This window comes from Entelurus aequoreus, linkage group LG12 (assembly GCF_033978785.1).
Source record: "Entelurus aequoreus isolate RoL-2023_Sb linkage group LG12, RoL_Eaeq_v1.1, whole genome shotgun sequence".
NCBI classification, from domain to species: domain Eukaryota; kingdom Metazoa; phylum Chordata; class Actinopteri; order Syngnathiformes; family Syngnathidae; genus Entelurus; species Entelurus aequoreus.
The window spans coordinates 57702327-57846505 of NC_084742.1; positions in this window are offsets into that span (position 1 = coordinate 57702327).

Genomic DNA, 144179 nt, shown 5'->3' on the forward strand with positions numbered 1-144179 from the left:
TACGGTCAGAGCGAAAAAAGATACGTCCTGCACTGCACTCTAGTCCTTCACTTTCACGTTCCTCATCCACGAATCTTTCATCCTGGCTCAAATTAATGGGGTTATCGTCGCATTCTCGGTCCGAATCGCTCTCGCTGCTGGTGTAAACAATGGGGAAATGTGAGGAGCCTTTCAACCTGTGACGTCACGCTACTTCCGGTACAGGCAAGGCTTTTTTTTTTATCAGCGACCAAAAGTTGCGAACTTTATCGTCGATGTTCTCTACTAAATCCTTTCAGCAAAAATATGGCAATATCGCGAAATGATCAAGTATGAAACATAGAATGGATCTGCCATCCCCATTTAAATAAAAAACATTTCATTTCAGTAGGCCTTTAACTACAGTGTTGATTCAAGAGTGATATATTTTTTCAAGACATTGGTCTTAAAGTGTTTTTTAAATGTGTGAAGTAGCCAAGGTAACTAAACCAACTCAAGGGTGCACAACAACAGGAACTAAGGGAGTCCAAAACTAACAGAAAATAACAAAAACATGATCCGGGCCACGGATCATGACAGCAAGACTGCATGAATAGATACTTTGTTTGTTTCAACTTGTTTCCTTGTTATCTGTTTGTGTCCATTTTTTTTTTTTTTTTTTAAAAAGCACAATGTTTCATAAACAAACAAATTGTCTAGTCCCATGTTTTACACTTATTAAAGTTGAAAAAAAAACCTTATAAAAAAACGGACAGCTTAGTCGACAGAATTTTACTGTAAAAAAAAGCAAACATTGGTCATTTTTTCCAACTTATAGTTACAGTAATATGCCTTTAAAAAAACTCCCTAAATTTTACAGAAAAAACTATTGGTCATTTTTATTGTGTACAATTTGATGGATAACTTGCTTCGAAACCATAAGTTAAGGAGATATTTAAGTATTTATTTGGATTTTGACCAACAAAGTTAGATAATATGATATTTCTTGCAATATTGGACACACTTTTTTCCCCTGTCAAACTAGAAAAAAAAACCCCAATACCTTTAGTAAGAAAATAAGAAAGTAAAGAAAGAAAATAAGGTGTTTTATTGAAACAAATATCCAGGCTTTTGCGGGCCATATAAAATGAGGTGGAGGGCCAGATGTGGCCCCCGGGCCTTGAGTTTGAGACCTGTGCACTAGACACACCAATGAGCTTGTTTATAGATGTACAATAAAAGTCCTCAGAGGAAGTCACCATTTGTTCTAACTGTGTGACATGATGCAACGCACATTAATGAACATATCAAATATAAAAGTGACAGAGTGTAGCTAAAGGCTGATTTCCATTTGAATCTTGCTGCAAAGAAACACTAATTCAGGGTTATACTGACTTATATTTTTCATGCAATTATTCTTGCTGTATTTATCTAGCACGAGTGGAAAGCCGGTCCCTGAAAATAATGCCTACATCAAACCGGTCCGTGGTGCAAAAAAGGTTGGGGACCACTGATGTAGACCACAAGGAAGTCTTTTACATTCAGAGAAATAATAATCATAATATGACCCCTTTAATGCGCCTTATAATCCGGTGCGCCTTTTGTACAAACCCCGTTTCCATATGAGTTGGGAAATGGTGTTAGATGTAAATATAAACGGAATACAATGATTTGCAAATCCTTTTCAACCCATATTCAGTTGAATATGCTACAAAGACAACATATTTGATGTTCAAACTCAGAAACATTTTTTTTTTTGCAAAAAATCATTAACTTTAGAATTTGATGCCAGCAACACGTGCCAAAGAAGTTGGGAAAGGTGGCAATAAATACTGATAAAGTTGAGGAATGCTCATCAAACACTTATTTGGAACATCCCACAGGTGAACAGGCAAATTGGGAACAGGTGGGTGCCATGATTGGGTATAAAAGTAGATTCCATGAAATGCTCAGTCATTCACAAACAAGGATGGGGCGAGGGTCACCACTTTGTCAACAAATGCGTGAGAAATTGTTTAAGAACAACATTTCTCAAGCAGCTATTGCAAGGAATTTAGGGATTTCACCATCTACGCTCCGTAATATCATCAAAGGGTTCAGAGAATCTGGAGAAATCACTGCACGTAAGCAGCTAAGCCCGTGACCTTCCATCCCTCAGGCTGTACTGCATCAACAAGCGACATCAGTGTGTAAAGGATATCACCACATGGGCTCAGGAACACTTCAGAAACACACTGTCAGTAACTACAGTTGGTCGTTACATCTGTAAGTGCAAGTTAAAACTCTCCCATGCAAGGCGAAAGCCGTTTATCAACAACACCCAGAAACGCCGTCGGCTTCGCTGGGCCTGAGCTCATCTAAGATGGACTGATAGAAAGTGGAAAAGTGTTCTGTGGTCTGACGAGTCCACATTTCAAATAGTTTTTGGAAACTGTGGACGTCGTGTCCTCCGGACCAAAGAGGAAAAGAACCATCCGGATTGTTATAGGCGCAAAGTGTAAAAGCCAGCATGTGTGATGGTATGGGGGTGTATTAGTGCCCAAGACATGGGTAACTTACACATCTGTGAAGGCGCCATTAATGCTGAAAGGTACATACAGCTTTTGGAGCAACACATGTTGCCATCCAAGCAACGTTACCAAGGACGCCCCTGCTTATTTCAGCAAGACAATGCCAAGCCATGTGTTATATCAACGTGGCTTCATAGTAAAAGAGTGCGGGTACTAGACTGGCCTGCCTGTAGTCCAGACCTGTCTCCCATTGAAAATGTGTGGCGCATTATGAAGCCTAAAATAGCACAAGGGAGACCCCCGGACTGTTGAACAACTTAAGCTGTACATCAAGCAAGAATGTGAAAGAATTCCACCTGAGAAGCTTCAAAAATGTGTCTCCTCAGTTCCTAAATGTTTACTGGGTGTTGTTAAAATGAAAGGCCATGTAACACAGTGGTGAACATGCCCTTTCCCGACTACTTTGGCACGTGTTACAGCCATGAAATTCTAAGTTAATTATTATTTGCAAAAAAAAAAAAAAAATTTATGAGTTTGAACATCAAATATGTTGTCTTTGTGGTGCATTCAATTGAATATTGGTTGAAAAGGATTTGCAAATCATTGTATTCCGTTTTACCATGAGTTTATGTAACGAAATTTCGTTCTTATCTGTGCTATAAAGTTCCAATTTGAATGACAATAAAAAGGAAGTCTAGTCTCTAAATATTTACATCTAACACAATTTCCCAACTCATATGGAAACAGGGTTTGTATGAAAATAGACCTGAATAGACCCGCTCATCGGCAGTGCGCCCTACGGTCCGGAAAATACGGTACTCAGGATGTGACAAAGTATTTCCAATGATGCCTGGAAGACAACAAGTTCTGGTTTTAGTCTACTATATTGGGCGAAATGAGAGTAAAGGTGACTCTGTGGGTGTTATTTCATGTCTAGAGGGCTCTAATTATGTCAAACGGTTTATATGCTCTAACTATTCAAATATATGATTTACTAATAATCTCTATCCGAGGAAATCCATTTATCAATCAATCAATCAATAATTATTTATATAGCCCTAAATCACAAGTGTCTCAAAGGGCTGCACAAGCCACAACGACATCCTCGGTTCAGAGCCCACAAAAGGGCAAGGAAAAACTCACAACCCAGTGGGATGTCAATAAGAATGTGGGTGACCCCCCCTCTAGGGGGAGACCGGATGCAATGGACGTCGAGTGGGTCTGACATAATATTGTGAAAGTCCAGTCCATAGTGGATCTAACATAATAGTGAGAGTCCAGTCCATAGTGGATCTAACATAATAGTGAGAGTCCAGTCCATAGTGGATCTAACATAATAGTGAGAGTCCAGTCCATAGTGGATCTAACATAATAGTGTGAGAGTCCAGTCCATAGTGGATCTAACATAATAGTGAGAGTCCAGTCCATAGTGGATCTAACATAATAGTGTGAGAGTCCAGTCCATAGTGGATCTAACATAATAGTGTGAGAGTCCAGTCCATAGTGGATCTAACATAATAGTGTGAGAGTCCAGTCCATAGTGGATCTAACATAATATTTTCAAAGTCCAGTCCATAGTGGATCTAACATAATATTTTCAAAGTCCAGTCCATAGTGGATCTAACATAATAGTGAGAGTTCAGTCCATAGTGGATCTAACATAATAGTGTGAGAGTCCAGTCCATAGTGGATCTAACATAATAGTGTGAGAGTCCAGTCCATAGTGGATCTAACATAATAGTGTGAGAGTCCAGTCCATAGTGGATCTAACATAATAGTGTGAGAGTCCAGTCCATAGTGGATCTAACGTAATAGTGTGAGAGTCCAGTCCATAGTGGATCTAACATAATAGTGAGAGAGTCCAGTCCATAGTGGATCTAACATAATAGTGAGAGAGTCCAGTCCATAGTGGATCTAACATAATATTTTCAAAGTCCAGTCCATAGTGGATCTAACATAATAGTGAGAGTCCAGTCCATAGTGGATCTAACATAATAGTGTGAGAGTCCAGTCCATAGTGGATCTAACATAATAGTGTGAGAGTCCAGTCCATAGTGGATCTAACATAATAGTGTGAGAGTCCAGTCCATGGTGGATCTAACGTAATAGTGTGAGAGTCCAGTCCATAGTGGATCTAACATAATAGTGAGAGAGTCCAGTCCATAGTGGATCTAACATAATATTTTCAAAGTCCAGTCCATAGTGGATCTAACATAATAGTGAGAGTCCAGTCCATAGTGGATCTAACATAATAGTGTGAGAGTCCAGTCCATAGTGGATCTAACATAATAGTGTGAGAGTCCAGTCCATGGTGGATCTAATGTAATAGTGTGAGAGTCCAGTCCATAGTGGATCTAACATAATAGTGAGAGAGTCCAGTCCATAGTGGATCTAACATAATACTGAGAGTCCAGTCCATAGTGGATCTAACATAATAGTGTGAGAGTCCAGTCCATAGTGGATCTAACATAATAGTGTGAGAGTCCAGTCCATAGTGGATCTAACATAATAGTGTGAGAGTCCAGTCCATAGTGGATCTAACATAATAGTGTGAGAGTCCAGTCCATAGTGGATCTAACGTAATAGTGTGAGAGTCCAGTCCATAGTGGATCTAACATAATAGTGAGAGAGTCCAGTCCATAGTGGATCTAACATAATAGTGAGAGAGTCCAGTCCATAGTGGATCTAACATAATATTTTCAAAGTCCAGTCCATAGTGGATCTAACATAATAGTGAGAGTCCAGTCCATAGTGGATCTAACATAATAGTGTGAGAGTCCAGTCCATAGTGGATCTAACATAATAGTGTGAGAGTCCAGTCCATAGTGGATCTAACATAATAGTGTGAGAGTCCAGTCCATGGTGGATCTAACGTAATAGTGTGAGAGTCCAGTCCATAGTGGATCTAACATAATAGTGAGAGAGTCCAGTCCATAGTGGATCTAACATAATATTTTCAAAGTCCAGTCCATAGTGGATCTAACATAATAGTGAGAGTCCAGTCCATAGTGGATCTAACATAATAGTGTGAGAGTCCAGTCCATAGTGGATCTAACATAATAGTGTGAGAGTCCAGTCCATGGTGGATCTAATGTAATAGTGTGAGAGTCCAGTCCATAGTGGATCTAACATAATAGTGAGAGAGTCCAGTCCATAGTGGATCTAACATAATACTGAGAGTCCAGTCCATAGTGGATCTAACATAATAGTGTGAGAGTCCAGTCCATAGTGGATCTAACATAATAGTGTGAGAGTCCAGTCCATAATGGGGCCAGCAGGAGGCCATTCCGAGCGGAGACGGGTCAGCAGCGCGGACAACTGTGATTCTTTCTACGCAAGTAGTGGAGGTTCGAACCTCAGCATAACTGGCAAATGTTTCCACCAGCCACCAATCAGCCAGGAACTGAATGCGTACCCCCGCAGTCCAAACACATCCATGCAGTCCTGGTTGTGTCCCAGGTGTACCCTCGGTCTCTGAGGATGGCGAGAGTGTCTCAGGTGAAGTCTTGTATCTTTTTCTTCCGACGACAAAAGAAGAAGTGCTTTTGTGTGCAGACAAAACGCTCGGGTTTCTTCACCCTCGAGCCGGTGCGGAGACGTGGGACGTGGTTCTGTTACCAGGCGAGGGCTGTGGGAATGACCCTGGTGGTTGGAGTTACAAGTGGACTCTTGCGGGAGCTGTCACTCGTTCCTTCCCGAGGCCTTCATTTTCATTACGGACCAAGACGAGGAAACCTTGAACTGTTTTGTTTTCCTTCCGACTCCGTCCACAAAGTCCCTCCTGTCAGAACACCTGCCCGGCCTCCTGGAAGACCTTAAGGTCCTGTGGGCCAAACCTGGAGCTTGGTCAGGGCCACCTCGTCTTTTGTCCCTCGGCATATGAGCCCCGCTCGTGTTCCTCGCTCCGTAAGGGAATACCCCAACTACACGGGGTCCAGACCGTGGTCACCGTGATGTGTGTTCATCCAGCGACCCGGCTGAATGGCGCACCTGCGTCATTGATGCAGCCGTTCAACCGCGACCTTCCGCCTTGTAACTTAAAACCGATAAACAGTGGAAGCGTCCAAAGTCTACGTGTGCTGCGGTTTGATGCCGCCTGATTGGAAAGACATAACTTCCTACACCGGCGAACAATAGTTGCACTTCCAAGTCCAGAGTTCACACACGGGGCCCAGGAAGCGTACAATAGGAGGTTTGGCAGCTGGGAACATGTGAAGCCAGCTGTGAAGGACATTAGGCCGGGGCCGCCGAGCGCCATGAGAACCACATTGTCCAGGAGACACAATCCGTCCCCTTTGGGAGGCGCGTTATTACTGCCTTTATTGTTATTGCTGCCTGTTTGCTAAAGCGACGGGCCTGCCAGAGGGGGGAGTAATCCGGCCGTCAGCACTCCGGCTAATGACCTAATTGGTCTCTCCTCTCTCAGTCAAAACGCAGACCTCGGCCTCACGGAAACGCTAAGCCCCCGAGCTCTCCGTGAGGTCTTTGCAAAGTGGACTCGTCACCGCGCCGGCTCGCATTGTCGCCATTCCTTTCTCCGTCACGCACGTTTGCCACCGGCCGGGGTTTAACCTCGCGGGCTCAGAGCGGCTAATGTGTTGTCAGACAGAAGCCCGCTAACGAGGCGCGACTTAAAGGAGGGACGATGAAGGACTCGTCGCCGCTCAGCGTCCCAACGACTTGTCCAGTCAGCTTCTGCTCGGATTTATTCCACATACAATTCATCAAATTTAGCAGCTGTCAGCAAATACTGTTAGCTTAGCTTGGATCGCTCCAGATATTAATATATATATTAATATATATAGGATATAAATTCATTCATGTTATGTGCATATGCATGTGTTCATTAACACATACAGTGTGTGAGTTATTCACAAAAGAGGCTTTATATGTATATAATATTAAATGTAAACATTTTTGTACGCATATACTGTATATACATATACATACATGTATAAATATATACACACATATACATATATGTATGAATACATACATATATACATTATGTGCCGAAAATGTAATTTCAGTTCTTATGTGTCTTGTACATGTTAAGAATGGACAAATAAAGCTCTGAATACATACATACATATATAAATATACACACACATATACACTGTATATACATATACATATATATATATACATATACCTACATATATAAATATATACACACATATATACATACATACAAATACATACATGTATGTATATGTATATGTTATTGTACTAAAATTTTAATGTTATTATATTTATATTTTATTATACACAAATACTGTTTTTTAATTTACAGTCATTTGGGGCAAAAAAACTATCATGTTTTGTTATTATACTATTATTTTATCGTTGTTATATTTATATTTTATTAAATACAAATACCGTTTTTTAATTCACAGTCATTTGGGGCAAAAAAATATATACTTTTTTGTTATTATACTATTATTTTATCGTTATTATATTTATATTTTATTATGTACAAATACCATTTTTTATTTTAAAGTCATTTGGGGCAAAAAAAACATAATTTTTTGTTATTATACTTTTATCGTTATTATATTTATATTTTATTATATACAAATACCGTTTTTTAATTTGCAGTCATTTGGGGGAAAAAACTATACTTTTTTGTTATTATACTATTATTTTATCATTATTATATTTTATTATATACAAATACCGTTTTTTAATTTACAGTCATTTGGGGCAAAATAACTATAATTTTTTTTTTATTATACTATTATTTTATCAGTATAATATTTATATTTTATTATAAACAAATACCGTTTTTTAATTTACAGTCATTTGGGGCAAAACAACTATAATTTTTTGTTACTATACTATTATTTTATCGTTATTATATTTATATTTTATTAAATACAAATACCGTTTTTTAATTCACAGTCATTTGGGGCAAAAAATATATACTTTTTTGTTATTATACTTTTATTTTATCATTATTATATTTATATTTTATTATATACAAATACCATTTTTTATTTTACAGTCATTTGGGGCAAAAAAACCTACACTTTTTTGTTATTATACTATTATTTTATCGTTATTATATTTATATTTTATTATATGCAAATACCGTTTTTTAATTCACAGTCATTTGGGGGGAAAAAACTATACTTTTTTGTTATTATACTATTATTTTATCATTACTATATTTATATTTTATTATATACAAATGCCGTTTTTTAATTTACAGTCATTTGGGGCAACACAACTATCATTTTTTTTGTTATTATACTATTATTTTATCAGTATAATATTTATATTTTATTATAAACAAATACAGTTTTTAATTTACAGTCATTTGGGGCAAAACAACTATAATTTTTTATTATACTATTATTTTATCGTTATATTTATATTTTATTAAATACAAATACCGTTTTTTAATTCACAGTCATTTGTGGGAAAAAAACTATGCTTTTTTGTTATTATTCTATTATTTTATCGTTATTATATTTATATTTTACTATATGCAAATACCGTTTTTTATTGTACAGTCATTTGGGGTACAAAAAAAACAATAATTGTTTTGTTATTATGCTATTATTTTATCAGTATAATACTTATATTTTATTATAAACAAATACCGTTTTTTAATTTAAAGTCATTTGGGGCAAAAAAACATACTTTTCTTGTTATTATACTATTATTTTATCGTTATTATATTTATATTTTATTAAATACAATTACCGTTTTTTAATTCACAGTCATTTGGGGCAAAAAAAACCCTATGCTTTTTTGTCATTATACTATTATTTTATCGTTATTATATTTATATTTTATTATATGCAAATACCGTATTTTATTTTACAGTCATTTGGGGCAAAAAAACCTACACTTTATTTTTATTATACTATTATTTTATCGTTATTACATTTATATTTTATTATATATAAATATCGTTTTTTAATTTTCAGTCATTTGGGGCAAACAAATGAACTTTTTTTGTTATTATACTAATATTTTGTCAGTATAATATTTATATTTTATTATAAACAAATACCGTTTTTTAATTTACAGTCATTTGGGGTAACATTTTTTTGTTTTTTTGTTATTATACTAATATTTTATCGTTATTGTATTTATATTTTATTATATACAAATCCAGAAAATGATAGTATTAAATATAGATTATTAAAAATTCGTCTAAATCCAACACATTTTTATTATAATCCCATTATTTTTTTTATTATATTATGTGCACACGTTTATTCATAATTAGGATAATTATTTCGGTTTCCTATTTAAATTATTTAATATTTAAATTTGTTGCAAATGATTTCAAACAACAGCACAAGAGAATATCAATGTTTAAAAATAGCAAGTCATAAATCAGATGGTGACGTTTCACTTTTATTTTGTTAATTTCTATAGTCAACAGCATTTCACATTTTTTTCCAAAGTAAGTTAATGTAAGAAAGAAAACATATCTAATAAGAAAAGTAATATGGCAATCATGAAGAGGTGAAAGTCATGTGGCGAGTGAGAAGCAGTAAGTTTTGATGAGGTTTGGACAGAAAGAAGAGTTGTGTGCATAAGTGGTGAGTCCAAATCAAAGCGTGGCCATCATGGCGGATCTGCCGCCTCAACAGAATAATCCCATCAGTGGATCGGAGTGGTGTGCGTCTGACTGATGTTACTTCACATCATTTCTGCCTATTGAAGTTGGCAGCTTTCATTTTTGCTCTCGCAGCCTTTTCAAGCTGCTCCGTCGCAATGCGGCTTAACCTCGCCGCCGCCGCCAGACCCCCACACCTGCACGTCCCTCCTGGGAAGTGGAGTGGACCGCTTCTGGATGTTAATACTTTTCCTGCGTGGACACAGAGAATATTCGCAACCTTAAGTGTCCTTGGTAGCCATGTCAGCACATCACTGTTTGGACTGGCATCCATCCACCAATCAACACGCTGCGCCGTGGCAAGCTCCGCCCCTTTAGGTACCCAACAAGCTGCATTGAACAACTTTTGACCACATCGAAATAGCAACGTGTTTAAACATGTTGACGTGGATGTGCAATACTTATTCCATATGCAGAGTAATATTCCATTAGTCCGACATACTTATTCCATATGTACAACATACTTATTCCATATGCAGAGTAATAGTCCATATGTCCGATATACTTATTCCATATGTACAACATACTTATTCCATACACAGAGTAATAGTCCATATGTCCGATATACTTATTCCATATGTACAACATACTTATTCCATATGCAGAGTAATAGACCATATGTCCGATATACTTATTCCATATGTACAACATACTTATTCCATACACACAGTACTTATTCTATACGTACAATACTTATTCCATATGCAGAGTAATATTCCATATGTGCGATATACTTATTCTATATGTACACCATGCTTATTCCACATGCAGAGCAATATTCCATTCGTCCGATATACTTATTCCATATGTACAGCATACTTATTCCATATGCAGAGTAATAGTCCATATAGCCAATATACTTATTCTATATGTACAACATACTTATTCCATATGCAGAGTAAAAGTCCATATGTCCGATATTCTTATTCCATTTGTACAACATACTTATTCCATACACACAGTACTTATTCTATACGTACAATACTTATTCCATATGCAGAGTAATATTCCATTAGTCCGACATACTTATTCCATATGTACAACATACTTATTCCATATGCAGAGTAATAGTCCATATGTCCGATATACTTATTCCATATGTACAACATACTTATTCCATACACAGAGTAATAGTCCATATGTCCAATATACTTATTCCATATGTACAACATACTTATTACAAATGCAGAGTAATAGACCATATGTCCGATATACTTATTCCATATGTACAACATACCTATTCCATACACACAGTACTTATTCTATACGTACAATACTTATTCTATATGCAGAGTAATATTCCATATGTGCGATATACTTATTCTATATGTACAACATGCTTATTCCACATGCAGAGTAATATTCCATTCGTCCAATATACTTATTCCATATGTACAACATACTTATTCCATATGCAGAGTAATAGTCCATATAGCCGGTTAATGAACAGGTAGGTAGTATTTCCTGCTTGGCATTGCTGCCTGTCGCACCTCCTCCAGTGCCCACGGGTCAGCTGCAGGGTCATCAGCCAGGAACCACCATTCACCAACGTTTCACTCCTTTAATCCTGGAACGTCTCCTGGTGGCGGAGCAGTGACAGGGACGTCTCCCTGTCACCCCCTGCAGCTGATAGCTGTTACCCCCTGCGGCTGTTATCGGGGTTAGTTGTTCTTTCCCCAGCTCCTGTCCTTCCTCCTCAGCCAGAGCCAAAAGCTGCCTTTCTCGGCCTCCTCTGCCAGATCTTTTATGGCCTTTCTCAGCTTTCTTCCAGTCACTCCTACGTCCCTCAAAAGGCGTGTGGTTGACAGCCCCACGTAGCCTCGGCAGCCAACTTCTACTGGGTAGATGGTTGTCTTCCAGCCAGCCTCCCGGCACTCAGCAGCCAGCTCCGAGTACTTGGCCTTCTTGCGCTCAAAGGCGGCCTCGATCCCCTCCTCCGATGGTACGGTCAGCTCAATAAGGTGCACCACTCTTGCCTTGCTGGACCACACTACAATATCCGGGCGGAGAGATGTAGTGGTGATCTCCGTGGGGAACCGGAGCTGCCTATTGAGGTCAACCCTCATGTCCCACTCCTGGTCTGGGGAAAAGGGCCTTGCTGCTGTCTCTCTTGGCCTGATGTATCTTTGACCCCCCCCTTCCGTGACAAAGCTGGTATGGTTCTCTGCTGGTGGTGATTCTTTGCTGCCCTGTCGACACCCCTCCAGCACCTCCGCTAGTTTCCTCAGGACCTGGTCGTGGCGCCATCTATAGCGCCCCTGAGAGAGTGCGGTCTTGCAGCCCGACAAGATGTGCTGGAGGCTTGCGTTGGGAGCATTGCAGAGTGAGCAGCATTCCTCGTTCCCGAACCATTGGTGAAGGTTACGAGGACAGGGAAGCGTGTCGTAGGTTGAACGAATAAGGAAGCTGATCCTTGCCTGTGGAATCTTCCACAGGTCGGACCAGCTGATGTTCCGGTTGACCACTCCCTCCCAGGTTGTCCACCTTCCTTGTCGGCCCTGCGACACGGCCTTGATCTTATAGCGCTCTTCCTCCATCCTCGTCACCTCCGCCACCACCATCTCCTTCCTCTCCTTGCGGTTGGCCTTAGACCAGAACCGAGGCGCTTCTCCCCATCCTAGCCCTGCTCTTCCTGCCTGGACTCTGCCCATGAGCTCTTGGTGATGCAGCCTACTGACAGCTCGGTCAACCTCAGTTTGGGCTTTCCACTTTCGGCCAGTGGGAACCTTGGCATTGGCGTTCCTTACTGACTGGTCAGTGGACTCTCTTAGTTCGAGGACCAGCCTGGACTTCTCCTGCATATAGCCCAGACTGATAGACTGCAGTGGCAGCTGCAGTGCGTTCTTCCCAAAGAGGCCCGTTTCTGAAAGGCACCGTGGTAGTCCCAGCCACTTTCTGATGAATGAGTTGGCTTTTCCATCCATCTTACTCACGGCAGATGAGGGGATCTCGCTCATTTTCAGAGGCCACATCACCCTCCTGTAGAGTATGAACTGGTAGCACCAGACCTTGTACTTTCCAGGGAGTTGGCTCTGGTCGATCCTTGCCAGGCCGTCCGTGAGTTGTTTCATGACAGTCCTCCCCATCTGTTTATCGGACAGCTCTGCAGTGTACTGCCTCCCCAGGCTTTTGATGGGTTGCTCAGACAGGAGGGGGATTTTCTCTCCCCCGACGACAAAGATGGTGTTGTCGTTTCTGACTCCCCTTCTGAGTGACAGGCTACGGGATTTGGAGGGTTTGATCTTCATTCTGGCCCATGATGTCAACTCATCCACCCTTTTCAGCAGTCGAGATGTACATGCTGCTGTCTGAAGGAGGCTGGTGACATCGTCCATATAGCTCCTCAATGGGGGTAACCTCTGACCAGATGGTGTTTTGATTCCTCCAACCATTTGCCTTGCTCCGATGAGGATTATCTCAAAGGCTGCCACGAACAAGATTGGAGAAATGGCACACCCCATTGCAATTCCCACTTCTAGATGCTGCCACCCGGTGGTGAAGTCCTGGAGGGCAAAGCACATCTGCAGATCGCTGAAGTAAAGCGCTACCAGGTTCTTGATGCAGGGTGGCATGTGGAAGAACTCCAAGGCGTAGTTGATCAGCTGGTGTGGGACCGATCCGTACGCGTTGGCGAGATCGAGCCAGATGACATGCAGGTCGGTCTTCTCCCGCTTGGCCTTCTGGATCTGGTCCCAGATCATCGTAGAGTGCTCTACGCATCCTGGGAAACCTGGAACTCCTGCTTTCTGGCAGTTGGTGTCGATGTAGCAATTCTCTAGCAGGTAGGTGGTCATCCTTCTGGCCAGCACTGAGAAGAAGATTTTCCCTTCTACGTTCAGCAGGGCGATGTTTCTGAATTGGCCGATATTTTTGGAGTTTTCTTCCTTCGGGATGAATACCGCTACAGCCCTTTGCCACTCCGCTGGAATGAGTTGCTTTTTCCAGGCAGTTCTCATTAGATACCAGAGCAGTTCAAGTACCTTGGGGCAGTTCTTATAGAGCTTGTAGGGAACTCCATTGGGGCCTGGTGCTGATGAGGACCTTGCCTTCTTCACGGTTTGCCTAACTTCGCTGAGCTTGGGGGGCATGATGTTAAATTCAGCTGTCGGTGGCGCAGGCCGGGGCACGTACCCTGGTGTTCCTAATGGGACGTTTCTTAGCGGATCACTGTACTGCCTTTTGACGTGCTGTTCCATTTGCTCCCTGGTGGTTTCGAGCTTCCCGGACTTTTTCTCCTCCAGCAGTTGTCTGGCGTGCTTGAAGGGATCCTTGAAGAAGCTGGCTCGCTCTTTCTGCTTCCGTTTGCTACGCTTGCGGATGCGTTCAGCTCTGCGGAGCCTGGATAGCCTTTGCCTGACCTCCTCCCACAGGACTTTCAGACCTTCTCTCTCTGGCTGGGTTGCCTTCCTCCAGTTCTTGCGGAGTTGTCGGCGTCTTCGCACAAGCTCGGCGATCTCCTTTTCCCTCCTCCCCATTTCCCTTGGGGCAGTCCTCTGCTTGGAGATAATTTCACCAAACCTGTCTTTGCAGGTCTGGTATATAATGTCCCCAAACAGGTTAAGCTTAGCTTCGGCACCTCCATGCAACCTTTCCTCCAGGATCTTGGTCAGGTCTGTATCCAAAGTACGCCATGCCTCTGCTTCATTTGCCTTTGGCCATTTGAGCTTGTTCCTTCTTGCTGGTTTCTTGGTCTCTGCTTGTGGCTCTGTTCTGTGTGAGATGGTAGAGATTGGGTCTTGGTGCTCACGTGGGGGCTCAGCCTCCACCGAGGGGCTTTCTTCCTCTGTGCCATCTGTGCTTTCAGCAACATTGGGTCCGTTAGCACTGTGGTTTTCTACCTGGCTTCTGGTCCCTCTTGTCTCACCCGCTGCCGCGGTGCAAGGTTGCTGTTGGCCTCTCTGACCACACTTTGCTTTCCCCTGGTGGATTCGCAGTCCCCTGTACGTGGTCACCTTTTCCCATCCGCAAGCACACTTTCGGAGGATCTTCTCCTCATTAACTGGAGTTCTGATGTTCTCGTTATCCGTTTCCGTTGCCATCGTCGTTACCGTGTGGTCCGTCATGTTAGGCCCATCTTTCATCCCGCCTCTCGGAGGGCCTGCGGGTTGTTTTTTCCTTGATTTCTTCGTAGTTAAGGTGGGTGTCCCTCTTGCGAGAGACCAGTGGGTTGGGTAACTAGCCGTCCACTCCCGGTGCGGTCTTTCCCTGCTGCCATCCAGTCTTTCCTGGCTGTCCTCCAGTCTTCCCTGGACTCCAACTGCCCTGTTCACAGTAGTCACTGGGGTTTCCAGAACTTCAGTTAATGAACAGGTAGGTAGTATTTCCTGCTTGGCATTGCTGCCTGTCGCACCTCCTCCAGTGCCCACGGGTCAGCTGCAGGGTCATCAGCCAGGAACCACCATTCACCAACGTTTCACTCCTTTAATCCTGGAACGTCTCCTGGTGGCGGAGCAGTGACAGGGACGTCTCCCTGTCACCCCCTGCAGCTGATAGCTGTTACCCCCTGCGGCTGTTATCGGGGTTAGTTGTTCTTTCCCCAGCTCCTGTCCTTCCTCCTCAGCCAGAGCCAAAAGCTGCCTTTCTCGGCCTCCTCTGCCAGATCTTTTATGGCCTTTCTCAGCTTTCTTCCAGTCACTCCTACGTCCCTCAAAAGGCGTGTGGTTGACAGCCCCACGTAGCCTCGGCAGCCAACTTCTACTGGGTAGATGGTTGTCTTCCAGCCAGCCTCCCGGCACTCAGCAGCCAGCTCCGAGTACTTGGCCTTCTTGCGCTCAAAGGCGGCCTCGATCCCCTCCTCCGATGGTACGGTCAGCTCAATAAGGTGCACCACTCTTGCCTTGCTGGACCACACTACAATATCCGGGCGGAGAGATGTAGTGGTGATCTCCGTGGGGAACCGGAGCTGCCGATATACTTATTCTATATGTACAACATACTTATTCCATATGCAGACTAATAGTCCATATGTCCAATATTCTTATCCCATTTGTACAACATACTTATTCCATACACACAGTGCTTATTCTATACATACAATACTTATTCCATATGCAGAGTAATATTCCATATGTCCGATATTCTTATTTCATATGTACAACGTACTTATTCCATATGCAGAGTAATAGTCAATACGTACAACATACTTATTCCACATGCAGAGTAATATTCCATATGTCCATATGTCCGATATTCTTATTCCATATGTACAACATACTTATTCCATACACACAGTAAATATTCTATACGTACAATACTTATTTCATGTGCAGAGTAATATTCCATATGTCTGATATACTTATTCCATATGTACAACATACTTATTCCATATGCAGAGTAATAGTCCATATGTCCGATATACTTATTCCATATGTACAACATACTTATTTCATATGCAGAATAATAGTCCATATGTCCGATATACTTATTCCATATGTACAACATACTTATTCCATATGCAGGGTAATAGTCCATATGTCCGATATACTTGTTCCATATGTACAACATACTTATTCCATATGCAGAGTAATAGTCCATATGTCCGATATACTTATTCCATATGTACAACATACTTATTCCATATGCAGAGTAAGAGTCCATATGTCCGATATACCTATTCCATATAAACAACATACTTATTCCATATGCAGAGTAATAGTCCATATGTCCGATATACCTATTCCATATGTACAACATACTTATTCCATATGCAGAGTAATAGTCCATATGTCCGATATACCTATTCCATATAAACAACATACTTATTCCATATGCAGAGTAATAGTCCATACGGCCGATATACTTATTCCATATGTACAACATACTTATTCCATATGCAGAGTAATAGTCCATACGTCCGATATTCTTATTCCATATGTACAACATACTTATTCCATATGCAGAGTAATAGTCCATATGTCCGATATACTTATTCCATATGTACAACATACTTATTCCATACGCACAGTACTTATTTTACAAGTACAATACTTATTCCATATGCAGAGTAATATTCCATATGTACAACATACTTATTCCATATGTACAACACACTTATTCCATACACACAGTTCTTATTTTATACGTACAATACTTATTCCATATACCCATTGTTTCCATATGTACAACATACTTATTCCATACACACAGTACTTATTCCATGTGTACAATACCTATTTCGTATACATTGTACTAATTCCATACCCACAGTATTTATTCCACATGCACAGTACTTCCATACGTACAGTATTTATTCCATATGTGTAATACTTATTATGTACGCACAGTACTTATTCCATATGTAAGTACATATTCCATATGCACAGTACTTTTTCACTGTACACAAAGTACTTATTCCATACATATATTACCTATTCCATACGTAAAGTACATATTCCATATTCACAGTACTTATTCCCTATACACACAGTACTTATTTCATACGTAAAGTACATAATCCATGTGCACACTACTCATTCCCGATAAACATAGTACTTATTCTATACATACATTACTTATTCCATATGTAAAGTACATATTCCCTATACGCACAGTAGTTATTCCCTATACACTGAGTACTTATTTCATACATATATTACTTATTCCATACGTAAAGTACATATTCCATACGCACAGTACTTATTCCATACATATATAACTTATTTCATACGTAAAGTACATATTCCATATACACAGTACTTATTCCCTATACGCACAGTACTTATTCCCTATACACTGAGTACTTAATCCATACATATATTACTTATTTCCTACATAAAGTACATATTCCATACACACAGTACTTATTCCATATAAGCACATTACTTATTCCCTATACACTGAGTACTTATTCCATACATATATTACTTATTCCATACGTAAAGTACATATTCCATATTCACAGTACTTATTCCCTATACACACAGTACTTATTCCATACGTAAAGTACATATTCCATATGCACAGTACTCATTCCCGATAAACATAGTACTTATTCTATACATACATTACTTATTCCATATGTAAAGTACATATTCCCTATACGCGCAGTAGTTATTCCCTATACACTGAGTACTTATTTCATACATATATTACTTATTCCATACGTAAAGTACATATTCCATACGCACAGTACTTATTCCCTATACACAGTACTTATTCCATACATATATTACTTATTCCCTACATAAAGTACATATTCCATATGCACAGTACTTATTCCCTATACGCACAGTACTTTTTCCCTATACACACAGTACTTATTCCCTATACACAGTACTTATTTCATACATATATTACTTATTCCCTACATAAAGTACATATTCCATATGCACAGTACTTATTCCCTATACGCACAGTACTTTTTCCCTATACACACAGTACTTATTCTTTATACACACAGTACTTATTCCCTACACACAGTACTTATTCATACATATATTACTTATTCCCTACATAAAGTACATATTCCATACACACAGTACTTATTCCCTATACACAGTACTTATTTCATACATATATTACTTATTCCCTACATAAAGTACATATTCCATATGCACAGTACTTATTCCCTATACGCACAGTACTTTTTCCCTATACACACAGTACTTATTCCCTATACACAGTACTTATTCATACATATATTACTTATTCCCTACATAAAGTACATATTCCATACACACAGTACTTATTCCCTATACACAGTACTTATTTCATACATATATTACTTATTCCCTACATAAAGTACATATTCCATATGCACAGTACTTATTCCCTATACGCACAGTACTTTTTCCCTATACACACAGTACTTAGTCCCTATACACACAGTACTTATTCCCTATACACAGTACTTATTCATACATATATTACTTATTCCCTACATAAAGTACATATTCCATACACACAGTACTTATTCCCTAAACACAGTACTTATTCCCTACATAAAGTACATATTCCATATGCACAGTACTTATTCCCTATACGCACAGTACTTTTTCCCTATACACACAGTACTTATTCCCTATACACACAGTACTTATTCCCTATACACAGTACTTATTCATACATATATTACTTATTCCCTACATAAAGTACATATTCCATACACACAGTACTTATTCCCTATACACAGTACTTATTCCCTACATAAAGTACATATTCCATATGCACAGTACTTATTCCCTATATGAACAGTACTTTTCCCCTATACACACAGTACCTATTCCCTATACACACAGTACTTATTCCCTATACACAGTGCTTATTCATACATATATTACGTATTCCCTACATAAAGTACATATTCCATACACACAGTACTTATTCCCTATACACAGTACTTATTCCCTACATAAAGTACATATTCCATATGCACAGTACTTATTCCCTATATGCACAGTACTTTTCCCCTATACACACAGTACCTATTCCCTATACACACAGTACTTATTCCCTACACACAGTACTTATTCATACATGTATTACTCATTCCCTACATAAAGTACATATTCCATACACACAGTACTTATCCCCTATACACAGTACTTATTCCATACATATATTACTTATTCCCTACATAAAGTACATATTCCTTATGCACAGTACTTATTCCCTATACACAGTACTTATTCCATACATATATTACTTATTCCCTACATAAAGTACATACTCCATATGCACAGTACTTATTCCCTATACGCACAGTACTTTTTCCCTATACACACAGTACTTATTCCCTATACACAGTACTTATTTCATACATATATTACTTATTCCCTACATAAAGTACATATTCCATATGCACAGTACTTATTCCCTATACGCACAGTACTTCTTCCCTATACACACAGTACTTATTCCCTATACACAGTACTTATTCATACATATATTACTTATTCCCTACATAAAGTACATATTCCATACACACAGTACTTATTCCCTATACACAGTACTTATTCCCTACATAAAGTACATATTCCATATGCACAGTACTTATTCCCTATAGGAACAGTACTTTTCCCCTATACACACAGTACCTATTCCCTATACACACAGTACTTATTCCCTATACACAGTACTTATTCATACATATATTACGTATTCCCTACATAAAGTACATATTCCATACACACAGTATTTATTCCCTATACACAGTACTTATTCCCTACATAAAGTACATATTCCATATACACAGTACTTATTCCCTATATACAGGACTTATTCCCTACATAAAGTACATATTCCATATGCACAGTACTTATTCCCTATATGCACAGTACTTTCCCCCTATACACACAGTACCTATTCCCTATACACACAGTACTTATTCCCTACACACAGTACTTATTCATACATATATTACTTATTCCCTACATAAAGTACATATTCCATACACACAGTACTTATCCCCTATACACAGTACTTATTCCATACATATATTACTTATTCCCTACATAAAGTACATATTCCTTATGCACAGTACTTATTCCCTATACACAGTACTTATTCCATACATATATTACTTATTCCCTACATAAAGTACATACTCCATATGCACAGTACTTATTCCCTATACGCACAGTACTTTTTCCCTATACACACAGTACTTATTCCCTATACACAGTACTTATTTCATACATATATTACTTATTCCCTACATAAAGTACATATTCCATATGCACAGTACTTATTCCCTATACGCACAGTACTTTTTCCCTATACACACAGTACTTATTCCCTATACACAGTACTTATTCATACATATATTACTTGTTCCCTACATAAAGTACATATTCCATACACACAGTACTTATTCCCTATACACAGTACTTATTCCCTACATAAAGCACATATTCCATATGCACAGTACTTATTCCCTATATGCACAGTACTTTTCCCCTATACACACAGTACCTATTCCCTATACATACAGTACTTATTCCCTATACACAGTACTTATTCATACATATATTACGTATTCCCTACATAAAGTACATATTCCATACACACAGTACTTATTCCCTATACACAGTACTTATTCCCTACATAAAGTACATATTCCATATGCACAGTACTTATTCCCTATATGCACAGTACTTTCCCCCTATACACACAGTACCTATTCCCTATACACACAGTACTTATTCCCTACACACAGTACTTATTCATACATATATTACTTATTCCCTACATAAAGTACATATTCCATACACACAGTACTTATCCCCTATACACAGTACTTATTCCATACATATATTACTTATTCCCTACATAAAGTACATATTCCTTATGCACAGTACTTATTCCCTATACACAGTACTTATTCCATACATATATTACTTATTCCCTACATAAAGTACATACTCCATATGCACAGTACTTATTCCCTATACGCACAGTACTTTTTCCCTATACACACAGTACTTATTCCCTATACACAGTACTTATTTCATACATATATTACTTATTCCCTACATAAAGTACATATTCCATATGCACAGTACTTATTCCCTATACGCACAGTACTTTTTCCCTATACACACAGTACTTATTCCCTATACACAGTACTTATTCATACATATATTACTTGTTCCCTACATAAAGTACATATTCCATACACACAGTACTTATTCCCTATACACAGTACTTATTCCCTACATAAAGCACATATTCCATATGCACAGTACTTATTCCCTATATGCACAGTACTTTTCCCCTATACACACAGTACCTATTCCCTATACACACAGTACTTATTCCCTACACACAGTACTTATTCATACATATATTACTCATTCCCTACATAAAGTACATATTCCATACACACAGTACTTATCCCCTATACACAGTACTTATTCCCTACATAAAGTACATATTCCATATGCACAGTACTTATTCCCTATATGCACAGTACTTTCCCCCTATACACACAGTACCTATTCCCTATACACACAGTACTTATTCCCTACACACAGTACTTATTCATACATATATTACTTATTCCCTACATAAAGTACATATTCCATACACACAGTACTTATTCCCTATACACAGTACTTATTCCATACATATATTACTTATTCCCTACATAAAGTACATATTCCTTATGCACAGTACTTATTCCCTATACACAGTACTTATTCCATACATATATTACTTATTCCCTACATAAAGTACATACTCCATATGCACAGTACTTATTCCCTATACCAGGGGTCGGCAACCCAAAATGTTGAAAGAGCCATATTGGACCAAAAATACAAAAACAAATCTGTCTGGAGCCGCAAAAAATTAAAAGCCATATTACATGTGTCATGAGATATAAATGTAATTAAGAGGACTTAAAGGAAACTAAATGACCTCAAATATAGCTACAAATGAGGCATATGCAATATGTACATATAGCTAGCCTAAATAGCATATTAGCATCGATTAGCTTGCAGTCATGCAGTGACCAAATATGTCTGATTAGCACTCCACACAAGTGAATAACATCAACAAAACTCACCTTTGTGCACTCATGCCCAACGTTAAAAGTGTGGTGGACAAAATGAGATAGAAAAAGTGGCATAAAACACGTCCTAGAAAGTCGGAGAACGTTATACATGTAAACAAACCATACGGCGAGTTCAAGGACCGCCAAAATTAGTAGGACAAAACGGCGCTCGCCAAATACTCGAATCAGTGAAGCATGTTTAATATAAACAGTGTGATTTATAACAATTAGCGAGGTTTATGTCATGTTTGTCCTCCTACAGAAAACATTCTAAAACAAAAAAAAATATTTTTTTCCCCTCTTCTTTTTCCATTCTTCATACATTTTTGAAAAATCTCCAGAGAGCCACTAGGGCGGCGCTAAAGAGCCGCATGCGGCTCTAGAGCCGCGGGTTGCCGACCCCCGCCCTATACGCACAGTACTTTTTCCCTATACACACAGTACTTATTCCCTATACACACAGTACTTATTCCCTATACACAGTACTTATTCATACATATATTACTTATTCCCTACATAAAGTACATATTCCATACACACAGTACTTATTCCCTATACACAGTACTTATTCCCTACATAAAGTATATATTCCATATGCACAGTACTTATTCCCTATCCACACAGTACTTATTCCACATTTCCTAAATTTCAATCAATCCACCTTGGTGGTGACTGGGAGCAGCGCTTGGTGCGTCCAGCTGGGCGTGTGACACCTAAACTTGGCCTGAGCCCAGGGGTCAGGGGTCAGGGGTCAGGGGTGAGGGGTGGGGGGTGAGGCGGTGTGGCGCTCATGTGTTAGTGTAACTGAAGCTGTCAGGCGGTCCAGAGGTCGCCTCCCCAAAGCACGCCGGCTGTCTCCTTTAATAGACTAAACACTCTGAAGCCACACCGCCAGGAGCCGCGGGATTGACTTCATAATTGCCACACCCCCCACCACCCACCACCACCACCCACACCTTCCCTGGCAATTTTCTAACGCTTAATGGACAAGGACAATAACATGAGAGGCCTGCGCTTTGACGAGCGGCTTAAAAATGATTAGAAAAACCGTCACTTGATGAAAAAGTTTGGTCTTGGCGGTAATGAGACGTGCGCGGCGAGCCTGGTGACTACACACCGGCGCTACAAGCAAATACTGTAAAAACATTACTCCAATAACACCGGAGAACTAACTTAGGAACAAGACATCCTGGTCAAATCCCGCTAATTGTAACTCACACAACAAGAGTAGTTTCCGACAATTCCGCTGGCACGTGCGGTAACTTGACTTAACATGAAGGTGTTCTGTTTCTTTGATGTATTGTAGTCCACAGAAAGATGTTGTCTTAACCCAAGGACTACAAAGCGGAGAGGAAGCAGGACCAGACTCCCCTCCAGGCGACCTTTTCTTTCAACTGCTCTGTAACCAAAGGCGATGGCTGTTTACGACCCCCCGTCCCTTAGAAACAGCTGTTGCCATGTAATAAAAGAGCTCGGTGAGACTGTGCAAGAGCACAGCCCAGACGTTTCTCCTCAATTGAGCCAAATTGAATTCTGTCTCTGTTTGATTCCTTGCTTCTTGTCTTGTTTAATAGATGTCATCAGTGTTGGAACCTGACAGTTTTGTCGTGACCTCCTTGCTTTTATCTTATGTCAACTCTTTGTTTTGTCTTAAGGGCCCCTGTTTGTCGGCTGTTTTGGCCAGTTCCTTATCTGTTTTGGAGAAGCAGCTGTACTGTTTTCGCTCTATATAAACGGACTATTTTTGTTTGTGGGATTGACCGGTGTGTTTTATTCCCCGAGAGGACGACTGGTCGCGCGCAACAGTACCTACGGCGGTACCGCAGCTTACCGGTTTTTCGGGGATACGAGCCGTGTCTCGGCGAATTGTTGTGCTTTAGGTTGTGAGCAAAAATTCAGATTATGAGTGATAACTCATCAAAAAAAACATCACCGAGCGTGTCGCTCGCTAACTTAGCGAAGCAGGAAGAGTCGAGGACGTTAAAATCGTATCTAAGTGGTGGTCATTTATCCATGAAAATATGGAGAAGCTGCTTCTGGCAACTGGATGGAGATACCATAGAAGTCCACTCTTCAAGGTAAATGCTGTATAATATTATTACATTACTTCATAAAACTACTCTAGTTTGTACTATATTCTATAGTATTGTTTTCACACTATGGCCCGTTTCCACCAAAAGCTCAGGAACTTTAGGTTCCTGGAGACTCTGGTTCGTGGATCAATAGGTTCCTGTAGAAGTGTGTGGTTTGTGTTTGAAATATTGCATCTTAACACCATCTCAATTTTTTGTGATATTTAAAAAAATATATATATATAAATAAATATATATATATAAAAATATATAATAAAAAATAATAATAATATATATTTTTTTTAAATAAAAAAATTAAAATAAAATAAAAAAAATATAAAAAAAATATAAACAAAATATAAACAAAAAATAAATAAATAAATAAATATATATATATATATATATATATATATATAAAATATATATATATATATATTTAAAAAAAAAAAAAAATAATAAAAATATATATATATATATATATATATATATATATACATATATATATATATATATATATATATATATATATATATATATATATATATATATATATATATATATATATATATATATATATATATATATATATATATATATATATATATATATATATGTTTTGGGCCTAAATTAAGCATTTTCAAGCATAAAAAGGCTAAATAAACTAAAAATATCAATACTACAGTACTATTATTGGCCACTAGAGGGGACAAAACCAACCAGAGTGCCACTGAATAGCTTAGCCTCTGGCAGGATTACTATATTGGATTAAAAGAGGTGACTAAAAGGTGTTTTTTTTTACTTCTAGAAGGTTCTTATTTTGTTAAAAACGTATTCAGAAGCCCGTAAACAGGTTTTAAATTATTTTTTTTAATGATTCCTAAATCGCGGGAATTCATTTATGATTAACGTAAATTCCGGACTACAAACCTCTACTTTTTTTCCCCCTACGCTTTGAACCCTGCGGTTTATAAAACCATTTTTCCCTCGCAAAACGGCCCTAATGTTTCGTGTCTAATAGTTGTCATCAAACACAACCAGAGAGACTTAAATGCTGTGTCGTGCTATGGCGACATTTTTTTTGGGGGGGGACGAGTTCACTCATAATAATAATAATTTTGTAGGCACACACCTAAGAGTCATATTTTGCTAATTAACAAATGCTAACTGTTAGATATCTAAAGTTTGCATGCTAGCATTAACTATATAATCAGAAGGTATACTTCAGAGTTGTTGATTGTGGTACTTGACAAATGCTAACTGTTAGCATGTTATCTTTTTTAACTCATTTTGTAGGTACACACCTAATGTGTCATATGTGTTGCTACTTGACACATGATAACTGTTAGCATGCTAACACTATTATTAGTTATTTTAACTAATTTTGCAGGTACACACCAAAAGAGTCGTATATCCTGCTACATGACACACGCTAACTGTTAGTATGCTATCTTTTTTTTAGCTAATTTTGTAGCCACACACTTAAGAGTCATATATTTTGCTAATTAACAAATGCTAACTGTTAGATAGCTAAAGTTAACATGCTAACATTAACTTTGTAATCAGAAGGTATACTTCAGAGTTGTTTATTGTGGTACTTGACAAATGCTAACTGTTAGCATGTTATCTTTTTTAACTAATTTGTAGGTACACACCTAATGTGTCATATGTGTTGCTACTTGACACATGCTAAATGTTAGCATGCTAACACTATTATTAGTTATTTGAACTAATTTTGCAGGTCCACACCAAAGAGTCGTATACCCTGCTACGTGACACACGCTAATTGTTAGTATGCTAAAGTTAGCATGCTAAAATTATCTAATTATATAAGAACGTATTTCTGAGTCATTTATTTCAGTATTAGAAAAATGCTAATTGTTAGCATGCTATCTTTTTTTTTAGCTAATTTTGTAGGCACACACCTAAGAGTCATATATTTTGCTAATTAACAAATGCTGACTGTTAGATAGCTAAAATTTGCATGCTAGCATTAGCTATGTAATCAGAAGATATACTTCAGAGTTGTTTATTGTGGTACTTGACACATGCTAACTGTTAGCATGTTATCTTTTTTAACTAATTTTGTAGGTACACACCTAATGTGTCATATGTGTTGCTACTTGACACATGCTAAATGTTAGCATGCTAACACTATTATTAGTTATTTTAACTAATTTTGCAGGTACACACCAAAAGAGTCATATACCCTGCTACTTCATACACGCTAACTGTTAGTATGCTAAAGTTAGCATGCTAACATTAGCTAATTATGCAGGCACATATTTCAGTGTCATTTATTTCAGTATTTGACAAATGCTAACTGTTAGAATGCTATATTTTTTAGCTAATTTTGTGGGCCCATATTTCAGAGTCATTTATTTTAGTATTTGACAAATGCTAACTGTTAGGATGCTATATTTTTTAGCTAATTTTGTAGGCACATTTCAGAGTCATTTATTTCAGTATTTGACAAATGCTAACTGTTAGAATGCTATATTTTTTAGCTAATTTTGTAGGCACATTTCAGAGTCATTTATTTCAGTATTTGACAAATGCTAACTGTTAGAATGCTATATTTTTTAGCTAATTTTGCAGGCACATTTCAGAGTCATTTATTTTAGTATTTGACAAATGCTAACTGTTAGAATGCTATATTTTTTAGCTAATTTTGTAGGCACATTTCAGAGTCATTTATTTCAGTATTTGACAAATGCTAACTGTTAGAATGCTATATTTTTTAGCTAATTTTGTAGGCACATATTTCAGAGTCATTTTAGTATTTGACAAATGCTAACTGTTAGCATGCCATCTTTTTCAGCTAACTTTCTAGGCACACACCTAAGAGTCATTTATTTTGCTTTGAACCCTGCGGTTTATAAAACGATTTTTCCTCGCAAAATGGCCCTAATGTTTCGTGTCTAATAGTTGTCATCAAACACGACCAGAGAGACTTAAATGGTGTGTCGTGCTACGGCGAAATTATTATTTTTTTGGACGAGTTCACTCATTGCGGGGGGTGGGGGGGGGGGGGTACTTCCTGATTTTAGCCTGTTCAGGATTATTTCCCCCACCACAGTATACATTCTGTAGTGTACTTTAACTTTAATTTAAGATATATCTGCGGCTTATAGTCCAGTGCGGCTAATATATGGAAATATATTTTCCCCTTTAAAATGTATTGATTGCGGCTTATATTCCGGAAATACTTGGTGAGGAAGGTACCAGAAGGGGGTGTGGTGGTGGGGGGGTATTGCTGGCCCACTGCGCTGTTGAACTTGGCCTTGCCGTCACTTTGAGGTAACCCAAAACCCGGCACAGACCTCGGGACGGGGCGGGGGTCGGGTCGGCGGGGCGGTTAGGCTGATGGGCCCCGCTGGGACGGCGAGTGCATTTCAAGCCCATCAATGTCAGTTAGTTGGCTAAGTGGTGACATAATCACCATCGCCATGGACGCTCCTCTGGGACCGCCTCCTCGCAGGCCTTGTCCTTCTGTCGTGGTGGGTGAGTGTGGGGGACAGGGGGTCGGGTGGGGGGTTTGGATGCTCTCAAAAGTTCCTTTTGTGTCCATAAGTACGCACAATCTGCTCAGTGTCGCCTCCTGAGGTGCAAAGTGGTACCACGTGACTTTTTATTTTATTGTATTTATTTATTTTTGTTTTAACTCCAACTGTTACCGGGCGGAATAGGACCCGCTCACCTCTATTGCACTTTTAGCGATTCAAGCGCGTCCCCCGGGGGGAGTCACATGACATTCCAGAAGCTTATCAAGAGCGCTGGCCAATTAAAATGCTAACACTTAGCACGTGGGCTATCAATGGCGTGCTAACAGTTAGCATGTCTCACATATCAAGTGATATGGCTATAGGGTGTATACAGAAGAAAAAAAGTGTAACATTAGCTGAAAAAGTTAGCATGCTTAAGTTAGCTTGCTAGCATGCTATTGTTTGCATGCTAACAGATAACAAGTGTCACATACCAAGTTACATGACTCTGGTGTAAACGGTTGAAAAACTAGCTCAAAAAGTTAGCACACTAATGTTAGCATGCCAACAGTTAACATGTCACATACCAAGTTATATGACTCTCAGGCGTATAGCTGGGGAATTAGAGAAAGAAGTCTTGAATAAGCTAAAAAATGTTAGCATTTTAATGTTAGCATGCTAACAGTTAACAAGTGTCACATACCAAGTTATACTACTGGAGTAAACGGTTGAAAAGTTAGCTCAAAAAGTTATCACGCTAATGTTAGCATGCTAGCAGGCTAACGTTAGCATGCTAACAGCTAGCAAGTGTCACATACCAAGTTATATGACTCTGGGGTAAACGGTTGAAAGACTAGCTCAAAAAGTTAGCACGCTAATGTTAGCATGCGAACAGTTAGCTTGTGTCACATACCAGGTTATTTGACTCTAAGGTGTATGGCAGGGGATTTAGATTTAAGTTAGCTTGCTATCGTTTGCATGTTAACAGTTAACAAGTGTCACATACCAAGTTACATGACTCTGGGGTAAAAGGTTGAAAAACTAGCTCAAAATGTTAGCACACTAATGTTAGTATGCCAACAGTTAACAAGTGTCACATACCAAGTTATATGACACTCAGGTGTATGGCTGGGGAATTAGAGAAAGAAGTCTTGAATAAGCTAAAAAAAGTTAGCATTTTAATGTTAGCATGCTAACAGTTAACAAGTGTCACATACCAAGTTATACTACTGGAGTAAACGGTTGAAAAGTTAGCTCAAAAAGTTATCACGCTAATTTTAGCATGCTAGCAGGCTAATGTTAGCATGCTAACAGTTAGCAAGTGTCACACACCAAGTTACATGACTCTGGGGTAAACGGTTGCAAATTTAGCTCAAAAAGTTATCGCGCTAATGTTATCATGCTAATAGGCTAACGTTAGCATGCTAACAGTTAACGAATGTCACATACCAAGTTATATGACTCTGGGGTAAACGGTTGAAAGACTAGCTCAAAAGTTAGCACGCTAATGTTAGCATGCCAACAGTTAGCTTGTATCACATACCAGGTTATTTGACTCCAAGGTGTATGGCTGGGGAATTAGAGAAAAAAGTCTCAAATAAGCTACAAAAGTTAGCATTTTAATGTTAGCATGCTAACATAAGCGTGCTAACAGTTAACAAGTGTCACATACCAAGTTATATGACTCTAAGGTGTATGGCTGGAGAATTAGAGAAAAAAGTTTTGAATAAAAAAAAAAAAAACGTTAGCATTTTAATGTTAGCATGCTAGCATTAGCGTGCTAACAGTTAACAAGTGTCACATACCAAGTTACATGACTCTAAGGTGTATGGCTGGGGGATTAGAGAAAAAAGTCTCAAATAAGCTAAAAAAAGTTAGCATTTTAACATTAGCATGCTAATGTTAGTGTACTAACAGTTAACAAGTGTCACATACCAAGTTATACGACTGGAGTAAACGGTTGTAAATTTAGCTCCAAAAGTTATCACGCTAATGTTAGCATGCTAGCAGGCTAACGTTAGCGTGCTAACAGTTAACAAGTGTCACATACCAAGTTATATGAAGTTATATCAACTTGAAAGGGACAGTGTCGCCTCCTGAGGTGCAAAGTGCTACCACGGGACTTTTTGTCGGTCGTTTTTTTTTTTTTTTTGGACTCCGACTGTTACCGGGCGGAATACGACCCTCTCACCTCGATCCCAGAAGTCCTCCTAATGAGTAAGAAAACAAAAGAAGCTAATCAAGAGAAGCCGGCCAATTAAGATAGTCGACAACACGACCGCGCCATCAAAGGCCGGAGGAGAATGAAAGCAGAAGTGAAAGCGGTGTGGCACTAGATGGCACTAATCACACCCTGATGCTCCTCTTCCTCACATATGCAAATATGAGCAGTAAATATGCTCACTTTATAATTACTCTTATCATTTTTATGTTCAACTCCTCTGCAAGCACCTTCCATCTCTTTAATGCGCCGACTCAATTGTTTGTTTTTTAATGACAACATTAACGTTCATCATTTCACTTGCCGGGCAAAAGGAAAACAACCGCATGGCCTTTAAATCTAAAACTATTCATTAGTCAACTTCTTAGCTGGATCTCCAGTTAAACAATAATAATAATAATACCGCATGGTCTTTAAATCTAAAACTATTCATAAGTCAACTTCTTAGCTGGATCTCCAGTTAAACAATAATAATAATAATACCGCATGGTCTTTAAATCTAAAACTATTAATTAGTCAACTTCTTAGCTGGATCTCCAGTTAAACAATAATAATACCGCATGGTCTTTAAATCTAAAACTATTCATTAGTCAACTTCTTAGCTGGATCTCCAGTTAAACAATAATAATAATAATAATATGAAGCTGATCTTATTAAACATTTGAGTAGGAACACGTATGGAAACAACAACAATACACATTTTGCGTATAGTTGGAGTTAAAGTCACATTTAACTTTTCTCCACAAAACTGAAAAAGTGGCCGGGGGTGCGACTTATACTCAGGAGCGACTTATGTGTGAAGCTATTACCGTATTTTTCCGACTAAAAGTCGCAGTTTTTTTCATAGTTGGGCCGGGGGTGCGACTTATACTCAGGAGCGACTTATGTGTGAAGCTATTACCGTATTTTTCGGACTATAAGTCGCAGTTTTTTTAATAGTTTGGCCGGGGGTGCGACTTATACTCAAGAGCGACTTATGTGTGAAATTATTACCGTATTTTTCGGAACTATAAGTCGCAGTATTTTTACATAGTTTGGCCGGTGGTGCGACTTATACTCAGGAGCGACTTATGTGCTAAATATTTACCGTATTTTTCCGACCATAAGTCGCAATTTTTTTCATAGTTTGGCCGGGGGTGCAACTTGTACTCAGGAGCGACTTATGTGTGAAATTATTACCGTATTTTTCGGACTATAAGTTGCAGTTTTTTTCATAGTTAGGCCGGGGGTGCGACTTATACTCAAGAGCGACTTATGTGTGAAATTTTTACCGTATTTTTCCGACCATAAGTCGCAATTTTTTTCATAGTTTGGCCGGGGGTGCGACTTATACTCAGGAGCGACTTATGTGTGAAATCATTACCGTATTTTTTCGACTATAAGTCGCAGTTTTTTTCATAGTTTGGCCGGGAGTGCGACTTATACTCAGGAGCGACTTATGTGTGAAATTATTACCGTATTTTTCGGACTATAAGTCGCAGTTTTTTTCATAGTTTGGCCGGGGGTGCGACTTATACTAAGGAGCGACTTATGTGTGAAATTATTACCATATTTTTCCGACTATAAGTCGCAGTTTTTTTCATAGTTTTGTCGGGGGTGCGACTTATACCCAGGAGCGACTTATGTGTGAAATTATTACCGTATTTTTCGGACTATAAGTCGCAGCTTTTTTCATAGTTTGGCCGGGGGTGCGATTTATACTCAGGAGCGACATGTGTGAAATTATTACCTTATTTTTCGGACTATAAGTCACAGTTTTTTTCATAGTTTGGCCGGGGGTGCGACTTATACTCAGGAGCGACTTATGTGTGAAATTATTACCGTATTTTTCGGACTATAAGTCACAGTTTTTTTCATAGTTTGGTCGGGGGTGCGACTTATACTCAGGAGCGACTTATGTGTGAAATTATTACCGTATTTTTCGCTTTATAAGTCACAGTTTTTTCCATAGTTTGGCCGGGGGTGCGACTTATACTCAGGAGCGACTTATGTGTGAAATTATTACTGTATTTTTCGGACTATAAGTCGCAGTTATTTCCATAGTTTGGCCGAGAGTGCGACTTATACTCAGGAGCGACTTATGTGTGAAATTATTACCGTATTTTTCGGACTATAAGTCGCTGTTTTTTTCATAGTTTGGCCGGGGGTGCGACTTATACTCAGGAGCGACTTATGTGTGAAATTATTACCGTATTTTTCGGACTATAAGTCGCAGTTTTTTTCATAGTTTTGGCCAACTTATACTCAGGAGCGACTTATGTGTGAAATTATTACCGTATTTTTCGGACTATAAGTCGCAGTTTTTTTCATAGTTTGGCCGGGGGTGCGATTTATACTCAGGAGCGACTTATGTGTGAAATTATTACCATATTTTCCGGACTATAAGTCACAGTTTTTTCCATAGTTTGGCCGGAGGTGCGACTTATACTCTGGAGCGACTTATGTGTGAAATTATTATGTGTGAAATTATTACCGTATTTCTCGCACTATAAGTCGCAGTTTTTTCCATAGTTTGGCCGGAGGTGCGACTTATACTCAGGAGCGACATATGTGTGAAACTATTACCGTATTTTTCGGAATATAAGTCGCAGTTTTTTTCATAGTTTGGCCGGATGTGCGACTTACACTCAGGAGTGACTTATGTGTGAAATTATTACCGTATTTTTCGCACTATAAGTCACAGTTTTTTCCATAGTTTGGCCGGAGGTGCGACTTATACTCAGGAGCGACTTATGTGTGAAATTATTACCGTATTTTTCGGACTATAAGTCACAGTTTTTTTCATTGTTGGGCCGGGGGTGCGACTTATACTAAGGAGCGACTTATGTGTGAAGCTATTACCGTATTTTTCGGACTATAAGTCGCAGTATTTTTACATAGTTTGGCCGGGGGTGTGACTTATACTCAGGAGCGACCTATGTGTGAAATTATTACCGTAATTTTCGGACTATAAGTCACAGTTTTTTTTCATAGTTTGGCCGGAGGTGCGACTTATACTCAGGAGCGACCTATGTGTGAAATTATTACCGTATTTTTCGGACTATAAGTCGCAGTTTTTTTCATAGTTTGGCCGGGGGTGCGACTTATACTCAGGAGCGACCTATGTGTGAAATTATTACCGTATTTTTCGGACTATAAGTCGCAGTTTTTTTCATAGTTTGGCTGGGGGTGCGACTTATACTCGGGAGCGACTTATGTGTGAAATTATTACCGTATTTTTCGGACTAAGTCGCAGTTTTTTTCACAGTTTGGCCGGGGGTGCGACTTATACTCAGGAGCGACTTATGTGTGAAATTATTACCGTACTTTTCGGACTATAAGTCACAGTTTTTTCATAGTTTGGCCGGGGGTGCGACTTATACTCAGCAGCGAATTATGTGTGAAGCTATTAGCGTATCTTTCGTACTATAAGTTGCAGTTTTTTCCATAGTTTGGCCGGGGGTGCGACTTATACTCAAGAGCGACTTATGCGTGAAATTATTACCGTATTTTTCGGACTATTAGTCACAGTATTTTTACATAGTTTGGCCGGGGGTGTGACTTATACTCAGGAGCGACTTACGTGTGAAATTATTACCGTATCTTTCGGACTATAAGTCGCAGTTATTTTCATAGTTTGGCCGGGGGTGCGACTTATACTCAGGAGCGACCTATGTGTGAAATTATTACCGTATTTTTTGGACTATAAGTCGCAGTTTTTTTCACAGTTTGGCTGGGGGTGTGACTTATACTCAGGAGCGACTTATGTGTGAAATTATTACCGTATTTTTCGGACTATAAGTCGCAGTTTTTTTCATAGTTTGGCTGGGGGTGCGACTTATACTCGGGAGCGACTTATGTGTGAAATTATTACCGTATTTTTCGGACTAAGTCGCAGTTTTTTTCACAGTTTGGCCGGGGGTGCGACTTATACTCAGGAGCGACTTATGTGTGAAATTATTACCGTACTTTTCGGACTATAAGTCACAGTTTTTTCATAGTTTGGCCGGGGGTGCGACTTATACTCAGCAGCGAATTATGTGTGAAGCTATTAGCGTATCTTTCGTACTATAAGTTGCAGTTTTTTCCATAGTTTGGCCGGGGGTGCGACTTATACTCAAGAGCGACTTATGCGTGAAATTATTACCGTATTTTTCGGACTATAAGTCACAGTATTTTTACATAGTTTGGCCGGGGGTGTGACTTATACTCAGGAGCGACTTACGTGTGAAATTATTACCGTATCTTTCGGACTATAAGTCGCAGTTATTTTCATAGTTTGGCCGGGGGTGCGACTTATACTCAGGAGCGACCTATGTGTGAAATTATTACCGTATTTTTTGGACTATAAGTCGCAGTTTTTTTCACAGTTTGGCTGGGGGTGTGACTTATACTCAGGAGCGACTTATGTGTGAAATTATTACCGTATTTTTCGGACTATAAGTCGCAGTTTTTTTCATAGTTTGGCTGGGGGTGCGACTTATACTCGGGAGCGACTTATGTGTGAAATTATTACCGTATTTTTCGGACTGAAAGTCACAGTTTTTTTCACAGTTTGGCCGGGGGTGCGATTTATACTCAGGAGCGACTTATGTGTGAAATTATTACCGTATTTTTCGGACTATAAGTCACAGTTTTTTCATAGTTTGGCCGGGGGTGCGACTTATACTCAGGAGCGACTTATACTCAGGAGCGACATGTGTGAAGCTATTACCGTATTTTTCGGACTATAAGTCGCAGTTTTTTCCATAGTTTGGCCGGGGGTGCGACTTATACTCAAGAGCGACTTATGCGTGAAATTATTACCGTATTTTTCGGACTATAAGTCGCAGTATTTTTACATAGTTTGGCCGGGGGTGTGACTTATACTCAGGAGCGACTTACCTGTGAAATTATTACCGTATTTTTCGGACTATAAGTCGCAGTTTTTTTCATAGTTTGGCCGGGGGTGCGACTTCTACTCAGGAGCGACCTATGTGTGAAATTATTACCGTATTTTTCGGACTATAAGTCGCAGTTTTTTTCATAGTTTGGCCGGGGGTGGGACTTATACTCAGGAGCGACTTATGTGTGAAATTATTACCGTATTTTTCGGACTATAAGTCGCAGTTTTTTTCATAGTTTGGCTGGGGGTGCGACTTATACTCGGGAGCGACTTATGTGTGAAATTATTACCGTATTTTTCGGACTGTAAGTCGCAGTCTTTTTCATAGTTTGGCCGGAGGTGCGACTTACACTCAGGAGCGACTTATGTGTGAAATTATTACCGTATTTTTCGGACTATAAGTCGCAGTTTTTTCCATAATTTGGCCGGGGGTGCGACTTATATTTAAGAGCGACTTATGTGTGAAATTATTACCGTATTTTTCGGACTATAAGTCGCAGTATTTTTACATAGTTTGGCCGGGGGTGTGACTTATACTCAGGAGCGACTTACGTGTGAAATTATTACTGTATTTTCCAGACTATAAGTCGCAGTTTTTTTCATAGTTTGGCCGGGGGTGCGACTTATACTCAGGAGCAACCTTCGTGTGAAATTATTACCGTATTTTTCGGACTATAAGTCGCAGTTTTTTCCATAGTTTGGCCGGGGGTGCGACTTATACTCAAGAGCGACTTATGCATGAAATTATTACCGTATTTTTCGGACTATAAGTCGCAGTATTTTTACATAGTTTGGCCGGGGGTGTGACTTATACTCAGGAGCGACTTATGTGTGAAATTATTACCGTATTTTTCGGAATTTTTCGGTATTTTTAAGCCTTTTTTAAAAGCATCCACAGTTTGTGGTGCCCTCAGGTGGTCGGGGAGAGCGTTCCACAGACGTGTGAAATTATTACCGTATTTTTCGGACTATAAGTCACAGTTTTTTCATAGTTTGGCCGGGGGTGCGACTTATACTCAGGAGCGACTTATGTGTGAAATTATTACCGTATTTTTCGGACTATAAGTCGCAGTTTTTTTCATAGTTTGGCCGGAGGTGCGACTTATACTCAGGAGTGACTTATGTGTGAAATTATTACCGTATTTTTCGGACTATAAGTCGCAGTTCTTTTCATAGTTTGGCCGGACTTATACTCAGGTGTGTCTTATGTATGAAATTATTACCGTATTTTTCGGGCTATAAGTCGCAGTTTTTTTCATAGTTTGGCCGGGGGTGCGACTTTTACTCAGGAGTGACTTATGTGTGAAATTATTACCGTATTTTTCGGGGTATAAGTCCCAGTTTTTTTCATAGTTTGGCTGGGGGTGTGACTTATACTCAGGAGCGACTTATGTGTGAAATTATTACCATATTTTTCGGACTATAAGTCACAGTTTTTTTTCATAGTTTGGCCAGGGGTGCGACTTATACTCAAGAGCGACTTATGTGTGAAATTTTTACCGTATTTTTCCGACTATAAGTCGCAGTTTTTTTCATAGTTTGGCCGGGGGTGCGACTTATACTCAGGAGCGACTTATGTGTGAAATTATTACTGTATTTTTCGGACTATAAGTTGCAGTTTTTTTCATAGTTAGGCCGGGGGTGCGACTTATACTCAAGAGCGACTTATGTGTGACATTTTTACCGTATTTTTCCGACTATAAGTCGCAGTTTTTTTCATATTTTGGCCGGGGGTGCGACTTATACTCAGGAGCGACTTACGTGTGAAATTATTACCGTATTTTTCTAACTATAAATCGTAGTTTTTTTCATAGTTTGGCCGGGGATGCGACTTATACTCAAAAGCGACTTATGTGTGAAATTATTACAGTATTTTTCGGACTATAAGTCACAGTTTTTTTCATAGTTTGGCCAGGGGTGCGACTTATACTCAGGAGCGACTTATGTGTGAAATTATTACCGTATTTTTCAGACTACAAATCGCAGTTTTTTTTTCATAGTTTGGCCGGACTTATACTCAGGTGTGACTTATGTATGAAATTATTACCGTATTTTTCGGGCTATAAGTCGCAGTTTTTTTCATAGTTTGGCCGGGGGTGCGACTTTTACTCAGGAGTGACTTATGTGTGAAATTATTATCGTATTTTTCGGGGTATAAGTCCCAGTTTTTTTCATAGTTTGGCTGGGGGTGTGACTTATACTCAGGAGCGACTTATGTGTGAAATTATTACCATATTTTTCGGACTATAAGTCACAGTTTTTTTTCATAGTTTGGCCGGGGGTGCGACTTATACTCAAGAGCGACTTATGTGTGAAATTTTTACCGTATTTTTCCGACTATAAGTCGCAGTTTTTTTCATAGTTTGGCCGGGGGTGCGACTTATACTCAGGAGCGACTTATGTGTGAAATTATTACTGTATTTTTCGGACTATAAGTTGCAGTTTTTTTCATAGTTAGGCCGGGGGTGTGACTTATACTCAGGAGCGACTTATGTGTGAAATTATTACCGTATTTTTCGGAATTTTTCGGTATTTTTAAGCCTTTTTTAAAAGCATCCACAGTTTGTGGTGCCCTCAGGTGGTCGGGGAGAGCGTTCCACAGACGTGTGAAATTATTACCGTATTTTTCGGACTATAAGTCACAGTTTTTTCATAGTTTGGCCGGGGGTGCGACTTATACTCAGGAGCGACTTATGTGTGAAATTATTACCGTATTTTTCGGACTATAAGTCGCAGTTTTTTTCATAGTTTGGCCGGAGGTGCGACTTATACTCAGGAGTGACTTATGTGTGAAATTATTACCGTATTTTTCGGACTATAAGTCGCAGTTCTTTTCATAGTTTGGCCGGACTTATACTCAGGTGTGTCTTATGTATGAAATTATTACCGTATTTTTCGGGCTATAAGTCGCAGTTTTTTTCATAGTTTGGCCGGGGGTGCGACTTTTACTCAGGAGTGACTTATGTGTGAAATTATTACCGTATTTTTCGGGGTATAAGTCCCAGTTTTTTTCATAGTTTGGCTGGGGGTGTGACTTATACTCAGGAGCGACTTATGTGTGAAATTATTACCATATTTTTCGGACTATAAGTCACAGTTTTTTTTCATAGTTTGGCCAGGGGTGCGACTTATACTCAAGAGCGACTTATGTGTGAAATTTTTACCGTATTTTTCCGACTATAAGTCGCAGTTTTTTTCATAGTTTGGCCGGGGGTGCGACTTATACTCAGGAGCGACTTATGTGTGAAATTATTACTGTATTTTTCGGACTATAAGTTGCAGTTTTTTTCATAGTTAGGCCGGGGGTGCGACTTATACTCAAGAGCGACTTATGTGTGACATTTTTACCGTATTTTTCCGACTATAAGTCGCAGTTTTTTTCATATTTTGGCCGGGGGTGCGACTTATACTCAGGAGCGACTTACGTGTGAAATTATTACCGTATTTTTCTAACTATAAATCGTAGTTTTTTTCATAGTTTGGCCGGGGATGCGACTTATACTCAAAAGCGACTTATGTGTGAAATTATTACAGTATTTTTCGGACTATAAGTCACAGTTTTTTTCATAGTTTGGCCAGGGGTGCGACTTATACTCAGGAGCGACTTATGTGTGAAATTATTACCGTATTTTTCAGACTACAAATCGCAGTTTTTTTTTCATAGTTTGGCCGGACTTATACTCAGGTGTGACTTATGTATGAAATTATTACCGTATTTTTCGGGCTATAAGTCGCAGTTTTTTTCATAGTTTGGCCGGGGGTGCGACTTTTACTCAGGAGTGACTTATGTGTGAAATTATTATCGTATTTTTCGGGGTATAAGTCCCAGTTTTTTTCATAGTTTGGCTGGGGGTGTGACTTATACTCAGGAGCGACTTATGTGTGAAATTATTACCATATTTTTCGGACTATAAGTCACAGTTTTTTTTCATAGTTTGGCCGGGGGTGCGACTTATACTCAAGAGCGACTTATGTGTGAAATTTTTACCGTATTTTTCCGACTATAAGTCGCAGTTTTTTTCATAGTTTGGCCGGGGGTGCGACTTATACTCAGGAGCGACTTATGTGTGAAATTATTACTGTATTTTTCGGACTATAAGTTGCAGTTTTTTTCATAGTTAGGCCGGGGGTGCGACTTATACTCAAGAGCGACTTATGTGTGACATTTTTACCATATTTTTCCGACTATAAGTCACAGTTTTTTTCATATTTTGGCCGGGGGTGCGACTTATACTCAGGAGCGACTTACGTGTGAAATTATTACCGTATTTTTCTAACTATAAGTCGCAGTTTTTTTCATAGTTTGGCCGGGGATGCGACTTATACTCAAAAGCGACTTATGTGTGAAATTATTACCGTATTTTTCGGACTATAAGTCACAGTTTTTTTCATAGTTTGGCCAGGGGTGCGACTTATACTCAGGAGCGACTTATGTGTGAAATTATTACCGTATTTTTCGGACTATAAGTCGCAGTTTTTTCCATAGTTTGGCCGGGGGTGCGACTTATACTCCTGAGCGACTTATGTCTGAAATTATTACCGTATTTTTCGGACTATAAGTCGCAGTTTTTTTCATAGTTTGGCGGGGGGTGCGACTTATACTCAGGAGCAACTTTCGTGTGAAATTATTACCGTATTTTTCGGACTATAAGTCGCAGTTTTTTTCATAGTTTGGGCGGGGGTGCGACTTATACTCAGGAGCGACTTATGTGTGAAATTATTTCGGAATTTTTCGGTATTTTTAAGCCTTTTTTAAAAGCATCCACAGTTTGTGGTGCCCTCAGGTGGTCGGGGAGAGCGTTCCACAGACGTGTGAAATTATTGCCGTATTTTTCGGACTATAAGTCACAGTTTTTTCATAGTTTGGCCGGGGGTGCGACTTATACTCTGGAGCGACGTATGTGTGAAATTATTACCGTATTTTTCGGAATTTTTCTGTATTTTTAAGCCTTTTTTAAAAGCATCCACAGTTTGTGGTGCCCTCAGGTGGTCGGGGAGAGCGTTCCACAGACGTGTGAAATTATTACCGTATTTTTCGGACTATAAGTCACAGTTTTTTCATAGTTTGGCCGGGGGTGCGACTTATACTCAGGAGCGACTTATGTTTGAAATTATTACCGTATTTTTCGGACTATAAGTCGCAGTTTTTTTCATAGTTTGGCCGGAGGTGCGACTTATACTCAGGAGTGACTTATGTGTGAAATTATTACCGTATTTTTCGGACTATAAGTCGCAGTTTTTTTCATAGTTTGGCCGGACTTATACTCAGGTGTGACTTATGTATGAAATTATTACCGTATTTTTCGGGCTATAAGTCGCAGTTTTTTTCATAGTTTGGCCGGGGGTGCGACTTTTACTCAGGAGTGACTTATGTGTGAAATTATTACCGTATTTTTCGGGGTATAAGTCCCAGTTTTTATTATAGTTTGGCTGGGGGTGTGACTTATACTCAGGAGCGACTTATGTGTGAAATGATTACCATAATTTTCGGACTATAAGTCACAGTTTTTTTTCATAGTTTGGCCGGGGGTGCGACTTATACTCAAGAGCGACTTATGTGTGAAATTTTTACCGTAATTTTCCGACTATAAGTCGCAGTTTTTTTCATAGTTTGGCCGGGGGTGCGACTTATACTCAGGAGCGACTTATGTGTGAAATTATTACTGTATTTTTCGGACTATAAGTTGCAGTTTTTTTCATAGTTAGGCCGGGGGTGCGACTTATACTCAAGAGCGACTTATGTGTGACATTTTTACCGTATTTTTCCGACTATAAGTCGCAGTTTTTTTCATATTTTGGCCGGGGGTGCGACTTATACTCAGGAGCGACTTACGTGTGAAATTATTACCGTATTTTTCTAACTATAAGTCGTAGTTTTTTTCATAGTTTGGCCGGGGATGCGACTTATACTCAAAAGCGACTTATGTGTGAAATTATTACAGTATTTTTCGGACTATAAGTCACAGTTTTTTTCATAGTTTGGCCAGGGGTGCGACTTATACTCAGGAGCGACTTATGTGTGAAATTATTACCGTATTTTTCAGACTACAAATCGCAGTTTTTTTTTCATAGTTTGGCCGGGTGTGCGACTTATACTCAGGAGAGACTTATGTGTGAAATTATTACCGTATTTTTCGGACTATAAGTCGCAGTTTTTTTCATAGTTTGGCCGGGGGTGCGACTTATACTCAGGGGAGACTTATGTGTGAAATTATTACCGTGTTTTTCTGAATTTTTCGGTATTTTTAAGCCTTTTTTAAAAGCATCCACAGTCTGTGGTGCCCTCAGGTGGTCAGGGAGAGCGTTCCACAGACTGGGAGCGGCGGAGCAGAAAGCCCGGTCTCCCATTGTTCGTAGCTTTGTCCTCGGAGGCTGGAGGAGGAGGTTACACTTCTGTGTAACTAGACACATTATTATTAATACAATCGTATTATTAATGGTTAGTGTGGAAAATCTAATTACATAAACTTCTAAATCATATACTTTGGTACTTGACACATACTGTTAGCTAGCAAATATTAGCTTGCTGGATTTTTAAAAAACTAATTTTGCATGTTTACATCTCAGAGTCATATATTCTGGTATTTGACACATGCTATCTATTAGCATGCTAACACTATTATTTGTTATTTTAACTAATTTTGCAGGTACACACCAAAAGAGTCGTATACCCTGCTACTTGACACACGCTAACTGTTAGTATGCTAAAGTTAGCATGCTAACATTAGCTAATTTTGTATGCACATATTTCAGTCATTTATTTCAGTATTTGACAAATACTAACTGTTAGCATTGTACCTTTTTTTTTTTAGCTAATTTTATAGGCACACACCTAAGAGTCATATGTTTTGCTTATTAACAAATGCTAACTGTTAGAATGCTAAAGTTTGCATGCCAACATTAAAACTATGTAATCAGAAGGTATACTTCAGAGTTATTTATTGTGGTACTTGACAAATGCTAACTGTTAGCATGCTATCTTTTTTTTTTTAGCTAATTTTGTAGACACACCTAAGAGTCGTATATTTTGCTTATTAACAAATGCTAACTGTTAGAATGCTAAAGCTAACATGCTAACATTAACTATATAATCAGAAGGTATACTTCAGAGTTATTTATTGTGGTACTTGACACATGTTATCTTTTTTAGCTAATTTTGTAGGTACACACCTAATGTGTCATATGTGTTGCTACTTGACACATGCTAACTGTTAGCATGTTAACACTATTATTAGTTATTTGAACTATTTTTGCAGGTCCACACCAAAGAGTCGTATACTCTGCTACGTGACACACGCTAACTGTTAGTATGCTAAAGTTAGCATGCCAACATTAGCTAATTATGCAGGCACATATTTCAGAGTCATATATTTCAGTAGTTGACAAATGCTAACTGTTAGCATGCCATCTTTTTTAGCTAATTTGTAGGCACACATCTAAGAGTCATATATTTTGCTAATTAACAAATGCTAAGTGTTAGATAGCTAAAGTTAACATGCTAACATTAACTATGTAATCAGAAGGTATACTTCAGAGTTGTTTATTGTGGTACTTGACACATGCTAACTGTTAGCATGGTATCTTCTTTAGCTAATTTTGTAGGTACACACCTAATGTGTCATACGTGTTGCTACTTGACACATGCTAACTGTTAGCATGCTAACATTATTATTGGTTATTTGAACTAATTTTGCAGGTACACACCAAAGAGTCGTATATCCTGCTACTTGACACATGCTAACTGTTAGCATGTGGGTTGCTAGGGCCCGTTCAATGCTGCTTGCAGCTTTAAAACATTTAAAATATAGTAGCCTTCCACCGGATGTTTAAATCGTGGTCAATGAACAATGACTTTATTAAAACGAGCCAAAACAAACATCCACATTTGTCTGAAGCTGCCCTCTCCCACAGTACCACCCCTCTTTCAATCAATAATCACCACGCACTTACGGACTCTCCGACTGGCGGAAAAAACTACTTTTCAGAGAGCTGATACGGTCCAAAATGTGTCAAAGTTTAGTGCCTCGGAGACGACCCGGGAGCTCGCCGATAACGATGGCCCAAATATATACACCCCCCTCCCCCCCGCCCCCGCCCCGTGCCACGGAGCCCTCTGATCCACCATCTGGGTCGCAGTCCTGCAATCGTGTCCTCGGACTTTATCACAGACTCTATCACGGACCCAGTCTTAATCTGATGAGATGTGTGAAATACACACACACACACACACACACACACACACACACACACACACACACACACACACACACACACACACACACACACACACACACACACACACACACACACACACACACACACACACACACACACACACACACACACACACACACACACACACACACACAATTATTGTATTTCGTACCTTCTAGAGACCTGAGAAAAATGCCTACCTCTTTAGGACCAGCCTTTCTAGATATATAAAGATGTGTATTTACAACATTAATAATATATACATACTATGTAAATATAAAAAAGCTTGTTGCGAAAAATGGGTTGGGATTTCATAAGAAAAAGGTCACAATTTCACAAGTAAAACTTAGAATTTTGGCAAACTTCAACATTTTGGCTATATTATAATAATAATCTGAATTTTACTCGGCAAAATTGTGACAAAAGTCATCATTTTACAAAAAAAAAATGTCACTATTTTACGAGAACAACAAAAAAATTGGCAACATTGTGATAAAAGTCGGAATTTTATATGACAAATGTCACCATTTGGCAATAAAAAGTAATACTTTTACGAGAAAACATTGCAATATTACAGAAACAGAAAGAATATGACACATTTTTCGCAATTTTATAAGAAAAAAGTCGACACATTGTGAAAGAAAAACAGCTTTTACGTAATTTATTTTTATTTTTTGTTTGTAATTGGTTTTTGTCGTACGTCAGCACCAGAAGTCGTAAAATCAGTTGTTCACCTGGCAGGTTTTTTCGCGGATGAATACGAAAGTCCTTCTTTAGCTGCCATCTTGTTTTATCATATATTGCTGCCCTTGCACCTGTCAGTGTTTACTTTTGTATGCACATTAAATCAACAAAAAAATTCCCGACTTTGGAGCAATGTTCACAGACTCTAGTATTTGGCTCTCTATTAGATGCAATGGTTTTCCGTATTGGGACAATAATTTATGTCCTAATTTGTTCACACCTCCTCAATATGAAAGATACTTTTCCTTGTTGATGTCTCAAGAAGGTTAGAAATACAAGAACACACACACACATTCTTGTATTTGTTACCTTCTTGAGACCTGATAAAAATGCCTACCTCTTTAGGACCAGCCTTTCTAGATATATAAGATTAAAGATTAAGATTAAAGTACCAATGATTGTCACACACACACTAGATGTGGTGAAATGTGTCCTCTGCATTTGACCCATCCCCTTGGGGAGCAGTGGGCAGCAGCGGCGCCGCGCCCAGGAATCATTTTGGTGATTTAACCCCCAACTCCAACCCTTGATGCTGAGTGCCAAGCAGGGAGGGAACCGGTTCCCATTTTTATAGTCTTTGGTATGACTCGGCTGGGATAAGATGTGTATTTACAACATTAATAATATATACATACTATGTAAATATAAAAAAGCTTGTTGTGAAAAATGAATTGGAATTTCACAAGAAGAAGGTCACAATTTCACCAGAAAAACTTAGAATTTTGGCAGTATTCTAATAAAAGTCCTCATTTTACTCAACGCAAGTCAAACTTTTACAAGAAAAACTGAATATTTGTGCAATATTATGATAAAAGTTGGAATTTTACTCGGCGACAGTCGCAATTTTACAAGAAAAGCTTAAAATGTCGGCAATTTTATAAGAAAACTTCACAACTTTGGCAATATTATAATAATAATCTGAATTTTACTTGGCAAAATTATGACAAAAGTGATCATTTTACTCCAAAAAATGTCACTATTTTACGAGGACAACAAAAAAATTGGCAATATTGTGATAATAGTCGGTATTTTATATGACAAATGTCACCATTTTGCAATAAAAAGTAATAATTTTACGAGAAAATATGGCAATATTACAGAAACAGAAGGAACATGATAAATTGTTCCCAATTTTATAAGAAAAAAGGTCTATCTCAGCTGCATTCGGCTTGTTTTATCATTTATTGCTGCCTTTGCACAATGTTTACTTTTGTATGCACATTAAATCAACCAAAAAAAATCCCGACTTTGGAGCAATGTTCACGGACTCCAGTATTTGGCTCCCTATTAGACGCAATGGTTTTCCGTATTGGGACCGTGATTTATGTCCTAACTTGTTCACACCTCCTCATATGGAAGCTACTTTTCCTTCTTGATGTCTCAAGAAGGTTAGAAATACAAGAACACACACACATTCTTGTCTTTGTTACCTTTTTGACACCTCTGAAAAATGCCTACCTCTTTAGGACCAGCCTTTCTAGATATATAAAGAAGTGTATTTACAACATTAATAATATATACATACTATGCAAATATAAAAAAAGCTTGTTGTGAAAAATGAGTTGGAATTTCACAAGAAAAAGGTCACAATTTCACAAAAAAAACTTAGAATTTTGGCAGTATTATAATAAAATTCATCATTTTACTCCAAAAAATGTCACTATTTTACGAGAACAACAAAAAAATTGGCAATATTGTGATTAAAGTCGGAATTTTATATGACAAATGTCACCATTTTGCATTAAAAAGTAATAATTTTACGAGAAAATATTGCAATATTACAGAAACGGAAAGAATATGAGAAATTGTTCCCAATATTATAAAAAGGGGGTTAAATCACCAAAAATGATTCGCGGGCGCGGCCACCGCTGCTGCTCACTGATCCCCTCACCTCCCAGGGAGTGATCAAGGGTGATGGGTCAAATGCAGAGAATAATTTCGCCACACCTAGTGTGTGTGTGACAGTCATTGGTACTTTCACTTTATCTTTAACTTTAAATCAACAAAAAATCCTGACTTTGGAGCAATGTTCACAGACTCCAGTATTTTGTTCCCTATTAGATGCAATGATTTTCCGTATTGGGACCGTGATTTATGTCCAAACTTGTTCACACCTCCTCATATGGAAGCTACTTTTCCTTGTTGATGTCTCAAGAAGGGTAGAAATACAAGAACACACACACATTCTTGTATTTCTGATCTTCTTGAGACCTCCGAAAAATGCCTACCTTTTTAGGACCACCCTTTCTAGATATATAAAGAAGTGTATTTACAACATTAATAATATATACATACTATGCAAATATAAAAAAGCTTTTTGTGAAAAATGAGTTTTGGCAGTATTATAATAAAAGTCCTCATTTTACTCAACGCAAGTCAAAATTTTACAAGAAAAACTGAACATTTGTGCAATATTATAATAAAAGTTGGAATTTTACTCAATAACAGTCGCAATTTTACAAGAAAAGCTTAAAATGTCGGCAATTTTATGAAAAGAGTCGTAACTTTACTCGACAAAAGTCACAATTTTATAAGAAAACTTCAACATTTTGGCAATATTATGATAATAATCTGAATTTTACTCAGCAAAATTATGACAAAAGTCATCATTTTACTCCAAAAAATGTCACTATTTTACGAGAACAACAAAAAAATTGGCAATATTGGGATAAAAGTCGGAATTTTATACGACAAAAGTCACCATTTTGCAATAAAAAGTAATAATCTTACGAGAAAATATGGCAATATTACGGGAACAGAAAGAACATGATAAATTGTTCCCAATTTTATAAGAAAAAAAGTCTATCTCAGCTGCATTCGGCTTGTTTTATCATATATTGCTGCCTTTGCACAATGTTTACTTTTGTATGCACATTAAATCAACCAAAAAAAAATCCATACTTTGGAGCAATGTTCACGGACTCCAGTATTTGGCTCCCTATTAGATGCAATGGTTTTCCGTATTGGGTCCGTGTTTTATATCCTAACTTGTTTACACCTCCTCATATGGAAGCTACTTTACCTTCGTGATGTCTCAAGAAGGTTAGAAATACAAGAACACACACACATTCTTGTCTTTGTTACCTTTTTGAGACCTGAGAAAAATGCCTACCTCTTTAGGACCAGCCTTTCTAGATATATAAAGAAGTGTATTTACAACATTAATAATATATACATACTATGCAAATATAAGAACGCTTGTTGTGAAAAATGAGTTGGAATTTCACAAGAAAAAGGTCACAATTTCACAAAAAAAACTTAGAATTTTGGCAGTATTATAATAAAATTCATCATTTTACTCCAAAAAATGTCACTATTTTACGAGAACAACAAAAAAATTGGCAATATTGTGATAAAAGTCGGAATTTTATACGACAAATGTCACCATTTTGCAATAAAAAGTAATAATCTTACGAGAAAATATGGCAATATTACAGAAACAGAAAGAACATGATAAATTGTTCCCAATTTTATAAGATAAAAAGTCTATCTCAGCTCCATTCGGCTTGTTTTATCATATATTGCTGCCTTTGCACAATGTTTACTTTTGTATGCACATTAAATCAACCAAAAAAAAATCCCGACTTTGGAGCAATGTTCACGGACTCCAGTATTTGGCTCCCTATTAGATGCAATGGTTTTCCGTATTGGGACCGCGATTTATTTCCTAACTTGTTTACACCTCCTCATATGGAAGCTACTTTACCTTCGTGATGTCTCAAGAAGGTTAGAAATACAAGAACACACACACATTCTTGTCTTTGTTACCTTTTTGAGACCTGAGAAAAATGCCTACCTCTTTAGGACCAGCCTTTCTAGATATATAAAGAAGTGTATTTACAACATTAATAATATATACATACTATGCAAATATAAGAACGCTTGTTGTGAAAAATGAGTTGGAATTTCACAAGAAAAAGGTCACAATTTCACAAGAAAAACTTAGAATTTTGGCAGTATTATAATAAAAGTTGTAATTTTACTCAACGCTAGTCAACATTTTACAAGAAAAACTGAACATTTGTGCAATATTATGATAAAAGTTGGAACTTTACTCGACGACAATCGCAATTTTACAAGAAAAGCTTAAAATGTCGGCAATTTTATGAAAAGAGTCGTAACTTTACTCGACAAAAGTCACAATTTTATAAGAAAACTTCAACATTTTGGCAATATTATAATAATAATCTGAATTTTACTTGGCAAAATTATGACAAAAGTCATCATTTTACTCCAAAAAATGTCACTATTTTACTAGAACAATAAAAAAATTGGCAATATTGTGATAAAAGTCGGAATTTTATACGACAAAAGTCACCATTTTGCAATAAAAAGTAATAATCTTACGAGAAAATATGGCAATACTACAGAAACAGAAAGAACATGATAAATTGTTCCCAATTTTATAAGAAAAAAAGTCTATCTCAGCTGCATTCGGCTTGTTTCATCATATATTGCTGCCTTTGCACAATGTTTACTTTTGTATGCTCATTAAATCAACCAAAAAAAATCCAGACTTTGGAGCAATGTTCACGGACTCCAGTATTTGGCTCCCTATTAGATGCAATGGTTTTCCGTATTAGGACCGTGATTTATGTCCTAACTTGTTCACACCTCCTCATATGGAAGCTACTTTTCCTAGGTGATGTCTCAAGAAGGGTAGAAATACAAGAACACACACACATTTTTGTATTTGTTACCTTCTTGAGACCTCCGAAAAATGCCTACCTCTTTAGGACCAGCCTTTCTAGGTATATAAAGAAGTGTATTTACAACATTAATAATATATACATACTATGCAAATATAAGAACGCTTATTGTGAAAAATGATTTGGAATTTCACTAGAAAAAGGTCACAATTTCACAAGAAAAACTTGGAATTTTTGCAGTATTATAATAAAAGTCGTCATTTTACTCAACGCTAGTCAACATTTTACAAGAAAAACTGAACATTTGTGCAATATTATGATAAAAGTTGGAACTTTACTCGACGACAATCGCAATTTTACAAGAAAAGCTTAAAATGTCGGCAATTTTATGAAAAGAGTCGTAACTTTACTCGACAAAAGTCACAATTTCTAAGAAAACTTCAACATTTTGGCAATATTATAATAATAATCTGAATTTTACTCAGCAAAATTATGACAAAAGTCATCATTTTACTCCAGAAAATGTCACTATTTTACGAGAACAAAAAAATTGGCAATATTGTGATAAAAGTCGGAATTTTATACGACAAATGTCACCATTTTGCAATAAAAAGTAATAATCTTACGAGAAAATATGGCAATATTACAGAAACAGAAAGAACATGATAAATTGTTCCCAATTTTATAAGAAAAAAAGTCTATTTCAGCTGCATTCGGCTTGTTTCATCATATATTGCTGCCTTTGCACAATGTTTACTTTTGTATGCACATTAAATCAACCAAAAAAAATCCAGACTTTGGAGCAATGTTCACGGACTCCAGTATTTGGCTCCCTATTAGATGCAATGGTTTTCCGTATTGGGACCGCGATGTATGTCCTAACTTGTTCACACCTCCTCATATGGAAGCTACTTTTCCTTGTTGATGTCTCAAGAAGGGTAGAAATACAAGAACACACACACATTCTTCTATTTGTTACCTTCTTGAGACCTCCGAAAAATGCCTACCTCTTTAGGATCAGCCTTTCTAGGTATATAAAGAAGTGTATTTACAACATTAATAATATATACATACTATGCAAATATAAGAACGCTTGTTGTGAAAAATGATTTGGAATTTCACTAGAAAAAGGTCACAATTTCACAAGAAAAACTTGGAATTTTTGCAGTATTATAATAAAAGTCGTCATTTTACTCAACGCTAGTCAACATTTTACAAGAAAAACTGAACATTTGTGCAATATTATGATAAAAGTTGGAACTTTACTCGACGACAATCACAATTTTACAAGAAAAGCTTAAAATGTCGGCAATTTTATGAAAAGAGTCGTAACTTTACTCGACAAAAGTCACAATTTTATAAGAAAACTTCAACATTTTGGCAATATTATAATAGAAAATCTGAATTTTAATCGGCAAAATTATGACAAAAGTCATAATTTTACAAAAAAAAGGCACACTTTTACGAGAACAACAAAAAATTGGTATCATTGTGATAAAAGTCGGAATTTTATAAGACAAATGTCACCATTTTGCATTAAAAAGTAATAATTTTACGAAAAAATATTGCAATATTACAGAAACAGAAAGAACATGATACATTTTATAAGATAGGTGTGGCGAAGTTGGTAGAGTGGCTGTACCAGCAATCGGAGTGTTGCTGGTTACTGGGGTTCAATTCCCACCTTCTACCTTCCTAGTCACGTCCGTTGTGTCCTTGGGCAAGACACTTCACCTTTTGCCTCTGATGGCTGCTGGTTAGCGCCTTGCATGGCAGCTCCCGCCATCAGTGTGTGAATGTGTGTGTGAATGGGTGAATGTGGAAATACTGTCAAAGCGCTTTGAGTACCTTGAAGGTAGAAAAGCGCTATACAAGTACAACCCATTTATCATTTATCTCAGCTGCATTCGGCTTGTTTTATCATATATTGCTGCCAATGTTTACTTTTGTATGCACATTAAATCAACCAAAAAAAATCCAGACTTTGGAGCAATGTTCACGGACTCCAATATTTGGCTCCCTATTAGATGCAATGGTTTTCCGTATTGGGACCGCGATTTATGTCCTAACTTGTTCACACCTCCTCATATGGAAGCTACTTTACCTTCTTGATGTCTCAAGAAGGGCAGAAATACAAGAACCCACACGTGGAAAAAACAAAATAACTCTTCAGAAAGAGTTTGAGTGAATCACGTTTTCAGATTCGGAACGCTCTCTCAAAAGGAAAAAACGCGTGGAGGTGACAAGGACGGCGCCGCCGCAAACAGGAAGTGTCCTTCTAAATCACAGGAAGTGCACCTTGTCATGTTTGCAGCGCGTGCAGCAAGACGACGACGATAGCGAGGCCTTTATTGCTGTCGCCGGCAGCAGAAATTATAGAGAGCTCAAGACCTTATCACTTAAGTTTGGATGGGAAGCCCCCCCCCCCCCCAAACTGCGGCATATATATTTTTATCGGCGCCCTCCATTGTGGTCGACAGCCAGTGCACGCGCTCGCTGTGTGCAAACGGCAATAATCTCATGCAGCAGATTAAGTGGATTAATTAGGCTTCTATTCATCAGGGTGAATTGGTACCTAAAGAGCTTCCCGCCGCAATGACAAGGATTTCTCAGCCGTAATTATCCCAGGAAAGAACGCCGCCGCGTGCGAGGACGAGGAGGCGGGAAAGCTTCTTTTTTTTTCAGACTTACTTTTTAGTTCTGCGTCGCACACCCAGAAGGTTGTGTCGGTGTAGGAAATAAAAAAAAACACTCCAGAACTCCAGACTCTTGCTTTGAATGATCACTTATTCAATTTAATACCAACATATATTCTTCTCACTCCCACATTTTCCTTCCTTCAACTTCTCGGACATTTTGCAACCCGAGTCATACCAAGGACTATACAAATGTTACCATTACCTCCCATTACCTCAGCATCGAGGGTTGCTGCTCACTGCTCCCCTCACCTCCCAGGGGGGTTGAACAAGGGTGACCACCAATTCTCAAATCCTTTCACTGGCTTCCTGTTCCACCCAGGATTGAATTCAAAGTCACCAGTGCCTCCATGGAAATGCCCCCCTCTACCTCAAAGAACTACTCACCCCCAAATCCTCCACCCGACACCTCCGCTCCGGACAGGCTGACCTCCTCCAACCTCAGAGGACAAAGCTATGAACAATGGGAGACCGGGCTTTCTGCTCCGCCGCTCCCAGTCTGTGGAACGCTCTCCCTGACCACATGAGGGCACCACAGACTGTGGATGCTTTTAAAAAAGGCTTAAAATCCCTTCTTTTAAAAAAGCCTTTTTTTTTTTTTTTTTTTAGATATATGCATACTAGTTATAGCTATATGGCTGTTCTAGTTTTTATTTTTATTTATTTATTTATTATCTTTTTATTTATTTATTTATTCATTTTATTTTAATTTTTTTAATACACTGTAGCACTTTGAGATTGTTTACTCAATATAAAGTGCTTTTTACAAATAAAATCTATTATTATTAGGGACCGCAATGTCCCTTTGGGACAGAGGACCCTATTGTAATTGTAATTGTAAGGTTTTATTATTATTCTTTATTATACCGCCGCCTCTTTGAGCTGTAATTTGACCCCCTTAACATGCTTCAAAACTCACCATATTTGACACACACATCAGGACTAGCGAAAAACCTAGCCCCAAAACTCAAAATTGCGCTCTAGCGCCCCCCTAGGAAGAAAACACAGACAAAACTGCCTGTAACTCCCGCTAGGAATGTCGGAGAGACATGAAACAAAAACCTCTATGTAGGTCTCACTTAGACCTAGATTTAATACACTAACATCTTTCAGCAAAAATTAACAGGAAGTTTTCAATTTCCCCTTCAAAACAAAAGTTTTGTAAAAACAGTCACTTTCGCCTCTTTGAGTTATAGTTTGACCCCCTTAACATGCTTCAAAACTCACCAAACTGGACACACACATCAGGACTGGCAAAAATGGCAAACTAATAAAAAACCCAACCCCAAAACTCAAAATTGCGCTCTAGTGCCCCCTAGGCAGAAAACACAGACAAAACTGCTCCTAGGCAGAAAACAGACAAAACTGCCTGTAACTTCCAGTAGGAATGTCATAGAGACATGAAACAAAAACCTCAATGTAGGTCTCACTTAGACCTACATTTCATATTTTGACAACCCCCGGCTAAAATCAACAGGAAGTTTGCAATTCCCCCTTCAAAACAAAAGTTTTGTAAAAACCAGTCACCTTTTTTCTAAAATTATCTCCTCTGAGCGCGTTTGTCGTATCGTCTTCAAATTAGCACAGGAGAGAGATTGAACCCTTCTGATTAAAAGTTGATGAAAGAGTTTTAATTACTGCTCCGGTTTGGATTTTATGAGCCCTCAAAGTCGGTCCCATCCATCGCTGCTTGCAGCTTTAATATTATTATTATTCTTTATTATACCGCCGCTTCTTTGAGCTGTAATTTGACCCCCTTAACATGCTTCAAAACTCACCATATTTGACACACACATCAGGACTGGTGAAAATTGCGATATAATCAAAAAACCTAGCCCCAAAACTCAAAATTGCGCTCTTGCGCCCCCTAGGAAGAAAACAGACAAAACTGCCTGTAACTCCCGCTAGGAATGTCGGAGAGACATGAAACAAAAACCTCCATGTAGGTCTCACCTAGACCTAGATTTAATACACTAACATCCTTCAGCAAAAATTAACAGGAAGTTTGCAATTTCCCCTTCAAAACAAAAGTTTTGTAAAAACAGTCACTTTTGCCTCTTTGAGCTATAATTTGACCCCCTTAACGTGCTTCAAAACTCACCAAACTGGACACACACATCAGGACTGGCAAAAATTGCAATATAACAAAAAAACACAACCCCAAAACTGAAAATTTCGCTCTAGCGCCCCCTAGGAAGAAAACACAAACAAAACTGCCTGTAACTTCCAGTAGGAATGTCGTAGAGACATGTAACAAAAACCTCTATGTAGGTCTCACTTAGACCTATATTTCCTATATTGACAACCCCCAGCTAAAGTCAAAAGTAAGTTTGCAATTCCCCCTTCAAAACAAAAGTTTTGTAAAAACCGGTCACCTTTTTTCTAAAATTATCTCCTCTGAGCGCGTTTGTCGTGTCGGCTTCAAACTAGCACAGGAGAGAGATTGAACCCTTCTGATTAAAAGTTGACGAAATAGTTTTAATTACTGCTCCGGTTTGGATTTTATGTGCCGTCAAAGTCGGTCCCGTCCATCGCTGCTTGCAGCTTTAATTATTATTATTATTGATGGGTCAAATGCAGAGGACACATTTCACCACACCTAGTGCGTGTGTGTGACTATCATTGGTATTTTAACCCTTGTGTGGTATTTGGGTCTGTGGGACCCGTTTTCAATTTTTTATTAAAAGAAAAATGATACAATTAATTATTTTTTCAAACTGAGACTCACTGACTTTGGCTCATTTTCTGTGAAGAACATAAATCAGAATACATATTTAATGACCACACACCCCCCCTACACATTTCTATTACATATAAGATGTCCGGGTCCACTGGACCCGGGGCTAATAAAAGAGTGGAAATTGATGTTCTGTGTACACACACACACACACACACACACACACACACACACACACACACACCACACACACACACACACACACACACACACACACACACACACACACACACACACACACACACACACACACACACACACACACGTCTAGCCTACTTTGTGTGGACCCATGTTGGTTAGTAGGTTGTGAGGGCCCCCCCTTTCCACTATAGCTAGAATGATGAAAAAAAATATATCTAGCACTAGATGGGAGTAGAGAGTTGCAACCTCACTTCAGAATGCAAAACACACAAGGTAAACAAATATTTGACTTCTGTAGTTGTGAGGACCAGGCAAATGTCCTCACAAGTAACAACAATATGAACATTAGACAAGGGTTAAAGGAGACATTCCAGCATATCTTTATCCACGCGTTCCGGAAAAAAATATACCTCTTTTTCACAGGGTTGTGAATCGTTGGGAGCGCACACGATTCAGACTGAAATTCTCGAGTCAAATCAATACTTTATAATAACGTCGGGTGCCAGTTCTATGATTGACTAGGGAAGGGAATTTATGGCCCCGTTCCTGGGGGGTGGGGGCATGTCGCGTGAAAGGAAGGTGGAGGGCAGGGTTGTTGTCCCCATACCAATGTTTTTAGTATAGTTTGTATCCAATCAGAATTCAGCTAGCTTATGTTGCCATGCTGCACCAAATCTGCCTTCAGAATCAACACCGTCTGAACGGGCACATACAGTTGATAGATAATTGCCATAGCCAATCAGATCACCAGTGGTTGTCAGTAAGTTCCTAGCTGGCCTCACCTTGAACTCCTCCTGTGATCGGATACTCACCGGGACCGTTAGCGGATGAATTTGAGACACATACAGTTGATAGACAGTTGCGACAGCCAATCGGATCACAAGTTTTGACAGTAGCCTATCTCGGTAGCCTGACGTTAACGAGACTGGGAATTGGATACTCACTTGTCACTCCAAAGTGAGTATCAATCACAAGTTGCAATTTAGCAGGAGCGGAAGTGTTGCGCGGTAGCCATTCCGGGCTAGCAGAGGAATCACCATTCAATCAACATTGATTAGTGGCAGATATATATATTTTGCAAATCCCTTAAGGGTGATGAAATGATGGTCAGCGCCTGAGAGCTGCGGCCTGCCACCATGGCCCCCCACTCCCTCCCCTCTGTTGCAATATGTATATGTGCTTTGCTATGGAGGTTTTTTCCACTCCAGACTGGGCCCCCTTAGGAGCCCAGTCCAGATTGTATTTTTTGTACTCATCCTTCCCAGCGTTGACCTTTTTCCATCTTTTACGGGCTTTGTGGCGACCATCAGCGTCCTGTTCTGTAACCCTGTACACTGTTTGTTTGTCTCATCTTGAACGGGTTTGTGCTGAAAACAAAGTTTGTTGTACTTGTGCAATGACAATAAAGGCCTATCCTATTTCAAGAAGGGATATTTAAAGAGAAACTACATCTTGTGAGACAATGTCGGACAACCCCGGAAGCTAGCTCAGCTGTCCACTGGCTAATACGGCGTCGAATGGGGCTACAAATTGAGTTCAAATATTAAATGTTTTCAATTTTATTATGTTTTTTGCATTTTAATTTTGACAGTATGACATAAGATATCTTTAATTGCTGATGCGTTTTAATTGGTTTTTAAATGACATGTTTTGTACACTGTTGGTGTGGTTCAATGCCCAGTAAATGTGTTTCTGTTTAGTATTTCTCCAGCATGGTCATGTGGTGACATCAATGATGGTATTTGGAGAGGTCATCATTGAAGTCGGACATCACTGAAGGCCTAGGTGGGAAACGCACGGCCCGCACTGGTTTTATCCCAGTACTTGATTAATCGAACATACTAATCTGTAGATTCATCAAAGACTAAAATACTTGATTGCCTCGCGGCCATAATAATATCTCATGTAGGGTTGTCCCGATACCATTATTTTAGTACCGGTACAAAAATGTATTTCGATACTTTTTTAAATAAAGGGGATCACAAAAAAATTGCATTTTTGGCTTTATTGTAACAAAAAATCTTAGGGTACCATGAAACATATGTTTATTATTGCAATTTAGTTGTTAAATAAAATAGTGAAACATACTAGACAACTGTCTTTTAGTAGTAAGTAAACAAACAAAGACTCCTAATTAGTCTATGCAGTAACATATTGTGTCATTTATACACCTATTATTTTGTCTACATTATGAGGGACAAGCTGTAAAAATGGATTATCAATCTACTTGTTAATTTACCGTATTTTTCGGACTATAAGGCACACTTAAAATCTTCATTTCTCGAAAATTGATAGTGCGCCTTACAATCCGGTGTGCCTAATGTACGGAATAATTCTCGAAGACCTCGAAGCAATTTTATTTGGTACATGGTGTAATGATAAGTGTGACCAGTAGATGGCAGTCATACATAAGAGATAAGTAGGATGTCCGATAAGGCTTTTTGCGATATCCGATATTCCGATATTGTCCAACTCTTTATTACCGATACCCGATATCAACTGATACCGATATCAACCGATACCGATATATACAGTTGTGGAATTAACACATTATTATGCCTAATTTGGACAACCAGGTATGGTGAAGATAAGGTACTTTAAAAAAAAAAAAAAAAAAAAAGATAAATTAAAAACATTTTCTTGAATAAAAAAGAAAGTAAAACAATATAAAAACAGTTACATAGAAACTAGTAATTAATGAAAATGAGTAAAATGAACTGTTAAAGGTTAGTACTATTAGTGGACCAGCAGCCACACAATCATGTGTGCTTACGGACTGTTTCCCTTGCAGACTGTATTGGGAGGTTTTTTGGTTGGTGCACTAATTGTAAGTGTATCTTGTGTTTTTTATGTTGATTTAATAAAAAAATAAAAATAAAATAAAAAATAAAAAACGATACCGATAATAAAAAAACGATACAGACGATTCCGAAATTCCATTTAATGAATTTATCGGCCAATTAATATCGACAGGCCGATATTATCGGACATATCTAGAGATAAGTGTAGACTGCAATATGACTCAAGTAAACAACACCAAACTTTAAATGTTCCATTGAAAATATAGAACATTACACATGGCACTCAAAAATCTGTCAAAATATTTTAGTACGACTTTGAAGCCGCACCCCTTGATGGATTGTCGGCCCATTACGGCTAGCGTAGTCAGAGATACAAGTATTCCTATGGTGTGTGTATAAGGACTGCAAAATGGCACCCATTAGCAGGCAAATTAACTGGCGTTTTGTTTCACAATATTATGCAAAACCAACTTTTCTTACCTTCTGGTACCTGCTGATGTGTATTTGAGATCTGCATAAGTCCTGAAAATGTGCGTGGGTCCGCCTTTGTAGTCCGTGCCAACCCCGTAGTCGATAAGCTTCTTCTTTTTCTCTATCTGTAAAACATTGATGCAACAATTTGAGCAAAGAACCACCATCACATATATGTAGACCACAAGGAAGTCATTTACAAACCCCGTTTCCATATGAGTTGGGAAATTTGTTAGAGGTAAATATAAACGAAATACAATGATTTGCAAATCCTTTTCAACCCATATTCAGTTGAATGCACCACAAGACAACATATTTGATGTTCAGACTGATAAACTTTATTTTTTTTTGCAAATAATAATTAACTTAGAATTTCATGGCTGCAACACGTGACAAAGTAGTTGGAAAAGGCATGTTCACCACTGTGTTACATGGCCTTTCCTTTTACAACACTCAGTAAAGGTTTGGGAACTGAGGAGACACATTTTGAAGCTTCTCAAATTCTTTCCCATTCTTGCTTGATGTACAGCTTAAGTTGTTCAACAGTCCGGGGGTCTCCCTTGTGCTATTTTAGGCTTCATAATGCGCCACACATTTTCAATGGGAGACAGGTCTGGACTACAGGCAGGCCAGTCTAGTACCCGCACTCTTTTACTGTGAAGCCAGTTGATGTAACACGTGGCTTGGCATTGTCTTGCTGAAATAAGCAGGGGCGTCATGTAACGTTGCTTGCATGGCAACCTATGTTGCTCCAAAACCTGTATGTACCTTCAGCATTAATGGTGCCTTCACAGATGTGTAAGTTACCCATGTCTTGGGCACTAATACACCCCCATACCATCACACATGCTGGCTTTTACACTTTGCACCTATAACAATCCGGATGGTTCTTTTCCTCTTTGACGTCCACAGTTTCCAAAAACAATTTGAAATGTGGACTCGTCAGACCACAGAACACTTTTCCGCTTTGCATCAGTCCATCTTAGATGAGCTCAGGCCCAGCGAAGCCGACGGCGTTTCTGGGTGTTGTTGATAAACGGTTTTCGCCTTGCATAGGAGAGTTTTAACTTGCACTTACAGATGTAGCGACCAACTGTAGTTACTGACAGTGGGTTTCTGAAGTGTTCCTGAGCCCATGTGGTGATATCCTTTACACACTGATGTCGCTTGTTGATGCAGTACAGCCTGAGGGATGGAAGGTCACGGGCTTAGCTGCTTACGTGCAGTGATTTCTCCAGATTCTCTGAACCCTTTGATGATATTACGGACCGTAGATGGTGAAATCCCTAAATTCGGGGTTTGTATAATGTTGTATGCTTGCATGTTCCAAATAAACTCAAACTCAAACATTCCCATTGAAACCTTTTTCATTCGACTAACATCCCGGAAATTCCCACTTTTCCCAAAAGTACACATTTTCCGTTTTTAGATTTGTTCACTACATCCACATTTAAAGTATTAACAGATTCAAATCAAGACAAAAACAGCCTGTCTGTAAAAAATATTTAAACATTCCCAAATCTCAGAGTTTTCCTGAAATTCTACATTTTCTCTCCCTAAATTCTTATTGAAATGAAAGCGTTTTGTTTTATTTTTTTCCTCACATTTCCCACCTTAATCAAAGCATTCCAACATCATAATTTCCTTTTCAATGGAAGCGAGGAAAAGATCCATAAATGAGTCGCACCGTTTCTTAAGCTGCAGGGATCAAAGCGTAGGATCAAAGTAACAGTCTGGAATTTACTGTAGCTGTTTTCGAAGTAAAAAAAAATGGACTATTTTGGAGACAAATAGTGCCCCACATAGGACCACCTGTGGTGAAAAAGTCCCAGGCCAATTTTATAAGACCGAGAAACTCACACAAGTTAGAATAAATCAAGTTTTTCCTTTCTCGTGATGACTTTGACCGACATGAAATACTCTGATGTTGCTCGAAAAGTGAGGTTTTAGAGGGCTTTCTTGAAAAAAATAAATATTCAATGTGTGTTTTGTTTGCGTTGCAATACACAAACTAAATATACAAATGTTTTATAGGAGAAAATAAAACTTCCTGTGTGTTATAAGAAAGTCCAAATTGTAACCTCGGATTTCCTGCGCTCATTAATCGCTAACTTCCTCTTCCCCGTCTTCACTTCCTGTCCTTCAAAGTAGGTCAGTCATGTTTTCTGCCCTCACTTTGTCACCTGACCTTGTTTTCATGTATTCTGCCCCCCCACCCATTCTTTCTTCTTTCTTATCGTCAGCCTTCAACAACTCGGCTGAGAAATGAGCTGGGCTGCAGGCGGGAGTTTCATAAAAGGCACAACATGCGCATTTTTATTGCTGGAAATGTAAAAAAGTTTGCTAAATAGATGCAATTTTTGGGGGGGGGGGGGGGGCTTTAATTATGAAAGCTCCCCAGGCTCACCTTTGCATTTCTAATGATGTCGCTGGAACTCTGGAGGCAGCCTTTGTCATTGTGGGGGGGAATTTGAGACAATCCACAAAACTGTTGACGTTTCTCTACTCCAAAGTCAAATTCGGGGAAATATTGGATACTTTTGTGCTACTAAAGTACGTATGTGTCAATACACTCTTATGGTTATAAATAAATGATAAATGGGTTGTACTTGTATAGCGCTTTTCTACCTTCAAGGTACTCAAAGCGCTTTGACAGTATTTCCACATTTACCCATTCACACACACATTCACACACTGATGGCGGGAGCTGCCATGCAAGGCGCTAACCAGCAGCCATCAGAGGCAAAGGGTGAAGTGTCTTGCCCAAGGACACAACGGACGTGACTAGGAAGGTAGAAGGTGGGAATTGAACCCCAGTAACCAACAACACTTCTGTAATTTTCAACTAGAAATTTCATGTTAGCATTGTGTGTGTGTGGGGGGTGGGGGGGTGGGGGGAATGATTACAAAAATATTCAGTCAAAGGCTGGACTCCAGGGAGGGGGTCCAGATTGAAGACAAGGGAAAAAAACCTCATAGCGATAGCACACATAAAAACGTTACATAGAATCAACAAAACTTGCAACAGAGGAAAGGGAGTGGGAGCTACAGAGTTTTGACAAAAATGTTGGACAAAAAACGTAGATAATAATTTTGAACCAAAAATGTCATGTTAGCATTGCCCCAGCTAGCAATCAGCACGCTAGCTGCTAGCTCGCTAAATTAGAATCAGAAGTACTTTATTAATCCCAGAGGGGAAATTGAGATTTTCAGGACAATCCCATTCAAGATCAGACAAACATTACAGGGAGACAGAAACATATAGTAGTAAAAAAATATTCAGTCAAAGGCTGGACTCCAGGGAGGGGGTCCAGACTGAGGCCAAGGAAAAAAAACTCATAGCCATAGCACACATAAAAAAGTTACATAGAATCAACAAAACTTGCAACAGAGGGAAGGGAGTGGGAGCTACGGAGTTTTGACCAAAATGTTGGACAAAAAACTTAGATAGTAATTTTGAACCAAAAATTTGATGTTAGCATTGTCCCAGCTAGAAATCAGCACGCTAGCTGCTAGCTCGCTATATTAGAATCAGAAGTACTTTATTAATCCCAGAGGGGAAATTGAGATTTTCAGGACAATCCCATTCAAGATCAGACAAACATTACAGGGAGACAGAAAAATATAGTAGTAAAAAAATATTCAGTCAAAGGCTGGACTCCAGGGAGGGGGTCCAGACTGAGGCCAAGGGAAAAAAAAACTCATAGCCATAGCACACATACACAAGTTACATAGAATCAACAAAACTTGCAACAGAGGGAAGGGAGTGGGAGCTACAGAGTTTTGACAAAAATGTTGGACAAAAAACGTAGATAATAATTTTGAACCAAAAATTTGATGTTAGCTTTGTCCCAGCTAGCAATCAGCGCGCAAGATGCTAGCTCGCTAAATTAGAATCAGAAGTACTTTATTAATCCCAAAGGGGAAATTGAGATTATCAGGACAATCCCATTCAAGATCAGACAAACATTGCAGCGAGACAGAAAAATATAGTAGTAGAAAAATATTCAGTTAAAGGCTGGACTCCAGGGAGAGGCCAAGGAAAAAGAACTCATAGCCATAGCACACATAAAAACCTTACATAGAATCAACAAAACTTGCAACAGAGGGAAGGGAGTGGGAGCTACAGAGTTTTGACCAAAATGTTGGACAAAAAACTTAGATGATAGTTTTGAACCAAAAATTTCATGTTAGCATTGTCCCAGCTAGCAATCAGCGCGCTAGCTGCTAGCTCGCTATATTAGAATCAGAAGTACTTTATTAATCCCAGAGGGGAAATTGAGATTTTCAGCACAATCCCATTCAAGATCAGACAAACATTACAAGGAGACAGAAAAATATAGTAGTAAAAAAATATTCAGTCAAAGGCTGGACTCCAGGGAGGGGGTCCAGACTGAGGACAAGGGAAAAAAAAACTCATAGCCATAGCACACATGAAAAAATTACATAGAATCAACGAAACTTGCAACAGAGGGAAGGGAGTGGGAGCTACGGAGTTTGGACAAAAATGTTGGACAAAAAAACGTAGATAATAATTTTGAACAAAACATTTCATGTTAGCATTGTCCCAGCTAGCAACCAGCGCCTAGCTGCTAGTTAGCTATATAGTTCTTTTCAAGCAGTGTAAAATTAAATTATGTACAATATGGCATTAAGTGGTACCTCCATTTTCATGTAGCACACCTTGCGTCAATTTGTTTTTCAAAAAAATTTCAACAAACATTTTGGACACAAAATTTCGACAAAAAACAGACAGTAATCCCCCCCCCCAACATTTCATGTTAGCATTGTTCCAGCTAGCAATCAGCGCGCTAGCTGCTAGCTAGCTATATGGTTCTCTTCAAACAGTGTAAAAATTCAACTATATCCATATGGCATTAAGTGGTACCTCCATTTTCATACAGCTCACATTGCGTCAATTTGTTTTTGAAAAAAATTTCAACAAATGTTTTTCAACAAAAAATTTCGACAAACATTTTTGGACAAAAAACTTCGACACATTTTGGAGAAAACGTTTTGACTAAACTGTTTGACAAAAAATGTAGACAATAATTTTCAACAAAAAAATTTCATGTTAGCATTGTTCCAGCTAGCAATTAGCGCGCTAGCTGCTAGCTAGCTATATGGTTCTCTTCAAACAGTGTAAAAATTCAACTATATCCATATGACATTAAGTGGCACCTCCATTTTCATACAGCCCACCACACGTCAATTTGTTTTTCCAAAAAAATTTCAACAAACGTTTTGGACAAAAATTTTCGACAAACATTTTTGGACAAAAGACTTAGACACACATTTTGGACAAAAAGTTTTGACTTAACTGTTTGACAAAAAGTGTAGACAATAATTTTCAACAAAAAATTTCATCTTAGCATTGTCCCAGCTAGCAATTAGCGTGCTAGCTGCTAGCTAGCTATAAGGTTCTCTTCAAACAGTGCAAAAATTCAACTATATCCATATGACATGAAGTGGTACCTCCATTTTCATACAGCACACCACACGTCAATTTGTTTTTCCGAAAAAATTTCAACAAATGATTTGGTCAAAAAATTTCGACAAACATTTATGGACAAAAAATTTCTACAAACATTTTTGGACAAAAGACTTCCACACACATTTTGGACAAAAAGTTTTGACTAAACAGTTTGACAAAAAATGTAGACAATAATTTTCAACAAAAAAATTTCATGTTAGCATTTTCCCAGCTAGCAATCAGTGCGCTAACTGCTAGCTAGCTATATGGTTCTCTTCAAACAGTGTAAAAATTCAACTATATCCATATGACATGAAGTGGTACCTCCGTTTTCATACAGCTCACTTTTCGTATGATTAGTTTTTCAAAAACATGTTGAAAAAAATGCTGACCAAAAATTTCAACTAAAAATGTTATGTTAGCAAAGTTTGTGTGAGCTGGCATTCAGTATGCTAGCTGCTAGGTAGCTATGATTCACGTCAAACATTGTAAAATTTCAATAAATTCACTAATAGAATAGAATAGACCCGAATAGAAAGTACTTTATTGATCCCTGGGGAAAATTCAGCACCACAGTTCGCTCACAATAGACAATAAACACTTAGGTATTTTTACATGTGAATTATATAAATACAGTCTATTATACAGCATTATTCACATGTGAATAATATAAATACAGTCTATCATACACCATTATTCACATGTGAATAACATAAATACAGTCTATTATACAGCATTATTCACATGTGAATAATATAAATACAGTTTATTATACAGCATTATTCACATATGAATAATATAAATACAGTCTATTATACAGCGTATTCACATGTGAATAACATAAATACAGTCTATTATACAGAATTATTCACATGTGAATAACATAAATACAGTCTATTATACAGCAGTATTCACATGTGAATAATATAAATACAGACTATTATACAGCTTTATTCACATGTGAATAATATAAATATAGTCTATTATACAGCATTATTCACATGTGAATAATATAAATACAGTCTATTATACAGCATTATTCACATGTGAATAACAAATACAGTCTATTATACAGCATTATTCACATGTGAATAATATAAATACAGTCTATTATACAGCATTATTCACACGTGAATAACATAGATACAGTCTATTTTACAGCATTATTCACATGTGAATATACATACAGTCTATTATACAGCATTATTCACATGTGAATAACATAAATACAGTCTATTATACAGCATTATTCATATGTGAATAACATAAATACAGTCTATTATACAGAATTATTCACATGTGAATAATATAAATACAGTCTATTATACAGCATTATTCACATGTGAATAACATAAATACAGTCTATTATACAGCATTATTCACATATGAATAATATAAATACAGTCTATTATACAGCGTATTCACATGTGAATAACATAAATACAGTCTATTATACAGAATTATTCACATGTGAATAACAAATACAGTCTATTATACAGCATTATTCACATGTGAATAATATAAATACAGTCTATTATACAGCTTTATTCACATGTGAATAATATAAATATAGTCTATTATACAGCATTATTCACATGTGAATAATATAAATACAGTCCATTATACAGCATTATTCACATGTGAATAATATAAATACAGTCCATTATACAGCATTATTCACATGTGAATAACAAATACAGTCTATTATACAGCATTATTCACATGTGAATAATATAAATACAGTCTATTATACAGCATTATTCACACGTGAATAACATAAATACAGTCTATTTTACAGCATTATTCACATGTGAATATACATACAGTCTATTATACAGCATTATTCACATGTGAATAACATAAATACAGTCTATTATACAGCATTATTCACATGTGAATAATATAAATACAGTCTATTATACAGCATTATTCACATGTGAATAACATAAATACAGTCTATTATACAGCATTATTCACATGTGAGTAATATAAATACAGTCTATTATACAGCATTATTCACATGTGAATAACATAAATACAGTCTATTACACAGCATTATTCACATGTGAATAATATAAATACAGTCTATTATACAGCATTATTCACATGTGAATAACATAAATACAGTCTATTATACAGCATTATTCACATGTGAATAATATAAATACAGTCTATTATACAGAATTATTCACATGTGAATAACATAAATACAGTCTATTATACAGCATTATTCACATGTGAATAATATAAATACAGTCTATTTTACAGCATTATACACATGTGAATATACATACAGTCTATTATACAGCATTATTCACATGTGAATATACATACAGTCTATTATACAGCATTATTCACATGTGAATATACATACAGTCTATTATACAGCATTATTCACATGTGAATATACATACAGTCTATTATACAGCATTATTCACATGTGAATAATATAAATACAGTCTATTATACAGCATTATTCACATGTGAATAACATAAATACAGTCTATTATACAGCATTATTCACATGTGAATAATATAAATACAGTCTATTTTACAGCATTATTCACATGTGAATATAAATACAGTCTATTATACAGCATTATTCACATGTGAATATACATACAGTCTATTATACAGCATTATTCACATGTGAATAATATACATACAGTCTATTATACAGCATTATTCACATGTGAATAATATAAATACAGTCTATTATACAGCATTATTCACATGTGAATAATATAAATACAGTCTATTATACAGCATTATTCGCATGTGAATAACATAAATACAGTCTATTATACAGCATTATTCACATGTGAATAACAAATACAGTCTATTATACAGCATTATTCACATGTGAATAATATAAATACAGTCTATTATACAGCATTATTCACATGTGAATAATATAAATACAGTCTATTATACAGCATTATTCACATGGGAATAATATAAATACAGTCTATTATACAGCATTATTCACATGTGAGTAACATAAATACAGTCTATTATACAGCATTATTCACATGTGAATAATATAAATACAGTCTATTATACAGCATTATTCACATGTGAATAACATAAATACAGTCTATTATACAGCATTATTCACATGTGAATAATATAAATACAGTCTATTTTACAGCATTATTCACATGTGAATATACATACAGTCTATTATACAGCATTATTCACATGTGAATAATATAAATACAGTCTATTATACAGCATTATTCACATGTGAATAATATAAATACAGTCTATTATACAGCATTATACTTATGTTGTGAATACTTAACATCATTACATACAAAAGGGTTAGGCGGTATATATCCTGGTTCGATCCCCACTTCCGCCATACTAGTCATTGCCATTGTGTCCTTGGGCAAGACACTTTACCCACCTGCTCCCAGTACCACCCACACTGCTTTAAATGTAACTTAGATAATGGGTAATGTAAAAGCGCTTTGAGTCACTAGAGAAAAGCGCTACATAAATATAATTCACTTCATTTCGAAAGTACCTCCTATTTTTCGTATGATTTGGTTTTCGAAAAAACACAAACCGTTTTTTGTTTGGTTTGGTATGATTCATCATGATGCAGTATCCTGTCTTCAGGTAGAGAACCGCCCTTCGCTGCCTTTCAAAGTAAAGTGCGTGTTTCTAGCAACATGCCTCCTCCATGTGACACGTCGCAGCACACGTGTGATAACTAATCAATGAGGGCGGTCAGAGCGAGAAGATTTATCTCACTCTGGTTTCACTTCCTGTCCTCCGAACCACGTCAGCAACAAAACGACAAACTTCACACTTTGGAGGTGAAACAAAAAAAAGCACATTTTGACCGGAGAGAGACGCTCCATTCTTACTTTTAATCCTGACATGGCGCGGAAATATTAGAGTATACACGTACTAGTATAGTATCGCGGTACTAATAAACATCTTTTGTACTATACCGCCTCTAAAAAAGTACTGGTTCGCACCCCCTTTTTTTAATGAGCATGACGTCATGTGGTGACATTGCTGGTTTTTACGAGCAGAGGAGCATGTTCGGCAGCGCACACACATGGAGTACTTACAAGCAGACAGTGTGTAGACAGAAAAGGGAGAACAGGACGCATTTTGGCTTAAAAACTAAGGATAAAGGTGAAGTTATAACACTGATTAGGTACTTCTAAATCACTAATCCTCACCTCCATGCCGACAAATAAAGTACGTTTCTTACAAGTAGCATTATCACTGGAGGACGAGGAATAGCTAAACATGCTTCACTACACACCGTAGGAGGATACAATAGCTCACCGGCGTCACAATGTAAAAAAACGCCATGGGTGGATCTACACCTGACATCCACTGTAATGATACCAAGTACAGGAGCGTATTTAGTCGATACTACTATGATTACATCAATATTTTTTAGCATTACAAAATCTTTTTTTCCTTTTTAAAAAAAATTCATATTATGTTTATAAAGTCAGTAAATACATCCCTGGATACATGAGGACTTTGAATATGACCAATGTATGATCCTGTAACTACTTGGTATCGGATCGATACCTAAATGTGCGGTATCATCCAAAACTAATGTCAAGTATCAAAGAAGAGAAGAATAAGTGATTATTACATTTGAACAGAAGTGTAGATAGAACATGCTAAAACAGAACATAAGCAGATATTAACAGTACATGAACAAGTAGATTAATAATCAATTTTATACAGTTTGTCCCTCATAATGTGTACAAAATAATAGGTAAATAAATGACACAATATGTTACTGCATAGACTAATTAGGAGTCTTTGTTTGTTTACTTACTACTAAAAGACAAGTTGTCTAGTATGTTCACTATTTTATTTAAGGACTAAATTACAATAAAAAACATATGTTTCATGTACACATTTTTTGTTAAATTTAAGACAATAATGACATTTTTTGTGGTCCTCTTTGTTTAGAAAAGTATCGAAATACATTACTGGTACCAAAATATTGGTATCAGGACAACCCTAATATATATATATATATATATATATATATATATATATATATATATATATATATATATATATATATATATATATATATATATATATATATATATATATATATACATACATACATACATACATACATACATACATACATACATATATATATATATATATATATATATATATATATATATATATATATATATATATATATATATATATATATATATATATACATACACTACTGTTCAAAAGTTTGGGGTCACATTGAAATGTCCTTATTTTTGAAGGAAAAGCACTATACTTTTCAATGAAGATAACTTTAAACTAGTCTTAACTTTAAAGAAATACACTCTATACATTGCTAATGTGGTAAATGAATATTCTAGCTGCAAATGTCTGGTTTTTGGTGCAATATCTACATAGGTGTATAGAGGCCCATTTCCAGCAACTATCACTCCAGTGTTCTAATGGTACAATGTGTTTGCTCATTGGCTCAGAAGGCTAATTGATGATTAGAAAAGCCTTGTGCAATCATGTTCACACATCTGAGAACAGTTTAGCTCATTACAGAAGCTACAAAACTGACCTTCCTTTGAGCAGATTGAGTTTCTGGAGCATCACATTTGTGGGGTCAATTAAACGCTCAAAATGGCCAGAAAAAGAGAACTTTCATCTGAAACTCGACAGTCTATTCTTGTTCTTAGAAATGAAGGCTATTCCACAAAATTGTTTGGGTGACCCCAAACTTTTGAACGGTAGTGTATATATATATATATATATATATATATATATATATATATATATATATATATATATATATATATATATATATATATATATATATATATATATATATAGTTTCCTATAATTGTTTGTTAAATAAAGACAATGGGGAATTTTTTTTGTGGTCCCCTTTATTTAGAAAAGTATAGAAAATTATTGAAATATATTTTGGTATCGGTACCAACATATTGGTATCGGGACAAACCTAGTATCAACATTGCAAATATATAAAGTAGGAATGTAACAATTTGAGTTACAGTGAGCAATCAGACAACAATGTGGTTAAACAACTTGGGACTGGGATTTGTAATCAGGAACGACATTAAAGCGTCTCGTATTTGTGCTAGCATAGTTTGCACTAATTAGCCACGAGCACACTGGCTGCTAGCTAACGATCAGCTCGTGTGAAAAGTCAGCAACTTACGGGAGTTTCTCCAAAATACGAGAACGTTATTATTTTTTTGAAGACATCGGATTGCGAATATATCTACCGATAACTACACTTTAAAATGTCATTTAAATGTGAATGCTGTAAGCTAGCGATTAGCGCGTGAGCTGTTTCTCCATGAAATGAGCAAAATCCCCATCGTGGTTTTACCAAGTTTAATGTTTCAAACGATAATACGTACCGTCTTGAATTTTGCCACGGTGAATCATTAAAACCGCTAATCGTAACATCCCTAAAATAAACATATTACTTTTATTTTCATTTAATCGTTAATTTATTGTGACTAAGACAGAACTACAAAATACTTTTTTCTTTTATATGATTTGGTTTTTCATTTTTCATATATCGTCTCAGTTATCGTACGACTAAAATTTGATGTAACAAACTAGTGCTTTGACTTGGGATGAAATATTTGTGGTGACGACTAAATAAAGTTGTATTTGACGCTAATAATTGACATTTTCAAAAGATGCTTTTTGAATGCACATTGGTTGCTATTTTTTATCGTATTTTTTTAAGACTCAAAGTCGTAAAACTGGAGTAGCGCAAATCGGGTAGCTTGGTAAATGAAGTAACAAGTGCGCTAGCCGTAAGATAGCGATTAGCGCGCTAGCTGTTTCTCCATGAAATGAGCAAAATCGTCATCATGGAAGTGTGGTAACCAATCGTGGTTTTACCATAATTAATGTTTCAAACGATAGTACGTACTATCGTGAATTTTACCACGGTGAATTGTTAAATCCGCTAATCGTAACACCCCTAAAATAAACATATTATTTTTATTTTCATTTAATCATTAATTTACAAAATACTTCTTTTTATATAATTTGGTTTTTGCCGAAAATTTTTGTGCAAAAGTTTTACGTATATCGTCTCAGTTATAAACATATAAACTGCGGTAATCAATCGTAATTTTACCATAATTAATGTTTCAAACGATGATAGGTACCGTCTTGAATTTTGCCACGGTGAATCATTAAAACCGCTAATCGTGACATCCCTAAAAGAAACATATTTTTATTTTCATTTAATCATTAATTTACTGTGACTAAGACAAAACCACAAAATACTTATTTTATATGATTTGTTTTTTGCCGAAAATTTTTGTGCAAAAGTTTTACGTGTATCGTCTCAGTTATAAACTGAGTTAATCAATCGTGGTTTTACCATAATTCATGTTTCAAACGATAATACGTACCGTCTTGAATTTTGCCGCAGTGAATCATTAAAACCGCTAATCGGAACATCCCTAAAATAACCATATCATTTTTATTTTCATTTAATCATTAATTTACAAAATACTTTTTTTTATATGATTTGGTTTTTGCCGAAAATTTTTGTGCAAAAGTTTTACGTATATCGTCTCAGTTATAAACTTATAAACTGCGGTAATCAATCGTAATTTTACCATAATTAATGTTTCAAACGATAATACGTACCATCGTGAATTTTACCACGGTAAATCGTTAAAACCGCTAATCGTAACACCCCTAAAATAAACATATTATTTTTATTTTCATTTAATCATTAATTTACAAAATACTTCTTTTTATATAATTTGGTTTTTGCCGATAATTTTTGTGCAAAAGTTTTACGTATATCGTCTCAGTTATAAACATAAAAACTGCGGTAATCAATCGTAATTTTACCATAATTAATGTTTCTAACGATGATACGTACCGTCTTGAATTTTGCCACGGTGAATCATTAAAACCGCTAATCGTGACATCCCTAAAATAAACATATTATTTTTATTTTCATTTAATCATTAATTTACTGTGACTAAGACAAAACCACAAAATACTTATTTTATATGATTTTTTTTTTGCCGGAAATTTTTGTGCAAAAGTTTTACGTATATCGTCTCAGTTATAAACTGAGTTAATCAATCGTGGTTTTACCATAATTAATGTTTCAAACGATAATACGTACCGTCTTGAATTTTGCCGCAGTGAATCATTAAAACCGCTAATCGTAACATCCCTAAAATAACCATATCATTTTTATTTTCATTTAATCATTAATTTACAAAATACTTCTTTTTATATAATTTGTTTTTTGCCGATAATTTTTGTGCAAAAGTTTTACGTATATCGTCTCAGTTATAAACTTATAAACTGCGGTAATCAATCGTAATTTTACCATAATTAATGTTTCAAACGATGATACGTACCGTCTTGAATTTTGCCACGGTGAATCATTAAAACCGCTAATCGTGACATCCCTAAAATAAACATATTTTTATTTTCATTTAATCATTAATTTACTGTGACTAAGACAAAACCACAAAATACTTATTTTATATGATTTGTTTTTTGCCGAAAATTTTTGTGCAAAAGTTTTACGTATATCGTCTCAGTTATAAACTGAGTTAATCAATCGTGGTTTTACCATAATTAATGTTTCAAACGATAATACGCACCGTCTTGAATTTTGCCGCAGTGAATCATTAAAACCGCTAATCGTAACATCCCTAAAATAACCATATCATTTTTATTTTCATTTAATCATTAATTTACAAAATACTTTTTTTTATATGATTTGGTTTTGCCGAAAATTTTTGTGCAAAAGTTTTACGTATATCGTCTCAGTTATAAACTTATAAACTGCGGTAATCGATCGTAATTTTACCATAATTAATGTTTCAAACGATAATACATACCGTGTTCAATTTTACCACGGTGAATCATTAAAACCGCTAATCGTGACATCCCTAAAATAAACATATTATTTTTATTTTCATTTCATCGTTAATTTATTGTGACTAAGACAGAACCACAAAATACTTATTTTATATGATTTGGTTTTTGCCGAAATTTTTTGGCAAAAGTTTTACGTATATCGTCTCAGTTATAAACTTATAAACTGCGGTAATCAATCATGGTTTTACCATAATTAATGTTTCTAACGATGATACGTACCGTCTTGAATTTTACCACGGTCAATCATTAAAACCGCTAATCGTCATCCCTAAAATGAACATTTTATTTTTATTTTTATTAAATCGTTAATTTATTGTGACTAACACAACTACTTTTTCGTATATCGTCTGAGTTATGGTACGACTAAACTGTGATGTAACAAACTAGTGTTTTGTTCCACCTCATTATTTTATTTCATTAAGTGTACGTTTCTGGTTGATTCGAGCCGGCATACAGGAAGTTATCAAAGGATGAAAAAAAGTTGAAGGTCAGCGTTCCAACTTTCTTGGTCTTCATTTCAATTCCAGGCTCGAACCTTCCGGCAGATTCCGCTCACGCTGCATGGGCGGACCTGGCCCAGCATCACGGGAGAATTACCTCTCATAATTATACCGCAATTAAGATAACATCAGCATTATTGTAAAAAAAAAAAAAAAAAATCACATTGAAATGAGCGATGGAAGACTTTTGCGTCTCGGAGGGGATCGGCGATGCTTTGGCAGAAACAAAAGCGGGCAAACGGACAGAAAAGCGCCGTAATTAAACACAAAGAAAAGACTAATTATAAAAGTGGAGGAGATTCCTAACTGCTTCCTTTTCTTTTATTTCTGTGAGGTTTTAAAAGTTGGGGAAAATAGTTTTTTAGTTTTTATAGCACTTTGTCAGGAAAAACACTTCTAGGGGACAGTTAAACCTTTTGGCCACTAGGGGCGCCTGACTCAATGAAGCCTTCAACAAATGATAAAAATAATAATACATGTATGCTAATGATATTGTTTATTAAATCACGCATGTGATAATACAAAATAATACGTTTTAATATTGTATGCTAGTAATACTGTTTCTTCAAATATAATATTTATAATAATAATAATAATAATAATAATGACTTATGTTATATAACTTTATGCTAATAATATTATTTCTTAAATAATGGTAATAGTAACAAGCGTTAAGTTGTATTATTTTATGCTAATACCTTTTCTTTAATAATAATAATAATATGACATATTATGTTATGTATAATGTATGCTAAAAATGATTTAATATGACAAATGCTATATTAATTTATACTAATATTGTTTCTAAAATAATGATAATAATAATGATAATAGTTTCTTAAATATTAACAATATGACATATGATATGAATAATGTGTGCTAAAATGATGCATATTTAATATTAACAATAATTATGACAAATTCTATATTAATGTATGCTAATAATATTGTTTCTAAAATAATGATACTACTACTACTGCTACTAGTACTAATAATGATAATAATAATGTAGATTTTTAAATAATATTATGTTATGAAAATGTATGCTAAAATAATGCATAATTAATAATAATAATAATTAATATGAAAAATGCTATATTAATTTATGCTAATGTTTTTAAAATACTGATAATAATAATAATGACTTATGTTGTAATTTGTATGCTAATATTGTTTCTTAAATAATGGTAATAGTAACAAGCGTTATGTTGTGTTATTTTATGCTAATAATATAGTTTCTTAAATAATAATAATAATATGACATGTTATGTTATAACTAATGTATGCTAAAAATTATTCATCTTTCATAATAATAATATGACAAATGTTATATTAATTTATACTAATATTGTTTCTAAAATAATGATAATAACAATGGTAATAATATAATTTCTTAAATATTAACAATATGACATATTTTATGAAAAATGTGTGCTAAAATGATGCATATTTAATATTAAAAATAATTATGACAAATTATATATACATTTATGCTAATAATATTGTTTCTAAAATAATTATAATACTATTACTACTACTAATAATAATAATGATAATAATAATGTAAACAATAATAATATAACATATGTTATGCATAATGTGTGCTAAAATAATGCATATTTAATAATAATATGAAAAATGCTATACTAATTTATGCTAATAATATTGTTTTTAAAATAATGATAATAATAATAATGACTTATGTTGTAAATTGTATGCTAATATTGTTTCTTAAATAACAACAATAATAATACTATTATTATTATGCTAATACCATTGTTTATTAAAAACATGACTTACGTTATATTAGTGTATGCTGAAAATAATACATTATAATAATAATAATTTATATTCTAAACAATAATATTATAACATATGTTATGAATAATGTGTGCTAAAATAATGCATATTTAATAATAATAACATGAAAAATTCTAAATTAATTTATGCTAATAACATTGTTTTTAAAATAATGATAATAATAATAATGACTTATGTTGTAAATTGTATGCTAATATTGTTTCTTAAATAACAACAATAATAATACCATTATTATTATTATGCTAATACCATTGTTTATTAAAAACATGACTTATGTTATATTAGTGTATGCTGAAAATAATACATTAAAATAACAATAATAATTTATATTCTTAAACAATAATATAATAACATATGTTATGAATAATGTGTGCTAAAATAATGCATATTTAATAATAATAACATGAAAAATGCTAAATTAATTTATGCTAATAACATTGTTTTTAAAATAATGATAATAATAATAATGACTTATGTTGTAAATTGTATGCTAATATTGTTTCTTAAATAACAACAATAATAATACCATTATTATTATGCTAATACCATTGTTTATTAAAAACATGACTTATGTTATATTAGTGTATGCTGAAAATAATACATTAAAATAACAATAATAATTTATATTCTTAAACAATAATATTATAACATATGTTATGAATAATGTGTGCTAAAATAAGGCATATTTAGTAATAATAATATGAAAAATGCTATATTAATTTATGCTAATATTGTTTTTAAAATAATGATAATAATAATGACTTATGTTGTAATTTGTATGCTAATATTGTTTCTTAAATAACAACAATAATAATACCATTATTATTATTATGCTAATACCATTGTTTATTAAAAACATGACTTATGTTATATTAGTGTATGCTGAAAATCAATTAAAATAACAATAATTCTAATAACTTCTACTTTTACTACTAATTATTATTAGTAGTAAAAGATTTTAAGACAGAAACATTCTTTTGGAAGTCCTTTGGTGCGATATAAGACATCGGAAAGGACGCTGCAAGGAAGAAAATAAGTTTCCAAGATGGACGTGTGAAAGTGAATTGATGGAGAACATTCTCACTTTTATATGACGTAATTAGGAAGGTGCGCTTGCTTATCCGCGCCTTCACGTCTTGGCTGGGAGGGGACAAGAGGCTAAAAAGGTCTGAAGTGGACCCCAGAACCATCCCGTCAGAACCTCCGGCTCCATGTGTGCATCACTCATTCCTTCCGTGACCTCCAAGCTGCTGCACCTGTTTGAGGTCAAAAGCAAACATTTCCCTTCCAAAATAAAAAGATGGATGTGGTGTTTGCGTGAGATATGAGGCGGCGTGGCCACGCCATTACTTATTTGTGAAAGGCCAGCTGATTGCAGCGTGCAGGAGGAGCTCAATAAAGCACCTTGACTCGTGATTGGGATCACACTCGTATTCCCTCCTCGCCAAGATGGATGCACTGGCGGCGACGGGACGAGCGGGGGGGAGTTTTCATAAATTCCACATCATAATTCCGCCATGGCGCCAAGGAGCCGCTGACAAGTGCATTTATTTAAGCACACTTTGATAAATCCATTCACGGAAGTGACATTTTGTTTTCATGCACAGATGCATGCTGGGAGACCACCTCTCACTCTCACACATTTTGACACATTCAGGAAACGCTTTAGACACTTCATGGAACTTGTTGACATTTTCTTCCGTCTTTTACAGCAAGGCACATTATTATTTTTTTTTTATCAGAACATGTCAAAAAGGTTTCACGTTTGTGTTGGCGTCCAAAATGGCGTCGGTGAAAACCGCCCAATTCATTAGGCACACCTACACGAGCAGACGCCAACAACAAATCTGCAGATTTCACCGTAAAAAAGTGGCAACGTTTTTACAGTGCATTACTGTAAATTGGAAAACGGTACCACAGTTTATTTATTTTACTGTAAAATTCTGGCAACTGGGACCAGGTTTTTTTGCATGTAAAAATCGTTTTACAGTAAAATTCCGGTGACTAAGCTGACAAGTTTTTTTTTGCTGTAAAATCTATGGTCGTTTTTACAGTGCATTACTATAAATTGAAAAATGGTACCACAGTTTTTTTTTTACCGTAAAATTCTGGCAAAATATACGGCCGTTATTTTTACAGTGCATTACTGTAAATCGGAAAACTGTCCCACTGTTATTTTTATGGTAAAATTCCGGTGACTGAGCTGTCATGTTTTTTTTTGCTGTAAAATCTACGGTCGTTGTTTTTACAGTACATTACTGTAAATTGAAAAACGGTACCGCTGTTATTTTACGCTAAAATTCCAGTTTTCCACGGTAAGATCGTTAGTTTCTTTTTTGTTTTTTTTTTACCGTGCATTACTGTAAATGTCAAATCTCTAGCTGTTGTTTTTACAGTGCATTACTGTAAATGGATTAATGTTACCACTGTTATTTTTACAGTAAAATTCCACTTTTTCACAGTAAAATCTTTAGCCGTTGTTTTTACAGTGCATTACTGTAAATGTAAAAACGGTACCACTGTTATTTTTGTGGTAAAATTCAAAATTTTCACAGTAAAATCTTTACCTTTTGTTTTTACAGTGCATTACTGTGAATGGAAAAACAGTACGGCTGTTATTTTTACAGTGAAATTCCAGTTTTTCACAGTAAAATCTTTAGCCGTTGTTTTTACAGTGCACTACTGTAAATGGAAAAACGGTACCGCTGTTATTTTTACGGTACAATTTAAATTTTTCACAGTAAAATATACCTGTTGTTTTTAAAGTGCATTATTGTAAATGGAAAAACAGTACCGCTGTTATTTTTACAGTGAAATTCCAGTTTTTCACAGTAAAATCTTTAGCCGTTGTTTTTACAGTGCATTACTGTAAATGGAAAAACGGTACCAATGTTATTTTTACAAAAAATTTAAAAAATGTTCACAGTAAAATCTTTAGCTGTTGTTTTTACAGTGCATTACTGTAAATGGAAAAACAGTACCACTGTTATTTTTACAGTAAAATTCCAGTTTTTCACAGTAAAATCTTTAGCCGTTGTTTTTAATGTGCATCAAAGTAAATGTAAAAACGGTACCACTGTTTTTGTGGTAAAATTCAAAATTTTCACAGTAAAATCTACCTGTTGTTTTTACAGTGCATTACTGTGAATGGAAAAACAGTACCACTTTTATTTTTACAGTGAAATTCCAGTTTTTCACAGTAAAATCTTTAGCCGTTGTTTTTACAGTGCATTACTGTAAATGGAAAAACAGTACCACTGTTATTTTTACAGTAAAATAAAAAAAATGTTCACAGTAAAATCTTTACATGTTGTTTTTACAGTGCATTACTGTAAATGGAAAAACAGTACCACTGTTATTTTTACAGTGAAATTCCAGTTTTTCACAGTAAAATCTTTAGCCGTGGTTTTTACAGTGCATTACTGTTTTTGGAAAACGGTACCACTGTTATTTTTACAATAAATTAAAACAAATTTCACAGTAAAATCTTTAGCTGTTGTTTTTACAGTGCATTACTGTAAATGGATTAATGTTACCACTGTTATTTTTACAGTAAAATTCCAGTTTTTCACAGTAAAATCTTTAGCCATTGTTTTTACAGTGCATTACTGTAAATGTAAAAACGGTACCACTGTTATTTTTGTGGTAAAATTCAAAATTTTCACAGTAAAATCTTTACCTTTTGTTTTTACAGTGCATTAGTGTGAATGGAAAAACAGTACCGCTGTTATTTTTACAGTGAAATTCCAGTTTTTCACAGTAAAATCTTTAGCCGTTGTTTTTACAGTGCATTACTGTAAATGGAAAAATGGTACTACTGTTATTTTTACAGTAAAATAAAAAAAATGTTCACAGTAAAATCTTCACCTGTTGTTTTTACAGTGCATTACTGTAAATGGAAAAACAGTACCACTGTTATTTTTACAGTGAAATTCCAGTTTTTCACAGTAAAATCTTTAGCCGTGGTTTTTACAGTGCATTACTGTTTTTGGAAAACGGTACCACAGTTTTTTTTTTTTACCGTAAAATTCTGGCAACTGGGACCAGGTTTTTTTTCATGTAAAAATCGTTTTTACAGTACATTACTGTAAAGGGAAAGCTGGTACCACTCTTATTTTTACGGTAATTTTTGTCAACTCTTAAACCTACAATCGTTTTACAGTAAATGTAAAAATTATGCTTTTGTTAATTTTACAAAAAATGCTGGTGACTAAGCGGACAGTTTTTTTTAACCGCAAAATATACGAACGTTATTTTTACAGTGCATTACTGTAAATCGGAAAACTGTCCCACTGTTATTTTTACAGTAAAATTCCGGTGACTGAGCTGACAAGTTTTTTTTTGCTGTAAAATCTACGGATGTTGTTTTTACAGTGCATTACTGTAAATTGAAAAACTGTACCACACAATTTTTTATTTTTACCGTAAAATTCTGGCAACTGGGGGCCAGGTTTTTTTCAAGTAAAAAAAAAAGTTTTTACAGTGCATTACTGTAAAGGGAAAGCTGGTACCACTGTTATTTTTACGGTAAATTGTGTCAACTCTTAAACCTACAATCGTTTTACAGTAAATGTAAAAATTATGCTTTTGTTAATTTTACAAAAAATGCTGGTGACTTAGCGGACAGTTTTTTCTTAGCCGCAAAATATACGAATGTTATTTTTACAGTGCATTACTGTAAATTGAAAAACGGTAACACGTTTTTTTTACCGTACAATTCTGGCAAAATATACGGACGTTATTTTTACAGTGCATTACTGTAAATCGGAAAACTGTCCCACTGTTATTTTTACAGTAAAATTCCGGTGACTGAGCTGTCAAGTTTTTTTTGCTGTAAAATCTAAGGTTGTTATTTTTACAGTACATTACTGTAAATTGAAAAACGGTACCACAGTTTATTTGTTTTTACCGTAAAATTCTGGCAACTGGGGGCCAGGTTTTTTTTCAAGTAAAATCGTTTTTACAGTGCATTACTGTAAATTGAAAAAAGGTACCACCGTTTTTTTCTAACCACAAAATCTACGTCCGTTCTTACAGTGCATTACTGTAAATCGGAAAACTGTCCCACTGTTATTTTTACAGTAAAATTCTGGTGACTGAGCTGCAAGTTTATTTTCCTGTAAAATCTACGGTCGTTGTTTTTACAGCGCATTACTGTAAATAGAAAAACGGTACCACAGTTTGTTTGTTTTTACCGTAAAATCCTGGCAACTCGGGGTCAGGTTTTTTTGCATGTAAAAATCGTTTTTACAGTGCATTACTGTAAATCGGAAAACTGTCCCACTGTTATTTTTACAGTAAAATTCCGGTGACTGAGCTGACAAGTTTTTTTTTTGCTGTATAATCTACGGTCGTTGTTTTTACAGTGCATTACTGTAAATTGAAAAATGGTACCACAGTTGTTTTTTACCGTAAAATTCTGGCAAAATATACGGCCGTTATTTTTACAGTGCATTACTGTAAATCGGAAAACGGTCCCACTGTGATTTTTACAGTAAAATTCCGGTGACTGAGCTGTCAAGTTTTTGTTTCTGTAAAATCTACGGATGTTGTTTTTACAGTGCATTACTGTAAATTGAAAAACTGTACCACAAAATTTTTATTTTTTACCGTAAAATTCTGGCAACTGGGGGCCAGGTTTTTTTCAAGTAAAAAAAAATCGTTTTTACAGTGCATTACTGTAAAGGGAAAGCTGGTACCACTGTTATTTTTACAGTAAATTTGGTCAACTCTTAAACCTACAACCGTTTTCCAGTAAATGTAAAAATGATGCTTTTGTTAATTTTACAAAAAATGCTGGTGACTTAGCGAACTGTTTTTTTTAACCGCAAAATATACGACCGTTATTTTTACAGTGTATTACTGTAAATTGAAAAACGGTACCACAGTGTTATTTTTACTGTAAAATTCTGGCAAAATATACGGCCGTTATTTTTACAGTGCATTACTGTAAATCGGAAAACTGTCCCACTGTTATTTTTACAGTAAAATTCCGGTGACTGAGCTTTTTTTGCTGTAAAATATACGGCCATTGTTTTTACAGTACATTACTGTAAATTGAAAAACGGTACCGCTGTTATTTTATGCTAAAATTCCAGTTTTCCACGGTAAGATCGTTAGTTTATATTTTGTTTTTTTTACCGTGCATTACTGTAAATGTCAAATCTCTAGCTTTTCTTTTTACAGTGCATTACTGTAAATGTATGAATGTTACCACTGTTATTTTTACAGTAAAATTCCAGTTTTTCACAGTAAAATCTTTAGCCGTTGTTTTTACAGTGCATTACTGTAAATGGGAAAACAGTACCACTGTTATTTTTGCGGTAAAATTCAAAATTTTCACAGTAAAATCTCTACCTGTTTTTACAGTGCATTACTGTAAATGGAAAAACAGTACCACTGTTATTTTTACAGTAAAATAAAAAAATGTTTACAGTAAAATCTTTAGCCATTGTTTTTACAGCGCATAACTGTAAATGGAAAAACGGTACCACTGTTATTTTTACAGTAAAATAAAAAAAAATTCACAGTAAAATCTTTAGCTGTTGTTTTTACAGTGCATTACTGTAAATGTAAAAACGGTAACGATTATTTTGTGGTAACATCCCAGTTTTTCACAGTAAAATCTCTACCTGTTGTTTTTACAGTGCATTACTGTAAATGGAAAAACAGTACCGCTGTTATTTTTACAGTGAAATTCCAGTTTTTCACAGTAAAATCTTTAGCCGTGGTTTTTACAGTGTATTACTGTAAATTTAAAAACGGTACCACAGTTTGTTTGTTTTTTACCGTAAAATTCTTTTTACAGTTTCCCACTGTTATTTTTACAGTAAAATTCCGGTGACTGAGCTGTCAAGTTTTTTTTTGCTGCAAAATCTACGGTCGTTGTTTTTACATTGCATTACTGTAAATACAAAAACGGTACCACAGTTTGTTTTTTTACTGTAAAATTGTGGCAACTGGGACCAGTTTTTTTTCAAGTAAAAATCGTTAGTACAGTGCATTACTGTAAATTGAAAAATGGTACCACAGTTATTTTTACGGTAAAATTCCGGTGACTGAGCTGACAAGTTTTTTTTTTGCTGTAAAATCTATGGTCGTTGTTTTTACAGTACATTACTGTAAATTGAAAAACGGTACCGCTGTTATTTTACGCTAAAATTCCAGTTTTCCACGGTAAGATCTTTAGTTTTTTGTTTTTACCGTGCATTACTGTAAATGTCAAATCTCTAGCTGTTGTTTTTACAGTGCATTACTGTAAATGAATTAATGTTACCACTGTTATTTTTACAGTAAAATTCAAATTTTTCACAGTAAAATCTCTACCCGTTGTTTTCACAGTGCATTACTGTAAATGGAAAAACGGTACCACTGTTACTTTTACAATAAATTTAAAAATTGTTCACAGTAAAATCTTTAGCTGTTGTTTTTACAGTGCATTACTGTAAATGGAAAAACAGTACCGCTGTTATTTTTACAGTGAAATTCCAGTTTTTCACGGTAAAATCTTTAGCCGTTGTTTTTACAGTGCATTACTGTAAATGTAAAAACGGTACCACTGTTATTTTTGTGGTAAAATTCAAAATGTTCACAGTAAAATCTTTAGCCGTTGTTTTTACAGTGCATTACTGTAAATGGAAAAACAGTACCGCTGTTATTTTTACAGTGAAATTCCAGTTTTTCACAGTAAAATCTTTAGCCGTGGTTTTTACAGTGCATTACTGTAAATGGAAAACGGTACCACAGTTTGTTTTTTTAACCGTAAAATTCTGGCAACTGGGACCAGGTTTTTTTCCCAAATAAAAATCGTTTTTACAGTACATTACTGTAAAGAGAAAGCTGGTACCACTGTTATTTTTACGGTAAATTTTGTCAACTCTTAAACCTACAGTTGTTTTACAGTAAATGTAAAAATGATGCTTTTGTTAATTTTACAAAAAATGCTGGTGACTAAGCGGACAGTTTTTTTTAACCGCAAAATATACGACCCTTATTTTTACAGTGCATTACTGTAAATCGGAAAACTGTCCCACTGTGATTTTTACAGTAAAATTCCGGTGACTGAGCTGTCAATTTTTTGTTTCTGTAAAATCTACAGATGTTGTTTTTACAGTGCATTACTGTTAATTGAAAAACGGTACGACAGTTTTGTTTTTTTTAGCGTAAAATTCTGGCAAATGGGGGCCAGGTTTTTTACAAGTAAAAAAAATGTTTTTACAGTACATTACTGTAAAGGTAAAGCTGGTACCACTCTTATTTTTACGGAAACATTTGGTCAACTCTTAAACCTACAGTCGTTTTACAGTAAATGTAAAAATTATGCTTTTGTTAATTTTACAAAAAATGCTGGTGACTTAGCGGACAGTTTTTTTTCTAACCGCAAAATATACGGCCGTTATTTTTACAGTGCATTCCTGTAAATCGAAAAACTGCCCCACTGTTATTTTTACAGTAAAATTCCGGTGACTGAGCTGTCAATTTTTTTTGCTGTAAAATCCACGGTCGATGTTTTTACAGTACATTACTGTAAATTGGAAAAACAGTACCAAAGTTATTTTTTTTTACTGTAAAATTCTGGCAACTGGGGGCCAGGTTCTTTTCAAGTAAAAATCGTTTTGTACAGTACATTACTGTAAATTGAAAAAAGGTACTACAGTTTTTTTCTAACCACAAAATCTATGTCCTTTCTTACAGTGCATTACTGTAAATCTGAAAACTGTCCCACTGTTATTTTTACAGTAAAATTCCGGTGACTGAGCTGCAAGTTTTTTTCCCTGTAAAATCTACGGTCGTTGTTTTTACAGTGCATTACTGTAAATAGAAAAACGGTACCACAGTTTGTTTATTTTACTGTAAAATTCTGGCAACTGGGACCAGGTTTTTTTCAAGTAAAAATCGTTATTACAGTACATTACTGTAAATTGAAAAACGGTACCACAGTTTGTTTGTTTTTACTGTAAAATCCTGGCAACTCCGGGCCAGGTTTTTTTGCATGTAAAAATCGTTTTTACAGTGCATTACTGTAAATCGGAAAACTGTCCCACTGTTATTTTTACAGTAAAATTCCGGTGACTGAGCTGTCAAGTGTTTTTTTGCTGTAAAGTCTATGGTCCTTGTTTTTACAGTGTATTACTGTAAATCGAAAAATGGTACCACAGTTTTTTTTTTAACGTAAAATTCTGGCAAAATATACGGCCGTTATTTTTACAGTGCATTACTGTAAATTCGAAAACTGTCCCACTGTTATTTTTAGAGTAAAATTCCGGTGACTGAGCTGTCAAGTTTTTTTTTGCTGTAAAATCTAAGGTTATTTTTACAGTACATTACTGTAAATTGAAAAACAGTACCACAGTTTGTTTTTACCGTAAAATTCTGGCAACTGAATGCCAGGTTTTTTTCAAGTAAAAATCGTTTTTACAGTGCATTACTGTAAATTGAAAAAAGGTACCACAGTTTTTTTCTAACCACAAAATCTACGTCCGTTCTTACAGTGCATTACTGTAAATCGGAAAACTGTCCCACTGTTATTTTTACAGTAAAATTCTGGTGACTGAGCTGCAAGTTTTTTTTCTTGTAAAATCTACGGTCGCTGTTTTTACAGTGCATTACTGTAAATAGAAAAACGGTACCACAGTTTGTTTATTTTACTGTAGCATTCTGGCAACTGGGACCAGGTTTTTTTCAAGTAAAAATTGTTATTACAGTACATTACTGTAAATTGAAAAATGGTACCACTGTTTGTTTTTACCGTAAAATCCTGGCAACTCGGGCCAGGTTTTTTTGCATGTAAAAATCGTTTTTACAGTGCATTACTGTAAATCAGAAAACTGTCCCACTGTTATTTTTACAGTAAAATTCTGGTGACTGAGCTGCAAGTTTTTTTTCTTGTAAAATCTACGGTCGCTGTTTTTACAGTGCATTACTGTAAATAGAAAAACGGTACCACAGTTTGTTTATTTTACTGTAACATTCTGGCAACTGGGACCAGGTTTTTTTCAAGTAAAAATTGTTATTACAGTACATTACTGTAAATTGAAAAATGGTACCACAGTTTGTTTGTTTTTACCGTAAAATCCTGGCAACTCGGGCCAGGTTTTTTTGCATGTAAAAATCGTTTTTACAGTGCATTACTGTAAATCAGAAACTGTCCCACTGTTATTTTTACAGTAAAATTCCGGTGACTGAGCTGACCAGTTTTTTTTGCTGTAAAATCTACGGTCGTTGTTTTTACAGTGCATTACTGTAAATTGAAAATGGTACCACAGTTTTTTTTTTACCATAAAATTCTGGCAAAATATACGGCCGTTATTTTTACAGTGCATTACTGTAAATTCGAAAACTGTCCCACTGTTATTTTTACAGTAAAATTCCGGTGACTGAGCTGTCAATTTTTTGTTTCTGTAAAATCTACAGATGTTGTTTTTACAGTGCATTACTGTTAATTGAAAAACGGTACGACAGTTTTGTTTTTTTTAGCGTAAAATTCTGGCAAATGGGGGCCAGGTTTTTTACAAGTAAAAAAAATGTTTTTACAGTACATTACTGTAAAGGTAAAGCTGGTACCACTCTTATTTTTACGGAAACATTTGGTCAACTCTTAAACCTACAGTCGTTTTACAGTAAATGTAAAAATTATGCTTTTGTTAATTTTACAAAAAATGCTGGTGACTTAGCGGACAGTTTTTTTTCTAACCGCAAAATATACGGCCGTTATTTTTACAGTGCATTCCTGTAAATCGAAAAACTGCCCCACTGTTATTTTTACAGTAAAATTCCGGTGACTGAGCTGTCAATTTTTTTTGCTGTAAAATCCACGGTCGATGTTTTTACAGTACATTACTGTAAATTGGAAAAACAGTACCAAAGTTATTTTTTTTTACTGTAAAATTCTGGCAACTGGGGGCCAGGTTCTTTTCAAGTAAAAATCGTTTTGTACAGTACATTACTGTAAATTGAAAAAAGGTACTACAGTTTTTTTCTAACCACAAAATCTATGTCCTTTCTTACAGTGCATTACTGTAAATCTGAAAACTGTCCCACTGTTATTTTTACAGTAAAATTCCGGTGACTGAGCTGCAAGTTTTTTTCCCTGTAAAATCTACGGTCGTTGTTTTTACAGTGCATTACTGTAAATAGAAAAACAGTACCACAGTTTGTTTATTTTACTGTAAAATTCTGGCAACTGGGACCAGGTTTTTTTCAAGTAAAAATCGTTATTACAGTACATTACTGTAAATTGAAAAACGGTACCACAGTTTGTTTGTTTTTACTGTAAAATCCTGGCAACTCCGGGCCAGGTTTTTTTGCATGTAAAAATCGTTTTTACAGTGCATTACTGTAAATCGGAAAACTGTCCCACTGTTATTTTTACAGTAAAATTCCGGTGACTGAGCTGTCAAGTGTTTTTTTGCTGTAAAGTCTATGGTCCTTGTTTTTACAGTGTATTACTGTAAATCGAAAAATGGTACCACAGTTTTTTTTTTACCGTAAAATTCTGGCAAAATATACGGCCGTTATTTTTACAGTGCATTACTGTAAATTCGAAAACTGTCCCACTGTTATTTTTAGAGTAAAATTCCGGTGACTGAGCTGTCAAGTTTTTTTTTGCTGTAAAATCTAAGGTTATTTTTACAGTACATTACTGTAAATTGAAAAACAGTACCACAGTTTGTTTTTACCGTAAAATTCTGGCAACTGAATGCCAGGTTTTTTTCAAGTAAAAATCGTTTTTACAGTGCATTACTGTAAATTGAAAAAAGGTACCACAGTTTTTTTCTAACCACAAAATCTACGTCCGTTCTTACAGTGCATTACTGTAAATCGGAAAACTGTCCCACTGTTATTTTTACAGTAAAATTCTGGTGACTGAGCTGCAAGTTTTTTTTCTTGTAAAATCTACGGTCGCTGTTTTTACAGTGCATTACTGTAAATAGAAAAACGGTACCACAGTTTGTTTATTTTACTGTAGCATTCTGGCAACTGGGACCAGGTTTTTTTCAAGTAAAAATTGTTATTACAGTACATTACTGTAAATTGAAAAATGGTACCACTGTTTGTTTTTACCGTAAAATCCTGGCAACTCGGGCCAGGTTTTTTTGCATGTAAAAATCGTTTTTACAGTGCATTACTGTAAATCAGAAAACTGTCCCACTGTTATTTTTACAGTAAAATTCTGGTGACTGAGCTGCAAGTTTTTTTTCTTGTAAAATCTACGGTCGCTGTTTTTACAGTGCATTACTGTAAATAGAAAAACGGTACCACAGTTTGTTTATTTTACTGTAACATTCTGGCAACTGGGACCAGGTTTTTTTCAAGTAAAAATTGTTATTACAGTACATTACTGTAAATTGAAAAATGGTACCACAGTTTGTTTGTTTTTACCGTAAAATCCTGGCAACTCGGGCCAGGTTTTTTTGCATGTAAAAATCGTTTTTACAGTGCATTACTGTAAATCAGAAACTGTCCCACTGTTATTTTTACAGTAAAATTCCGGTGACTGAGCTGACCAGTTTTTTTTGCTGTAAAATCTACGGTCGTTGTTTTTACAGTGCATTACTGTAAATTGAAAATGGTACCACAGTTTTTTTTTTACCATAAAATTCTGGCAAAATATACGGCCGTTATTTTTACAGTGCATTACTGTAAATTCGAAAACTGTCCCACTGTTATTTTTACAGTAAAATTCCGGTGACTGAGCTGTCAAGTTTTTTTTTTGCTGTAAAATCTAAGGTTGTTATTTTTACAGTACATTACTGTAAATTGAAAAACAGTACCACAGTTTGTTTGTTTTTACCGTAAAATTCTGGCAACTGAATGCCAGGTTTTTTTCAAGTAAAAATCGTTTTTACAGTGCATTACTGTAAATTGAAAAAAGGTACCACAGTTTTTTTCTAACCACAAAATCTACGTCCGTTCTTACAGTGCATTACTGTAAATCGGAAAACTGTCCAACTGTTATTTTTACAGTAAAATTCCGGTGACTGAGCTGTCAAGTTTTTTTTCCTGTAAAATCTACGGTCGTTGTTTTTACAGTGCATTACTGTAAATTGGAAAACGGTACCACAGTTGTTGTTTTTTTACCCTAAAATTCTGGCAAATGGGGGCCAGTTTTTTTTTCAAGTAAAAATCGTTTTTACAGTACATTACTGTAAAGGGAAAGCTGGTACCACTGTTATTTTTACGGTAAATTGTGTCAACTCTTAAACCTACAGTCGTTTTACAGTAAATGTAAAAATGATGCTTTTGTTAATTTTACAAAAAATTCTGGTGACAGTTTTTTTTTAACCGCAAAATATACAACCCTTATTTTTACAGTGCATTACTGGAAATCGGAAAACTGTCCCACTGTTATTTTTACAGTAAAATTCCGGTGACTGAGCTGTCAAGTTTTTTTTTGCTGTAAAATCTACAGTCCTTGTTTTTACAGTGCATTACTGTAAATTGAAAAACAGTACCAAAGTTGTTTTTTTTTACCGTAAAATTCTGGCAACTAGGGGCCAGGTTCTTTTCAAGTAAAAATCGATTTTTACAGTACATTACTGTAAATTGAAAAACGGTACCACAGTTTTTTTTTACCGTAAAATTCTGGCAAAATATACGCCGTTATTTTTACAGTGCATTACTGTAAATTGGAAAACGGTCCCACTGTTATTTTTACAGTAAAATTCAGGTGACTGAGCTGTCAAGTTTTTTTTGCTGTAAAATCTACGTCCGTTGTTTTTACAGTACATTACTGTAAATTGAAAAACGGTACAACAGTTTTTTTTTTTCATACCGTAAAATTCTGGCAACTGGGGGCCAGGTTCTTTTCAAGTAAACATAGTTTTTTTTTACAGTGCATTACTGTAAATTGAAAAACAGTACCACAGTTTTTTTTTTACTGTAAAATTCTGGCAAAATATACGGCCGTTATTTTTACAGTGCATTACTGTAAATGGGAAAAGAAAATTGTAACATTATTATTTTTATAATAACATTTTGTTGAGCTTTTTGACGTAGAATCTGGTTACTTTCCGACGTTATTAATGCTGACTTTTGACGATGACTGTGTTGTCGTACGCGCCTCACTTCAGATATTTGCTTTGCCTTTTCTGCAGTTTGAGGTTAGCTAGCTACACAACATTGTTATTTTTATAATAACATTTTGTTGAGCATTTTAGCGTCGAATCTGGTGACTTTCCGACGTTAATGCTGACTTTTGATGATGACTGTGTTGTCGTACGCGCCTCACTTCTGATATTTGCTGTGCCTTTTCTGCAGTTTGAGGTTAGCTCGCTACACAACATTGTTATTTTTATAATAACATTTTGTTGAGCTTTTTGACGTAGAATCTGGTGACTTTTTGACGTTATTAATGCTGACTTTTGATGATGACTGTGTTGTCGTACGCGTCTCACTTCGGATATTTGCTGTGCCTTTTCTGCAGTTTGAGGTTAGCTAGCTACACAACATTATTACTTTTATAATAACATTTTGTTGAGCGTTTTGACGTAGAATCTGGTGACTTTTCGAAGTTATTAATGCTGACTTTTGATGATGACTGTGTTGTCGTACGCGTCTCACTTCGGATATTTGCTATGCCTTTTCTGCAGTTTGAGGTTAGCTAGCTACACAACATTGTTACTTTTATAACAACATTTTGTTGAGCGTTTTGACGTAGAATCTGGTGACTTTTCGAAGTTATTAATGCTGACTTTTGATGATGACTGTGTTGTCGTACGCGCCTCACTTCTGATATTTGCTGTGCCTTTTCTGCAGTTTGAGGTTAGCTAGCTACACAACATTGTTACTTTTATAATAACATTTTGTTGAGCATTTTAGCGTGGAATCTGGTGACTTTCCGACGTTATTTATGCTGACTTTTTGACGATGACTGTGTTGTCGTACGCGCCTCACTTCAGATATTTGCTGTGCCTTTTCTGCAGTTTGAGGTTAGCTACCTACACAACATTGTTATTTTTATAATAACATTTTGTTGAGCATTTTAGCGTCGAATCTGGTGACTTTCCGACGTTAATGCTGACTTTTGACGATGACTGTGTTGTCGTACGCGCCTCACTTCGGATATTTGCTGTGCCTTTTCTGCAGTTTGAGGTTAGCTAGCTACACAACATTGTTATTTTTATAATAACATTTTGTTGAGCATTTTAGCGTCGAATCTGGTGACTTTCCGACGTTAATGCTGACTTTTGATGATGACTGTGTTGTCGTACGCGCCTCACTTCTGATATTTGCTGTGCCTTTTCTGCAGTCTGAGGTTAGCTCGCTACACAACATTGTTATTTTTATAATAACATTTTGTTGAGCTTTTTGACGTAGAATCTGGTGACTTTTCGACGTTATTAATGCTGACTTTTGACGATGACTGTGTTGTCGTACGCGCCTCACTTCTGATATTTAATGTGCCTTTTCTGCAGTTTGAGGTTAGCTAGCTACACAACATTATTACTTTTATAATAACATTTAGTTGAGCATTTTAGCGTGGAATCTGGTGACTTTGACGTTATTAATGCTGACTTTTGATGATGACTGTGTTGTCGTACGCGCCTCACTTCTGATATTTGCTATGCCTTTTCTGCAGTTTGAGGTTAGCTAGCTACACAACATTGTTACTTTTATAACAACATTTTGTTGAGCATTTTGACGTAGAATCTGGTGACTTTTCGAAGTTATTAATGCTGACTTTTGATGATGACTGTGTTGTCGTACGCGCCTCACTTCTGATATTTGCTGTGCCTTTTCTGCAGTTTGAGGTTAGCTAGCTACACAACATTGTTACTTTTATAATAACATTTTGTTGAGCATTTTAGCGTGGAATCTGGTGACTTTCCGACGTTATTTATGCTGACTTTTGACGATGACTGTGTTGTCGTACGCGCCTCACTTCAGATATTTGCTGTGCCTTTTCTGCAGTTTGAGGTTAGCTAGCTACACAACATTGTTATTTTTATAATAACATTTTGTTGAGCATTTTAGCGTCGAATCTGGTGACTTTCCGACGTTAATGCTGACTTTTGACGATGACTGTGTTGTCGTACGCGCCTCACTTCGGATATTTGCTGTTCCTTTTCTGCAGTTTGAGGTTAGCTAGCTACACAACATTGTTATTTTTATAATAACATTTTGTTGAGCATTTTAGCGTGGAATCTGGTGACTTTCCGACGTTATTTATGCTGACTTTTGACGATGACTGTGTTGTCGTACGCGCCTCACTTCAGATATTTGCTGTGCCTTTTCTGCAGTTTGAGGTTAGCTAGCTACACAACATTGTTATTTTTATAATAACATTTTGTTGAGCATTTTAGCGTCGAATCTGGTGACTTTCCGACGTTAATGCTGACTTTTGACGATGACTGTGTTGTCGTACGCGCCTCACTTCTGATATTTGCTGTGCCTTTTCTGCAGTTTGAGGTTAGCTAGCTACACAACATTATTACTTTTATAATAACATTTAGTTGAACATTTTAGCGTGGAATCTGGTGACTTTTCGACGTTATTAATGCTGACTTTTGATGATGACTGTGTTGTCGTACGCGCCTCACTTCTGATATTTGCTATGCCTTTTCTGCAGTTTGAGGTTAGCTAGCTACACAACATTGTTACTTTTATAACAACATTTTGTTGAGCGTTTTGACGTAGAATCTGGTGACTTTTCGAAGTTATTAATGCTGACTTTTGATGATGACTGTGTTGTCGTACGCGTCTCACTTCTGATATTTGCTGTGCCTTTTCTGCAGTTTGAGGTTAGCTAGCTACACAACATTGTTACTTTTATAATAACATTTTGTTGAGCATTTTAGCGTGGAATCTGGTGACTTTCCGACGTTATTTATGCTGACTTTTGACGATGACTGTGTTGTCGTACGCGCCTCACTTCAGATATTTGCTGTGCTTTTTCTGCAGTTTGAGGTTAGCTAGCTACACAACATTGTTATTTTTATAATAACATTTTGTTGAGCATTTTAGCGTCGAATCTGGTGACTTTCCGACGTTAATGCTGACTTTTGACGATGACTGTGTTGTCGTACGCGCCTCACTTCGGATATTTGCTGTTCCTTTTCTGCAGTTTGAGGTTAGCTAGCTACACAACATTATTACTTTTATAATAACATTTAGTTGAGCATTTTAGCGTGGAATCTGGTGACTTTTCGACGTTATTTATGCTGACTTTTGACGATGACCGTGTTGTCGTACGCGCCTCACTTCTGATATTTGCTATGCCTTTTCTGCAGTTTGAGGTTAGCTAGCTACACAACATTGTTACTTTTATAACAACATTTTGTTGAGCGTTTTGACGTAGAATCTGGTGACTTTTCGAAGTTATTAATGCTGACTTTTGATGATGACTGTGTTGTCGTACGCGCCTCACTTCGGATATTTGCTGTGCCTTTTCTGCAGTTTGAGGTTAGCTAGCTACACAACATTGTTATTTTTATGATAACATTTTGTTGAGCATTTTAGCGTCGAATCTGGTGACTTTCCGACGTTAATGCTGACTTTTGATGATGACTGTGTTGTCGTACGCGCCTCACTTCTGATATTTGCTGTGCCTTTTCTGCAGTTTGAGGTTAGCTCGCTACACAACATTGTTACTTTTATAACAACATTTTGTTGAGCGTTTTAGCGTAGAATCTGGTGACTTTTTGACGTTATGAATGCTGACTTTTGACAATGACTGTGTTGTCGTACGCGCCTCACTTCTGATATTTGCCGTGCCTTTTCTGCAGTTTGAGGTTAGCTCGCTACGCATTTAGCCAAAAGAGTTCCGTCTCGATGAAAGCAAATTGTGCAACGAGGCGTCACATCAGATGATGACGCACGCTAACCAATCTAATCAGCGCGGGCGTTTCCGTGGGAAAGGACCCAGGCGGCGTATCGGCTGATCGTGGCATGCGAGGCGGCCAAGTGACATCTGCGACGAGTGCACAAATGAGTCCATTAGTTCGGCCTTGGAGCGCATTTGACTTGAAAATGGACCGGTGTGAAATGTCAGACGGCTTTGGCGGCTGCTCTTCTTCCACGGGACGGCGGGAGTGGCGACTGGCTTATCTGGGCCGCCACAAAGTGCTATCTGAGCGTCTCATCGCCGCCCCTGCTCGTACCGAGAAGAGCCGGCGTGACAGGACGAGGCGGCCGATAAACATCGCGGCGGTGGTGGTGGACGCCACACACGCCCGCGTGGGCGGAGGCTGCGAGTCCGGCGGCGTCTTATCTCAGCCGCTCGCCACTAAAAGAGGAAATCAAGGCGTCACGAGTCTTCCGGGCTGATGGACGGCCATCAAGAGGTTTGTCTCTTCACAACTCATGAAGGACACAAAAGTTGTTGGGTTTTTTTAACGGATGTTCGAGTACGGTTATTTTTTTTAAACATCAATATTGTAATACTACAGGAAGTTTCTCTTATGAAATAATAAAAAATAATAATAATATCAAGTTTAATTAAGGTTAATCCGCCTTGGTCTACAAAGTTGAACATGTAGGATGGAAACACTTGGAAGGTTCCATCTGCAAATGTAAATACAAGGCAGACATTTATTTTCCTAAACATAAAAAAAGAATACAAATTAAAAAAGTGTTTTTACGAAAAAATCGGCAAATTTCACTATATAAATTACAGTGGTTTTTTTGTAAACAATTTTTTTCCCTAAACATTTGAAAAAAACGTTTTTTACAAAACCATTGCTATTTCCAAGGAAACATTTTGGCAACTTAGCGGACAATTTTTTATTTTTCACCACAAAATATATGGCTGTTATTTTTTTAATGTATAGCGTTTTTTTTAAAACTGACATTCAAGTACGTTTTTTTTTTTTTAAAATAAAAATAATTTAATAAAAAATGTTTTCTTAAAGATTTGATTAAAAAAAGGTTTTTACGATACCATTGCTATTTCCAAGGAAACATTTTGGCAACTTAGCGGACAATTTTTTCTTTTTTACCACAAAATATATGGCTGTTATTTTTTTTAATGTATAGCGTTTTAAAAAAAAACTGATATTCAAGTACGTTTTTTTTTTTTTTAAACAGAAATAATTTAATACATTTTTTTTTCCTAAAGATTTGATTAAAAAAAGGTTTTTACGATACCATTGCTATTTCCAAGGAAACATTTTGGCAACTTAGCGGACAGTTTTTTTTGTTTTTTTTAACCACACAATATACAGCCGCTATTTTTAATATAAGGCGGGTTTTTTAACTGACATTTGAGTAAGTTTTTACGAAAAAATCGGCAGATTTTACCAAAGAAATTACAGTGTTTTTTGTAAACACAATTATTTTTTTCTATTTATTTAAAAAAAAAAGTTTTCCCCATACCATTGCTATTTCCAAGGAAACATTTTGGCAAGTTAGCGGACAATTTTTTTTTTTTACCACAAAATATACAGCCGTTATTTTTAATGTACAGCGTTTTTTTAAAGTGATATTAAAGTATGTTTAAAAAAAAATGGCAATATTGTAATACTACAGGAAGTTTCTCTTATGAAATAAAATAATAAATAAATATCAAGTTGTGTTGACGGTGAATCCACCTTGGTCTACAAAGTTGAACATGTAGGATGGAAACACTTGGAAGGTTCCATCTGCAAATGTAAACACAAGCCGGCCATTTTTTTTCATAAACACAAAAAAAAAAATAATAATAAAAAAATAAAAAACAAGTGTTTTTACGAAAAAAATAGGCAGATTACACCATAAAAATGACAGTGTTTTTTTTTGTAAACACATTTTTTTCCCTAAATATTGAAAAAAAAAAAGTTTTTTACAATACCATTGCTATTTCCAAGAAAACATTTTGGCAACTTTTTTTTTTCACCACACAATATATGGCCGTTATTTTTAACGTATGGCGTTTTTTTTTAAAGTGATATTAGAGTATGTTGTTTTTTAAACATCAATATTGTAATACTACAGGAATTTTCTCTTATGAAGTAAAATAATAAATAAATATCAAGTTGTGTAAACACATTTTTTTCCTCAACGTTTGAAAAAAAAAAGTTTTTTACGAAACCATTGCTATTTCCAAGGAAACATTTTGGCAACTTAGCGGACAATTTTTTATTTTTTTACCACAAAATATATGGCTGTTATTTTTTCAATGTATAGCGTTTTTTTTAAAACTGGTATTCAAGTACGTTTTTGTTTTTTTTAAAACAGAAATAATTTAATAAACATTTTTTTTCTAAAGATTTGATTAAAAAAAGTTTTTTACGATACCATTGCTATTTCCAACGAAACATTTTGGCAACTTAGTGGACAATTTTTAATTTTTTACCACAAAATATATGGCTGTTATTTTTTTAATGTGTAGCGGGGTTTTTTTTAAAACTGATGTTCAAGTATGTTTTTTTTGTTTTAAACCGCAATATTATAATACAATTTTTTTTCCTAAAGATTTGATAAAAAAAGGTTTTTACGATACCATTGCTATTTCCAAGGAAACATTTTGACAACTTAGCGGACAGTATTTTTATTTTTTTTTACCACACAATATACGGCCGCTATTTTTAATATACGGCGGGTTTTTTAATCTGATATTTGAGTATATTTTTACGAAAAAATCGGCAGATTTTACCAAAGAAATTACAGTGTTTTTTGTAAACACAATTATTTTTTTCTAATTATTTAAAAAAAAAAGGTTTTCCCCATACCATTGCTATTTCCAAGGAAACATTTTGGCAACTTAGTGGACACTTTTTTTGTTTTCCACAAAATATACAGCCGTTATTTTTAATGTTCAGCGTTTTTTTAACTGATATTAGAGTTTGTTTTTTTTTAAACATCAATATTGTAATACTACAGGAAGTTTCTCATATGAAGTAAAATAATTAATACATATCAAGTTGTGTTGACGGTGAATCCACCGTGGTCTACAAAGTTGAACATGTAGGATGGAAACTCTTGGAAGGTTCCATCTGCAAATGTAAACACAAGGCGGACATTTTTTTCCTAATCATAAAAAAAAATTTTTAAAAATTGGGAGATTTCACCATTTTTAAAAAAAATGTTTTTATTTTTTTACACTAAATGACTGTAAAGTGGGAAATAGTACCACTGTTATTTTTACTGTCACATTTTGGCAACTGATTCCTCTTAATCAGGAAAAAAAAACTAAGTTGTCTTTTGAACTGGAAAAATTCGCGGTTTTCCCGAAATTCCAGGAATTCCATCATACCATTTCCCAAATAAAAAATGTTACTACTTCAACTTTTCTCGACCGCTTTGAAAAATTCCAACACCAACTCATTCAGAACATTCAATTTTTTTTTTTACGATTTTCAAAAAAATTCCCTCTTTTCCCGGAATTCCCAAATGTTCATGAAATTCCCATTGAAATGAAAGTGACATTTTTCAAAGTTCCACAACACCTACATTTTTCATTCAATCCGTTCCAATTTCAAATTATTCAGCCTGTTCAGGAATAATGTGCTCCCTTTCAACAATTACAAATTTTTTTCCCGGATTTCTTAAAATTCCCAGTTTTTAGGTACATTTTCCCCCGTTCAAAATGAATTATCCATTTTTCAAACTTCCACAATCCCCACATTTTTCAACCCATTCAAACCATTCCACCTTTAACACATTACACTCATCCTGGAAATTCAAACAACAATTTTTACACATTCAACACATTTCCAGGAATTGCTGTTTTTTCCAACCTTATTTCATTTGACCACTCCTTTCACATTTTCCAACCCATTGAAAACGTTCCACTGTCAAAACATTCCTCTTAGTCAGGACAAAAAAAAAAGTTGGTTTAAGAACTTGAAAATTTCCCGTTTTCCCCCCGAAATTCCGTAATACCATTTTTCTATTAAAAAACTGTTACTACTTCAACGTTTATTGACCGATTTAAACAATTCTAACACCAACCAATTCAGCTCATTCAGGACATTCATGCTCTTAATTATTTTTTTTTAAACCCGATTTTCCCAAATTTCCAGGAAGTTCCCATTGAAAATAATGGGACATTTTTCCAAGTTGCACAATTCCCACATTTTTCAACCTATTCAAACCATTCCAACATTAACATATTCCACTCACCCTGGAAATTCAAACTAACACTTTCCCAAGTTCCAAACCAAATTCCGGTTTTCCTGGAAATTCAAACTCTTCAACAGTCAAACCATTCCAACATTCAATCTATTCTTACATTGATATTACATTCTGTCAGTTCAACTTCAGCATTGGAGAATTCACACACAAAAAAACAAAAGTGTTTTTTGAACTGGAAAAATTCCCGGTTTTCCCAAAATTTCAGAAATTCCGTCATACCATTTCTCTATTCAACATGTTGCTACTTCAACATTTCTCGACCGATTTGAAAAATTCCAACACCAATCAGTTCAACTCATTCAAGTTTTTTTTTTTTTTTTACCATTTTCAAAAAAATTCCAGATTTTCCCGAAATTCCCTAAAACCAATTACTACTGCAACTTTTCTTGCCCGATTTAAACAAATCCAACACCAACCAATTCAGCTCATTCATGACCTTTATGTTCCTAATCATTTTGCAAAGAATCCCGCTTTTTCCTAAATTTCCAGGAAGTTCCCACTAAAATGAATGGGACATTTTTCCAAGTTACACATTTCCCACATTTTTCAACCTATTCAAACCATTCCAACATCAACACATTCCACTCATCCAACTAACACTTTCCCAAGTTCCAAACCAAATTCCAGTTTTCCTGGAAATTCAAACTCTCCAACATTCAAACTATTCTTACAGTCATACTACATTCTGTCAGCTCAACTTCAGCATTGGACCATTCACACACAAAAAACAAAGTTGTTTTTTGAACTGGAAAAACTCCCGGTTTCCCCGAAATTCCCGAAATTCCGTAATACCATTTCTCAATTCAAAATGTTACTACTTCAACATTTCTCGACCGTTTTGAAAAATTGCAACACCAACCATTTCAACTCATTCAGAACATTCAAGTTTTTTTCACTATTTTCAAAAAAATTCCAGATTTTCCGAAAATTCCCTTATACCAATTACTACTGCAACTTTTCTTGCCCGATTTAAACAAATCCAACACCCACCAATTCAGCTAATTCAGGATCCTTTATGCTCCTAATCATTTTGCAAAGAATTCCGCTTTTTCCTAAAATTCCAGGAAGTTCCCACTAAAATGAATGGGACATTTTTCCAAGCTGCACAATTCCCACATTTTTCAACCTATTCAAACCATTCCACCTTCAACACATTCCACACTTTCAACTAACACTTTCCCAAGTTCCAAACCAAATTCCGGTTTTCCTGGAAATTCAAACTCTTCAACAGTCAAACCATTCCAACATTCAAACTATTCTTACATTCACACTACATTCTGTCAGTTCAACTTCAGCATTGGAGCATTCACACGCAATTCCTTCCGGGACTGCCTCATCTAGTTGTTATTTGTGACGTTTCTCTCCCGTGGGTCCTCCTGACCGTAACAGACCCCCTCGTGAGCCCGGTAATCTGGTGTAACAATGTCTTTATTTGTGAGCGCACACAGGCTAGGACCGCACTCCACGCTACAACTTTTCAGTTTTTGTGGCTTTTCCTTTCCGGCAATGTTTATCAACTGTGTCCGCTCACCAGCAACTGCAACTCCAACAACGTGTATCGGGCCGGCTGCTGCTAATAAAGGCGACAGGTGATCAGAGGGCTGCGAATCTTTGGGTGTCCCACGATTTGATTAAATATCGATTCTTGGGGTCACAATTCGATACAAAATCGATTTTTTTCGATTCCACGCGATTCTGGATTTAAAAACGATATTTTCCCGATTCAAAAGGATTCTCTATTTAAGCAGGATCTACTCCAGTCTGCTGACATGCAAGCAGAGTAGTAGATTTTTGTAAAAAGCTTTTATAATTGTAAAGGACAATGTTTTATCAACTGATTGCAATAATGTAAATTTGTTTTAACTATTAAATGAACAAAAAAATGACTTATTTTATCTTTGTGAAAATATTGGACACAGTGTGTTGTCAAGCTTATGAGATGCGATGCAAGTGTAAGCCACTGTGACACTATTGTTCTTTTATTTTTATTTTTTACAAATGTCTAATGATAATGTCAATGAGGGATTTTTAATCACTGCTATGTTGAAATTGTAACTAATATTGATACTGTTGTTGATAATATTAATTTTTGTTTCACTACTTTTGGTTTGTGTCTCCTCTCAATTGCTCTGTTTATTGCAGTTCTGAGTGTTGCTGGGTCGGGTTTGCTTTTGGAATTGGATTGCATTGTTATGGTATTGCTGTGTATTGTTTTGTTGGATTGATTAATTAAAAAAAAAAAAAAAAAAAAAAAAAAAAAATAGATTTTTAAAAAATGAGAACCGATTCTGAATCGCACAACGTGAGATTTTTTCTTAAACCCCTACAATTTACTCACCTGCCGCTGGCTTTCAAGGCCGGTCCTTACACACCCACAGACCATGCCCCCCTCCACATTATTAAATTGCTATTTTTAAGGTAAACCGTTAAATCTACGGTCAATGTTTTTACAGTGCATTTCTGCAAAAGGAAAAACTCTACCACTGTTATTTTCACAGTACAATTCCGGCAACTGAACGGTCAGTTGTTTTTACGGCGCATTACTGTAAATTGTAAAAACTGTTACTTTTATTTATTTATTTTAATTTTTATTGTATGTTTTTTCTCCTCTCTGAGCTGCCACCTTACGGTGGTAGAGGAGTTTGCGTGTCCCAATGATCCTAGGAGCTATGTTGTTCGGGGGCTTTATGCCCCCTGGTAGGGTCTCCCAAGACAAACTGGTCCTAGGTGAGGGATCAGACAAAGAGCAGCTCGAAGACCTCCATGAAGAATAAAAACAAAGGACCCAGATTTCCCTCGCCCGGACGCGGGTCACCGGGGCCCCCTTCTGGAGCCAGGCCCGGAGGTGGGGCACGATGGCGAGCGCCTGGTGGCCGGGCCTGCCCCCATGGGGCCCGGCTGGGCACAGCCCGAAGAGGCAACGTAGGTCCCCCCTCCAATGGGCTCACCACCCATAGCAGGGGCCATAGAGGTCGGGTGCAATGTGAGCTGGGCGGCAGCTGAAGGCAGGGCACTTGGCGGTCCGATCCTCGGCTACAGAAGCTAGCTCTTGGGACGTGGAACGTCACCTCGCTGGGGGGGGAAGGAGCCTGAGCTAGTGCGTGAGGTGGAGAAGTTCCGGCTAGATATAGTCGGACTCACTTGGACGCACAGCAAGGGCTCTGGAACCAATTCTCTCGAGAGGGGCTGGACTCTCTTCCACACTGGCGTTGCCAGCAGTGAGAGGCGACGGAGTGGGGTGGCAATTCTGGTTTCCCCCCAGCTCAGAGCCTGCACGTTGGAGTTCAACCCAGTGGACGAGAGGGTAGCTTCCCCCCGCCTTCGGGTGGGGGGACGGGTCCTGACTGTGGTTTGCGCTTACGCGCCAAACGGCAGCTCAGAGTACCCACCATTTTTGGATACACTCGAGGGAGTACTTGAGAGTGCTCCCCCGGGTGATTCCCTCGTTCTACTGGGGGACTTCAACGCTCATGTTGGCAACGACAGTGAAACCTGGAGAGGCGTGATTGGGAAGAATGGCCGCCCGGATCTGAACCCGAGTGGTGTTTTGTTATTGGACTTTTGTGCCCGTCACAGATTGTCAATAACAAACACCATGTTCAAACATAAGGGTGTCCATATGTGCACTTGGCACCAGGACACCCTAGGCCGCAGTTCCATGATCGACTTTGTAGTTGTGTCATCGGATTTACGGGCTCATGTTTTGGACACTCGGGTGAAGAGAGGGGCGGAGCTTTCTACCGATCACCACCTGGTGGTGAGTTGGCTGTGATGGTGGGGGAGGATGCCGGACAGACCTGGCAGGCCCAAACGCATTGTGAGGGTTTGCTGGGAACGTCTGGCAGAGTCTCCTGTCAGAGAGAGTTTCAATTCCCGCCTCCGGAAGAACTTTGAACATGTCACGAGGGAGGTGCTGGACATTGAGTCCGAGTGGACCATGTTCCGCACCTCTATTGTTGAGGCGGCTGATTGGAGCTGTGGCCGCAAGGTAGTTGGTGCCTGTCGTGGCGGTAATCCGTTGGTGGACACTGGCGGTGAGGGATGCCGTCAAGCTGAAGAAGGAGTCCTATCGAGTTATTTTGGCTCATAGGACTCTGGCGGCAGCGGACAGTAACCGACAGGCCAAGCGATATGCGGCTTCAGCGGTCGCAGAGGCAAAAACTCGGACATGGGAGGAGTTCGGGGAAGCCATGGAAAACGACTTCCAGCCGCCTCAGGAAGGGGAAGCAGTGCACTATCAACACCGTGTATGGTGAGGATGGTGTTCTACTGACCTCGACTGCGGATGATGTGTATCGGTGGAAGGAATACTTCGAAGACCTCTTCAATCCCACCAACACGTCTTCCTATGAGGAAACAATGCCTGGGGAATCTGTGGTGGGCTCTCCTATTTCTGGGGCTGAGGTTGCTGAGGTAGTTAAAAAGTTCCTCAGTGGCAAGGCCCCAGGGGTAGGTGAGATCCGCCCAGAGTTCCTTAAGGCTCTGGATGCTGTGGGGCTGTCTTGGTTGACAAGACTCTGCAGCATTGCGTGGACATCGGGGGCGGTACCTCTGGATTGGCAGACCGGGGTGGTGGTTCCTCTCTTTAAGAAGGGGAACCGGAGGGTGTGTTCTAACTATCGTGGGATCACACTCCTCAGCCTTCCCGGTAAGGTCTATTCAGGTGTACTGGAGAGGAGGCTACGCCAGATAGTCGAACCTCGGATTCAGGAGAAACGGTGTGGTTTTCGTCCTGGTCGTGGAACTGTGGACCAGCTCTATACTCTCGGCAGGGTCCTTGAGGGTGCATGGGAGTTTGCCCAACCAGTCTACATGTGCTTTGTGGACTTGGAGAAGGCATTCGACCGTGTACCCCGGGAAGTCCTGTGAGGAGTGCTCAGAGAGTATGGGGTAACGGACTGTCTGATTGTGGCGGTCCGCTCCCTGTATGATCAGTGTCAGAGCTTGGTCCGCATTGCCGGCAGTAAGTCGGACACGTTTCCAGTGAGGGTTGGACTCCGCCAAGGCTGCCCTTTGTCACCCATTCTGTTCATAACTTTTATGGACAGAATTTCTAGGCGCAGTCAAGGGGTTGAGGGGATCTGGTTTGGTGGCTGCAAGATTAGGTCTCTGCTTTTTGCAGATGATGTGGTCCTGATGGCTTCATCTGGCCAGGATCTTCAGCTCTCACTGGATCAGTTCGCAGCCGAGTGTCAAGCGACTGGGATGAGAATCAGCACCTCCAAGTCCAAGTCCATGGTTCTCGCCCGGAAAAGGGTGCAGTGCCATTCCCGGGTTGCGGAGGAGATCTTGCCCCAAGTGGAGGAGTTCAAGTACCTCGGAGTCTTGTTCACGAGTGAGGGAAGAGTGGATGGTGAGATCGACAGGCGGATCGGTGCGGCGTCTTCAGTAATGCGGACGTGGTGAAGAAGGAGCTGAGCCGGAAAGCAAAGCTCTCAATTTACCGGTCGATCTACGTTCCCATCCTCACCTATGGTCATGAGCTTTGGGTTATGACCGAAAGGACAAGATCACGGGTACAAGCGGCTCAAATGAGTTTCCTCCGCCGGGTGGTGGGGCTCTCCCTTAGAGATAGGGTGAGAAGCTCTGCCATTCGGGGGGAGCTCAAAGTAAAGTCGCTGCTCCTCCACATCGAGAGGAGCCAGATGAGGTGGCTCGGACATCTGGTCAGGATGCCACCCGAACGCCTCCCTAGGGAGGTGTTTAGGGCACGTCCGACCGGTAGGTGGCCACGGGGAAGACCCAGGACACGTTGGGAAGACTATGTCTCCCGGCTGGCCTGGGAACGAAACGGGATCCCCCGGGAGGAGCTGGACGAAGTGGCTGGGGAGAGGGAAGTCTGGGCTTCCCTGCTTAGGCTGCTTCCCCCGCGACACAACCTCGGATAAGCGGAAAAAGATGGATGGATTTTTTACTGTAAAATCTACTGACTTTTTGACAGTGTAGTTTGCCGGAACAGAGCGGAAGCGACCTGTTGAAAAAATGTAACAATGTCTGAGAAAAGGTGTGTAATTATGGTCATGTCCCGCTTGTTTGCCTCACCGCCATTTTCTAGCCCCCTTCCCGCGCCCTTTTTTTTGTTTCCCCGCCACCTCTCTCCGATGAGCCTTTTATCTCGCCGCCCACCTTTGCACGCGGCGGCAATATCAGCCGTAATTATCTGTCCGTAGTCCCCCTCCTCTCCGTATCGTCGGCGTTCATCTCGCCGCCGGAATTACGCGGCGGGCGCGGCCCACGGGCGAGGAGAGGAAGCGGGGGGACGAGGCGGCGTGTCTCCGGCCCCGGGGCCCCGACCCGCATCAGGCCTCAGGTGTAATTACTTTGCTTCCTTTTTTATCTCACATCGACTTTGCATCCGTGCCCTTTTCATGGCGGCGCCGCATAATGAAGCCCCCCCCCCCCCCCCAACGCCAAAGTCGCCGTGACCTTCCTGCTTTCCCGCCACCGCCATTGTGGCAACAAAACCAATTAATGATTTATCCGCCCATCTCCGGTCCTTTTCTGAGGTACGCTAATTAACTAGCGTACGCACTTTTGGGACGGGCGCCAAACTTGGAGAAGTCGCCGCGTGGTTGTTTTTGACGCTCGCAGCCGTTTCTAAAAAGTTGATTACACTCCTCCTCATTTGCATGATTGGCCTCGTTAGGATTGGAAGGCGTCCTGGAGGACATTCCGCCGTCCTGATATGTCAAATTACAGTTTCCACTTCCTGACGCGGGGAAAGAAACGACACCCCTCGCGCCGCCAGTGTGGAGTCGGACCGTATCTTTTAATTTCCTCAATGCAATTCTGCTCCAAACACTAATTCATTTGTTTTTTGATCATTTGCCCACTTTCACGCCGCCGCCGCAATTTTCCATTCCTCAACTTTCGGGGGTCGCGGCGCCAACTTTAATTAAAGCTCCACTGTCCGCGTTTTGTCATCCTCGCCGTGGCGCGGCTCCCACAATGCCTTGCTGCGGAATGAAGTTGATCTGCGAGGGGCAGAAAGGGATTCTCGCTATATTAGATCTCCTCAAAAGGGGGCGGGACTTGTCCAATCTCGGGCCAATCAGAGCGACTCAACACTTTGTTTTACACGACCCTCGGGGAGACTTTGTGTTAAGTTAAGTTAAGTTAGAGTACCAATGATTGTCACACACACACTAGGTGTGGTGAAATTTGTCCTCTGCATTTGACCCATCTCCTTGTTCACCCCCTGGGCGAGGAGGGGAGCAGTGAGCAGCAGCAGGGGCCACGCCTGGGAATCATTTTTGGTGATTTAACCCCCAATTCCAACCCTTGATGCTGAGTGCCAAGCAGGGAGGTAACGGCTCCCGTTTTTATAGTCTTTGGTATGACTCGGCCGGGGTTTGAACTCACAACCTACCCATCTCAGGGCGGACACTCTAACCAAAAGGCCACTGAGTTGGTCTTTTTATAGTCTTTGGAGGTTCATTTTAAAGGTTAGCGCTCGGGTTGTATGGTACTAGTATAGTACCAGTATACTAATTAATCATATTCAGTACTATACCGGCCTCTAAAAAGTACTGGATCCCCCCCACCCCCCTTTTTTTACGCGTCGTCACGTGGTGACATTGCTGGTTTTACGAGCAGAGGAGCATGTTCGGCAGCGTGCGCACACAGAGTACTTACAAGCAGACACAGTGTGTAGACAGAAAAGGGAGAATGGACGCATTTTGGTGTAAAAAGTAAAGATAAAGGTGAAGTTATAAGTAAAGTAAGTTTCTTCCATGTAGTATTATCACTGGAGGACGAGGAATAGCTAAACATGCTTCACTACACACCGTAGGAGGATACAATAGCTCACCTGGCGTCACAATGTAAACAAACGCCATGGGTGGATCTACACCTGACATCCACTGTAATGATACCAAGTACAGGAGCGTATCTAGTCGATACTACTATGATTACATCAATATTTTTTGTCAACTCCAAATTTTTTTTAATTTTTTTTAAATTTATATTATGTTTATAAAGGCAGGAAATACGTCCCTGGACACATGAGGACTTTGAGTATGACTAATGTATGATCCTGTAACTACTTGGCATCGGAATCGATACCTAAATGTGTGGTATCATCCAAAACTAATGTCAATTATCAAAGAAGAGAAGAATAAGTGCTTATTACATTTTAACAGAAGTGTAGATAGAACATGTTAAAACAGAAAATAAGCAGATATTAACAGTAAATGAACAAGTTGATCCATTTTTACAGTTTTTCCCTCATAATGTGTACAAAATAATAGGTGTATAAATGACACAATATGTTACTGCATAGACTAATCAGGAGTCTTTGTTTGTTTACTTACTACTAAAAGACAAGTTGTCTAGTATGTTCACTATTTTATTTTAAGGACTAAATGACAATAGTAAACATATGTTTCATGTACACTAACATTTTTTGTTACAATAAAGTGTTAGAATAATTATATATAAATTATCACACAACTCTTATGCTTAAAGGCTGTTGCTATAGTTATTATCAATTGTGCTGAAGTTGTACTTTTCTCTCTGTGCAAAGGGACAACTTGCAATCGTGACAAAAGAGGTGTGTGGATGTGGGTACCAAAATATTGCATCATTTTAGTATTTGTCATAAAACAACTGGATTATCTTTGACAAAGAAGGACATAAAAACGTGAAAATAAACCTAAACCACTTCATATTGAAGGATAGCTTTGGAGTGGATTCTCAAACTGTGGTACATGTACCACTAGTGGTACGCGGGCTCTATCTAGTGGTACGCCAAAGAGTTATTCCAGTACAGTACAGTGTTTTATTAACACAGTGTTACTGTTCAAACTGTGCGTCATGTTACAGTGGCCAAAAGTATAAATATACAAAACCAGTTGGCACGTTGTGTAAAGCCTGTGTGGTGATATCCTTTACATACTGATGTTAAATCACCAAAAATGATTCCCGGGCGCGGCCACCGCTGCTGCCCACTGCTGCCCACTGCTCCCCTCCCCTCCCAGGGGGTGATCAAGGGTGATGGGTCAAATGCAGAGAATCATTTCGCCACACCTAGTGTGTGTGTGACAATCATTGGTACTTTAACTTTAACAGTTTTTCCCCTAAAGCCATAACCACGGTGAACTCCCATAGGCACTGACTTTATAGTTCAGCACCTCTCTGTGTGCAATTTGTACTTTCCACCCACATTCTGAATCTGTTTGTAGAACGTCGTGTCAAACATACAATCCACATGTTGTTGTTGTCTCTGTACTGCTAAATAATCCAGCGTGGGGCCATAAAAAGTTGCGAGTACCAGCACTTTAATAAAAAAGGATGTGAGACACTGTTGAATTGAAGAAAGAAGGCGTGTCAAAGTACAAAAGAGTCTAGTTTCCTTTCCTTCTTCTCCATCAGCAAGAGGATTTTATGTTAAAAGTGGTGATACATGTCATTTATTCACCATTTATATGTATTTCACCTGCTTTTATGCATGCAAAACAATCATTGCTCTCTATAAAATATGATTATATTTCAAGCTTCACATTAAAATAAATAACATTTTAAGAAAACACTTCACATAAAATACCAAACAAAATATTTTTGATCCTCACTCTAACACAATTCAAATATTTGAAAGACTTAATTTGTAGTAAAGTTTTAAAAGGAAGCTACAAATGCATTAACTATGTTGTTTTAATATTACACTAATTATCATTTTATAATTTCGCCACACCTGGTGTGTGTGTGACAATCATTGGTACTTTACCTTTAACTTTAATGAATACTCGGGCCTACTACGCTACTGCATTTTAATGTTGTCAGCATGGTGGCACTTGGAAGTATTTTCTGAGGTGGTACTTGGTGGAAAGAGTGAAAGAATTACTGCACTAGAGATTTAAAAAGTAAAACCAAAATGTACAAACCCCGTTTCCATATGAGTTGGGAAATTGTGTTAGATGTAAATATAAACGGAATACAATGATTTGCAAATCCTTTTCAAGCCATATTCAGTTGAATATGCTACAAAGACAACATATTTGATGTTCAAACTCATAAACATTTTTTTTTTGTTGCAAATAATCATTAACTTTAGAATTTGATGCCAGCAACACGTGACAAAGAAGTTGGGAAAGGTGGCAATAAATACTGATAAAGTTGAGGAATGCTCATCAAACACTTATTTGGAACATCCCACAGGTGAACAGGCAAATTGGGAACAGGTGGGTGCCATGATTGGGTATAAAAGTAGATTCCATGAAATGCTCAGTCATTCACAAACAAGGACGGGGCGAGGGTCACCACTTTGTCAACAAATGCCTGAGCAAATTGTTGAACAGTGTAAGAAAAACCTTTCTCAACCAGCTATTGCAAGGAATTTAGGGATTTCACCATCTACGCTCCGTAATATCATCAAAGGGTTCAGAGAATCTGGAGAAATCACTGCACGTAAGCAGCTAAGCCCGTCACCTTCCATCCCTCAGGCTGTACTGCATCAACAAGCGACATCAGTGTGTAAAGGATATCACCACATGGGCTCAGAAACACTTCAGAAACCCACTGTCAGTAACTACAGTTGGTCGCTACATCTGTAAGTGCAAGTTAAAACTCTCCTATGCAAGGCGAAAACCGTTTATCAACAACACCCAGAAACGCTGTCAGCTTCGCTAGGCCTGAGCTCATCTAAGATGGACTGATACAAAGTGGAAAAGGGTTCTGTGGTCTGACGAGTCCACATTTCAAATTGTTTTTGGAAACTGTGGACGTCGTGTCCTCCGGACCAAAGAGGAAAAGAACCATCCGGATTGTTATAGGCGCAAAGTGTAAAAGCCAGCATGTGTGATGGTGTGGGGGTGTATTAGTGCCCAAGACATGGGTAACTTACACATCTGTGAAGGCACCATTAATGCTGAAAGGTACATACAGCTTTTGGAGCAACATATGTTGCCATCCAAGCAACATTATCATGGACGCCCCTGCTTATTTCAGCAAGACAATGCCAAGCCACGTGTTACATCAACGTGGCTTTATAGTAAAAGAGTGCGGGTACTAGACTGGCCTGCCTGTAGTCCAGACCTGTCTCCCATTGAAAATGTGTGAAGCCTAAAATAGCACAAGGGAGACCCCCGGACTGTTGAACAACTTAAGCTGTACATCAAGCAAGAATGGGAAAGAATTCCACCTGAGAAGCTTCAAAAATGTGTCTCCTCAGTTCCCAAACGTGTACTGAGTGTTGTTAAAAGGAAAGGCCATGTAACACAGTGGTGAACATGCCCTTTCCCAACTACTTTGGCACGTGTTGCAGCCATGAAATTCTAAGTTTATTATTATTTGCAAAAGAAAAAATAAAGTTTATGAGTTTGAACATCAAATATCTTGTCTTTGTAGTGCATTCAATTGAATATGGGTTGAAAAGGATTTGCAAATCATTGTATTCCGTTTATATTTACATCTAACAATTTCCCAACTCATATGGAAACAGGGTTTGTATATATATACGCCTTTGTGAGGGGGCGTGGCCCGCCGACCTGCAGCGAGGCGGGGTGTGCCGGGGCCGGCTCCGAGATCGGCGACAGGTGCGTGGATGGCCCCACCTGGGCGCGTTTGTCTGATCACCTGTCACTCTATAAAAATGGCAGCAGCCGGGAAAAGAGGTGGGAGAAGTTGGAGTTGTTGATGGCGAAGAGAAAACCCGAGCGATAGCGAGACGGAGACAGAGACGAGAGCGGATGGCTGAAAAGCAACCCGAAGAGCGAGACGGTCACGAGAGGCGATTGCTGAAAAGCAGAGCGATATAGGTTTAAATCACAAAACCGTTAAGGCTGTCATGTCCGTTCTTGGTGGTCCGAGGAACCCTGAGGTGCGAGACCTCCACAGCCTTACTTTTTAAAACTGTCTGAAACAACTTTTAGGCCTCGGGACCGAAAACATTCACCGCATTTGAAAGACCCCTAAGGGTTAAAAGTGAGTATCTTCCGGACTCCTAAGTCGTTTGGGGGTGCTTTTTTTTTTTTTTACGAGCCAAAAAAAAAAGCGAGCGATCCACGCCGTCTTTTGTCTGGAAGCTCTCGGCTTTGGCGTGGCACGTGGAGCAGGTGGAGTTTAATAGGATTGAAGCCGAGAGCTGCAAGGCATGCATATGTATGCGTCAGGCTCACGCTAATAAGCTAACTTTTAAGTCCGCAGAGGTCTTAGAGTGGATCCCGCCCGCCCGCCCGCCCGCGAGGGGGAAGGTAAGATTTGTGTTTGGACATTTAACAGAACAAACACGACACGTTCAGGCGCTCCTTAATGCGCTGGAAATGACTTCTCACCGCCCGGGTGTTGATCTTCCAGCAACACGCACTTTTAAGTCCGTTTGGAATGTTCCGCGGCGACTTTTAAAGTAAACGACGGCGGGCACAAAAATGCATGCGAGGCACTGACTTATTTGTTCAACTTGACGTTCTTGTGCGCCAATCAAAGCTCATACAGAATAATAATGTTCTCCTTTTGGTAAAAAAAAAATCATGTTTTATTAGAGTTAAGGTGTGGACAATTTACTGAATTCATTTGGTTTTGATTCAGAAGGTTCTAAAGTGATTAACTCCAACTAATGTTGTCCCCATACCAATATTTTGGTACTGGTACCGGTACCAAAATGTATTTCGATACTTTTCTAAATAAAGGGGACCGCAAAAAATGTCATTATTGTCTATTTGAACAAAAAAAATCATGAAATATATGTTTATTATTGTAATTTAGTCCTTAAATAAAATAGTGAACATACTAGACAACTTGTCTTTTAGTAGTAAGTAAACAAACAAAGACTCCTAATTAGTCTATGCAGTAACATATTGTGTCATTTATACACCTATTATTTTGTACACATTATGAGGGACAAACTGAAAAAATGTTTCATAATATCCACAATTTAGCATTTTGCATTTTTTTTTTTTGCATCATGACTAGGGAAGTTTGTTTGGATTGTGTCTAGGGTTGTCCTGATATCAATAGTTTGGTACCAGTACGGGTACCAAAATTTATTTCGATACTTTCGGTGCTTTTCGTTACTTTTCTAAATAAAGGGGACCGCAAAAAATGTCATTATTGTCTTTATTTGAACAAAAAAAAATCATGAAATTTAGTCCTTAAATAAAATAGCGAACATACTAGACAACTTGTCTTTTAGTAGTAAGTAAACAAACAAAGACTCCTAATTAGTCTATGCAGTAACATATTGTGTCATTTATACACCTATTATTTTGTACACATTATGAGGGACAAACTGTAAAAATGTTTCATAATACCCACAATTTAGTATTTTGCAATTTTTTTTTTGCATCATGACTAGGGAAGGTTGTTTGGATTGTGTCTAGGGTTGTCCCGATACCAATAGTTTGGTACCAGTACGGGTACCAACATTTTTTTTGATACTTTCGGTGCTTTTCGATACTTTTCTAAATAAAGGGGACCGCAAAAAATGTCATTATTGTCTATTTGAACAAAAAAAATCATGAAACATATGTTTATTATTGGAATTTAGTCCTTAAATAAAATAGTGAACATACTAGACAACTTGTCTTTTAGTAGTAAGTAAACAAACAAAGACTCCTAATTAGTCTATGCAGTAACATATTGTGTCATTTATACACCTATTATTTTGTACACATTATGAGGGACAAACTGTAAAAATGTTTCATAATACCCACAATTTAGCATTTTGCATTTTTTTTTTTACATCATGACTAGGGAAGGTTGTTTGGATTGTGTCTAGGGTTGTCCCGATACCAATAGTTTGGTACCAGTACGGGTACTAAAATTTTTTTTGATACTTTCGGTGCTTTTCGATACTTTTCTAAATAAAGGGGACCACAAAAAAATGTCATTATTGTCTTTATTTGAACAAATAATCATAGTGTACATGAAACATATGTTTATTATTGTAATTTAGTCCTTAAATAAAATAGTGAACATACTATACAACTTGTCTTTTAGTAGTAAGTAAACAAACAAAGACTCCTAATTAGTCTATGCAGTAACATATTGTGTCATTTATACACCTATTATTTTGTACACATTATGAGGGACAAACTGTAAAAATGTTTCATAATATCCACAATTTAGTATTTTGCTTTTTTTTTTTTTGCATCATGACTAGGGAAGGTTGTTTGGATTGTGTCTAGGGTTGTCCCGATACCAACAGTTTGGTACCAGTACGGGTACCAACATTTTTTTTGATACTTTCGGTGCTTTTCGATACATTTATAAATAAAGGGGACGGCAAAAATTTTCATTATTGTCTTTATTTGAACAAAAAAAATCATGAAACATATGTTTATTATTGTAATTTAGTCCTTAAATAAAATAGTGAACATACTAGACAACTTGTCTTTTAGTAGTAAGTAAACAAACAAAGACTCCTAATTAGTCTATGCAGTAACATATTGTGTCATTTATACACCTATTATTTTGTACACATTATGAGGGACAAACTGTAAAAATGTTTCATAATATCCACAATTTAGCATTTTGCTTTTTTTTTTTTTGCATCATGACTAGGGAAGGTTGTTTGGATTGTGTCTAGGGTTGTCCTGATATCAATAGTTTGGTACCAGTACGGGTACCAAAATTTATTTCGATACTTTCGGTGCTTTTCGATACTTTTCTAAATAAAGGGGACCGCAAAAAATGTCATTATTGTCTTTATTTGAACAAAAAAATCTTAGTGTACATGAAACATGTTTATTATTGTAATTTAGTCCTTAAATAAAGTAGTGAACATACTAGACAACTTGTCTTTTAGTAGTAAGTAAACAAACAAAGACTCCTAATTAGTCTATGCAGTAACATATTGTGTCATTTATAAACCTAATATTTTGTACACATTATGAGGGACAAACTGTAAAAATGTTTCATAATATCCACAATTTAGCATTTTGCATTTTTTTCTTGCATCATGACTAGGGAAGGTTGTTTGGAATGTGTCTAGTGTTGTCCCGATACCAATAGTTTGGTACCAGTACGGGTACCAAAATTTCTTTCGATACTTTCGGTGCTTTTCGATACTTTTCTAAATAAAGGGGACCACAAAAAAATGTCATTATTGTCTTTATTTGAACAAATAATCATAGTGTACATGAAACATATGTTTATTATTGTAATTTAGTCCTTAAATAAAATAGTGAACATACTAGACAACTTGTCTTTTAGTAGTAAGTAAACAAACAAAGACTCCTAATTAGTCTATGCAGTAACATATTGTGTCATTTATACACCTATTATTTTGTACACATTATGAAGGACAAACTGTAAAAAATGGATTATTAATCCACTTGTTCATTTACTGTTAATATCTACTTATTTTCTGTTTCAACATGTTCTATCTACACTTCTGTTAAAATGTAATAATCACTTATTCTTCTCTTCTTTGATACTATACATTAGTTTTGGATGATACCACACATTTAGGTATGGATCCGATACCAAGTAGTTACAGGATCATACATTGGTCATATTCAAAGTCCTCATGTGTCCAGGGACGTATTTACTGACTTTATAAACATTATATGAATAAAAAAAAAAAACGATAAGATTTTGTGATGCTAAAAAATATCGATGTAATCATAGCAGTATCGACTAGATACGCTCCTGTACTTGGTATCATTACAGTGGATGTCAGGTGTAGATCCACCCATGGCGTTTGCTTACATTGTGACGCCGGTGAGCTATTGTATCCTCCTACGGTGTGTAGTGAAGCATGTTTAGCTATTCCTCGTCCTCCAGTGATAATGCTACTTGTAAGAAACACACTTTGTCGCCATGGAGGCCAGGATTAGTGATTTAGAAGTAGCTAAAACACTGCCGACGGCGGGGGGATGTTAGCTGCTTATAAACATAATATAAATTTAAAAAAATAAAAATATTTTGTGATGCTAAAAGATATCGATGTAATCATAGTAGTATCGTACCTGCACTTGGTATCATTACAGTGGATGTCAGGTGTAGATCCACCCATGGCGTGTGTTTACATTGTGACGCCGGTGAGCTATTGTATCCTCCTACGGTGTGTAGTGAAGCAGGTTTAGCTATTCCTCGTCCTCCAGTGATAATGCTACTTGTAAGAAACATACTTTGTCGCCAGGGAGGCGAGGATTAGTGATTTAGAAGTATTTAAAAACTGCCGACGGCGGGTGGATGTTAGCTGCTTATAAACCTAATATAAAAAATAAAAATAAAAATACGAAAAAATATTTTGTGATGCTAAAAGATATCGATGTAATCATAGTAGTATCGTACCTGTACTTGGTATCATTACAGTGGATGTCAGGTGTAGATCCACCCATGGCGTGTGTTTACATTGTGACGCCGGTGAGCTATTGTATCCTCCTACGGTGTGTTGTGAAGCAGGTTTAGCTATTCCTCGTCCTCCAGTGATAATGCTACTTGTAAGAAACATACTTTGTCGCCATGGAGGCGAGGATTAGTGATTTAGAAGTATTTAAAAACTGCCGACGGCGGGTGGATGTTAGCTGCTTATAAACATAATATAAATGAAAAAAAAATAAAAGAATAAAAATATTTTGTGATGCTAAAAGATATCGATGTAATCATAGTAGTATCGTACCTGCACTTGGTATCATTACAGTGGATGTCAGGTGTAGATCCACCCATGGCGTGTGTTTACATTGTGACGCCGGTGAGCTATTGTATCCTCCTACGGTGTGTAGTGAAGCAGGTTTAGCTATTCCTCGTCCTCCAGTGATAATGGTACTTGTAAGAAACATACATTGTCGCCATGGAGGCGAGGATTAGTGATTTAGAAGTATTTAAAAACTGCCGACGGCGGGTGGATGTTAGCTGCTTATAAACATAATATAAAAAATAAAAATAAAAATACGAAAAAATATTTTGTGATGCTAAAAGATATCGATGTAATCATAGTAGTATCGTACCTGTACTTGGTATCATTACAGTGGATGTCAGGTGTAGATCCACCCATGGCGTTTGTTTACATTGTGACGCTGGTGAGCTATTGTATCCTCCTACGGTGTGTAGTGAAGCAGGTTTAGCTATTCCTCGTCCTCCAGTGATAATGTTACTTGTAAGAAACATACTTTGTCGCCATGGAGGCGAGGATTAGTGATTTAGAAGTATTTAAAAACTGCCGACGGCGGGTGGATGTTAGCTGCTTATAAACATAATATAAAAAAATAAAAATAAAAATACGAAAAAATATTTTGTGATGCTAAAAGATATCGATGTAATCATAGTAGTATCGTACCTGTACTTGGTATCATTACAGTGGATGTCAGGTGTGGATCCACCCATGCCGTTTGTTTACATTGTGACGCTGGTGAGCTATTGTATCCTCCTACGGTGTGTAGTGAAGCAGGTTTAGCTATTCCTCGTCCTCCAGTGATAATGCTACTTGTAAGAAACATACTTTGTCGCCATGGAGGCCAGGATTAGTGATTTAGAAGTAGCTAAAACACTGCCGACGGCGGGGAGATGTTAGCTGCTTATAAACATAATATAAATTAAAAAAAATAAAAAAATAAAAATAATTTGTGATGCTAAAAGATATCGATGTAATCATAGTAGTATCGTACCTGTACTTGGTATCATTACAGTGGATGTTAGGTGTAGATCCACCCATGGCGTTTGTTTACATTGTGACGCTGGTGAGCTATTGTATCCTCCTACGGTGTGTAGTGAAGCATGTTTAGCTATTCCTCGTCCTCCAGTGATAATGTTACTTGTACGAAACATACTTAATTTGTCACCATGTAGACCAGGATTAGTGATTGAGGGAGTTTCAATGCTATAACTTCACCTTTATCTTTACTTTTTAAGCCAAAATGCGTCCATTCTCCCTTTTTCTGTCTACACACTGTGTCTGCTTGTAAGTACTCTGTGTGTGTGCGCTGCCCAACATGCTCGTAAAACCAGCAATGTCATGACATGTCAGTTGACCGGTACTTTTTAGAGGTGGTATAGGACCGAATATGATGAATTAGTACTATATAGTACTGGTATATTGTACAAGCCTAGTTCAAGACTGAGTGTCATTTAAAAGCAACACTGCACATCATGATGGCGGCGACAGTTTTGATGTTAAAGGCCTAAAAAAAAATGACGTGGAACGTCCGGCGGACCGGATTAAAAATCCCAATGGGCCGCATGTGGCCTATTGGGCGTATTCTGCCCGGGTCTGCTTTAAAGCAAACCTCTTGATGACTTTTAATGGCTTCTTTTGCACTTATTTCACACACACACACACACAGCAGCAGCACTGGGATTCTTAACGCCGGCTCGCCGCTGTGACGCTTGGCGTTTGTGGCGAGATGGAGTTAGCGTTTTGCCGCATTAATTACAAGCTGATTAGACGCCGCGTGTGCAGGAGACTATCATTTAATTGGGGGAGAAATAATGATCACAATTGCTGCAACTTCTAATTAGAAAAAGAAGAAAAAAAAAAAAACAGTTAAAATCTTATCAGGCCACACACACACACACACGCACGCACGCACACACACACACACACACACACACACACACACACACACACACACAAACGCACACACGCACACACACACGTGGATTATGTTCGGAGATAGAAGTTGAGAGTATGCAGGGGAGACAATTGTGTTGTTGTTGTGCGACACGACTGAAACAACAGCACAAACAGGAAGATTCTCGTCTCTTTCTTATCGCCGACGCCGCGACGCCACCAACACACAATCGACACACACACTTGACATGGCTTCCGCTCGTTTAGTTTGTGTCTGGTCGCTTGACTTTGTGTGTGTGTGTGTGTGTGTGTGTGTGTACAGTGTGTAGGGTACATGTACTGAGAAACTGCCATTTTTCGCAAATAATCATTAATTTAGAATTTAAGGGCAGCAATACATTGCAAAAAAGTTGTCACAGGAGCATTTTTACCAGTGTGTTACATGGCCTTTCCTTTTAACAACACTCAGTAAAGGTTTGGGAACTGAGGAGACACATTTTTGAAGTGGAATTCTTTCCCATTCTTGCTTGATGTACAGCTTGAGTTGTTCAACAGTCTCCCTTCTCATATTTTAGCCTTCACACATTTTCAATGTCTGGACTACAGGCAGGCCAGTCTAGTACCCGCACTCTTTTACTACGAAGCCACGATGTTGTAACACGTGGCTTGGCATTGTCTTGCGGAAATAAGCAGGGGCGTCCATGGTAACGTTGCTTGGATTGCTCCAAAACCTGTATGTACCTTTCAGCATTAATGGTGCCTTCACAGATGTGTAAGTTACCCATGTCTTGGGCACTAATACACCCCCATACCATCACACATGCTGGCTTTTACACTTTGCACCCTAGAACAGTCCGGATGGTTCTTTTCCTCTTTTACGTCCACAGTTTCCAAAAACAATTTGAAATGTGGACTCGTCAGACCACAAGAACACTTTTCCACTTTACATCAATCCATTTTAGATGAGCTCGGGCCGGCGTTTCTGGGTGTTGTTGATAAATGGCTTTGGCTTTGCATAGTAGAGTTTTAACTTGCACTTACAGATGTAGCGACCAACTGTAGTTACTGACAGTGGTTTTCTGGAGTGTTCCTGAGCCCATGTGGTGATATCCTTTACACACTTATGTCGCTTTTTGATGCAGTACAGCCTGCGGGATCGAGGATCCGTAATATCATGGCTTACGTGCAGTGATTTCTCCAGATTCTCTGAACCTTTTGATGATATTATGGACCGTATTTGGTGAAATCCCTAAATTCCTTGCAATAGCTGGTTGAGAAATGTTGTTCTTAAACAATTTGCTCAGTACTGGAAAGTGCTCCCCCGGGTGATTCCCTCGTTCTACTGGGGGACTTCAACGCTCATATTGGCAGCGACAGTGAAACCAGGAGAGGCGTGATTGGGAAGAATGGCCGCCCGGATCTGAACCCGAGCGGTGTTTTGTTATTGGACTTTTGTGCCCGTCACAGATTGTCCATAACGAACACCATGTTCAAGCATAAGGGTGTCCATATGTGCACTTGGCACCAGGACACCCTAGGCCGCAGTTCCATGATCGACTTTGTAGTTGTGTCATCGGATTTACGGGCTCATGTTTTGGACACTCGGGTGAAGAGAGGGGCGGAGCTTTCTACCGATCACCACCTGGTGGTGAGTTGGCTGTGATGGTGGGGGAGGATGCCGGACAGACCTGGCAGGCCCAAACGCATTGTGAGGGTCTGCTGGGAACGTCTGGCAGAGTCTCCTGGCAGAGAGAGTTTCAATTCCCGCCTCCTGAAGAACTTTGAACATGTCACGAGGGAGGTGCTGGACATTGAGTCCGAATGGACCATGTTCCACACCTCTATTGTCGAGGCGGCTGATTGGAGCTGTGGCCGCAAGGTAGTTGGTGCCTGTCGTGGCGGTAATCCTAGAACCCGGGGTGCCATCAAGCTGAAGAAAAGAGTCCTATCGGGTTCTTTTGGCTCATAGGACTCCTGAGGCAGCGGACAGGTACCGACAGGCCAAGCGGTGTGCGGCTTCAGCGGTCGCAGAGGCAAAAACTCGGACATGGGAGGAGTTCGGGGAAGCCATGGAAAACGACTTCCAGACGGCTTCGAAGCGATTCTGGACCACCATCCGCCGCCTCAGGAAGGTGAAGCAGTGCAATGTCAACACCGTGTATGGTGAGGATGGTGTTCTGCTGACCTCGACTGCGGATGTTGTGGATCGGTGGAGGGAATACTTCGAAGACCTCCTCAATCCTACCAACATGTCTTCCTATGAGGAAGCAGTGCCTGGGGAATCTGTGGTGGGCTTTCCTATTTCTGGGGCTGAGGTTGCTGAGGTAGTTAAAAAGCTCCTCGGTGGCAAGGCCCCGGGGGTGGATGAGATCCGCCCGGAGTTCCTTAAGGCTCTGGATGCTGTGGGGCTGTCTTGGTTGACAAGACTCTGCAACATCGCGTGGACATCGGGGTCGGTACCTCTGGATTGGCAGACCGGGGTGGTGGTTCCTCTCTTTAAGAAGGGGAACCGGAGGGTGTGTTCCAATTATTGTGGGATCACACTCCTCAGCCTTCCCGGTAAGGTCTATTCAGGTGTACTGGAGAGGAGGCTACGCTGGATAGTCAAACCTCGGATTCAGGAGGAACAGTGTGGTTTTCGTTCTGGTCGTGGAACTGTGGGAAAGCTCTATACTCTCTGCAGGGTCCTTGAGGGTGCATGGGAGTTTGCCCAACCAGTCTACATTTGTGGACTTGGAGAAGGCATTCGACCGTGTACCCCGGGAAGTCCTGCGGGGAGTGCTCAGAGAGTATGGGGTATTGGACTGTCTGATTGTGGCGGTCCGCTCCCTGTATGATTAGTGTCAGAGCTTGGTCCGCATTGCCGGCAGTAAGTCGGACACGTTTCCAGTGAGGGTTGGATTCCGCCAAGGCTGCCCTTTGTCACCGATTCTGTTCATAACTTCTATGGACAGAATTTCTAGGCGCAGTCAGGGCGTTGAGGGGATCCGGTTTGTTGGCTGCAGGATTAGGTCTCTGCTTTTTGCAGATGATGTGGTCCTGATGGCTTCATCTGGCCAAGATCTTCAGCTCTCACTGGATCGGTTCGCAGCAGAGTGTGAAGCGACTGGGATGGGAATCAGCACCTCCAAGTCCGAGTCCATGGTTCTCGCTCGAAGAAAGGGTGGAGTGCCATCTCCGGGTTGGGGAGGAGATCTTACCCCAAGTGGAGTAGTTCAAGTACCTCGGAATCTTGTTCACGAGTGAGGGAAGAGTGGATGGTGAGGTCGACAGGCGGATTGGTGCGGCGTCTTCAGTAATGCGGACGCTGTATCGATCCGTTGTGGTGAAGAAGGAGCTGAACTGGAAGGCAAAGCTCTCAATTTACCGGTCGATCTACGTTCCCATCCTCACCTATGGTCATGAGCTTTGGGTTATGACCGAAAGGACAAGATCACGGGTACAAGCAGCCGAAATGAGTTTCCTCCGCCGGGTGGTGGGTCTCTCCCTTAGAGATAGGGTGAGAAGCTCTGTTATCCGGAAGGAGCTCAAACTAAAGCCGCTGCTCCTCCACATGGAGAGGAGCCAGATGAGGTGGTTCGGGCATCTGGTCAGGATGCCACCCGAACGCCTCCCTAGGGAGGTGTTTCGGGCACGTCCGACCGGTAGGAGACCCCGGGGAAGACCTAGGACACGTTGGGAAGACTATGTCTCCCGGCTGGCCTGGGAACGCCTCGGGAACCCCCGTGAGGAGCTGGACAAAGTGGCTGGGGAGAGGGAAGTCTGGGCTTCCCTGCTTAGGCTGCTGCCCCCGCGACCCGACCTCGGATAAGCGGAAGAAGATGGATGGATGGATGTTTCAGGCTGTGTGTCATGGAGGCTAATTAGCATGAAGGTTGTGTTGCTTTCTCCTCATGATGCAGTGTTCCCTTAGCATGTCGCTACTGGATTCTTGGCAAGTGTGTGCACGTGTGTGTGCGTGTGTGTGTGTGTGTGTGTGTGTGTGCGTGCGTGTACATTTGGAGATCATCCCAGGAAAGTGTCTGCTGGCCGGCCCGGAATGAGCCGGGGCCCGTGTGTGCTGCCCTCGCCACGTACGCAGCCAAGTTTGCAAAAAAATGCCCGCCGCACTTGGAGAGGGATATTAAACACACACACACACACACACACACACACACACGCACACACACGCACACACACACACACACGTGCACGTGGCGGGTGGCCATGCCAGGTGGAGAAAAAAGGAAGAAGGGGGGATCTTGGCCGGCCTTGAAAGCGAGAGTGGAGGCTGAGGCGAGGCAAAGGAGGTTTGCAGTCCTTCAGGGGTTTCCTGGGCACGTTTGCAGGGGGGGGGCTCACGTACAGGTCCTGGTCGTCCGTAAACGAGAAGCACCATTCCGAGCCAGGGACCGCTTGACCACAAAGAAAAAAACCCACTACATGCTAGAAACACAACACTCCCTGATAAGATGTGTGTGTGTGTGTGTGTGTGTGTATGTGTGTGTGTGTGTGCCCCCCCACACCCCATCAGATAAGAGGGGGCTACAGTAACCAGATGGACCCTGTCTCCCCCCCATAAGACAAAAGAGACCTAGAAAGAAGTCCAACTGGTCTAAAGGGGGACTGGTGTGGATCGGTAGGTCGTGAGTTCAAACCCCGGGCCGAGTCATACCAAAGACTATAAAAATGGGAGCCATTACCTCCCTGCTTGGCACTCAGCATCTATGGTTGGAATTGGGGGTTGAATCACCAAAAATGATTCCCGGGCGCGGCCACCGCTGCTGCTCACTGCTCCCCTCACCTCCCAGGGGGGTGATCAAGGGTGATGGGTCAAATGCAGAGAATAATTTCGCCACACCGAGTGTGTGTGTGACAATCATTGGTACTTTACCTTATAATAATAATAATAATAATAATAATTTAATAATACTAATAATAATCTTTAATAATAATAATTATAATTTTGCCACACCTAGTGTGTGTGACAATCATTGGTATTTTACTTTATAATAATAATACAATAATAATAATAATAATATTTTAATAATAATAATAATCTTTAATAATAATAATAATAATTTCGCCACACCTAGTGTGTGTGTGACAATCATTGGTACTTTACTTTATAATAATAATAATAATAACTTAATAATAATAATATAATAATAATAATAATAATAATAATTTCGCCACACCTAGTGTGTGTGTGTGACAATCATGGGTACTTTACCTTATAATAATAATAATAATATAATAATAATAATACATAATAAATAATAATAATAATAATAATTTAATAATAATAATACTAATAATAATCTTTAATAATAATAATAATAATAATTTCGCCACACCTAGTGTGTGTGTGACAATCATTGGTACTTTACCTTATAATAATAATAATAAAATAATAATACTAATAATAATCTTTAATAATAATAATAATAATAATAATAATTTAATACAAATAATAATCTTTAATAATTAAAATAATAATAATAATAATAATAATAATAATACTAATACTAATCTTTAATAATACTAATTTCGCCACACCTAGTGTGTGTGTGACAATCATTGGTACTTTACCTTATAATAATAATAATGATATAATAATAATAATAATAATAATAATAATAATAATAATAATAATAATCTTTGATAATTATATTAATTTCGCCACACTTAGTGTGTGTGTGACAATCATTGGTACTTTACCTTATAATAATAATAATAATACTAATAATAATCTTTAATAATAATAATAATAATAATAATTGAATAATAATATTAATCTTTAATAATTAAATAATAATAATAATAATTATAATAATAATAATACTAATAATAATCTTTAATACTAATAATAATAATTTCGCCACACCTAGTGTGTGTGACAATAATTGGTACTTTAACTTGAACTTTAACATGGAAGAATCCACTGTGACCCCCCCAAAGTGGTCCGAGAAGACCTGGAGTCCCTGTGGATCCTGGTACTGGACTTGGGAGAAGGGGGAGCGGGGGCTAAAGCGGCGGCAAGGGGGCCGTCAAATAGAAACGAAACAAAAAAAAATTAAAGTTCATTTTCAACACTGCGGCCTGCTTTTATCACACACACACACACACACACACACACACACACACACACACACACACACACACACACACACACACACACACACACACACACACACACACACACACACACACACACACACACACACACACACACACACACACACACACACACACACATTATAATACATTTGATGAGGTTCTGCTAGTGTGTGTGTGTGTGTGTGTGTGTGTGTGTGTGTGTGTGTGTGTGTGTGTGTGTGTGTGTGTGTGTGTGTGTGTGTGTGTGTGTGTGTGTGTGTGTGTGTGTGTGTGTGACGGAGGAAATCACCTCTCCCACTTTGCCTAGCCTCCTCGCTCGGGTGGCTTTAGCTTCCCGAGCGCACTGGAGCAGGAAATCCAGATTCGGAGCCTATCAGAGAAATAACTCATATATGGAGTCTCCACAACCCCCCCCCACATCTCCCACACCCCCCTTGCCTAAGACCGCCTAATCGGGTCTGACAACACGTGACTTCTAAAACCACTTTGACTGCTAATGGAGTCACTCTTCAAATGATTGCTGGATTGTTTTTTTTCCCCAAAAGCCTCGTTCTGACACGTCGGCAGGTCCTTCTCCCACTGGACCAGGTCTACATGTCATAGAAGTCCTCTTAATACTAGACCAGGCTTAGGTGTCGGCAGGTCCTCGTCCTACTGGACCAGGTCTACATGTCATAGAAGTCCTCTTAATACTAGACCAGGCTTAGGTGTCGGCAGGTCCTCGTCCTACTGGACCAGGTCTACATGTCATAGAAGTCCTCGTAATACTGGATCAGGCTGAGGTGTCGGCAGGTCCTCGTCCTACTGGACCAGGTCTACATGTCATAGAAGTCCTCTTAATACTGGATCAAGCTGAGGTGTCGGCAGGTCCTTGTCCTACTGGACCAGGTCTACATGTCATAGAAGTCCTCTTAATACTGGACCAGGCTTAGGTGTCGGCAGGTCCTCGTCCTACTGGACCAGGTCTACATGTCATAGAAGTCTTCGTAATACTGGATCAGGCTGAGGTGTCGGCAGGTCCTCGTCCCACTGGACCAGGTCTACATGTCATAGAAGTCTTCGTAATACTGGATCAGGCTGAGGTGTCGGCAGGTCCGCGTCCTACTGGACCAGGTGTACATGTCATAGAAGTCCTCATAATACTGGATCAGGCTGAGGTGTCGGTAGGTCCTTGTCCCACTGGACATGGTCTACATGTCATAGAAGTCCTCAAAATACTGGATCAGGCTGAGGTGTCGGTAGGTCCTTGTCCCACTGGACCAGGTCTACATGTCATAGAAGTCCTCAAAATACTGGATCAGGCTGAGGTGTCGGCAGGTCCGCGTCCTACTGGACCAGGTCTACATGTCAAAGAAGTCTTCGTAATACTGGATCAGGCTGAGGTGTCGGCAGGTCCTCGTCCCACTGGACCAGGTCTACATGTCATAGAAGTCTTCGTAATACTGGATCAGGCTGAGGTGTCGGCAGGTCCTCGTCCTACTGGACCAGGTCTACATGTCATAGAAGTCTTCGTAATACTGGATCAGGCTGAGGTGTCGGTAGGTCCTTGTCCCACTGGACCAGGCCGGGACATTGGCAGGTCCTTGTCTGGACCAGGTTGAGACGTCATGAGGTCCTCCTCCTACTAGACCAGGCTGAGGTGTCGGCAGGACCCTGTCCCACTGGACCAACATCCTACTGAATCAGGCCAAGTCATTGACAGGTCTTTGCCTACTGGACCAGAGCAAGACGTAATGAGGTCCATGCCTTACTTGACCAGGCTGCGGTGTCGGCAGGTCCTCGTCCTACTGGATCAGGCTGAGGTGTCGGCAGATCAGCGTCCTACTGGACCAGGTCTACACGTCGGCAGGTCATTGTCCCACTGGACCAGGTCTACTTGCCATAGAAGTTCTCGTAATACTGGACCAGGCTGAGGTGTCGGCAGGTCCTCGTCCTACTGGACCAGGTCTACACGTTGGCAGGTCCTCGTCCCACTGGACCAGGTCTACACGTCATAGAAGTCTTCGTAATACTGGATCAGGCTGAGGTGTCGGCAGTTCCTCGTCCTACTGGACATGGTCTACATGTCATAGAAGTCCTCGTAATACTGGAACAGGCTGAGGTGTCGGCAGGTCCTCGTCCCACTGGACCAGGTCTACATGTCATAGAAGTCCTCGTAATACTGGATCAGGCTGAGGTGTCGGCAGGTCCTCGTCCTACTGGACCAGGTCTACATGTCATAGTAGTCCTCGTAATACTGGAACAGGCTGAGGTGTCGGCAGGTCCTCGTCCCACTGGACCAGGTCTTCATGTCATAGAAGTCCTCGTAATACTGGATCAGGCTGAGGTGTCGGCAGGTCCTCGTCCTACTGGACCAGGTCTACATGTCATAGAAGCCCTCGTAATACTGGATCAGGCTGAGGTGTCGGCAGGTCCGCGTCCTACTGGACCAGGTCTACATGTCATAGAAGTCCTCGTAATACTGGATCAGGCTGAGGTGTCGGCAGGTCCTTGTCCCACTGGACCAGGCCGGGACATTGGCAGGTCCTTGTCTGGAACAGGTTGAGACGTCATGAGGTCCTCCTCCTACTAGACCAGACTGAGGTGTCGGCAGGACCCTGTCCCACTGGACCAACATCCTACTGAATCAGGCCAAGTCATTGACAGGTCTTTGCCTACTGGACCAGAGCAAGACGTAATGAGGTCCATGCCTTACTTGACCAGGCTGCGGTGTCGGCAGGTCCTCGTCCTACTGGATCAGGCTGAGGTGTCGGCAGATCAGCGTCCTACTGGACCAGGTCTACACGTCGGCAGGTCATTGTCCCACTGGACCAGGTCTACTTGCCATAGAAGTTCTCGTAATACTGGACCAGGCTGAGGTGTCGGCAGGTCCTCGTCCTACTGGACCAGGTCTACACGTTGGCAGGTCCTCGTCCCACTGGACCAGGTCTACACGTCATAGAAGTCTTCGTAATACTGGATCAGGCTGAGGTGTCGGCAGTTCCTCGTCCTACTGGACATGGTCTACATGTCATAGAAGTCCTCGTAATACTGGAACAGGCTGAGGTGTCGGCAGGTCCTCGTCCCACTGGACCAGGTCTACATGTCATAGAAGTCCTCGTAATACTGGATCAGGCTGAGGTGTCGGCAGGTCCTCGTCCTACTGGACCAGGTCTACATGTCATAGTAGTCCTCGTAATACTGGAACAGGCTGAGGTGTCGGCAGGTCCTCGTCCCACTGGACCAGGTCTTCATGTCATAGAAGTCCTCGTAATACTGGATCAGGCTGAGGTGTCGGCAGGTCCTCGTCCTACTGGACCAGGTCTACATGTCATAGAAGTCCTCGTAATACTGGATCAGGCTGAGGTGTCGGCAGGTCCGCGTCCTACTGGACCAGGTCTACATGTCATAGAAGTCCTCGTAATACTGGATCAGGCTGAGGTGTCGGCAGGTCCTTGTCCCACTGGACCAGGCCGGGACATTGGCAGGTCCTTGTCTGGAACAGGTTGAGACGTCATGAGGTCCTCCTCCTACTAGACCAGACTGAGGTGTCGGCAGGACCCTGTCCCACTGGACCAACATCCTACTGAATCAGGCCAAGTCATTGACAGGTCTTTGCCTACTGGACCAGAGCAAGACGTAATGAGGTCCATGCCTTACTTGACCAGGCTGCGGTGTCGGCAGGTCCTCGTCCTACTGGATCAGGCTGAGGTGTCGGCAGATCAGCGTCCTACTGGACCAGGTCTACACGTCGGCAGGTCATTGTCCCACTGGACCAGGTCTACTTGCCATAAAATTTCTCGTAATACTGGACCAGGCTGAGGTGTCGGCAGGTCCTCGTCCTACTGGACCAGGTCTACATGTCATAGAAGTCCTCGTAATACTGGATCAGGCTGAGGTGTCGGCAGGTCCTCGTCCTACTGGACCAGGTCTACACGTCGGCAGGTCCTCGTCCCACTGGACCAGGTCTACATGTCATAGAAGTCTTCGTAATACTGGATCAGGCTGAGGTGTCGGCAGGTCCTCGTCCTACTGGACATGGTCTACATGTCATAGAAGTCCTCGTAATACTGGAACAGGCTGAGGTGTCGGAAGGTCCTCGTCCCACTGGACCAGGTCTACATGTCATAGAAGTCCTCGTAATACTGGATCAGGCTGAGGTGTCGGCAGGTCCTCGTCCCACTGGACCAGGTCTACATGTCATAGAAGTCCTCGTAATACTGGATCAAACTGAGGTTTCGGCAGATCCTCGTCCTACTGGACCAGGTCTATATGTCATAGAAGTCCTCTTAATACTGGACCAGGCTTAGGTGTCGGCAGATCCTCGTCCTACTGGACCAGGTCTACATGTCATAGAAGTCCTCTTAATACTGGACCAGGCTGAGGTGTCGGCAGGTCCTTGTCTCACTGCACCAGGCTGGGACATTGGCAGGTCGAACCAGGTTGAGACGTCATGAGGTCCACGCCTTACTGGACCAGGCTGAGACGTCAACACTTCTTCGTCCTATACTGGACCAAGTTGAGATGTCATAGAGTTCCTTGTCCTTCTGGACCAGGCTGAGGTGTCGGCAGGTCCTTTGTGTCACTGCATCAACATCGTACTGGACCAGGGCAAGACATTGACACGTCTGTGCCTACTGGACCAGATCGAGACGTAATGAGGTCCATGACTTATTGGACCAGGCTGCGGCGTCGGCAGGTCCTCGTCCTACTGGACCAGGTCTACATATCATAGAAGTTCTCGTAATACTGGACCAGACTTAGGTGTCGGCAGGTCCTCGTCCTACTGGACCAGGTCTACATGTCATAGAAGTTTTCATAACACTGGACCAGGCTGAGGTGTCGGCCGTTCCTTGTCCCACTGGACCAACATCCTACTGAATCAGGCCAAGTCATTGACAGGTCTTTGCCTACTGGACCAGGCTGCGGCGTCGGCAAGTCCTCCTCTTACTGGACCAGGTCTACATGTCATTGAAGCTCTCGTAATACTGGACCAGGCTGAGGTGTCGGGAGGTCCTTGTCCCACTGGACCAGGCCTTGGACATTGGCAGGTCCTTGTCTGGACCAAGTTGAGACGTCATGAGGTGCTCCTCCTACTTGCAGGTCCTCGTCCTCCCGGACCAAGTTGTGATGTCCTGGAGGTCCTCCTCTTACTGGACCAAGTTGTGATGTCATGGAGGTCCTCGTCCTACTAGATTAAGTTGTGATGTCATGGAGGTCCTCGTCCTCCTGGACCAAGTTGTGATGTCATGGAGGTCCTCGTCCTACTGGACCAAGTTGTGATGTCATGGAGGTCCTCGTCCTACTGTAACAGGCCAAGACTTGGGTCTTGGCTTATTGGACCAGATCAAGACGTCATGAGGTCCTCGTCCTACTGGACCAAGTTGTGATGTCATGGAGGTCCTCGTCCTACTGGACCAAGTTGTGATGTCTTGGAGGTCCTCGTCCTACTGGATCAAGTTGTGATGTCATGGAGGTCCTCGTCCTACTGGACCAAGTTGTGATGTCATGGAGGTCCTCGTCCTACTGGACCAAGTTGTGATGTCTTGGAGGTCCTCGTCCTACTGGAACAGGCCAAGACTTGGGTCTTGGCTTATTGGACCAGATCAAGACGTCATGAGGTCCTCGTCCTACTGGACCTAGTTGTGATGTCATGGAGGTCCTCGTCCTACTGGACCAAGTTGTGATGTCATGGAGGTCCTCGTCCTACTGGATCAAGTTGTGATGTCATGGAGGTCCTCGTCCTACTGGACCAAGTTGTGATGTCATGGAGGTCCTCGTCCTACTGGACCAAGTTGTGATGTCTTGGAGGTCCTCGTCCTACTGGAACAGGCCAAAACTTGGGTCTTGGCTTATTGGACCAGATCAAGACGTCATGAGGTCCTCGTCCTACTGGACCTAGTTGTGATGTCATGGAGGTCCTCGTCCTACTGGACCAAGTTGTGATGTCATGGAGGTCCTCGTCCTACTGGATCAAGTTGTGATGTCATGGAGGTCCTCGTCCTACTGGACCAAGTTGTGATGTCATGGAGGTCCTCGTCCTACTGGACCAAGTTGTGATGTCTTGGAGGTCCTCGTCCTACTGGAACAGGCCAAGACTTGGGTCTTGGCTTATTGGACCAGATCAAGACGTCATGAGGTCCTCGTCCTACTGGACCTAGTTGTGATGTCATGGAGGTCCTCGTCCTACTGGACCAAGTTGTGATGTCATGGAGGTCCTCGTCCTACTGGATCAAGTTGTGATGTCATGGAGGTCCTCGTCCTACTGGACCAAGTTGTGATGTCATGGAGGTCCTCGTCCTACTGGACCAAGTTGTGATGTCTTGGAGGTCCTCGTCCTACTGGAACAGGCCAAGACTTGGGTCTTGGCTTATTGGACCAGATCAAGACGTCATGAGGTCCTCGTCCTACTGGACCAAGTTGTGATGTCATGGAGGTCCTCGTCCTACTGGACCAAGTTGTGATGTCATGGAGGTCCTCGTCCTACTGGATCAAGTTGTGATGTCATGGAGGTCCTCGTCCTACTGGACCAAGTTGTGATGTCATGGAGGTCCTCGTCCTACTGGACCAAGTTGTGATGTCTTGGAGGTCCTCGTCCTACTGGAACAGGCCAAGACTTGGGTCTTGGCTTATTGGACCAGATCAAGACGTCATGAGGTCCTCGTCCTACTGGACCAAGTTGTGATGTCATGGAGGTCCTCGTCCTACTGGACCAAGTTGTGATGTCATGGAGGTCCTCGTCCTACTGGATCAAGTTGTGATGTCATGGAGGTCCTCGTCCTACTGGACCAAGTTGTGATGTCATGGAGGTCCTCGTCCTACTGGACCAAGTTGTGATGTCTTGGAGGTCCTCGTCCTACTGGAACAGGCCAAGACTTGGGTCTTGGCTTATTGGACCAGATCAAGACGTCATGAGGTCCTCGTCCTACTGGACCAAGTTGTGATGTCATGGAGGTCCTCGTCCTACTGGACCAAGTTGTGATGTCATGGAGGTCCTCGTCCTACTGGATCAAGTTGTGATGTCATGGAGGTCCTCGTCCTACTGGACCAAGTTGTGATGTCTTGGAGGTCCTCGTCCTACGGAACAGGCCAAGACTTGGGTCTTGGCTTATTGGACCAGATCAAGACGTCATGAGGTCCTCGTCCTACTGGACCTAGTTGTGATGTCATGGAGGTCCTCGTCCTACTGGACCAAGTTGTGATGTCATGGAGGTCCTCGTCCTACTGGATCAAGTTGTGATGTCATGGAGGTCCTCGTCCTACTGGACCAAGTTGTGATGTCATGGAGGTCCTCGTCCTACTGGACCAAGTTGTGATGTCTTGGAGGTCCTCGTCCTACTGGAACAGGCCAAGACTTGGGTCTTGGCTTATTGGACCAGATCAAGACGTCATGAGGTCCTCGTCCTACTGGACCTAGTTGTGATGTCCAGAGCTTATTGGACCAGATCAAGACGTCATGAGGTCCTCGTCCTACTGGACCAAGTTGTGATGTCATGGAGGTCCTCGTCCTACTGGACCAAGTTGTGATGTCTTGGAGGTCCTGGTCCAGAGCTTATTGGACCAGATCAAGACGTCATGAGGTCCTCGTCCTATTGGACCAGACTGAGACGTCAGCAGGTCCTACTGAACCAATTTGAGGGCATCAAAAAAGCTAATAAATATTGAGACGTCATGAGGTGCTCCTCCTACTTGCAGGTCCTCGTCCTCCCGGACCAAGTTGTGATGTCCTGGAGGTCCTCCTCCTACTGGACCAAGTTGTGATGTCATGGAGGTCCTCGTCCTACTGGATCAAGTTGTGATGTCATGGAGGTCTTCGTCCTACTGGACCAAGTTGTGATGTCATGGAGGTCCTCGTCCTACTGGACCAAGTTGTGATGTCTTGGAGGTCCTCGTCCTACTGGAACAGGCCAAGACTTGGGTCTTGGCTTATTGGACCAGATCAATACGTCATGAGGTCCTCGTCCTACTGGACCAAGTTGTGATGTCATGGAGGTCCTCGTCCTACTGGATCAAGTTGTGATGTCTTGGAGGTCCTGGTCCAGAGCTTATTGGACCAGATCAAGACGTCATGAGGTCCTCGTCCTACTGGACCAGACTGAGACGTCAGCAGGTCCTACTGAACCAATTTGAGGGCATCAAAAAAGCTAATAAATATTTCCATTCCCTCCAAGGAAAGTGTTTTATTCCACCAGGAACCTTCATTAGGTGGTCTCTGTGATCCAGGGCGTGTCCCCTTGCTGGCATGGAGGGGAGCGAGGGGGGGGGGGGGGGGCGGTCATGCTTTGATAATTAGCCAAGCTAAATGAACTTGAATTCTTTGCCTTTCAAAGGCGAGACGCGGCGTCTAATTACTGGCACGTAATTAAAAGTCCCAATCAAAAGAACAGGAGAGCTAATCCTCAGAGCGCCGTCCCGTGTCCACTCGTGTTTGCTTGACGGGACGCTCCATTGACCTCAAGGCTGACAGGTCGTGCCAGTACCCCCCACTAAAAGCTGAAAGACGCTGAAAAGAAGAAGTTCACCTCTCCTTTCCGCCACAAAGTGAAGCGTCTTGGCTGAGTGGGGTGTTGGAATATTGCGTGGCATGCAATTAACAGCAGGATGGATTAGAATGTATTGAGACACAATGACAGGAAGCCGACCCTCTCATCACATGTAATAATAATAAAAGTCATATTACCCCCCCCCCCACGCCCCCACTCCCCATGACAACCTTTGGCCGTCCAATGTGAGGAATTATCCGCAAACATTCTTCTTCTTCACGCTAAAGCCGGGAGAAGAAATGAATTGTTTTGCTGTAACAGCAAAGTCTGAGTATTAATATGTGGATGTCACATAATAATACCAAGCCAGAACTGTCACTAAGTTTTGGTTTTGTAAAAAAAAAAAAAAAAAAAAAGGAACAAAGTTGTACTGACACTGAAACAAGTCTTGGTGTTGTAAAATGTTGAATTAAAAAATAAAACACATTCTAAAAACACCATTTTTTTTGTGTGGATATTTTTTGTGTAATGTGTTTTTCTGTACATTTTTCAAATGGTTTTCTTTAAGGCGTTACAGGTTTACGTCTCTTTTTTTTTATTTTTACATTTTAAAGGCCTACTGAAATTATTATTTTTTTATTTAAACGGGGATAGCAGATCTATTCTATGTGTCATACTTGATCATTTCGCGATATTGACATATTTTTGCTGAAAGGATTTAGTATAAAACAACGACGATAAAGATCGCAACTTCTGGTATCTGATATAAAAAAGGCTTGCCCCTACCGGAAGTAGCGTGACGTAGTCAATTGAACATATCCGCAAAATTCCCTATTGTTTACAATGATGGCCGCCAGAAGTGAGAGAGATTCGGACCGAGAAAGCGACGATTTCCCCATTAATTTGAGCGAGGATGAAAGATTTGTGGATGAGGAAAATGCAAGTGAAGGACTAGTGGGGAGTGGAAGCGATTCAGATAGGGAAGATGCTGTGAGAGCCGGGGGTGACCTGATATTCAGCTGGGAATGACTACAACAGTAAATAAACACAAGACATATATATACTCTATTAGCCACAACACAACCAGGCTTATATTTAATATGCCACAAATTAATCCCGCATAAAAACACCTAGGTGTTTGTTATGCTAGCTCCTAGCTCCTAGCTACTAGCTCGAGCTAGTTATAGCTCGAGCGGGTAATATGGACGGGATCCCGTATATAAAACCCGCCAATGCAATTCAAACACCTGCACAACACACACACTCACTCAGCCCAAAGAACCGTTCACCTAACCCAAGGTTCATAAAGCTTATATATTTAACCAAAGTTACGTACATGACATGCACGTACGGGCAAGCGATCAAATGTTTGGAAGCGCGCGGGTGGGACCTGATATTCAGCTGGGAATGACTACAACAGTAAATAAACACAAGACATATATATACTCTATTAGCCACAACACAACCAGGCTTATATTTAATATGCCACAAATTAATCCCGCATAACAAACACCTAGGTGTTTGTTATGCTAGCTCCTAGCTCCTAGCTACTAGCTTGAGCTAGTTATAGCAAGCGATCAAATGTTTGGAAGCGTCTGTGTTTCCAAATCAAAGTCCTCCTGGTGAGAGTCTCTGTTGTCCGAGTTCTTCGATCTTGACTGCATCTTTCGGGAATGTAAACAATGAAACACCGGCTGTGTTGTGTTGCTGACTTCCCTCGCAAAATACTCCGCTTTGCACCGACAACTTTCTTCTTTGCTTGCTCAGCTTCTTTCTCCATAATGCAATGAACAAATTGCAACAGATTCACCAACACAGATGTCCAGAATACTGTGGAATAATGAGATGAAAACAGAGCTATTTCGTATTGGCTTCAATAGGGAAGCCATACCTCTGTTAAACTGGCTACGTCACGCGCATACGTCATCATACCGAGACGTTTTCAAGCGGAAGTGTGGCGGGAAATTTAAAATTGCACTATATAAATTAACCCGGCCGTATTGGCATGTGTTGCAATGTTAAGATTTCATCATTGATATATAAACTATCAGACTGCGTGGTCGGTAGTAGTGGCTTTCAGTAGGCCTTTAAAGGCCGCTAAACTTCCGGTTGAAAACGTCTATGTATGATGACGTATGCGCGTGACGTCAATGGTTGAAACGGAAGTATTGGTACACCATTGAATCCAATACAAAAAGCTCTGTTTTCATCGCAAAATTCCACAGTATTCTGGACATCTGTGTTGGTGAATCTTTTGCAATTTGTTTAATGAACAATGAAGACTGCAAAGAAGAAAGCTGTAGGTGGGATCGGTGTATTAGCTGCTGGCTGCAGCAACACAACCAGGAGGACTTTGAGATGGATAGCAGACACGCTAGCCGCCGACCTCACCTTGACTTCCTCCGTCTCCGGGCCGCCGACCGCATCTATGATCGGGTGAAGTCTTTCGTCGCGCCGTCGATCGCTGGAACGCAGGTGAGCGCGGGTGTTGATGAGCAGATGAGGGCTGGCTGGCGTAGGTGGAGCGCTCATGTTTTTAGCATAGCTCTGTGAGGTCCCGTTGCTAAGTTAGCGTCAATGGCGTCGCTAGCAACAGCATTGTTAAGCTTCGCCAGGCTGGAAAGCATTAACCGTGTATTTACATGTCCATGGTTTAATAGTATTGTTGATCTTATGTCTATCCTTCCAGTCAGGGGTTTATTTATTTTGTTTCTATCTGCATTTAAGCACGATGCTATCACGTTAGCTCCGTAGCTAAAGTGCTTCGCCGATGTATTGTCGTGGAGATAAAAGTCACTGTGAATGTCCATTTCGCGTTCTCGACTCTCATTTTCAAGAGGATATAGTATCCGAGGTGGTTTAAAATACAAATCCGTGATCCACAATAGAAAAAGGAGAGAGTGTGGAATCCAATGAGCCAGCTTGTACCGAAGTTACGGTCAGAGCGAAAAAAGATACGTCCTGCACTGCACTCTAGTCCTTCACTCTCACGTTCCTCATCCACAAATCTTTCATCCTGGCTCAAATTAATGGGGTAATCGTCGCTTTCTCGGTCCGAATCTCTCTCGCTGCTGGTGTAAACAACGGGGAAATGTGAGCAGCCCTTCCTCCTGTGACGTCACGCTACTTCCGGTACAGGCAAGGCTTTTTTTTATCAGGGACCAAAAGTTGCGAACTTTATCGTCGATGTTCTCTACTAAATCCTTTCAGCAAAAATATGGCAATATCGCAAAATGATCAAGTATGACACATAGAATGGATCTGCTATCCCCGTTTAAATAAAAAAAAATCATTTCAGTAGGCCTTTAAAGGTGCAGGCACTGATTTTACATGGGGAGGCGTGGGGGGCGGGGCTTGTATTGTCATGTGCCTATGACAAACCTGTTCAGGTATCCTAGGTCAATTTAAAAAAAAAAAAAAAAAATTTCTTTACCATGCAATTCCATTTGAAATCTGTGTAACAATTGTAATATTTGAATCGGATGTCAAATATTACAAATCAACTTTTCATACATTATATATATATATATATATATATATATATATATATATATATATATATATATATATATACACACCATATTTTCCGGACTATAAGGCACACTTAAAATCTTTTTTTCCCTCAAAACTCAACAGTGCGCCTTATAACCCTAATGTAAAGAATCATTCTGGTCTTGCTTAACGACCTCAAATTTATTTGGTACATGGTGTAATGATAAGTGTGACCAGCAGATGGCAGTCACAAATAAGAGATAAGTGTGGACTGCAATATGACGCCAGTAAACAACACCAACATGTTATATGTTCCATTGAAAATATAGAACATTACACACGGCGCTCACAAATCTATGAACATGTTTTAGTAGGACTTTGGTAAGCTATGAAGCCACACCCACTTGATGGCTTGTACTGTGCTTCAACATAGGAGTATTATTATGGTGTGTGTATAAGGTAAGACATATCTGGCGTTTTGTTTCGCAATATTATGCAAAAACAACTTTTCTTACCTTCTGGTACCTGCTGATCTGTATTTGGGATCTGCATAAGTCCTGTAAATTTACGCAGGTCCGCCTTTGTAGTCCGTGCCGACACCGTAGTGGATAAGCTTCTTCTTTTTCACTATCTTCTTGTTATGTGACATTCATCCTCTACTGTTGCCATTTCTAATATAAAGTAGTGTAAAGTTCTTACTTATATCTGTCAGTTAACTCGCCATGAAAGCACTAAAACATACCGGTGTAGTGAGTTTACATTATTCACCCAAGGAACTTTAGTTATTAGAGAGTTCCAGTCGGGACGGTTTTTCACGGGACACGTTGTTTCCGGATGAGGAGATGCTGCTCCGTTATTGATTGAAGTAAAGTCTGAATGTCATTAAAACAGTTAGCGCCATCTTTTGACACTTCTTCCACTCCCGTCCTTGCACGCTACACCGCTACAACAAAGATGACGGGGAGAAGACGCGGTCAAAGTGGAGGCACGTAAACGAGAGCACCCACAAAACGGCGCATCCTGAAGCGACTGTCAGAAAGTGACTTGAAGATGATGTGTAGAACAAAGAGCAAAGAACAAAGAAACGAAGAACCACCATCACATGTTATGTAGACCACAAGGACGTCTTTTACATTTAAAAATAAATAATAATAATATGACCCCTTTAATGCGCCTTTTACCCTGTGCGCCCCATGGTCCGGAAAATACAGTATATATATATATATATATATATATATATATATATATATATATATATATATATATATATATATATATATATATATATATATATATATATATACACAGTATATATATAATTTTATTGTTTTTCATTTTTTTTTTCCATTTAATTTCATTTTTATTTATCTCCATTGCATTTTTGATCAATAGACAATTAAACTTTAGCAACTAAACACATATTTACACACCTACGCTTGAGAAGGAACAGGATGAAGAACAACTTATATTCCCTGCCGCCTTCAACATAATAAGTAGTTAATGGATAGCCCAGATTCACAAGCATACAAACCAAACAAATACATCCAAATATAACGAAAACAAACAAAACAAAAAAAACACTTCATGAAATACAAACCGAACAAAAAAAAAAATATATACACCTCACGGGATGATATATAAAGCCAGACAAAAAATAAGTAAAATAATAAATATAAAGCAAAATGTAAACACTTATGGCTGTCCATATGATCTTATTGTTCCGTCTTTATACATATTTTTTTCAATTGGAATATATTTCTACAATCTTTTATCTCATCGTGAAGAGAATTCCATAGTTGAACCCCCACCACTGATATGCACATTTGTTTTAACGTTGTCCTTGAATACTGATGTTGGAAATGACCTTTTTTTCTATGCTCTTCATTCTCACAAGTGATGACAAACATTTTTTGTAAATGTGCTGGTAATGTTTTACTTTTAGCCTTAAACATGACACATCATGTCTGTAACTTTACTAGCTCCTGTAGTATCAATAAACCAGAATTAATAAATAATATGTTAGTGTGTTCTAGATAATCTACTTTATGAATAATCCTTATAGCTCTTTTCTGTAGATGATACAATGCCTTTATGTTACTCTTATATGTTCTTCCACACAGTAGCTGATATATGGCAATATAAGTGCACAATACAATATACGCATTGCCCTATAATCAGGGGCGTCACTAGCTTTTAAGGACAGGGGGGGGCTAAGCCCCCAGGAGATGCACAGGATGCGAGTGAACGTAGCGCACGAGCACAAAACTTCACAAACGGCTAACAAAGACTTAGAAATTAATCATTGTTATTATTATTATTTCAGTGGGTTTATTTTCAATCTGTGTTCAGTACAACAACAAACATGGGTTAGCACAGTGACATTTTGTTTACAGCATCAACAAGAAACAATTACTTGCATGATCCTTCAAGATACACTGAAACACAAAGAAAGTCATGGCATTAGCCTCTATGGTATTCATTCACAACATAGAGGCTAATGCCACCACTTTAGGTCACAATGCAATAATTGTTTGTTCCCAAATAATTTAATTAATTACTTGAATTAAAGTAATATCTGGATCGGGATAATTTGCCTTGTCCATCCATCCATCCATTTTCTACCGCTTATTCCCTTCGGGGTCGCGGGGGGCGCTGAGGAAATTAAATATATATGGAAGTCTGAATAGAAATGAGAAACTTTTATATATACTGTAAATAAGAAAGACTTAGAGTCCGTCTGCTGATCTGAAAAAGAGCCAAAGCTGTCAAAGAGCTGAGGGACCATCTTCAAAGTGCAATGCTGAAACAAATAATGAAAACAATAAAATGTAACTTCAAGGGGACGGTAAAAAAAATGCACGGGACAAAATTAAATGCTCCCCGGGACGATGGCTTTTAACCATTTTTTTTCTTTTTCTTTTTATGTATTTATTCATTTTACATTTTATATTAAATGTTTTCGTTTTTACACCCTCTGAAAATGCTATAAAATGTTTAACAAGCCATCCCATAATAATACAACAGCTATTAATGTAACAATACAATAAAACAAATATATTTAATGATGTTTTTTTCATTATTTTAACAATAGGCTAATGTATATTACTTTATATAGATCCTACAAGAAACACAAAACTTAAAAACTAAATTATTTACAATTGTAAGTTAGCTGTGTGCTAATGTGCTTCGTACACCTGCAGGGCCGCAAGCAAGGTTGCAGAGAAAATGCGGACTAGATTTTGAGTGATGTGGGCATTTTCTATATGAACAAGTCCAAGGACCGCAAGCAAGGTCGCAGAGAAAATGCGGACTAGATTTTGAGTAATGTGGGCATTTTCTATATGAACAAGTCCAAGGACCACAAGCAAGGTCGCAGAGAAAATGCGGACTGGATTTTGAGTGATGTGGGCATTTTCTATATGAACAAGTGGAATGGATTGGATACAGACGCACTAAAGGGGCTCTCTACCTTACACTATGAAGTGAGGGGAAACTGAGTGAATAATGACAGTTTATATGATTATGTATTTAAACTCATATTCGGGCCACTTTATAATGAATATGTCGGCATGTATTTGTAAAAAAAAAAAAAAAAAAAAAAAAAAAATTAACACTAAATTATTTAGGGGGGCTTAAGAACATTTTAGGGGGGCATCAGCCCCCCTAAAATAGGCCTAACAACGCCAATGCCTATAATCTAACACATATTTGACCTTACTTAATATAAAAATACTCTTAGACATCTTTTTCCGTACATGTGCAATATGAGATTCCCATGTCAGACCGTCATCCAGTATCACTCCTAAAAAACATAAGTTCAGAAACCCTTTCAATATCAATTCCATTTTCCTCTTACAAAAAAAAATCATAAACTTTGTTTTTTTTTTTACATTTAATGATAATTTATTGACATCAAACCATCTCTTATGTTTAATCATTTCCTGTGCAATTATGTTTGATAACGCTTTTAAGTCATGTCCCGAACTATAAAAGTTGGTGTTGTCCGCAAATAATACACATTTCAATAACTTTGATACCTCACATATATCATTGATATATAAAATAAACAATTTTGCTCCCAAAACCGAACCTTGTGGAATTCCACATTCCACATACCTGTATATTAGCCCAATGCGGCCCCCATGTGAAAATGTTTGGACACCCCCGCACTAGAATATATTACTTATGCTAATAAGACAATGCAATTAATGACATCACTTTTTAAATGATTTTATATCATAATACCAGTTTTACCTCGGTTTTCGTACACCCCACTTTTTGTATTTTTCGTTTTTTTTAATAAAAATGTACGACGCCACTTTTCCGCGTGACTGCGAAATAACCCTCCATGGGGCCAAAGAAAGTTGCGAGTGCCAGCATTTTGATAAAGAAGGTGAGAAACACTATGCAATTCAACCGGTGGGAAAAGCACAAAGGTGGCGTGATGAAAAATTCCCCGCTCTTGAGACGCATTCACTTCCTGTCAGACGTGCACTCCAACCAAACGAAGGAGCGCAAAGTCGTCAAAGTGACTAAAACCCGCGTGACAAAGGCGAGCTTACGATTAGACATATATTAAATTAAACCACCTTTTTTTAGAAGTGGAGGTGAGGACGCCTCAGGTGGGACAAAATGGTGATTAACGTCCTCGTCGCGAGTCTTCCTAATCCAAGCGCGGCTCCTCTCTTGAACCGGAAAGCCGCCCTGATCCCGCCCGTCTTTGTAGCGATCCGAACGAAAAGGCACCGGCACGCCGACGCTCTCCGCGGGAATCGGGAACAAAAACACCGTGACCTCCGCCGACCTCTCCCCATTCACGGCGCCACATCTTATCGGGCGGCGTATTCTATCAGCGCCGCGCGGCACAATGGCGACACGAGGCGCACAATGCATGCGGCGCGCCTAATTCACGCCGGGCGCCTCCACTGATCACTTTGCCGATTTGAGTCTTTTCATGTCAAGACAGTTTGTGGCGTTTAAAGGAACCGATTAAATCTGCACTTTGTTTCATGCGGGACGTCTAATTCCGTCTTTTGCAAATCGGAGCTCAACTTGAAAGAAGCAAGTACAGGAAAGACTTCTTGGAGGACTTCAACACTTCAGCATCAGTCAAATCCAATCCACTCTATTTATATAGCACATTAAAAAAAAATATATATAGAAGTTTCACAAAGTGCTGCACAGAAGTTGAGACAGACATACTAGGAGAGTCAGTAATATAAAACATTTAACTCTAAAAGCACTGTGGAGGGAGGTGTGGCCAGCGCCGCCTGCAGGAGCAAAGGTCACCGCCTCTGTCCATCAGTCAATGTTTATTTATATAGCCCTAAATCACAAGTGTCTCAAAGGGCTGCACAGAAGTTGAGACAGACATACTAGGAGAGTCAGTAATATAAAACATTTAACTCTAAAAGCACTGTGGAGGGAGGTGTGGCCAGCGCCACCTGCAGGAGCAAAGGTCACCGCCTCTGTCCATCAGTCAATGTTTATTTATATAGCCCTAAATCACAAGTGTCGCAAAGGGCTGCACAGAAGTTGAGACAGACATACTAGGAGAGTCAGTATATAAAACATTTAACTATAAAAGCACTGTGAGGGAGGTGTGGCCAGCGCCGCCTGCAGGAGCAAAGGTCACCGCCTCTGTCCATCAGTCAATGTTTATTTATATAGCCCTAAATCACAAGTGTCTCAAAGGGCTGCACAGAAGTTGAGACAGACATACTAGGAGAGTCAGTAATATAAAACATTTAACTATAAAAGCACTGTGGAGGGAGGTGTGGCCAGCGCCGCTGCAGAGCAAAGGTCACCGCCTCTGTCCATCAGTCAATGTTTATTTATATAGCCCTAAATCACAAGTGTCTCAAAGGGCTGCACAGAAGTTGAGACAGACATACTAGGAGAGTCAGTAATATAAAACATTTAACTATAAAAGCACTGTGGAGGGAGGTGTGGCCAGCGCCGCCTGCAGGAGCAAAGGTCACCGCCTCTGTCCATCAATCAATGTTTTTTTATATAGCCCTAAATCACAAGTGTCTCAAAGGGCTGCACAAGCCACGAAGGCATCCTCGGTTCAGAGCCCACGTAAGGGCAAGGAAAAACTCACAACCCAGTGGGATGTGAGTGACGTCCACGGTGCTGAGGACAGAGCACCGTCAGACGGGGGGGGGGGGGGGGGGGGGGCGTAGCAGTGCTGACGGCGAGACGCAGCTGGCAGGTGATTAGATTTCACAGGTGGAACGTGTTAATCTAATCACCTGTTGTCTTTAACAGTAAGCGGTCGGGAGCGTGCCAATGCCCACTCCTCCAGGAACCCCGCGGAGCGCACCCCGGGACACGCCCGCGGCCGCTCCTCTCCTGCCCGCGTCACGCAGCCGGCAGTTGCATTCAATATGCAATCAGCGCACCTGGCTGGGCTTCTTAAGCCAATGCAGACCTGCATTCCAGGCCGGAACGTAACCATCCGTTCCCGGACACAGATCACCGTTCCTGTTTTCGAGCTGTACGTCTCCTTTGCTTCCCTGACTGCCTGTCGGATCTCGACCACCCGCTTGGACACGGACCTTCTTTGACCCGCTTAGCCCCCGACTTCCTGCTTGCCTCACGGACATCTCCCTGATTTTCCGCCTCTCGCCCAACATTCCCGGTAACATACTCATTAAATCTCACACATAGTCACACACCATACACATCCTTGGATTCTTGTCACACTCCATTACCTTAGTTTATATTATTATCCATCCATCCATCCATTTTCTACCGCTTGTATTGTTTGATTATTATATATATTGTCTATATATATATTATATATATATAATAAATCATAGAGCTTTACTGCCCCCTTGTGTCTGTGCCGTCGCAACTCCTCCTGCAAAACACAACAGAAAGTTGAGGAATGCTCATCAAACACTTATTTGGAACATCCCACAGGTGAGCAGGCTAATTGGGAACAGGTGGGTGCCATGATTGGGTATAAAAGCAGCTTCCATTAAATGCTCAGTCGTTCACAAACAAGGACGGGGGCGAGGGTCACCACTTTGTCAACAAACGCCTGAGCAAATTGTTTCAGAACAACATTTCTCAACCAAAAGCCATTTATCAACAACACCCAGAAACATATGTACATAAAATACACCAGAGAAAATAAAATAGACTAAAATCACACAAGTCTCATGCTGGTTTACAAGGCAAAGAGTAAAAATATGTTTTAAGACGTGTTTTTAAAACTCATTAAAGAGGGATATTGTTCCAAAGTTTTGGAGCCACAGCAGAAAATGCACCATCACCCGGGTTTTTGGGGACGACAAGAAGAAACTGATCAGCTGACCTCAGAGACCTGGTGGGGGGTGTACATTTTTTAAAGGTCTGACATATATTGTGGCGCTAATCCGTCAAGAGATTTAAAAACCAACATTTTAAAATGAATTCTAAAATGAAGTGGGCGCCAGTGAACGGATGCTAAAATGTGTGAAGTGAATTGAAGTGAATTATATTTATATAGCGCTTTTCTCTAGTGACTCAAAGCGCTTTTACATAGTGAAACCCAATATCTAAGTTACATGTAAACCAGTGTGGGTGGCAATGGGAGCAGGTGGGTAAAGTGTCTTGCCCAAGGACACAACAGCAGTGACTAGGATGGCGGAAGCGGTGATCGAACCTGGAACCCTCAAGTTGCTGGCACGGCCACTCCACCAACCGAGCTATACCTCCCCGAGCACCCGCATTTTGGACTAACTGCAATGGTGCGATCGCGGCCTGCTTCATTCCAACCCGGAGGGAGTCGCAGCCGTCCAAACGTGATGAAATAAAAGCATGGATTACCCGCTCAAAGTCGTTAAAAGATAAAACTGATTTAATTTTTGCTTAAAAGCTAGATCGTACAACGGAGTTAATCTGATGTTCCAATTTAAGATCATTGTCCAATTTAAAACCAAGATTTGTGACTGGGGGTTTTAAAAAAGGCATCCGGGGGTTCAGGTCACTGGGGGGAGCATTCTGTTCCATTTTTAAATTGATTCGCATAAAAACATAATAAAATTGACTGGAATATATGAATATGCTGTTTTGATCCACTTCTTGTCCTCCTACGACAAAATGCATTTTGACAATTCAGGAAAAACAAGATGGCCGCTTGTCGTCCATCACCGTGCGACCAAAGCAAAACAAAACGATGCCAGCCAGTAGCTTTTAGTCGTGTTTACACTTCCAACCTGCAAACCTGCCTGACGCCACGCCCCCCCCTCAAACCCTCTCCCCCAGCCTGCCCCTCCACTGGCAGCTCGTGGCGGCGCGGGTGATTAATCTGAGACGTGCAGACGGGTAAACACACGACTATTTACACGGCTTACCTGCCGCCATATTTATACTCCACACGACTTCAGATAGAATATCCTCAAAGCTCCCATCTGTTTATTTTCCTCAAATGCTCCCGACACCCGTCCTCCACACACACACACACACACACACACACACACACACACACACACACACACACACACACACACACACACACACACACACACACACACACACACACACACACACCTTCAGAGCGTGACCTGTGGGTCAAGTAGGGGTGACTTTTGATCAAACTCTGTGAACTTAAGTTTATTTAACTGTACTTAATGCATGTGCACTTATTATATGACATTATATTATTATGAGATTATTATATGACACATTATTATTATTATATTATTATATGACACATTATTATTATTATATTATTATATGACATATTATATGACATATTATTATTATTATATTATATTACATTATATTATTATATGACATTATATTATTATTATATGACATATTATATTATTATTATATGATATGACACATTATTATTAGATTATTATATGACATTATATTAATATTAGATTATTATATGACACATTATTATATTATATGACGTATTATTATATTATTATATGACATATTATATTATTATATGACATTATTATTATTATATTATTATATGCCATTATAGTATTATTATATGACATTATATTATTATTATATTATTAAATGACATTTTATTATTATTATATGACATTATATTATTATTATATTATTATATGACATTATAGTATTATTATATTACTTTATGACATTATATTATTACTATATTATTATTTGACATTATATTATTATATTATTATATGACGTATTATTATTATGACATTTTATTATTATTATACGACATTATATTATTATTATTATATGACATATTATTATTATATTATATGACATATTATATTATTATATGACATATTATATTATTATATGACATAGTATTATTATATTTTTTATGACATATTATTTGACATTATATTATTATTATATTATTATATGACATTATATTATTATTATATGACATATTATTATTATATTATATGACATATTATTATATTAATATATGACATATTATTATATGACATTATATTATTATATTATTATATGACATTATATTATTATTATATTATTATATGTCATTACATTATGATTATATTATTATATGACATATTATTATTATATTATTAAATTATTATTATATGACATTATATTATTATTATTATATTATATGACATTATATTATTATATTATTATATGACGTATTATTATATTATATGACATATTATTATATTATATGACGTATTATTATATTATTATATGACATTATATTATTATATTATTATATGACATATTATTATTATATTATTATATGACGTATTATTATTATATTATATGACATTATATTATAATTATATTATATGACATTATATTATTCTTATATTATTATATGACATTATATTATTATTATATGACATTATATTTCAGTCTTGCTGAAGTTACTGCATGCAAACGTCCTCATTTTATCACGTGACCGTATTTTATATTTGTGGCAGCCCCTATTGCGGTCAAAATACTTCGGGAGACATGCTAGCACACAAACATACATAAATACATATGCATGTACTTAAATTATACATATAATGCATACATACATGCCTATATATGCTGCATACATTACATATGTGATACATACATATAGTATATAATACATACAAAACCCAAAAGCAGTGAACTGTAGTTACTGACAGTGGTTTTCTGAAGTGTTCCTGAGCCCATGTGGTGATATCCTTTACACACTGTTGTCACTTTTTGATGCAGTACCGCCTGAAGGAATCCAAGGTCACGCGCAATCAATGTCGGTGCAGTGATTTCTCCACATTCTCTGAACCTTTTGATGATATTACGGAGCGTAGATGGTGAAATCCCTCAATTCCTTGCAATAGCTGCTTGAGAAATGTCGTTCTTGAACAATCTGCTCGGGCGTTTGTTGACAAAGTGGTGACCCTCGCCCCCGTCCTTGTTTGTGAACGACTGAGCATTTCATGGAAGCTGCTTTTATACCCAATCATGGCACCCACCTGCTCCCAATTAGCCTGCTCACCTGTGGCATGTTCCAAATAAGTCTTTGATGGGCATCCCTCAACTTTCTCAGTCTTTTTTGCCACTTGTGCCAGCTTCTTTGAAACACGTCGCAGGCATCAAATTCCAAATGAGCTAATATATGCAAAAAAATAAGTCCATTCAATTGAATATAAGTTGAAAAGGAGTTGCAAATCATTGTATTCTCTTTTTATTTACCTTTTACACAACGTGAGAATTTCACAGGCTTTGGCTTTTGTTCACACACACACACACGCACACACACACACACACACACGCACACTCCATCATTGGACAAATGATCAATGACTCAATTAGTTGCTAAGTCAATGTTGTTTTTTTCCAGCAACTTCCAGTCCCTTAAAGGTGTGAACTAAATTAGCGAGCTATGCGAGAAATGTCTTGTCCATGCAGTAGCGCGCGTGTTTGGGTTCCAACGTCACATGACCACATGGCATCGCTCGTGATCGCCACACGCACGCCCGTTTTATCCCCGTGACTCCTCGCCATGCTCCGCATTCCTGCACGTAGGCCGGCCCCGCCCACCGGAGGTGCGGCGTCATGTGATGGTGGTTACATGACAGCTGAATGGGAGGGTGAGGATTTTTGAGGTGGCTGATGCTCGCCATGGCGGCCTATGTCACATCGGCGCGATTACAGTCACAACTCAAGCGGCCTGTAATTAAATTACACAATCGTAGTCCACAGAGACGTGTGGCAGACACGCTACTCCCATGATGCAGCTGGGCGGGGGATCAT